This window comes from Pseudoliparis swirei, chromosome 16, assembly GCF_029220125.1.
Source record: "Pseudoliparis swirei isolate HS2019 ecotype Mariana Trench chromosome 16, NWPU_hadal_v1, whole genome shotgun sequence".
NCBI lineage: Eukaryota > Metazoa > Chordata > Actinopteri > Perciformes > Liparidae > Pseudoliparis > Pseudoliparis swirei.
Genome location: NC_079403.1, coordinates 6,198,784 through 6,333,769, shown reverse-complemented (window position 1 = coordinate 6,333,769; position 134,986 = coordinate 6,198,784). Strand labels below are relative to the sequence as shown.

General features: G+C 43.8%; 1 protein-coding gene and 2 long non-coding RNA genes across 4 annotated transcripts; 1 reads left to right on the top strand and 2 right to left on the bottom strand.

The window, feature by feature from the left end:
• Positions 1 to 21,646: 21,646 nt before the first annotated feature.
• On the bottom strand, positions 21,647 to 124,167 carry cdh7a (cadherin 7a). Its single transcript, XM_056434586.1, has 11 exons — positions 123,931 to 124,167; positions 83,311 to 83,605; positions 74,447 to 74,566; positions 57,318 to 57,485; positions 55,175 to 55,362; positions 52,882 to 53,135; positions 51,640 to 51,776; positions 48,447 to 48,568; positions 34,871 to 34,988; positions 32,022 to 32,270; positions 21,647 to 22,311 (listed from the first exon to the last, which is right to left on the bottom strand). Exons 1-11 carry the CDS (start codon positions 124,165 to 124,167, stop codon positions 21,797 to 21,799), a joined length of 2,403 nt encoding a protein of 800 aa, XP_056290561.1. The 3' UTR covers positions 21,647 to 21,796.
• LOC130206560 (uncharacterized) lies at positions 62,705 to 64,108 on the top strand. Its single transcript, XR_008834143.1, has 3 exons — positions 62,705 to 63,394; positions 63,520 to 63,558; positions 63,655 to 64,108. It is a non-coding gene; the product is annotated as an uncharacterized LOC130206560 (long non-coding RNA).
• On the bottom strand, positions 65,180 to 66,327 carry LOC130206559 (uncharacterized). Of its 2 annotated transcripts, XR_008834141.1 has the most exons (3): positions 66,120 to 66,327; positions 65,466 to 65,589; positions 65,180 to 65,372 (listed from the first exon to the last, which is right to left on the bottom strand). It is a non-coding gene; the product is annotated as an uncharacterized LOC130206559 (long non-coding RNA). The 2 variants fall into 2 exon arrangements; XR_008834140.1 differs by lacking the exon at positions 66,120 to 66,327 and having other exon boundaries at positions 65,466 to 66,113.
• Positions 124,168 to 134,986: the final 10,819 nt, after the last annotated feature.

The window sequence follows — 134,986 nt, the reverse complement described above, 5'->3', positions numbered from 1 at the left end:
AAGCACATCTATTCAATTCAGTTTATTTTGTATCGCCCATTCTCACAAATTACAAATTTGCCTCTGAACGCTTTACAATCTGTTCATATAGACATCCCTGTCCCAGAACCTCACATCGGATCAAGAAAAACTCCCAAACAACCCTTTCACGGGGGAAAAAGGGAAGAAACCTTCAGGAGAGCAACAGAGGAGGATCCCTCTCTAGGATGGACAGGTGCAAATCTAGGATTGTGAGATTGACTCCACACAGCTCTCAACATGGAAGAAGACCCCTTTCTTGTGCAGTAGAATTTATTTGCTGGATAGAGGGTTGTCTTACTGCCACAGGGGTTTTGGTGACCTTTGACCAGCATCCCAAACATCCAGTGATGCATTCAAGACAGCTTTACAGCTTCCACTCGATGTTATTGCCCCTACTGTACCCCTGGAGTCCAGTCGAGGGCACAGTGTGTGAGTTAGGACAACGGTTACGTTGTTGTAACCCTAGTTCTAGAAGCATGTGGCTCTCCACCACGGCGCTAGCTTGGGAGAGTGTAGAATGTCAGCCAGTGGTGCACGCTTGTGATTGGTGGAGAACATCACCCATAGAATCCAATACAGGCCGCCATATTGTAACCTTCGTCATGAGAAAAGAACGAGGCACAATTATTGAATGAGTCCAACCGACCCAAAACGCACATTAACAAGATTTTAAACGGAATCACCTAAATAATGTTTTTTTTGTCCCTGCTCATCTCAAGAAAGGGTTTCCCTCTCCACACATGCTATATCTGACTTTTTTTTATGAAATCAAAATACACAATAAGCTATTTTCAGAGATTGGCTTCCTCCGTCTCATCATTTTTTCGTCTTCTCCGATTCTTGAGAAGGAAATACTTTCCACTTATCACACGTAACACATTCACTTGATCTGATTTCATATTGTCCTTTCCTCAGGTCTGTACTATGAAACTACTATTATAGAATACCAAAGGCCTCGGGTCCAAAGTGAGAAGTTCCATTAATAAAGAAGAGATTACTTTCACTTGCTGTCAAGGCCCCGTGCAGCAAAGGGATTGATGCTCTCACATTAAATCAGACCCTTGAAAGGTCCTTCCAAAAACTGTACGAGTGCCAAATGTATAGGGGATTTCTTTCTTCTTTTATTTTGTTTCCCTTTCAGGGCATGTTCTGTGGTATTATCAAGGCTTTGATATTGGGATCTTTGCTTTGTTTGTTTGTTGGGTCATTTGTTTTTTCATGTGTATTTGTCATTGAAGTTTGGCCACTTCCTTTCTTTCTTTCTTCTTTCCTCTCTTTCCTTTTCTTCCTCCGTTGCTGTCCTCGGGAGCCAGAGGGTTTGTTGTTCACTTTTTGTTGTCTGAGCCATCGTTCAAAATGCAGGGCTTTCTTCTGACAGGCACTGGAGCAAGGAAATGAGAAATGACTTACACACTTTAGCTCCTCTTCATTTTCACTTGCTTTATTATTATCAGACACATGCAAACGTTCACACACACACACAAGCGGCCGGCCGCATGCACTCAAACTGCACAGACTTTTCACAGATGATTAGTGAAGTCTCCTCAGCAAAAAGACACCCACATCTGTAAAATGGTGAGAGGTTTTTTGTCAATGTCCATCCATGACATACAGTACATTTAGTAGACGTTGACACTGTGGAGAGCGATGGCCCCATGCACACCACTAATTAGCTGTCATTCATCATTGATTAAAGTCCGAATGTGAATAAGAAATGGAAATTGGATTTTATTTGGGGTGTCTTGTCAACTGCATTTCCCGAGGGCACCACGGAGACTGGATGTACACGTGAATGCATCATTGCTAAACAAGTTGCCAGTCAAATTGTTCTCATCGTGTTAAAGGGCAAAGCGAGTCCAATTCATTTTAGTCTTTGATTCTTTATTTATTTATGATTTAATAAACAATTCAGAACATGAGCTATAACTGGTCCTGAGTGGACTGGTGGTTTAACTGGTGGTTGAGTGGACTTGTGGTTTAACTGGTCCTGAGTGGACTGGTGGTTTAACTGGTCGAGAGTGGACTGGTGGTTTAACTGGTCGAGAGTGGACTGGTGGTTTAACTGGTCCTGGGTGGACTTGTGGTTTAACTGGTCCTGGGTGGACTTGTGGTTTAACTGGTCCTGGGTGGACTTGTGCAGTCTCTCACTTTCTACTTACTCATAGTTGCATGAAATGTATTTTACTCATATTTGTATTATTTCCATCCCGACTGTGTACTCAAGAACTGTAACCCAGTTTTGAAGTATTTGCTCTTCATTTAATTATTGTCATGTTCTGCAACTTTATACTTATATAAACTTCAAATTGTGCAAAGTATGCTCATTTTATCTTGACGCAAAACATAACAACTAGTGTACACACTTATCTGTCATTATGCTTAACAAGTACTTCTACGTTAGATACTTTCAGTCCATCTTGCTGGTAATATTTGAGTACCATTACTCAGCTACTTTCACTCAAGTAAAGGATATGAATGCTTATTCCATGTCAACAATTATTGTGTTTTATCTGTTGTTCTCTTTGTGTGTAAACGGCTAAACACATCACCAATGCATTTACTTTGAAGACTTTACTTGGCCTACTAGTTACTAGTCTGCAGCTTGTTGGACAGCCTTTCTTGGGGGTATTTGACCCTGTTGTAAACCTTTATTACGGTAAAATAATGTGGACAGTGTGAGTGCACTTATGTTTTATGCTCCATGCAAGCATTTTTTTGTAATCACTACCAGCCAGCCAACAGTCTCTGCTTCACGTTGGATGTCTGGGTGTCTCTATTGTGTATGCACATATTGTGAGGTGCTCTACAAGTCAGGAGAAGAAAAAAAGCCATCGATGCAGTCTTCAGAAGAGGCACATCATTAATAACCGAGGGACCTTTGAAGATCCTGCATAAATGTCTAATTAGGTTTGGTAACCTTTAGGAAACTCAAGTGGGTGAATACTAAACAGGCCTGGGGATCTTGTACTGCATGGCAAACTAAGCCCTCAACATGTGGGAGAGAGAGCGCTGACATTGAGGGGGGTTTGTCCCCCCTCCTCCCTCGCCCCACCCCCCCCCCACCTGAAAGGCCACGCAATTTAAGCCCCGTTACAAGCGCGTCTGAACTCATCGGCCAATTTCTAGCCAATACATGGTAGTTGACGGTCTCGTGTCGACGCGTCATCGAGGTGGCGTAACCAAAATGTTTTTTAATCCTGCCCTTCAAGCTGCGTGGATCATTGTTCTGCATAACTGTGACAGGGTGGCATTTAGGTCTGAGCGGTCCAGCCACCAGCCATGTTCCGGCGGATGGTGTTAGAAGGATGTGACCTGGGGAAAAAATGGTTTACACTGCAGTGACCTCGCCTGTGTCTTATAACCCCGGGATTAAACGTTGACGGATAAACATCTTGCCGTGTTTTAATACACCTCCCGCTGCTCGTCGGGCTTCAATCTCGACCTGCAGGTGGAAACGCGGCTGTCGAATTGTCTGGTTAGCAGCAGATTCACTCCAGAATAACAAAGAAATGACTCAAATGTCTGAAAGCATTTAGAAAGAGACACTCTACTTTTTTGCAAGTGCACTAAATAAGCATTAAAAACCTGCAAATGGATTTATGACTCGAGATTCATTTACGATTCGCCTGTTAAAGATTTCGACGCACGCCGATTCTCGATGCATCGCATTTAACGGCATCCATCGGTCGTCCATACCACTGCACATGGCTACTATTTCCTCAGTGTGGACGCTTTGTGAACCGACCTGAAATTAAATGAAACCAAACTCATAATTATGTTCCGCCAGAATCGTCCACGTTTCCATCGCTATGCATTTGAGAAACGAGAACTTGACTATTCATTTTCTGGTGTTACCGTGTTCAATAAATCAACTAATTACAGTGTAATATAATGTCATTGAAATGCAGTGACATGTTGGTTAATTAGAAAACTTATATATGTACACATGACAGAATAAAAACTGAGTCTTCTGTATGCGAATTACAAGTATCCAATTATATATACGTTATTGACAGATATATATATATATACATATTTAACCCTCCTGTTGCCTTAGGGTCAATTTGACCCCATTCAATGTTTAATGAATGATAGGGGGAGAAATCCTATTATTACAAACCTGGAAATACAGCCTTTGATTCAAGAGAAACCAGCTCTGATAAACGGTATTGGCATAATAACACATGACTTATGTATCTTTATTAATTATGTGTATTACAACTAAATGTACATTACTGCTTTACGGGCTATATGCCAAACTACATTTTGTTGTTGTTTGTTGTCAATGTCAGTTCAAAAGGATTTCATTGCAAATGGGGAAGAGTTGAAGGACATAATGTAAAGCAACATTTTTATTATTATGTATGTCTCCCTGCCGATGTCATGCCGTCCACATCTTCTGTAAATAAACACAGAGTGTGACCCGGCCGTGATACCCTGAAGCTGCCTGCTATGAAGCAATATGCACATACATAAACGATACGAGAAGCCCTGAGCGGCTGAAAACTTTTCTTTATGACCGTGTGTGGTATCTGGTTTCTAGTGATAAACAATACACGGTGATAACAGCACTGTTGGGCCTGCACCATCGCCAATGTTATTGATTAATTAATAGTCCTACAACGGAGAGGTGACGTGAGGACACAGAGACTGTGTCGCCTCATTATTATACTCTGCGTAATGTTATTGTGGGAAAGGGGGCAGAACTACTTCACGGATATACAGAAGAACTTTCTAAAACTGTATCGCATCACCATCAACATATGTCAGCGGTAAACGACAAACTCAAATTGGATTTCTCGTATTGTTAAAGATTCAAGGATTTATTTTCCCTCCCGTTCATATATTTCTCCATACGTGTGGTCGTAGAACTCTTTTCTTCTTCTTCTACTCCCCCGATATAATAAATGTAGGGGAGAGATGAGAGAAAAAGATGAAATGGACTTTAACGTAAACACCTTGACCTTGAGCGCGGCGACATCCCGAGCCACACAGCACCGTGAGAGGAGGCCGGCTCCACTTTAAGGCCGTTATTTACTGTGTGAGACAACAACACAACACATGTTAGATTTCGCCCCGTTATACGTGTCAAAACAAAGTGTTTACTAAGACTAAATGCGGGAGCTACCGCGATTCCATCGGAGCGTAGGAACCATCCGCCAGATGTTTTGTCATTAGGTATCAAGGCAGCGCCGTTCATCTCCAGCGTTGAGCAAGGACAAGGCTTTTTACACACGCGTTTAAAACAAATCACTTTGAGGCTGATGCTATTCCAGGAGAATCCACGTCAGCCCCTCGGGAACCATATATGTAATGTCATCACGTTTGCACAATCTGTCGGCGCGGTCTTTACTTCAAGGTGAAGGTCAGGGGAGGGGGGGGAAGTGTTAAATACCTTCGTTGTTGCATTCCATTGACTCGTACAGGCCCACGCCACTCCCTTCATTCTGCTTCTTCCTCCGGAGAGCGACGCGAGGGAAGAAGGCGTCAACTGGTTTTGCCGTATTGATGGAGCTTTGGGGGTGGGAGGGTCCACGGAGACCTCTGAGTTTCTGAGTGAGCGGTCCCCAGACAGAGCTGATGATATGTGAAAGCTGAATGGCAGACGTTGGGGACGCCAAATGACGGCGATCCCAATTACCTCCGAGGGCCCGGTGTGGTTTTTGTCACGCAAACAAACTCGGTAAATATGAATAACCGGCGGCGGCGACATGGGCTGAGAGGACTCGGCGGTGGCTGACGAAATGTCACCGGATCTGAAGGGAAGATTTGAGGAAGCGGAGCTCGTCGCTCAAACGACGATTCACGCCGCCGCGGGAAAACGAAACCGCGCGAAAATGCACCTCGCCCTGCGAGATTTACATCTTTTCGGGATTTTCTTTTCTCCCTAAGAGGACAATTACGCCGGTGCATTTTTTACTTAACCCTCCTGTTACCTTTAGGGTCAATTTGACCCCATTCAATGTTTAATGTCGGTGATCTTTGGGGTCAATTTGACCCCAGGCTGTTTTTCACTGTGTCAAACATATAAGAAATATCAACTTTTTTATATATTTAAAGGGCTATTTAGGTAGTCAACAAACAAACATAAAGTACCTCACACTTAAACTTGGGAAACAATATTTATTCTAATAATTTTCTGGAGGTTTTAATTGCTGGGGTCAAATTGACCCCGAGGGTAAAATATGTCAGTAAATATAAAGGTAACAGGAGGGTCAAGGGAAGAAAAAAACATTTTTTTTTTAAATAGTCCAGAAAACTTTTATCTCGGCCCCTTTTTGTTCTTAACTTTTCCAGCGCTGGCAGGAATACGGGAATACCGCCATTACTCGTGCACGCTGTGGGAGGAGGTAAGATTTCAATGGCGCAAGATTGAAATATGCCACCGCGGATTCCCTCCTCGAACAATATCCCCTTGTGTGGGTTTACCTGGTGGATGTATCCGTTAGTATGTATGTGTTCCGGTTTGGCCGGGGCTTAGCTGGAGATTGCTTTCCCCCCCACATCCCCACCACCTCTGGTGTGTGCAGCATATGGCCATTGTGATGGAGGGTAAAAGGAAATGACAGGCCATTTGAAGATGCTCTAGTCCCCGCATCATGAATAATGCAGCGGGGTGCAGCGAGCAGGTTCTCAGCGCCGGCTTCAAAGTTTATCGGCCTCCCCCCTGTCTCCCTGGGAGAGAGACTACAGTGCCGTGGGGGAGATTAGACCGACACCGAGCGGGGACCTGGTCAAACTCAATTAAATGCAACCGGGATCATTCCATCCTCTCATTGTGCCGTTCGGTTTTATTAGAAAAATAAACCCGGCGTGCTCCCATCTTGAAGTGACAATAGAAAAAAAGGGAGAGAGAAGAAAAAAACCAGCCGGTGAATTATTAAGCAGGGCGTTCGACTGTGTGCTTAGTCGCCTCATGTAAAAATATGTAAATCGGTGGATGGCGGAAGCGATGATTGATGAATATTTTCCTTAATTATGTCAGACAAACAACCTGAGATCCGCAGGGAGAGAGGGACACATCTTCCGCAGTGGATTCAGACTTTTCTTTTTTTTCCGCGGCCCAGAAGACGATAAAGCGCGATGGATTTGAACGCAGCAGCGGTGCTAAAAAAAAAAGGCACAAAAGTGGTGTTTGAAGCTTTGTTGATGGGCCATAATAGTCCACTTGATGGATGATTTATGAGTCATCCTGATTTGAATGTGTAATTCAAACCGCAAAAACACACCTGCGCCGACTCTTCGTACTTTCCCAGAGTCTTTTTGTAATCTAATTAGCCCAGAAGCCCCGCCCCCTCGTGGCAGAATCAACCCCCCTCCGCCGAGGCCATTGTAGCATGTAACTATTTTCCGTGTCGACATGATAAACAAACACTTATGCCACCCACATATTCCGTGCTATATCAAGCCAGGCTTGGCTAATGATGATAAACCTACGTAAAAGTACAAAGTGTCGCTAATTAGGCCGACGTCGATCATGGCTCATTAATGCTGATGCTGCCCTGACATGTTTTTGCCAATCATCACTGGAGAGGGCTCCAGTGCATCATTTTCTAATTACTTTAATTCATCCTCGTACTGATGCGCTAAGCATGTTTGTGTCTGCGGTCAGGAATTTAAATGAGAATTATAATCATTTAAATATGGGGTTGTGTTTTCTCTTCGCAGAGAGCCGACCGGCCTCTCGCTGCTATTGTATTTTTTTTTAATGAGATTTTGCTCCAAAAAGATTTTTTTTTCTCTCTTTCAACTTATCCAAGGCAAAGCAATTGGATGATGTAATAAGATTTTCGTCCAGGGGAAAAAAGGTAAAGTGAAAAAAAAGTTGGGAGAACTTGGATGGAATCCAATCTGGATGTAATAGTCCAGCCATTAGATTCATGGACACTTTTTTTTTCTTCCCAAATTGGGCTCCTCATCCAACACACACACTTTCAGCACCACCTGCACCCAACGAGCTCCACATGCCGGCCCCTCGCCTTTTCTGTGTTCATCATCATCATCGCCTGTGGTGCTTCTTCAAAGATGTTCTTGTTTTCTCTGAACTTTATTTTCTTCTTTTTCTTTATTTTTTGTTTCAGTTTTGAGCCCCAGATGTTTGGCTCAGTTCAATTGACATCTTCACGTCGGGGATCTGAACCCCGCTGTTGGCGTTGCAGATGACGAGATGATTGGTCTTATATTTATTCATCACGTACCGTAATTTCCGGCATATGAGCCGTTACTTTTTTTTCACATGGTTTGGGTCTGCGGCATTTACAAGGATGCGGCTAATTGGCCAATACAAATGATCAAACAGGTCCCAGTGGACCAATAAAACAGTTTCGGCAAACTAAGAGCTCGATCACACCAGATGCGACTCTCAAAAACGCGGCGCTAGCAAAACCATCGTTTCCTATGGTACGGCCTTCATGCGCACCTTGTAAAGGTTTTTCTAGCATTTTTTAGGTATGCATAAAAGTTTTAATATTCTCAACTTTAAGCGCGAGGTGCGGAGACGCACCGCTCATCAATGTCACACTCGGCCGAGGCAGCCAATAGGATCAAGCAGGAGGCCCAAGGCAGCCAATAGGATCAAGCAGGAGGCCCAAGGCAGCCAATAGGATCAAGCAGGAGGCGGGCTTTCCTTCTTGTATTCCCGACGAGCCGCTTACAGGACTGTCTCAGAAAATTAGAATATTGTGATAAAGTTCTTTATTTTCTGTAATGCAATTTTAAAAAACAAAAATGTCATGCATTCTGGATTCATTACAAATCAACTGAAATATTGCAAGCCTTTTATTCTTTTAATATTGCTGATTATGGCTTACAGCTTAAGAAAACTCTAAAATCCTATCTCATAAAATTTTATATTTCCTCAGACCAAGTAAAAAAAAAGATTTATAACAGCTGAGTGTTTGTCAAGGCTCAGGAAACCCTTGCAGGTGTTTCGAGTTAATTAGACAATTCAAGTGATTTGTTTAATACCCTACTAGTATACTTTTTCATGATATTCTAATATTTAGAGATAGGATATTTGAGTTTTCTTAAGCTGTAAGCCATAATCAGCAATATTAAAAGAATAAAAGGCTTGCAATATTTCAGTTGATTTGTAATGAATCCAGAATGCATGACATTTTTGTTTTTTGAATTGCATTCCAGAAAATAAAGAACTTCATCACAATATTCTAATTTTCTGAGACAGTCCTGTATATTAGCGGTATTTAATTACGAAGAGCTTTATAATTCTAAATCTAAACACTCTTCTAACTGACTCCTGCAGTGCAACTGAAGTGCAACTGAAAGCGCTCGCCATCGACACACAATTGCGTAATAGATAGTGGTATTCGCCGTACTCTTTCCTTTTTTTAAAATACATATCGTGAACCCAAAACCTCCGCTTTTTTGAGGCTTTTTCTTTTTTCTTTAGAAAATGTGCAGGTGCGGCCCATAAATAGGTGCGCTCTATAGTCCGGAAATTACGGTAAATACATATCTTTTGTTAATGCATCGCATTTTGGCCAAGAAATAGACAGGAAATAGTATTACCCGTGACATAAAGAATCCTCTGTCTCTGGATGTGCAGATTACAGCCATGAAGTCGGATAAACCCGATAACACTCGGAGGGAATTTTGAACGCGAGTTCTCAAAATGATCTCGTCGCTTCTGACCTTTTCTCAGAAGAACAAAATGGCCGCTTTTGAAAGCCAAAACAATTTCTGCATCCTCACTTTTCATATAATTATCTCGAAAATATATATCGACATTTTCACTCGAGCCAACTTCCCTTGGACATTAACGTCTCATTCGAGGATCCATTTGGGGTTATTTTCCAGTTATTATACAACATTTCTCACTTCTATACACCCTATTACCCTAATCTTGCCACTTCGACCTACTTTCCCCCGCTCCCCGCAGTCCCCGGGCGCCTCAGGAGAAAGCTGTTGCTCTCATATTCCCACACACATCTCAAGAGAATTATTTATGTGGCCCAGGTCTGGGACCAGTCTAATTTGTGTGGAACTATAGAGTACACAAAGCTCAGGTCTGACACGTCTCTCGCTGCGAGCGCCGCTGAGAGAGACAGAGAATAAAACATGCCGCCGCAACGGCGTTTGATCTTCCTTTCCTCCCTTTCGTTTATTTTTTTCAAAGGAGCCCGTGAGGAGTCGGAGTCGTCCGGCTGATGCCGGTGCAGGGGCTCCGTTCCTTCTGCCAGCGACACTACGCAAATGGAATATTACTTATTTGTTGTGGGGTTTTTTTGCGAAAAAAGCGAAGGCAGACTTTCTTTAAAGGTCTGGTTCACGCTGGGGTAATCGCAGAAATAAATATTCATCCGCGTGCATTAATATGCGAGGACTCGATTCCCCAGTTGGCGTATAGTTGGCGTTGTATTCCAACTCACTGCTACGTCTCCATTCTCTCCAATACGTGCCTTTAATGTCCGAAACCCCTCAGAAAGACATTCATGTGCCTTCATAACGTTAACAAATTCCTCTCATGATGAAAATGCTTCCGTTTATTGGGTTAATAATGCATAATGTACACACACACAATCTTCTTAAAGTTTGAAACAACAAATAAACTCACCTTAAAGAAGTTTGGAGGAATTGGAGACTTTCTGACAATGGACACAATCTCCGTCGTGGGCAATTTGTTGAAAATGCGTGGTTATGATAAGAAAGGAGTGAAGTGCCCGCCGCTGCCCGGGGGCCTCCGGAGCCGAGGCCAACACGAGTAATCAACCGCAGTCCAGATTGAGCCCCCTGATAGCAGGGGGTCCCTGATTGCTCATAAGTGGCCCCCCAGGGCAGCAGCTCTTTAAGACGCGTTCTGCTGATTTTGATTGACAGCTGGTCAATCAAAATCATCCCCGCCGTCGGTGCCGCTCCGTGTTCACGTGTATCGGAGGAATCTCATGAACCCTGTGTGATAAACCAGCTGTGTGCCGCTATAATAAAACATCTGTACGGGGATGATCACCAGTAATCCTTCTCGAGAGAGCCCGCGGCTTTGGAGGAAACATTTTCAGTGTAGATGTTTTCAAAAGTGAAACGATGGGTGGATTATGGGATGGTGCCAAATGCTAGGCTATTGTTCAGATGCTAAAGTACTGACGAGTGATATTTTAGATTATAAAATGTTTAAAGAGAGATGAACATGATTTAGTAATCTCCCCATTAACCCACTGAGACTCGACTATTTAATTTATTTATTTTATTTATATATTTTATTTATTTTATTTATATTATTTATTTTATTTATTTATATTATATGTTGACTGTTGGTACTTTGTTTGTCTGTCTAAGTCAGATTCTTCGTGTGTAGCTAAAACATTTGTCTGATTATGATTCAGTCACGTTTTTCTCAGGTTTATCTCAATGTTTAATTTACTGAAAGCTGTTTTCATTCCGTAATGGAATTTTATTACTTGATTTGAATTATTTATAAGGTCATGGTGCCTGATCATGTTCCTGACTTGTTTGATATCGCGCCTGCTGAACGTGCCCCTTTTTTGTGTTGACTTTTCATTTATCCATCTTGGGTTTTTTTATTTTCCAAGATAGTTTAAGATATTCGTGAAATTCGAAGCTTTTAGGCATCTTAGAAGCGGCTAAACGACACGTTATGAAGTCAAAACGATGACCGGCCTTCAGCTTACTGGACGCATGCAACCGTTGGTGTTTTGCTTATAGCCTAATTTCTGTTTTTTACATCTGTGTACAAAAGTCGTGTTTATTTGTGAAAATTATCTTGATGACCAAAAACAAGTGTACGTGTCATAAATCTTCGTTTGATCCAAAAAAACAATGAAGAAAAAAAAATCCTCTATTCTTTTCTTCTTCTTGAGTGTTTATGTATTTTATGTTCATACTCTATGTTCCAGATCACAGGAGCGGCTGTGAGCTGCCGGTCACAACACACGGCGAAGGGGTGCAGAGGATCCAGATGAGCAGCGATGCGTTTCCTCGCTCGTGAATTCATCTGTGAGAGGAAGAAGTTGTTGTATGCCCTGGTATATATTTGGATGGCTTTTCTCCCATCAACCGTGACCAATTATCTTCAACGGTTTCTACTTCTAACACATCTACCTCTCTTGGACCCCATCCCGACGAGGCTGCTTAAAGACGTTTTGCCTTTAATTGACGGCTCTCTATTAGATATTATCAATGTGTCTCTGCTAACAGGCCACGTACCACACTCCTTCAAAGTGGCTGTTATTAAACCTCTCCTGAAGAAGCCCACTCTGGATCCAGAGGTGTTGGCTAACTACAGACCGATCTCTAACCTCCCCTTCCTCTCCAAGATCCTTGAGAAAGTGGTCGCAAATCAGTTGTGCGACTTTCTACATCATAATAGTTTATTTGAGAAATTTCAATCAGGATTTAGAAAACACCACAGCACCGAGACGGCACTGGTGAAAATTACAAATGACCTCTTAATGGCAGCAGATAAAGGACTCATCTCTGTCCTGGTCTTGTTAGACCTTAGTGCTGCATTCGACACCATTGACCATGACATCCTGTTACAGAGACTGGAGCAGTCGATTGGCATTTCAGGCACGGCACTAATTTGGTTTAAATCCTATTTATCAGATCGATCTCAATTTGTATTTGTAAACGATGACGCCTCGATAACCACCAACGTTAATCACGGAGTTCCACAAGGTTCTGTGCTTGGACCAATTTTATTTACCTTATACATGCTTCCTTTGGGCAATATTATCAGGAAACACTCCATAAACTTTCATTGTTATGCAGATGATACTCAATTATATCTATCGATAAAACCAGAGGAGAGCAACCAACTCGTAAAATTCAAGCATGTCTTAAAGACATTAAAACATGGATGACCTGCAACTTCTTGATGTTAAACTCAGACAAAACCAAGTAATTTTAATCGGCCCTGAGCACCTCAGAGATCAATTATCTGGTGATGTGGATTCTGTAGACGGCATTGCCCTGGCATCCAACACCACTGTAAAGAATCTTGGCGTTATCTTTGATCGGGACTTGTCCTTTAACTCCCACGTAAAGCAAATCTCAAGGACTGCATTCTTTCATCTACGTAATATTTCAAAAATCAGGCACATCTTGTCTCAAAAAGATGCAGAAAAATTGGTTCACGCGTTTGTTACTTCGAGACTGGATGACTGCAACTCCTTATTATCAGGCTGCTCTAATAAGTCTCTTAGGTCCCTCCAGTTGATCCAGAATGCTGCAGCTCGTATTCTCACTAAAACTAAGAAAAGAGATCACATCACTCCTGCACTAGCTGCTCTGCACTGGCTCCCAGTAAAATCAAGAATCACTTTTAAAATTCTTCTCTTAACCTACAAAGCCTTGATTGGTGATGCACCATCATATCTTAAGGAGCTTGTAGTACCATATTGCCCCACTAGAGAGCTACGCTCACTAAATGTGGGACTACTTGTAGTTCCTAGAGTCTTAAAAAGTAGAATGGGAGCCAGAGCCTTTAGTTATCAAGCTCCTCTTTTATGGAACCAGCTTCCACCTTCAGTCCGGGAGGCAGACAGTCACCTCGTTTAAGAGTAGACTTAAGACCTTCCTCTTTGACAGAGTTAGGGCTGAACCAGGTTCATCTGTCCCTTGATATGATATGCTGCTATGGGCTTATAGCTGGTTTGCTAGGGGAGGATTTTCCAGGCACTTCTCTCCTTTTATCTCCTTTTTTTTCTCTTTTTTCATCTCTTAATCACTCTACACTACTTTTTTTTTTTTTTTTACTTTTTTTTTTTTCATATTGCATTCATTTAAAACAACTAACTTTTGAGGAGGAAAACTTTTTTTTACTTTTTTAATTTTTTTCCACAGCTAATAAATAGTTACTTAGTCGTTGTGGACTATTACATCAGGTTCTGTGTTACATGTTAAAGGGACTTGATCAGTTCAATTATTACATAATTCATAATATTCTTCAGAAGGAAAAAAAAAACTATATAGTCACTAGTTACTACCAGTAATCGACTTTAACTTAGTACTTTTATTAGATTTTTTAAAAATGATACTTACGTCTCATGGGGTCATCGGACCCTATGAGACGGCATAGATCCTATCTGCCTGATGGATCATCGAGGTCTGGGTCGTGGAATTCCTGCTACCGACGACGCCACTGTCCTGTTGAGACTCCGCCCACTGTTGAGACTCCGCCCACTCCGCCTCTCTACCGCCATCTGCCTGATGGATCATGGAGGTCTCCATCGTGGAATATGCCTACTATGAACTATTCATACACTCTGTCACATTCATTGAATGTATTTTAACTCTAAATCTGTCCTTCTGGTCACATGACATCTATTGCATCTGTCCATCCTGGAGAGGGATCCTCCTCTGTTGCTCTCCTGAAGGTTTCTTCCCTTTTCCCCCTGAAGGGTTATTTGGGAGTTTTTCCTGGTCCGATGTGAGGTTTTGGGGCAGGGATGTCTATGTGTACAGATTGTAAAGCACTCCGAGACAAATTTGTAATTTGTGAAATTGGGCTATACAAATAAACTGAATTGAATTGAATAGACAATTGATTCGTTTCTTCTCTCAAGTGAAACATAGAGGCTTAAATTAAATTATGAACATGTAAGGATGATTTATCTTTTTGTTTTCATCGACACTTAACACTCTTAGAACATGTTAACATGCAACTTCCACTGATTTACAAATTGCAGCCATTTTCCGCTGGGAGAGTTTCCATAAGAAGCCTCTATTTGTGTTCTTTGTTGATGTTTTTTGTTGTTATGTAAGACAGCGGTCCCCCAAACTTTTTTGAGCCACGGACCGGTTCCGTGTCAGAAATTATTTTCACGGACCGGCCATGTTACGGCCTCTCGGTTGTCTAGGGATGCACAGGCCGTAACATACAAATAATAAGGGATACGGCTAAAGGAGGCGAACAATAAAATGAAATACTTAAGCAAAATAAGGAAAATTTATTAGCACAGTTAAGGCTTAACAAAAGGTAAACTAAAACAGAAGCAAAAAGGCGCAAAACCCCGATGCTAACTAGAAAGCAAAAGGTCACGCTGAACCACCGTGGTGAAATGAAAAACAATACGGAGCTCCCTGTCTGACCACAACTCAGGAGAAAAGACACAACAAAAATGGCAGAGAACCCCGACACAGCTTGACCCAAAAACACACACATGGTGGCCTACACTGAGGCCCCATGCCACAGAATGGTCAAGCTCAGAAGTGAAGAGAGAGAGCCACTTGCTTTCAGGGTGTATATAAGCCCCGCCCACTGATTAGGAGATGCCTCTCAGGTGGTGTTGCTCCAGACCTGAAAGACATAGCTCCAACGTACAGATGGGCGTGGCTGCGATAGACGCGATATTTTCCCGGGCGGCGAGTTTGGGGCGACGCGTTTACAGCGGCACAATTTTCGTCCCGAGTTCAAATATTTCAACTTTGAGGCGGTCATCTCGCAACTCGGGCCAATCGGCTCTTGAGTTCCGCTCTCGTAGCGCTGGAAGCGGAAGTCTTTCAGGCGTAACAGTAACTTCATCGGGAAAGTGACCGAGCTGAGTGAGCCTACGGGTGATGTCATCAACCCAAACACGAGGCGTTAGTGTGTGGGATGTCCACAACATAGAGACACGGAGACAAGCCCCGCCCCTCGCGGAGCGCCTCGACGCTCATGGTGAGAACACGGCGAATGGTCGAGCGAATAAACTCACGCGTTTTGGGTGACGCGAAAGATCGCTTTGCTTTTGGTGTGAACGCACCTTTAGACTCCTGAACGCAGCTTTGTTCCGAGGCTTTTCTTCTTCTTCTGTCTCTTTATCGGCCGTCCCCCTCGCCAGAGAAGCTCTCCGAAGACGTTTGTTTTGTTTCACTCATGTTCGTTACCTTGCGGGTTTGTTAGTGCTCGTGCCTTTGCTAGCTTTTCCCCCCCGTATAACGTGACCTCTTGAGATGTGTCACTTATTTTTCGTGACCTCGTGAGAGGCTCAGACACCGGTGTATCCGGTCCTTTTTCAAAATAAAATATTTTTCCAACTTTGATTTAAAAAAAATATAATAAATTTTTTTCTTCTCACTTTTTACCAACCGAGCCGCGGACCGGTACCAGGCCCGGGGGTTGGGGACCGCTGATGTAAGAGGCGAATACGTCCGGTACCTGTGAGTATGTCACAAAGAACACGCTCCACATGCTCATAATACTCCGTCCTCATGAGTCCACACCGTGACCTTCCTGACTTCTGAATCTGATGTTTTTTAGTTTTTTTCCCAGGTTCAAAGCTTTTGGAAACTATGTGAATACCTTAAGGAGACGACATATTTACCGAGCTAAGATGCATAAGAAGTTAGTTGCGAGCTCTTGCATCACCGTGAATAAAACTGTCAGCTGTGTGTGTGTGTGTGTGTGTGTGTGTGTGTGTGTGTGTGTGTGTGTGTGAAGCTCAGAGTGCTGTTGAGGAGTAGAGCTGCTGTTTAACTCATGAATCATGATTGTTGTGGCTCATCAACTGATTTATATGTGCACTTCTTTTATGACACATTATGATCTTTTTAATCCTCCTCTATACCGAAAACTTTTTATGACATATTTATGAGCTCCATACTGTACTTTATACTTTATACTGTGACTTAATTACACTTTTTTATGAACTGCCATGATCTGACTCGGGCTGCACTGTCAGCTGACGGCCACAGGGGGCGGGGTTCGATCCCCTCTCCTTCTGTGTGGAGTTTGTACGTTCAACATATGACAAGTCGATGACTTTTTAATAACTTTAAAACTATATTTTGTTGGGGATATAATAAGACTTTTACATGACTTTTTGTGAAATATTAGACTTTGACTTTTTACAACAACCTAAAGTATAACAGAACCGTGACGGTCTTCTTGAGACACTACAGGTGCTTTCACGTCATTGTTTCAAAAATGCTCGACTGTGACGTTTCAATATCTTTTTTTCAAGATGACTCCAAAAAATAAGGCATAATACAACAAACACTAAAAACTTGACCACATGTTGATCACATGATGTTCTGATATATTAAACTACAGGGGTAGAGTCACATGATGTGTTCCACTGAGGATGGAGACCATTTTACCAGAGGTGGCCAATATCAAAGAGATGATTTGGGCAAAAAAATATATTTGGCAAAAAATGACTTATGCCATTATTTTAGAAAGGTGACGAATTATGCCATGACATTTTTATTTTTATCTTGTGGCATACTATAAATGATATATATATAAGGATATACAGTATATGATATATATATATATATTAGGGCTGTCAATCGATTAAAAAAAATTAACTAATTAATCGCACATTTTGAAATTGCGATTAATTAATCGCGATTAATCGCGCTTACAAGTTTTTTCCTTCTTTTTAAAGACAAAACTTCACACAGAGCTGTGTTTTCAAAGAGGCTCCTACCTATAAAGTGCCAGCGAGGTATTTAATATCGTGGATGATAAATAGTTTCTTCAGTGAAACATCAGATTAGTAAAAAAAAAGAAGTATATTGAAACCCCATTGGTCCTGTCATCTTTAACATTGAACACAGCAGAACCAGTGGCCTTGGTAACTGACTGACATTCAAATATGTCACAATAACCCTCTGGAGGCTGGGGGCATTTTATACATTTTACAAAATAAATTAAATTCACCGTTTAAAGTCTTTTGCATGTGACACACCCCCACGTGTTATACATCAAACATTCCAGAACAATCTCAGCTCTGAAATAAGGCTCATTGTCCTCACGCCGTGTTCTCTGGTTCTCTGACTGACAGGCTGCTAAATGAGCCTAACCTGTGAGGTGGGAGGTCCTTTGTGATTTACTGAGTGTTCATTGGTTGTTTTTACCGAAACGGATTGACAAATCATGGTGAAGGTTTCGTGTGACGAGTTCTTTCCGCGCCGCGTCACCCGACACGTCGCCCCTTCGTTCCTCTGTGTATCAGAGGGGGAGACGGGAGGAAGGAGGAGCAGGAGGAAACCCGACTGATTCATCCACGAGTTAAACTGATTTATGCTCCTTATTTTCGCGGAGAAATAATTGTTTTAAAAACGGAAACAGTGTCAAACCGTACTGCCGCGGTTTAAAAATAAATAAATAAATCCCCAAAAAAAAAAAGTTGCGTTAATTGCGTTAAAATATTTTAGTGCGTTAACGCGGCCAAATTAATTGCATAGATTAACGCGTTAACGCTGACAGCCCTAATATATATACATATTATATGTATATATATTATATATAAGGATATATTAAATATATATATATATGCAGGTTGCTACACAGCAGCCCACTGCTCCTACATTGCTGTGGGGGGGTTAAATGCAGAGGCCCAATTTGATGTATGTATATGTACATTATGTAAAAATATGGAATGAAGTTTAGGTTTCAGATAGCTGACGGTATCACACGTACCTCTCTGGAGCGTTTTGGCCTTTCAAGGATAAAAGCCTCATACATTTTTTTTTTTAAATGAATGAAAAAAAAGATATATTTCCCTCCCCCCTGGATCTCTTTAGACTCAGAGTAATTTTCACAAGGCGTGTGGGGCAGCACGAACGAGCAGAACCTTGATGCGGGGTAACTCAGCTCAGCAGCCGCCTGACCTGTTTTGACCACCGCTTCAGGTAAGGAGGCCGATGTCGACTCCTTTAGAGCGGGTGGGTGAGGCGGCTCTACAGCTGCCGAACGTGAACGCGCGCCCTCCAGAAGCTCTGCATATACTGTGGAGGGGGGCGCTGGTGAGCCATACATCCGCCTCCAGGTTTAAGATCGTGCCCTGCCTCTCTCACACCCGACACCGACCTTATGTGGCCTTGACTTGCCCCGGTGCTCCCCCCCTTCCCCTGCTATATATATAAGACCAGCCTGAAAGGGAAGCCAAAGGACTTTACTTCTGACACTGTTGCTACTGGTCTCATTCGCCTTCTTCTCGCCTCGATAAGGAGAGACGAGTGGAAGACTGCATTTTAAGACCCCTGGGACATTGAAGTGTGCATTCATGTTTCCTCTGTTTCATTCCTGGGTTTGTGGGTGAGAAGGGGCAGGGCAGGTCACACCCTGCCAAAGTCATGGGCAGTGCGAATGGGCCCACCTTACAACGAGAAGCAACTCCAAAATTTTACCGCAGGTTTATTTGACTATATATAGAGCAGCGCCCACTCACCATTCCTTGTGTGGTTTTGCTAGGTGAGTGTTTGTTTTCCTCTGCTCCTGTGTTGTCTCATCCTGATTCTTCTCTTTTCGTAGTCAGTGGATGCCTCCGACACTGTGTCGGGGCAATCCCCTTCTTCTTTTCCCCGGCTCTCCCGGCAGAAAGCTTGTCGTATCCGTTCTGCTCTGTGGCTCAACTCTCGCGCCAGGCTGGGGGCGCTTTTTCTGGGCGGTTTCAGCCACCTCACCGGCGCCAAGCGGATGATGCCCTCACGCCCAGTTCGCTCCTCGGTTGAGGAGTCTCCCCGGGGACCATTCTGCCATCCTCTGTGGTGTGGGAGCAGAGTGGGAAGCTGAAAGGGTGGTCCAGGAGGCACAAGGCACTGACCCTAGGCCTCCTCCAGCACGCCTGGTGGCCCTCCCCAGTCGCGCCTCGCCGCCTGCGCTCGCGCAGGCAGCATCCCACCGCGCCCCTGCTGGCCTTCTCGCCCTCTATGGACTGTGACGGGTCTTCCCCATCGAGGGTAATACAGTTATCAGAGGAGCTCAGTGGCAGTTTCAGGGGCATCGGCGTCGAGAGTGGCATGAAGCCCTGGCCGGCTCACTCTCACTGCTGCTGCGCAACCAAAGACTTGCAGACCGCCATTTGCACTCAGCCCGGACTACCAGCCCGGCCAGAGTCCTCGGGCGATTATTGACAATCACCCTGCTTTCCCCCCCCAGCGGTTGTGGATGTTGTTGCGGGGGGCCGGGAGGCCGGGGTTTGGGATTTGGAGGATTGGGCAGAAGAGGGCGGAGGGATCTCCGCTCCCCTCCAGCTCCCTTCTCCTCCCCTCCTTTTGGATTAGACTTTTCTTAGGGGGGTAGGGACGGTAGGAGGCGGCCGCTGGGCGTCCGTTGAGGCGCGTGATCAGTGATAGTTTAGTTTTTGTTTGTTTTGTTTTTGTGTTTTTTGTGTTGTCTCCCTCCTCCCTCCTGTTCTCTGTTTTTCCTGCCTGTGTGTGGGGAGTTGGCTGGCTCTCCTCCAGCAGCAGAGGGCACACCTGTTTCACTCACCTAATCACCTGTGTGTAAGGGCCAGTCCTCTGCCACTTCCCTGCTTCTCTCTTTTTTGCTTTGGGGTCCAGTATCTCTAGGGCGTAACAAATTTAGCATTTTGGATTCAGTGATTATTTCTTTTAGATTGTTCGTTTGAAGTTTTCTTTTTACTCATAAAGGACTTTTATTTGCTATTTACTCCGATAAACTGAAAGAAAATCCCGTTCGTCTTTTAAGGAACTGAATGTCAATTTTATTTTCAGCAAAAAGGATAAAAACATCATTTGCACAATCCTGCCTCTTGGAAATAAATAATACATATCGGTCGTACACGACACGCAATTAATGTGTTTAAGCTGGAAAAAACCCAAATGATCACACAGTGTCCTCTTGCCATCATTTAACAAACAACCCACGGACATTATCCATTTCACTTGTCAAAGACATTATATACTTTTAATCTGCAAACTACAGAGGAAAATCTCATTTCATTACAAACTCCATCGAGTTAATGTCACAAATCATTTCTTCTACAATATAGGAGGCGTGAATCTTGCCATCAAGCACAACGAGGACTGATCCTTCCACAAAGCTCTCTCCTGTAGCCGACTACCCCCCCCCCCACACACACACTTCGTACAAAAGCAGAGTGACGTAGCTCAGAAATCATACATTGGACTTGTCGATATAGAAAAAGGCGTAAGAAAGAGAGAAAAAAACGAGTGACAAACACAACATGGCAACGCCTGCAAAAATGTAGAATAAGAGAAATTATACGTTCCCGTTTCCCCCAGTAGAGACATCAGAGGCGTGTCCTATCTTTTCATGATGATGATGTCATCACATGGCTTTCCTTCAGCGCACCCGACGACTTGTTTACGCCGCACTTTCCACACGGCGTGGAGAGGTGTGACGAGGCCGTGAATGAGGAAAATATGAATGAAAAACACCTCGTTGAACCACACACACCCACCCACACACGCACACACACACAAGCAACAACAAACAAAAAATATGAAACAAAACCCCAGGAGAAACGCATTGAGAAACAGTCGAGTGACGGCTGATCGGCCTCCGGGGGGGGGGCGGCATCTCATGATAAATGTTTTATTTTTTTTTCATTTTTATTTTTGCACAAAGATAGCAAAGGAATGCTTCAAAGCTGAGAGAGAGAGAGAGGGAGAGAGAGAGATAGAGAGAGATAGAGAGTGAGAGCTGGGGCCCCGTGCCCCTCCCCCGTGGAAAGGCTCCAGCCTCTCTGCGCTGTGCAGTCACTGGTTGGCCCCGGAGCCCCGCGGCCTGACACCTCAGAGCGTCTTTCTTCTTCTCCTCCTCTTTCTGTCGAGCCGCTTTTTTTGAAATCGTTAAATCGTCAAAACGGAGAGACGCGCTCGAGGAGGTAAACAAACCAACAAAGTCAAAGTGCGCTCCTCCGCCCCTCCTCTGTCGCCTTTGAGTCTGGTCCTTCCGGTTGCACTAAGGCGACAAAATCAGTTTTCTCCCACAATAAATTACTCGTTTTTATATATTTTTTTGTGTGTTTTTTGTGTGTGTTTATTTTACGTCTGAGAAATGTTATAAGAGAGAGAGAGAGAGAAAGAGAGAGACATTTAGGGGCTATGAGAAGACGGCGGCGCCGTCGCCGTTGCCGTACATGTCGGCCAGCTTCTTGAAGCGCGGCCCCCAGCTGCTCAGGTAGTCGTAGTTCTGATCCGAGTCCGTGCTCAGCGACTCCAGAGAGCTCAGCGACTCCGCCGCCGAGCCGCTGCCCTCGAACGCGTACGTCTGCAGCGAGTCGTACGGCGGCGCCGACGGGTCCACGTCGGCGTCCTTGAGGCGCTCCCAGATGAACTCCCGGAACACCACGTTGTCCGGCAGGGACTTGTAGGACGGGCGGCCGCTCGACGAGTAGCGGAAGAAGGTGGGCGTGTCCGGCGTGACATCCCGCCGGACGCCGGGGTCCCGGATGACGTTGAGGTTGCGCAGGGTCACCATGTCGAAGGCCTCCGTGTCCTCCTCGCCGCCGCCCTCGTCGTCGTAGCGCACGATGTTCTCTCGGATGTCGCGCTCCTCCTCGAGAATCAGAGGCGCCTTCCTCCGCCGACGCATCGTCACGATGAGCAGAACCATCACTAAGGAGACGGAGGAGAGAAAACAGGAAGTGACATCACGCTTCAGCGGGAAAGGAAGCGGGGAAACGTGTCTGGAGTCCAGACGGATGACTCAACATAGAGGGGTCCGCTGGAGGAGGGATTATTTAGACACGGTCAGAAGTTTGGGGTCACGCGGACTATTGCGCGTTTTCCATTAAAACTCAAACTTTTATATATCAAATTAATTTCAAAATGAATAGAAAATATAGTCAAGACATTGACGAGGTTAGAAATAATGATTTTTATTTGAAATATTAATTTTGTTCTTCAAACTTGAGGCTCAAAGGAAGGCCAGTTTTATAGCTTCTCTCACCAGCATAACTGTTTTCAGCTGCGCTCATATAAAAAGGGGTTTCAAGGGTTTTCTACCCCTCCGTTAGTCTTCTAAGGCGATAACACAACGTACCATTAGAACACTGGAGATGGGCCTCTAGACACCTCTGTAAAGACTTCATTAAACACCAGAGAATAGTCATTTACTTTTAACTATGTCGAGTGTATTTATGATTCATTTAATGTTATCTTCATTGATAATAAAAGTGCTTTACCTTGAGAAATAAGGACATTTCTTAGTGACCCCAAACTTTTGAACGTTAGTGTATACAGGACTGTCTCAGAAAATTAGAATATTGTGATGAAGTTCTTTATTTTCTGTAATGCAATTAAAAAAACAAAAATGTCATGCATTCTGGATTTATTACAAATCAACTGAAATATTGCAAGCCTTTTATTCTTTTAATATTGCTGATTATGGCTTACAGTTTAAGAAAACTCAAATATCCTATCTCTAAATATTAGAATATCATGAAAAAGTATACTAGTAGGGTATTAAACAAATCACTTGAATTGTCTAATTAACTCGAAACACCTGCAAGGGTTTCCTGAGCCTTGACAAACACTCAGCTGTTATAAATCTTTTTTTTTAACTTGGTCTGAGGAAATATTAAAATTTCATGAGATAGGATTTTAGAGTTTTCTTAAGCTGTAAGCCATAATCAGCAATATTAAAAAAAATAAAAGGCTTGCAATATTTCAGTTGATTTGTAATGAATCCAGAATGCATGACATTTTTGTTTTTTTAATTGCATTACAGAAAATAAAGAACTTTATCACAATATTCTAATTTTCTGAGACAGTCCTGTATATATAAATCTATATAATGGGTGAAATGTTGATATTGAAAAAGTGAACGGTTAAAAATGATAACTTCAAAGTAACAAATAAATGGTTTACACATCCCGTTCCAGTAAAACACTCAAACATTGACGGTTAAATTATATATGTTATATGACATGTGATTACAGGCTAAACATTCCCCATTTTTTATGAATCGGCGGGGGTTAAATAACACCCCCCGTTTGAAATTGACGCATGACAGTGGTGTCGATGACGGGGGGCCGTGGGGGGGGGGGGGGAGCCCACTGCGCTGTGAATCCAATTACACTTTACAAATGTCATTTATTGAGCGCCCTCTGTGGTTTACACCAGCGACATTTTTTTGCCTCCAAATCTCCACCAGTCGTCCTCCTGAGATCCCCTCCCCCACCCCCCCCCCCCACACACACACACCATACATTATTGCTGAAAACAACTCCGCGCCCAAGCAACCTGGCAAACGTCTAATGATCCTCGATCCATCAGTGTCGCGCCGGTGCCAGTGAAATATCGCTCCGTGGGACCCATATTTCTGTTTCCTCCTCCTCCTCGACGTGGAGCCGCTGCTGCAGGCGGCCGAGGAAGAGGAGGCCCCGGGAACCGCATTCAAACGCCACTTCACACCCTCTAATAAGGGAGGAAGGTGTCACGGGGGAGAGGCTGCGGGAGATGAATGGCCGGCCCTCGGGCGGCTATTTGGCTTTTTTTTGGCGACGGTTCCTCCGGTGCAGCGCTCGCCCTCCATGACACTCTGAAGACGGGACGGCGAACACTTCTGATGAAGATTGCTCCACTTAATTACCTTTGCATTGAAAATGCGAAAGGTTATGTTTTGATCGCCGTGTATTCAAAAAGTATGAAACCGAATCGCATGAAATTTGGTGGGATGATTGGTTATTATCCGGGGACCATTTGATTAGATGTTGGGATCGATGGGTCAAAGGTCAAGGTCATGAAAAGGTCAAAATCTTCTTTTTACCATAGCGCGGTCGATTTTGTATCCAATTGGCATGCAACTAATGCCAACATGTTCATAATTCAATGCCCAATCTTGTGATATGTGAAGGTATGCGCTCTACCGAGTGCCCGTTCTAGTTTTAAATTGTAATGATTTCTCCAAAGCGGATGACAAAGCGGACACATTGGAAGAGAATATTCTCAGCTGCTCTCGGGTTTTAGTGCCGAGAACTGGAAAATGGGGCCTCGTCCAATCACATCGCGCCAGAGGACGAGCAGGTGGACGAAACAGTGAGTCGGGTACCGAGATACGACTCGTCATAACACGTTGACTGATGATGATGTTCGCTAAATAGAAGAAGATAAAACAGGTAGAAGCAGAAGGAGATCGATCGAGAGGCACGAAGGCCTTTTTGCCGAGATCGAATTGTTTAAGCGATCTACTCGGCGCAATCGATACCGAACGAGGTGAGTTTTCTGCGCTGCCCTTTTCTTCCCAGCATGCATCATGGAGCGCTCTCTCTCTCTCTCTCTCGTTCGGAGGGTTCTCTCTCTCCGTGTGATTCAGGTGAAAACTGGCACTGATTATTCATTCATTTCGTGTCTCTCTCTTCTAACGTGTCAATCAGCAGCCGTCTGCGAGGGAGATCGCGTCTATAGTCGCGTCATTCTATTTATGTTTTATTTTTTTCAAAGAACGAAACATTAAAAGGCTCTAAAAAGTTATTTTCTCAGTTGGAGGATGTAAGATTTTATGCAAAAAGACATTTCTGTATTGGTGATTTTCTCTGAGCTCTTTTAACTAGTTTGAAATGGGCGGGACTCCCATGATGTCGTGTGACTCAATGTCCAATCAGCATTCAGCAACGTTGGACACTGTCAATCAAAAGTGTTCCAACCACAGACACACAGTCAGGAGGGAACTTCACGTCTTCTTTCTTTCTGATTTGACTCTTGCTAATGTGGAGATATATTATATCTCCTGTATACATGTTAAGATTGATAACAGCAGTTTATGAGAGGCCTCAACACAAAGTATTAGTATATATTTCCAGCTTTGATGTAGAATTACACATACTGATATTCATAAATGAACTCTTTTCTCTCTTTTCTATTTAGAGATAAGTCTTCCATGGCCATGTTCTCACCATCTCCTGATATGGACTAATGTCTCATTTGCCGGCGCTCACCAACTGTCTTAACCAGCTTAAACTTAGTTTAACTTAGTTTAACATCCATAAGTGGACATACAGATGACACCCATGTGTATCTTACCCCCACTTCTATGTGGCGGGTTAGGGTGTAAACATCTTGTGGATGAAATTCTGCAGTACAGCAAAATTTGCTTTTCCTCCCATGATTCATGTTCAATAAAGAATTATACTGAATAGATCTTCGACTCCAACTCGAAAATCAACCACACACTAATGGAGTTGAGACTGTTACTGTTCCTTTAAAGCACGCGGTGGTCCAACAGGTGCTCGTGTTCCCTCGATAACCAAATGAGTGAAAATTCCTCGGCTGAATCGACGCTTTAAAGTCTTCCAAATCAAAACCATCAATACAAATCATTTGTCAACGGCTCGTTATTGAAAGATGATGACACTGCGAGGCCATTCATAACTCTTTACTGCTGCACAGTTTAGCTTCTGATTAACAGCTTGATTTAATGGGAGATTAATTAACCAGCCGTTCGGTTTCAGATGTACATGTTGGAGCAGCGTGGCGTGAGTTATTCACAAAGCCAGACAGGATATCATTCACACAAACATCATAGTGTACATAATATATGCATTTATCTGCAATTTTAGCGCCTATTTATGAAGATTAAAATGAGGCTTTTCTCAACTACTGTCTGACTTCTGTATCACAAAAGTTATATATATATATATATATATATATATATATATAAATAAATTAATATATATATATATATTTATAAAAAAATAAATATTTATATATAGATTAACAATATATATAATATATATGTATAAATATATATTTATATATAGATTAACAATATATATATGTATAAATATATATTTATATATAGATTAACAATATATATAATATATATATTTATTTATATATATATTTATATATATATATATTTATATATATTTATTAATTTATTTATAAATATATATCTATATAAGTTACATTACAAACAACTTCACGATTTTAATCTTTCTAAAACACTTTTTAACTGATGGGTGCTGCGAGAGAAAGAGACTATTTTCATTATTGTTTAGTCTTCTGATTATTTTCTCAATAAATTGACGACTTCTTTGGTGTTCTATGTTAACATAGTGAAGCACGTCCGAGGTACATCATTAATTAATATTAATATCAATTAATCTGGAGATAATCTTCTCAATTAAATGATTAATTGGTCACATCAAACAATATTAAATATCATTTACAGTGACGCGAATCAGAGAAATCCAGCGAATCGTCACGTGAGAAGCTGCAACCAGTAAATGTATCCCGAAATAAACGACTCACATAAAGAAGCGTTGGTGAAGATGGTTGCATCACTTTAGTTCTAGTTGACATCGGATGTGTCGCTACGGGAACAATAAGGCGCACGGAGGAGTGAAAATAGAGGTGTCGAGACGAGGTCTCACTCCCCCCGAAACGCACTCGATCACATCCTCCATGTTTTTGGGCTTCTTCATCAGCTCTTCGCGTCTTTCTGCGTGATTCAAACGTCTTTTGGGTGTTTTCCTTGTCGTCGCTGATGTTCTCCGTCACACTTGCGTATCCGTGCACTTCTTCACTGTCTTTCTTTTCCCTTCTCCCCCGTGTTTTTGTATTTGATTTTTCGTCCTCCGCATCCTCCTGCCAGCTGTTGTTCTTCACGAAGAGGAAACAACGTCATTATGAAGACAAATATGCTCTTGATTGACTTAAATACACGGCCACATTTCTCATTCTGCCTTTATTCTTTCTCTCTCCGTGGCGCGTCAGCCAGTGTGACGGCCCACCGGAGGTCACGGCGCGCACCGCGGAGCTCGGAGTTCACATCTGGAGGAGAATAAATTAGCCCGTCGTCTTCAATACGAGAAAAACGCAGATGGGGGGGGGGGCAGTAAACAAAATGATTCATAGAATCATACTGATAAGAAAACACTCAGACAGGAATAACTGTGTGGAGATGTGGAGTGTTACGTAATGTCCTAATTGGCCCTCTGGAGGATTGAGCCATACCCGACATGGGGGGGTAAGCCACTGGGTCCTAGCAGCGTGATGATTGTCTCACTGGTGTTTCGGGTGCATCATGTGACTGTGTCATTAAAAAGATTTTAAATGACATTTAACAACAACAAAAATCAACAACATCTAAATATCCATGTGTGGGCGGAGACATTTTTAAGGCATATTGCCGCAAAAAAAAAAGCGCCGAGGACCAGCTCTGTAATTAAATCTAAAAATATCAAAACGGTGATTAATGACCACTTGAAGTTTATGAGCGCGTGGCGTGTGGCGAGTGGCGAGTGGCGTGCACACGGCGTGCTGTGGGCTCTCAGGCGGCCAGGTGGGAAACGGAACACTTTGCACGGACCGCCGCAATCTCACAAACCCAAACGCACGACGAAGAGAGGAGGCGTGGCCGCTGTGGAGAGCCCTCCGCTCGCAGCGGTGCATTGTGGGTGTTAGACTGATGACAGGGGGGGAGCGTGTAGAGGAGGAGTGGTTACTTCAGAGCTCCTCTGAGGCACTTCATGCTCCTACTTTGTCCTTTTTAACTCACTACATGTCTTCGACAGCTGTAATTAACTTCGGATTATTAATACAAATATAAATCAACTAATCATTTATGATATAGTTTCATATGTGAAGCTACCCAGCAGTATATAAGTTGCAATCAGCTCCACCATCACCAGCTTTAAAGAGGTATTATTCATGAATCTCTGATTTTAATTCACTAGTATTATATATCATTTACTGAAGTGACTTTTCCTCTTGGTGCTTCCATTCCGATGCTCATGCGTTTGTTCTTTCACTTCAGTGAGCTTGCGAGTGCAGAACTTTTACTTGGACTATGATACTTTCCGTGCGTAACAAGATGTGAATATCTTATTTCCGGAGCGGTTCGGGGGTGTCGCCCCCCCCCCCCCCCCAAAAGAGACAATCACACGCAATCACAGCCTCGATTGCTAACCCACCGCGGAATGAAAGAGGTCTTGATGGAAGAAGATCATAATAAAAGGATCACACATGGGCTGGTAATAAAGGGGGGGGGGGGTATGCACAAAGAGCAAAACAGAGTAGAGACGGAAAGAGGCTGATGCAATTGAGCGTAGCAGACTGACGGGCGGGGGGGGGAGGGGGGGGGGCAGCTGAGGACACAGAGACAAGCCGCCGACGTGGAGGTGTATGAAGCTGGAGGCCATTAGTTTCTTAGCCCCTCCCCCCCCCCGGATGAAGCCGGCTTCCATTAGCGACGCCGGGTTCAGGGACCCGCCGCCGCATCGTCTCCTCCCGGTTTCTCTTTTGAAGTTTCTCATTCATCAAGAGGAGGGGGGGGGGGGAGGGTCGTCTCTGTGGCCATGAAAGGAAGACCAACTTCAAGGAATAAAAATAAAAAAACCCGCAGAGTTGATCATCGAACAAGTCCTTTTCAGTTGATTGTGCGTCCGCCCCGCTTTTGCACGGCGCTCGGCTTTCGACGAAGATCGCGACGGCGGCGTGATGCTGATGAATTCTCATTTGTGAGAATTCATCACCATATCAGCGTCTTTACTAATATCTCGGTGTTGCACCAGGAAACCGAAGCGGGGGTGCGGAGGGAGTACCTGTCCTTGGAAATGCGGCGCCGCGTACAATCCCTCTCTCCGTGACCTCCGTGAGATACACACGATAATGAAGTTCATGAAACACACTGGAACGTATCTGGAGGAGAAAGAAGCGCGAGAGCTGTGCAAATGATCTGAAGCGACTCAGGCTGCCTTCAGGCGCTGCTTTTCTCGCGATGAAATTACTTCTTCTTTTTTTTCTCTCTCGCTCCAGCGTCACATTAATGACACGTAATCATAACTGGCAAAAGGATTTAATAAGAAAAGAAGCTGCCGGAGACCTTAAACATAAAGTATACACACTCACTGGACCCTTGTGTTTTAAGAGTCCAATCAAGTGAATGAATCCCTATAAAATAAAAATTCATAAGAGTCATGCCGACACGGCTGAGGCGTCTTCCGGAGGAATCTCTCACGTTCCTCGAAGGGTCGGGCAAACATAATTAAACATCTTAAATATAATCACGGTGAAATCCTTGGCAAGGCCACACGGTCCATCACGCCCACAGAGTACGTGTGATGGTCCTCCGGGTCCGGCTGAAGACTCAAAAATTTAATAAAAGATACCAAAATCTACTTTACTCTACTTAATTGATCCCGTTGGCAAGACTCCAGCGGCGCTTCACTTGTAAACACACACACACACACCTCGGGGTCACGCGTATTTTACCAAAGAGGATAATGTGAGGGGAAGATATATCCCTCCAGGTGTGACGGTACCGGGTCTGACTCCGCCTCCACAGGGTCGTACAGACGGAGGTAAGCGGGTCTCGCTTATCTGACATTACCGCCACTTACCGAATATGAACTCAAATCTGAACCACCAGCAAAAGACGGTCGATCTTTTAAATATATTCCCGCTGCGGCAGCAACGCCTGCCAGCTGCCACAGGCGGACCGCTCCGAAGGATCTACGAGTCGATGTGAGTTATTAATGACCCGCCCACTCTCTTGATTCGAGTCCGTACACACATCATCATCATCATCAGCCCAGATGCAGTCCTCCCATGTGAGATGTGCCGGAAAACAGTCGTCATGTGATCTTGTACACACGAGTCCATCATCATCATCATCATTTCATTTCACAACGTGTTATATTTTAACCAAATTACAAGATGAGTGAATGTCTGGAGTATTTAAACGTCCACTATTTGGCTATGTTTGTCATCGGCACCCCTTTCTGAGATATCGGGACGGAGGGTCTTGTTTGTTTTTCATTTCTTCTCTTTTTTTAAATATTTAAAATCGACTGGAAGGTCCAAATACATATTAATAACACTGGGGGTCTACTTACTTCAAAAAGGAACAACAAATCAAATGTCTTCCCCACAATCATTTCTGCTGAGTCCCTGATGTGCTGCTGCTGCTGCGAAGTCCATTTGCTTCATATCTATAACTCTGATGCAACAACTTCCTGCCATCGCTGCTGCTGCTGCTCATATTTCACGTGCATAACAATGTTTACGCGCTGCTTTCTGGCATCCAGCGATTTGCTTCTGCTCCGTGGTTTCAGCCGTCGGGCTTAATCGACTCGGCAACAAGCAGAACGTATCGTTTTCACATCGCTTCAGAGCTAAAGGTCCGAGGAAAGCGCGTGAATGCGACGAAGAATATTCACGGCGGCGTCACACAATGTCAAGGTACTTTGAGGATTACATCGTATACTACTTCACATACTTCGACTGGAATCGTGTACTTTGGCAGGTACTGCTAGTTGGTTTATTTAACGCTATAGCGTGAAGCTTCAGTCGTCTTAGTTTATGAAGATGAAGTGAATGTTTGTTTTTTCAAAATAAAAGTATTTTGAGTGGACTTTTGAATTAATTTAACAGAAACTGAGGTATGTGCATTATATTAGCTTGCCATCTTTAAATAGCCAGTATGTACATGAGATATACACTACCGTTCAAAAATTTGGGGTTATCCAGACAATTTTGTGTCTTCCATGAAAACTCACTTTTATTTATCAAATGAAATGAAAATTGAATAGAAAATATAGTCAAGACATTGACAAGGTTAGAAATATTGATTAATATTTGAAGTATTAATTTTGTTCTTCAAACTTCAAGCTCAAAGGAAGGCCAGTTGTATAGCTTATATCACCAGCATAACTGTTTTCAGCTGTGCTAACATAATTGCACAAGGGTTTTCTAATCAGATATTAGTCTTCTAAGGCGATTAGCAAACACAATGTACCATTAGAACACTGGAGTGATAGTTGATGGAAATGGGCCTCTCTACATCTCTGGATATATTTCATTAGAAACCAGACATTTCCACCTAGAATAGTCATTTACCACATTAAAAATTTATAGAGTGTATTTTTGATTAATGTTATCTTTATTGAAAAAACTGTGCTTTTCTTTGAAAAATAAAGACATTTCTAAGTGACCCCAAACTTTTGAACGGTAGTGTAAAGGAGAAGACAATTATTATATTATTCATCGAATAAACTAACAAAATGCATAGAACACACGTAACCTTCATTCTAACTCAACCAAATACAGCAGCAAAATGATAAAGTTTGATTAATTATCCAATCAAATGACCTCTATAATAGTATCTGAATACTCCGTCCAGGCGGTATAGCACCACGATGAGACCAACTGTTATTTTGGCGAGCGACTACAATAAAATGAGGAAATGAAATGTCTTCCTATCGGCCGGGAGCAGAGTTCAACGCTGCAGGAAGGATCACCTCGACAACAAAGATCACCCAGAGCTCCAAATAACACCGGCCCGCCGTCCGCTCTGACGACGAGGTCGCGCGGCCTCTTACCCAGGAGCGTGATGATGCAGCCCAGAATAGCCACGAGGGCGCCGGTGCTCAGGCCGGTGGCGGTGGAGGCCACGGCGCCGCAGGACAGGGCCACGCTGTCGGAGTCGCAGTCGCACACGCGCACGGACAGCGTGTTGGTGCTGCTGAGGGCGGGGCTTCCGCTGTCCACGATCAGCACGGGCAGCCGGTACACCAGCTGCTCCCGCCGCCGGAAACCGCCGCGCTTCGTCAGCACCGACGCCGTGTTGTCTGCAGAGTGGAGAGGGGGAAGAACAATTTAAAGTTAATAACCTGAACAGCTGTGTGTTTAATTTGTGTTAATGTTGCGCCCTTAACATGAACTGTTCAGAAACTGTTTTGTAACTTTTATTCACCCTTCAAACACCCATCTCTTAAAGAGACAGCGCACTCTTAAAGAGACAGCGCTCTCTTAAAGAGACAACGCTCTCTTAAAGAGACAGCACACTCTTAAAGAGACAGCGCTCTCTTAAGGAGGCAGCGCTCTCTTAAAGAGACAGCGTTCTCTTCAAGAGACACCCCTCTCTTAAAGAGACAGCGCTGTCTTAAAGAGACACCCCTCTCTTAAAGAGAAACCCCTCTCTTAAAGAGACAGCCCTCTCTTAAAGAGAAACCCCTCTCTTAAAGAGACAGCCTTCTCTTAAAGAGACAGCCTTCTCTTAAAGAGACAGCGCACTCTTAAAGAGACAGCGCTCTCTTAAAGAGACACTGCTCTCTTAAAGAGGCAGCGCTCTCTTAAAGAGGCAGCGCTCTCTTAAAGAGACAGCGTTCTCTTAAAGAGACACCCCTCTCTTAAAGAGACACCTCTCTCTGAAAGAGAAACCCCTCTCTTAAAGAGGCAGCGCTCTCTTAAAGAGACACCCCTCTCTTAAAGAGACACCTCTCTCTGAAAGAGAAACCCCTCTCTTAAAGAGACAGCGCTCTCTTAAAGAGACAACGCTCTCTTCCAAAGGGACAACACACACTCACCTCTCTTCACAGTTAGTATGTACACATGTGATCAACGCTCTCAAATATAGGAACAACACATGAATTACCTTAAACAGACATTCAAAGTAAATTATAAGAAATGGACACAGTTGTATTAAATCAGTAAGATATGAAATAACACATTTCAGGGTGCTACATTAAGTTTATCAAATGAACAATGGGCTGCACGTAAACGACTAGCAGGAGGGTTTTAACGTCTATTCCGTCGTGATCGCTTCAGTTTGGAATGATTTTACAGTACAAAAAAACAGGACCGCCAACAGATGGTGTCATTAACACAATTCATTATATGACACACTGTGGCGTCTCTCCCTGGTTCTGACCACCTGTTGGCTAATAACAGCTTTGGTTTGATGGTATTAAAAAAATCACAGAAAAGCAACATTATGTGAAATCCCAGCGTATGAGAGAGGAAGAGGCAGCCAGAGGAGAACAATATGCCATTACAGCAGCACAGAAAAAAATAATACTACTTCAATAGATTGATATGCAATTTCAAAGTGAAATGTAGATTTGGCCTTGAAGGACAAATCCTTTGTTTGTCGATGTTCGGCGATATTCAGATTGCTGTTTGAGTCGAAGAAGAAGGGAAACATTAATCCAGAGATGGGCTCTCTTGTAAATGTTGTCATTTGTGAAGAACAAACAGCGAGGGCCTAAAAATACAGCCGGCGACTCTCTGCTTCAGATCGCAAAGTAGATTTTGTCCAGATTCGGGGGCGGATACGGAGACATGGAGTGAGCAATGGCCGACGCGTCCGCTGCATTGCTGCCGGGCTCAATTCGGAGGAAGTAAGCAGCAAATAGACCGAACCCCACTCGACCCACACCCTTTACGGACTCTGAAGGGCCACGGGCAATGTTCTCCAGGGAGCCTTTGATTTAGCAGGCTGACGGCAACACGGCCGCTCTGAGACGCGGGCGTTGACAAGGTGATGGACGTGGAGCGGAATTATTTAATTGATGACTGACTTCAGGTTTTTAAGAAAAAGAAGGAAAAAAATGCAAACTAATACCCGTTTCATCATCTTTCATCGGGGTTGAAAGAAAGAAATGGAGAACTTTGAGCAGCTTTGAGAAACTTGGTTTAGCTAAGAGGAAAAAGCTGCACGCAGTAAAACAGATCCAAAGGTCTTCCATGTCCGAGACTTGTTATGCATAAAGTATAGCCGAGCCCTTATGGCCTGTATTCTATCTTACTTGTCTTCTCCTTTCTATCCAACATACATTTAAAGATGCCATGCTAATGAGGCTGCAATGTACTCCACAGACCTCAGTTTCTGCTAAATGAATTAAAAAGTTCCCTCAAAAGACTTTTATTTTGAGGGAACTAAGATTACTGAAGTTTCATACTAAAGCTTTGAATGAAGAGGAGAAACCTGCACAGAGTTAGACAGATCCATATGTTTTAAAACAGATCCTAATGTGATGGACTAGCCTTGCATAAAGTATAGCCGAGGCCTGATGGCCTCTATTCTATATTCATATCACTTCTTTTCAGTACTTCTCAGCAGTTTGCACCAGTACTTTTCTTCTGCTTTCTATATCATGTACATACTGTCTATTTAAAGATGGCATGCTAATGAGGCTCCAATGCAAACCCACAGACCTCAGTTTCTGCCAAATCAATTAAAAAGTCCACTCAAAAGACTTTTATTTTGAAAAGTCATTCACTTTTTTAAACCAAGACTTTTTCGTGTGTAGTGAAATGTAACTCGGTGCTTTCTCTGACTTTTACAGATACCCTGGAATTGCAGATTACTGTGGAAAGGAAAAGAAGAAAAAAAGTCACAGTAACACCACCAGGTACATTTTGGTTGAATATAATAACAACAACAGACCTTTGTTGTCACGCAGGGTGAAGTTGAGGTTGCCGACGACGGCCGCGGCCAGGGCGAAATAGAAGCGGTGTCCGCTCAGAGGTTCGTCCTTATCGACCGCGCTGACGGTCTGGATCACCTGAGGACGACAGGTACGAACAACAAGACGTTCAGCATCGCTCCTCTCGTAGATCTCCATCTCCTCTCACGTGTACGTTGTTTAACGTGCGGTAAGAACGACGGAGTCCGTCTCAGGGAAGCGTGGCATCGCTTTTCACTCCGCCGTGAATTTATTTACACGGAAAGCATAAATCTTTCTGAGTCATAAAAGGGCCGAGCGACGGTGTGAGTGGACGAGAGAAAATCAACTTGATTGTGATTGATTTGTTTTATAATGTTTGGCTGGGATTTTGTGTCATTTGTCCCTCGGAGTGCAGTAAGTGCTTATTTGGCAAGAGCGTGGCAACCTATTAGAGATGAAGTGTTTTCTCTTTGGGAAGTGATTTCTTCTGAAGCAAATCATTGTCCAGCGACTATTCTCTCGGTCCCCACACCTCACACCATGACGTCCATTGAGGGACGTAATGGTCCCAGCACAGAAGATTCAATGGATTTTCCCAATCATTTTTGTTGCATTACATGGTTCCTTTGTGCAGTGACAAGACAACTCCAATCATATTTCTTTTCTGTCCAGCTGTCCACCAATTATTAGCCTCTACCAAAATAGTCGAGATGGTCTTTCATGGCAAACCGTCATAATCCACCAAAACCATAGAGAAGCCGACTTTTAACAATCTGCATTCATTTTTCTCCATTTTAGTAAAGTAAAAGACATGTTCTGGTCACACAGCGGGTTTATGCTGAGGAGACATAGCCAAGGCAACAAATAAAGCATTTTTTATAAGGAACATAAACACAAACAAATCTTTTAAAAACACACTTTTTTGCGTAGATTTCCGAGCCATCGCTGGTTCGTATACTTTTTCGATATAAGTTTTTCCGACACACTTATATCTGAACACACACCCTTTAGGAAGGAGTTGCACTACCTTCAGTGATAAGTTAATATGTTTCAATTTGGCTTTTTTAATCCTATATTTCAGCATCAACCTGGTTTTATCTCTGTAGTGACTATATCTCCACCTGTTAAGTCTAACAATAAAGAGCAAATACATCAAATATACAATTAAATAACTAATTATTAATACTAACAGTTTATAATGAGATAAAATGTACTACATGGCAATTTTCAGGATTTGTAAAGAAGTTTTACCGACCAGTTTTTTGACGATTATTACAAAGTTATATTTTTTGGGCGGAAAAAAAAAATCAAAGTGCGCTCTTTTGAGAAAAATAAATAGATAAATAAATAACCACATTCATTTCGTCTGTGCAGCAGCACTTAGCTGCAGGAAGAAGGGATGAGAAGAGAAGAAGAATCTGACTGGGTACATGATGTACAGGAGGAGCGTATCACACGGGAACACGGCGTATGGACCACACATGATAGCCCCCGCGTCGGCCATCAAAGTGGGAGTTACCGCGGCGGTGTCCTCACACGTTCACATCAAGCCTGCTGGATCCTTTGTAGAGGAACTCAACCCCGTGGACGGGATCCAACAGATTCTTAGAAGCAATTCACACGAGATGATCACGTCCTCCCAGCACCAAACAGCTCTGCGTCAAACATCCGGACCCACAAAAAAATTGTGTTTTTTTTTTAAATAACGTGGGGCAAGAAAGATGACAAAATAAATAAAAAGCAAATGATCCATGAGTGCTGAGACATGGATTATCATTTGTCAGCTGTGATTAACTGCTGCTGGTTACAAACTGTCAGGTATTAGGGGGTTTGGTGTAGGTGGCAAACAACATCCTGCCAATTATTAAATCTGGCAGGCGGGCTGAAAAATTCATGAATATTTTACTCTTGTTTCTTTACAAAAATTAAAATAGTTGCTCTTTCGTCACCCAAAGTAATCACAAAGTAGGCTTATTTTTGATTTTTTTTTCTGTTTGGTTTTGCGGCGTTAGGGGAATTCATTTATATGCGAAGCATAAATGCCCGGGAAAAAAAAGAAAAAAAGGGGGGTTATCTGCTCCCGCTCAAGAACATTTGGGATATCTGTGAATTTATATATATACACAGACAGAATTGATGTTGGTGTCAGCGCCACGCCCGGTGCCACCACCGCCGAGCACCTAAACACGCAGCGTGTGCGCGCCCCGGCTGCATATCATGAAAGCTGCCATTGATTCACGGATCATAATAACTCACATGCCTCTCACTCCGTTATGGAAATGTCCCATCTGATAGAAACCTTTGATGTCCTTTGAATATTGCAGATGGATTCAGAGCTTATCTCTCGTAAGGCTTTTTTGTTTATTTTCATATTTCCCTACGCTGAGGGAAAGGACTGTAAATCATCCTTAAATCAAACACTTTGTAATGTATAATGCCTTTCATTAGCGCGGCTCTGATGCCAGGCCTTCCTGAGAAACCTTTGGTGGGGAATTCTCTTATGGGTTGGGTAGCAGACGGGAGGAGAGAGGCTCGGGATGCACACATAAATTCCGGCTGAGAGACGTTAACGGCAGCGGCAGACTGGTGCCTGTCGCGAGGCGAGACCGAGGAGGCCGATGAATCACACAATTGGAGGTGGTTTTTTTCCGGGGGGGGGGGGGGGGGAGTGTACACATCGGCTGCACATCAGATCAAAAGAGATATAAAAAGGACAACGGTGTCTCTGTTTGTCTCTGAGAAGGAGGAAGAGGAGGAGGAGGAGGATGCTGTGTAAACAACAGCGGCACGTAAACACATTTGTGTGCAACGATTGTCATCTCGCAGTGACTGATATTAGATTTTCGACTTTTATCTCAAACATGAGGACATCTGCTGTGTGTCGGAAACACGTTGACACACTGTGGCAAAACAAACAGATCATTTACAAGTGTAAAAAAAAAAATCAAGATTCGCAGAAATATTTGAGTTGCGGACTCTGAAAACAAAGCAGTACCAATACTGGATGTTTGAGAACATGTGGGAGTAAAAATTAAAATAAAATAACAAAATCTTATAATGATGTAGAAATTGATCGTTAACAGATTGTTCTTTTTTTATCATTTAAATGTGTACCTGAGCGGGATATTTTTCGATGAAATATTCCCTTTCCATGTCGTAATCACGTATCTAAACAATAGTTTGCAAGCAACAACCAGAAAAGAAAAAAACAAGACTCTACTCTAATGTGTTCATATAGTATTGAGTTTTAAAAAGTGCTATATTTGGTATTACGGTGCATCGGTATGACAGTTCAGGTATCATCTCCATATCAACAGCCCACGACAAACGAGCTTCAACTATGGAGCCAGCTTCCACCTTCAGTCCTGGAGGCAGACACAGTCACCTCATGTAGACGGAAGACTTTCCTCTTCATCGTCGTATAGTTAGGGCGGAGTCAGGTTCACCTGGTCCCGCCCCTAGAGATCAAGATTCAAGATTCAAGATGTTTTATTTGTCACATACACACACAGGGTGTGCAGTGAAATGAAAGTGGCAATGCTCAGCAGGAATGTGCAAGGGCAACAAGTACACACTATTTACAAATAAAAAACAACACAATATTTACAGTAAGTGTGTGTGTGTGTGTGTGTGTGTGTGCCTAAGAGGGGCAGTTGTGTGGGTCTATGTGGGGGTCCTGGTGAGGTCGGAGTTCACAATCCTGATGGCCTGAGGAAAGAAACTCCGTCTCAGTCTCTCTGTTCTTGCAGCGTGACTACGGAGGCGCCTGCCTGACCGCAGCAGCTGAAACAGTCTGTTGTTGGGGTGGTGAGGATCCTTCATGATCCTGCCGGCTCTGGTTCTGCACCTCCTGGTGTACAAGTCCTGCAGGGTGGGAGTGTAGTTCAATAGTGCGCTCAGCCGCACTACTCTCTGCAGAGCCTTCCTGTCCCGAGCGGAGCAGTTGCCAAACCAGGCTGTGATGCTTCCTGTCAGGACGCCTCTACAGCTCCAGAGTAGAAGGACTGAAGGATCCTCTGGGAAACTTTAAATTTCCTCAGCTGCCTGAGGTGGTAGAGGCGCTGCCTTGCCTTTCTCACCAGAGTGTCTGTGTTTGTTGACCATGTCAGATCCTCGGTGATGTGGACTCCCAGGTATTTATACCCGCTCACCCTCTCCACAGTAGTCCCGTTAATCCCCAGTGGTGAGTACGTCCTCTGTTGTTGTACCCTCCTAAAGTCCACAATCAGCTCCTTAGTTTTGGTGACATTCATGATGAGGCTGTTGTCCTGGCACCAGAGTGACAGATCAGCAACTTCCTCCAGGTAGGCCTTCTCGTTGTCGGAGATCAGGCCCACCACCACTGTGTCATCCGCAAACTTGATGATGGTATTGAGTTGAACCTGGCCACACAGTCATGTGTGTACAGGGAGTACAGTAGGGGCTGAGGACGCAACCCTGGGGGATCCTGTGTTCAGGGTGAGGGATTTGGAGGTGTGTCTGCCCACCCTGACCACCTGTGGCCTGGCGGTCAGGAAGTCCAGGATCCAAGCACACAGGGGTGTTCAGTCCCAGCTCAATCAGCTTGCCGCCAGTCTGAGGGACTATGGTGTTGAAAGCTGAACTATAATCAATGAACAGTAGTCTCACATAGCCCCCTCTGGCTGTCCAGATGAGAGAGTGTGGTGTGCAGTACCTGGGAGACAGCATCATCCGTGGATCTGTTTGGGCGATAAGCAAACTGCAGCGGTCCATGGAGGAAGGAGGAAGGCGCAGATGTAGTCCTTTATCAGCCTCTCAGCATTTCATGACCACCGAGGTGAGGGCCACCGGTCGGTAGTCATTCATACATGCTGGAGAAGCATTCTTGGGCACAGGGACAATAGTGGATCTCTTGAAGCAGGCGGGACCACGGACTCAGCCAGGAGAGGTTGAATATTGTGGTGAACACGAGCTAGCTGGTTAGCACAGGTCTTCAGTACTCGCCCAGATATGCCATCTGGACCTGCAGCTTTCCTGGTGTTCACCCTCAACAGAGCCCTCCTCACACTGTGCTCGGTCACAGAGAGTGTGTTCATCCTCAGCCCTAGAACTCACCGGCTACGCTTAACGGTGTTGTTGTTGGGCGAGCTAGCGCTGTTGTTGCTAGCCTCAAACCGTGCATAAAATGAGTTCAGGTCGTCCGCTAGGGATGCGTCGGCACTCACCATTGCGCGGGGTCTGCTCTGGTAGTCTGTGATAGTCCGTAGCCCCTGCCATAGGCGCCTGGTGTCGCGCTGCTCCATCTGTGATTCCACTCTGTCTCGGTACCTTCTTTTGGCGTCCTTCACCGCCCTCCTCAGTCCATAGACCGCTGCCTTGTACTCGTCCATGTTGCTGCTATAGGCTTAGAGGCTGCTGGGGGACGTTTTAGGATACACTGAGCACCTATCTCCTCTAGGATACACTGAGCACCTGTCTCCTCTAGGATACACTGAGCACCTATCTCCTCCAGGATACACTGAGCACCTATCTCCTCTAGGATACACTGAGCACCTATCTCCTCCAGGATACACTGAGCATCTATCTCCTCTAGGATACACTGAGCACCTATCTCCTCTAAGATACACTGAGCACCTATCTCCTCTAGGATACACTGAGCACCTGTCTCCTCTAGGACACACTGAGCACCTGTCTCCTCTAGGATACACTGAGCAACTGTCTCCTCCAGGATACACTGAGCACCTATCTCCTCTAGGATACACTGAGCACCTATCTCCTCTAGGATACACTGAGCACCTATCTCCTCTAGGATACACTGAGCACCTATCTCCTCTAGGATACACTGAGCACCTGTCTCCTCCAGGATACACTGAGCACCTATCTCCTCTAGGATACACTGAGCACCTATCTCCTCCAGGATACACTGAGCACCTGTCTCCTCCAGGATACACTGAGCACCTATCTCCTCTAGGATACACTGAGCACCTGTCTCCTCCAGGATACACTGAGCACCTGTCTCCTCCAGGATACACTGAGCACCTATCTCCTCCAGGATACACTGAGCACCTATCTCCTCTAGGATACACTGAGCACCTATCTCCTCCAGGATACACTGAGCACCTCTCTCCTCTAGGATCCACTGAGCACCTATCTCCTCTAGGATACACTGAGCACATATCTCCTCTAGGATACACTGAGCACCTATCTCCTCTAGGATACACTGAGCACCTGTCTCCTCCAGGATACACTGAGCACCTCTCTCCTCTAGGATACACTGAGCACCTGTCTCCTCTAGGATACACTGAGCACATATCTCCTCTAGGATACACTGAGCACCTATCTCCTCTAGGATACACTGAGCACCTATCTCCTCCAGGATACACTGAGCACCTGTCTCCTCTAGGATACACTGAGCACCTATCTCCTCTAGGATACACTGAGCACCTATCTCCTCTTCTCTCTCTACTTATGGATGAATTTACATCTCTCCAGAGTCTTTGTGACTTCACGTCTCATAGGGTCATTGCATGTGTTGTAACTCTGTAATGATTCCTTCTGGTCACATGACATCTCTTGTTTCTGTCCATCCTGGAGAGGGATCCTCCTCTGTTGCTCTCCTGGAGGTTTCTTCCGGTTTTTTTCCCAGTGAAAGTTTAAAAAAAATCTATTTCTGATATTGCGCTTTATAAAATAAACTGAATTGAAAACACTCCCGTCTGTAATCCGACGCCAACCACCGAGTCAGTACTTTGTGATTGAAGACTTCAGTCGAGTAATTTGGACGCACGTTCCTCCAGACCGCCTCCACCACCTGGATGATTGAGCTGAACCTTCGCTCGAAAAAAACCTCCACAAATCAAATCCCGCCAATCATAAAATTCAAAACATTCATGATGTAATCATCCCAAACACCTGACGTGTCCCCGGTGAACGGCTACGACCATAACTCATTGACACCGGGCGTCTGCGCTCGACCGGAGAGAGACAGCTCCGAGTGTGGCCTCTGTAATGAGGAGCTAATGCAGGCGGCTAGACGGAGAGGCTTTGGTGTGGGGGAAATATGAGAGATAACGAGCCCGAAAAATACTCTGCACTCTGACATCAGCAGAGTCAACACTGCGCTGCACTTATTTCTTCAAAAAGTCGACTCGTTTTTACTACCACCGATATATGCGGCGCGGTAATATTGTCTTAAGAGTGTAATTATCGGAAAGTCAAACCGAATGAGTCTCACATCGAAATCCAAGCCTGCCACTTAAAAAAAAGTCGATCTAAGAGTATAAATAAGCTTTGCATCAAATAGGTGGCGGTTGTTGCCATGGCGGCAGCTGCCGCCGGGGGAGGGGAGGGGGGGCTGTGTTGACGAAAGAAGGAAGTCAGGGAGGGAAGGAGGCAGAGGTGATCCTGCGTTTTTCACACTTTTCCTATGACATCGACGGCCCAAACATCACCCATGTGACACCCAGAACTTTGTGAAGTAACGGATCAACAGCACCCGCTCACACATTCCACCCTGCTGTCATCACACACACACACACACACACACACACGCAAGTTCCTGTCAGGGTTTTGCAAACAGCACTTGACTGAAACGGCTCTCCTGAGGGTTTCAAATGACTTAAAATGACTTATTAATGTCATCTGACGTAGGTGACTGCTCTGTGTTGGTGCTCATTGACCTCACTTTGGCATTTGACCCCCCCCGTACACCGTAACATCTCGATTGAGAGGTGGGAGAATTTTGTGTCCTACATCTCTCCACTGTCCTGTGGGGTACCGCAGGGCTCAGTCCTGGGGCCTCTATTATTTTCTTTACACTTATTACCCCTGGGACAGATCATTAAAACCTATAATGTTACTTATCATCTATATGCAGATGATATCCAACTGCAAGTCTCCTTTAAACCCAGTGAGGCCTTCAGGTTAACCAGCCTTCTTGATTGTGTCAATACTATTAAGGACTTGACAGCAGTAAATTGCTTACAACTGAACGATAATGAGACTCTCGTCTGCTGTCCACCGAAACCTGTGTAATCTCGGGTATTTTTTGATAAATCCTTGTCGTTTGACCACCGCGTCAAGCAGCTGGCTTGATATCTGTGAGATCTGTTTTATCTGCAGCTGAATTAGAGATAATCACACAAGCTTTATCTCTTCTCGTATTGATTACTGCAATGCACTTTTCTTCTCTCTCTCAGTAAATATACGATTAACCGGAAAAGGACAAATCCAGTGAGGCCAGTGAAGGTACCCGAGTACCGGGGAGATGTGATTGCTCTCATATCACCCCGATACTGAGGTGTCTTCACTGGCTCCCTGTAGAGCATAGGATCCACTTTAAAATCCTCACTCTCACATACAGAACATTGCACGGCCAGACTCCTTCATACGTGGCTGAACTACAATCTCAGATCCAACCTTCAGAACCTTCTGCCAGTCCCTCACACTCGCCTCAAAACTCGTGGTGACCGAGCTTTCGAGGCAGTAGCACCAACCCTGTGGGACGCTCTGCCTGCACCCCGAAGGTTCGCTTATTCAATCGTGTCATTTACACACCAACTCAAGACATTCCTGTTTAAAATGGCATTTGGTTAATTACATATTCTATTGCCTATTTTTTATCTGTTTTGTTTATTTATTTGTCTCATTTGTTTTATTGTGTTTTTTTACTGCACCGTCTTTTACTGTGTATTGTACTTTCCTCTTTTTAACTGTTGAAATGTTTTGGACCCTATTATTGCCAATTAGTTTTAATTGACTACTGTACTGCATTTTGTGACCCCTTTGTCTGTAAGAAGTGCAATATAAATAAACCTTACTTACTTACTTACTTACTCGCAAATACTTTGTCGTGGCAGTCAATATGTACAATTCGAGAGATGTCAGCCGTCAATCCCGTTTCATTCTCCGCGAGCCGGTGCTCTCGTTTCACATTGATTGGTCTGAGTAAATGTTTTGTTGACCGGATCCTGACGAGCTGAAGCTATCGAGGCTAAAGTGATCTCCCGGTGAGATCTGAGATTACATTTTCTCCGTGCTTCCGTCTTTTTATAAAACAGACAGTAGGGCCGCCATGCACTAATCCTCTCCCACCTTGATGCAACACTCTTAATAAACTGATCATTTTAATGAAGACTGGAGGTGTGAAGATATGTATTGTGTTTGTGTAACTGGTGTTGACAGACGAGGCGTTAAGGAAGCGAGGGAGAGGACACTATTTATATTTTTTCAAGAGTTTTCAAAGTACATCTCCATGTTTTTAACACAGGGCAGCGACATGTACATAAAGTCAGAATGTCCCTGTTCCAGGAATATAATAACCATGTTGATGGGACATGAGCAATATTTAAATAAAAAGGAATCTTTATGATTATTCTTTGTCTGAGTTTAATTTGTGGGATAATCATGCTTTAAAGTTTGGAAGTATAGTTCTTGGAACGCTTTAGGGAACGCAAACAGAAGGTGTGATGTTGGAAAGGGCTATACAAGTCTTTATGTGTTGACAATTTGTGGCCCAAAATCACAAATTACAAATTTGCCTCCGAGGGCTTTGCAATCTGTCCACATTCGACATCCCGGGGAAAAAGTCCTCCCCCCCCATCCTAAAAAAAAAACCTTTAACAGGGAGAAAAAATGAAGAAATTACCAACTGGTTCATTTTTTTAGAACATATTTGTTAAAATCATGTATTTTTGAAGGGAGCATGTTAATGCGCCTAAACATCCAGGTGGTGTGTTGTTGTTGTTGTTTGTGATTAGAATTGAAAAATTGCATCTCCCTCTTTATATTACTGGAGACAGCCAGATGTATATCTCGCCTTAAGCTGCAATGGGTTTTTTTCCTCGACTCGGTGCGGTCGCCACCAGGAGAGTCTCGTGCGGTCTTTTAAAGAAGGTGGTAAAAAAAAAGAAGAAGGAAAGAAAGCAAAAAAGTTTTTCCTTTTTTTCCTTAAAAAAAAAAAAAAAAAAAATACCGTAAACACGTAATCATCGGCGTGGCGGCCGTCTCTCTTCCTCTGACGCGCCGCTGCGATATGATGATGATGATGAGGATCGGACCCCTCCCCTTTCCTTTATTTGAGCGTATTCACTTTAATGAGATTCCCCCGGCTGGGGGGGATCTCTCTCTCTCTCTCTCTCTCTCTCAACCTGTTCTTGACTATACCCAACATTCATGAACCTCCGGAGGACGCTGGGCATCCTCGGGGATGCTGCAGGAGTTCAGGGCGGGGCAGTGGAGCAGATTGGGGGCAGCAGAATGCCAAGTCCACTCATGTATGTAATGGTTACACTGAAGTGATTGTACAATGTGACCCCTCCCCCCCTCCTGCTGCCCCTGCCCTGTCCACCCCATCATAATATCAATTAGTATTATGGCAGAAGACAGACGCACCGATGAACCGTAGCAAGTGGCATCTCTGGAGAGAGCCAGTGCCACGAGACGGCCTTCATTAGGCCTGAGAAGTGGCAGGTTATCCCATCCCCGCACTCCCTTTTAATCTGCGCTACGGAGCCACGGAGCCGACCCCGGCCCCGACCGGCAAATGTTATTATTTCATCTTCGGTCGCAGCTGTGAAGAAGCCAAGGGGGCGTGACAGCCAGTGGCTTTTTTACCAACACTTTACAGGGAAGAAAAAACACAGTTGGTGGAGCCAACAGCCGGACATGCGGTCGACAACGGGAGCATTTTAATGAATTAGGAATCAGGGGGATGGCAGAGCGCACGTCTGACGGGTCCAACCGGTCCGTCTGCGAAGCGACAGCCGAGTTGTAATTCAAACTGGGTTCTGCATTCAGATGCCAGCCTCGCTCCCAATGTGTTTTTGGGGTGTTAAATTTCATCAGGAAATTTCCATTTGGCCTGCCTTCATTATTCAGAGGGAAGGTGCCGCCCCGCTGGCGCTCCTCGGTGTTGCCTAAACACAGCGGTGTGCTTGAGTGGGATTTATTGGAAATTGGATCAGGGAAAAATAAAAATGGGAACACTTCCTGTCTGTGGGAGTCATTGAGTCGGGCAGTAAGGTGAAAGGCATGAGGCAGCACACTTCACAGGGGACAATGAGGGCGACATCCGATTGGCTACAGATAGGTCTACGTTGAAAAAAACGCATTTCAGGAATCGAGACACGCTAGGGGAGTCTCAAAAACCCACAAACAAATGAGTAGCGATCCACAAACAAATACATAAAAATCCACAAAGAAATGCATTTATGAGTCTAATTTATTTGTAAATCTTTCTGCGTGCATTTGTAAATCTTTGTGTTTGCATTTGTGACATGAACAAGATATATTACACGTAAAACACACATGGCCCACGTCATGAAGTCGGATGTGCTTTTTGGGATTTAATGTCATTGCAGGAATAAATAAATGTAAAAAAGACGCATTTTTGGGGGGAAATTTCACATGTGAAATATCTGAATTTCACATATCAATGTATAACATTCACATGAACTTTTTCGAAATAATACAAACATAAATTTCTCTTGTGTTCTTGTGCTTTTTGTGTTAAGTACCCAACCCATCTCCGTATTTAATTATAATGATTTACAAAATGTTACAACTTTGTACGCCAATGACACACCTTTCTTTATTTTTATATCTGTAAGCAGTCCCACTAACAAATTCACATGTTTTATAATTTGTAAAAACACTTTTCAAATGTCATGAATTCACATAAAGAAGCGTGACTTGAGTGTCTCCATCATGTGATGAAGTCAATGTGATAAATCACGTTTTTTACCCAGCGCTTGTTTGTATTTTATAACTTCCCCAAACTTATTTCTCATTAGAATTCAGTTTCAGCCGTGATCCAAGTCAAGTTACTAACTTTCCAACCACCTAACCAACCTCGACGCTAACTAAATGCCTGCTGCAGCTAATTCACTAAATTCAGACATTTCTCTTCAGCCGAATGCAAAGGAGGTTGAAAAGCAATCCGCCGACACGATTACCTCGTTTCAAAACTAGCCGGCAGCTACAGCGGCTCGTGTTCTGGCTGCACCGCGTCCAGACTGTGCGCGGAGAGCATTTGAATGCAGCGCGTCTTCTCGACCGGGTGGGTGAGGACAAGAGGCCTCCGTCACCGGGCCAGCTCCGGCAGTGTGGCTCCGAGCTCCACCGAGGGGTTACCTCACAGCTCGGCCGTCACTGGCATTGAGTAAGCAATCTGTCGGCTTCAGCTGAGTAATTACCGACGTGCGGCACCTTTTCCCCGCTGATGATGATGCTGTCATGGGCCGCGGCTGTTGCCGTGTCCTCGGGGGCCGGTTTGATTGTCGGGGAATGACTTTGTTTTCCGGTATCGTCATATAGGCTCTGCGCCATATTTCATCAGATGCTATGGAGTTGGAGAAATGTACAAATGATCTGTTGTATTTGAAAGTCAGGTTGATGGGTGATAGATGGTTGCTAGGGAAGCTCTATATGTGATATTACTGAGCAACAACACTCATCTCAGTGGCAGCATCATTAACCAAAAATAGACATTCGGCTGTGGTAGAAACGCATTACTCAATAATGATGGCAACTAATGCCGAGGCAATGTTTATTTCAACAAATACTCCGTAGCCTCCGGCTAGAATCGGATTAATTAAATATAGATTCGGAAACACCTCGAGGTAGGTTGAATCGTCGGTCCTGAATTTCATTCAGTTTTTTTCTCACTCTTTTGTTTTACCGATCTTTTAAGTTAAAAAGAGACGAACGGAAAAATTCAACACGGCGTCACCCCCAGAACGCTCCGCCGGTGAGGCTCCACAAACAAAAAGGCAAACGTGAAATATAGTGTCTCGTTTTTTCGGCAAATGAAATCCGTTCCCCCTGTTCCGCGAGCACGGCGACAAACAACTCTGAGATATGAATGCAAATAGCGTATTTAAAAAAGGGCCTAATAGCCGTTTTGCAATCCGATGCATCATCGTGATCAATTGTGCTTATTCACGTCCACACGCCCTCCTTTACACGTCACGCCTCTGATTGTATTTTCCAAATGCCAAAAGCAGACGAATCGCCCCAGACGGCAGACGCACGAGTCATTTAGTGACAATGAAGCCGAATGATAAACACGGAGGGGGCGGGGGGGCGACGCATGGCTGCAGCCTCTTTCCCCGGATCGCATCGTCTTGAAGCCCTCAAATCTCCCCGGGTCCCTTTTTTTGGGGGGGGGGGGGGGGTCTTTTTGATTTGCGTGACGCCTCCTCCTCTCCCTCGCCTACACAAAAGAGCCTCAGAAGCCAAACCGCGGCGGAGCACCGGTCCTTCCCATCACGAGGTATCGCATTACGGCGGGGATATTATCGGGGATTAGGACCCCGGACACAGTGAAGCACTGTCATTATATCAGTCGGCTTTTTGGAAAGAGAGTTAAATCTCCCATGAATGATGCCACTTACACCTGCTGTTAAATCTTATGGATGTGCCTCGTACTAATGATGCCATCGTCTCCCTGGGATGACCTCGAGCCGGACTTTGTTTTGAGGAACAAGAAAGAGTTTTTGAATGTCTTTGAGCGGCGGCGGGCGGCCTTTGTGAGTCAGGCTTCAAGCGAGCACCGGGAGAGGAAAGAGGAAGCGAAGCTGGACCGACGGCAGGGAGACGCGTTCGGGGTCTTACCTGTCCCGGCATGGCGTTCTCACAGAGGATGGTCTCATAGTCGATGGCGAAGACCGGAGCGTTGTCGTTTATGTCCTGCACGGTGATGAGAGCGATGCCTTTTCCAATTTGGGTCGGATCCTCTGAAGGAGAGACGGAAAAAAGAGAGAGAGTAAGAGCAGAGAGAGAAGAGCTTTCAGAAAAAGAAAAAAAAACTTTCTTTAAGTCTGCCTTAGCTTTGCCTTGATGCACTTTGGCCATTTTATGGAATATTGATCTTTCTCGTGTGTTTTAATTCATCACAAAAGAGGAGGAGGAGGCGGGGGGAGAAAGTGCTGTTGTAATGAAATATGCAGTGCACCTCTAACAGCTGGCGTCCTTACCCACTCTGCTGTGGATCAGCCAAAGTGATTACACTCGGTGCCTGTTTGTTGTCGTGGGGGTGGGGGTGGGGGGGGGGGGTCTAGCCATCTCGCTCTGTGGGCTTCATGCCTCTTTTCTGCCTGACACTCGCTGATGGCTAAATGGCTGCGTCTGAGCGCGAGATGATGATTAAGCCCGGCGTCGCCGCCAGAGAGCGACGCGCTGACATTCGGTGCCGGCTGATTTTGACGGCGGATAAAAAGGAACGCGCGGCGCCTCGGGCCACGGGCTTCTTGTCAGTGTTGCGCGGGTCGGGCCGCGGCGGATGAAATGTGAGTGACTGCAGCTCAAAATGCACGACGTCCCTCAACCGAGGAGTCCGTGCACTCTTCAGTGAGAGAAAGAAAAAAGAAGCTATTTACGATAAACAGGGCGGTGGATTGTGTGGCCGTAAACTCAAAGATGTTTTCAACTGGAAAACGTCTCCCAACGTCAGAAGCCAGTACCTCATGCATGAGGGACTGTTGTGACATTTTCATACGGCTATTATTATAGCTGCCTTCTCTTTGTTGCTGCATCAGGCAAGCGCTCCCACTAGGGAATCAACCCAGCGGTGTGTTTTGTGTGCCGTTAGATGTAAATAAAAACAGATCTTTGAAGCAAAGAGTGATACAAAATAAATAATCAACACTTCCCTTTTCATACAGTGTTCAACAGAGGAACTGGCGGGCTGGCGTATGTAAAAAAAAAAAAATGTTATACTAATGTGACGCAGCTGTCGTGAGAGCTGTACGGATGGGCTGCTGTTGATCGTCGTCCATCGTATTTGCATGATGGAAGTGAAATGATACGAAGGCTGAGAAGAAGAAGAAAGGCACCGCCGTCCTTCGAGCCATTGAGAGATAATCAAAAAAGGCAAGCGGCACTTCTTCACATCACATTAACATAGTTCACCCGCGGGTGATATCGCCCACTCTTAGTCAGCATCTCGTCCCCACGGCTCATAGACACATGGAGGTCGACTGTCTTGTCTGTGAATTAACATTCCCCGACAGCCCCACAACAACCCCGACATTGCCCTCTGCACGGAAGGCTACAGGACATCATGAGGAGGCTAACTGGAGGGAGACGACAGCGTCACGTTGACAAAGTATATGAAACCGGTGATCCCAACAAGTATCCGACCATTCGCTCAGCCCCGCTGGCAGATTTACCACTCAAATGTCTTTGTTTTTGAGGTCTAATTTCAAATAGACTAAGACAAAACAGGATTCCTGTTTCTAGCCAGCAACCATTGATTTTGCAGGTCGAACTGACGACTGCTGCGAGCAAATTAGCTGCTGTGGCGAGCTGATTAAGCTAACGTGAGATCCATTAGTTGGTTCAGAACAGTGTTGACATTTTACGCTTCTGTTAGAATGAATAAAATAAAAATAAATGTCTGAAATGGATGGTTACATGCAGGATGTACAGAAATGAGCACAAGCTATCGAGGACGTAGATAAACAAAGGGTGTTGAGCCTGTTAGTGCTCGTATTTGTACTGTAGATCAGGGCTATTCAACTTCAGTAGCAAGTGGGCCGAATAAGAAAATCACGGGGGGTGTGAGGGCCGCACAGAATATTGATCAAATAATGGCTCAAAATTAAAAACAGTAATGTATATTTCCACAGGGAAACAGTCACACACGAAAATGCGTCGGTATTGTGTGGCAAAAGTGTTGCGAACAAGCATCACTATAAACATGTTTCAAAGTGTAAATATCCGCTCAAGGCAACCAGTTGTTTCAGATCCCTTCAACCAAACTGTTCCCATGAAAACATAAGAAATGTGACTTAATGGATCAATATATAAATTACTTGGAATGACACTAATATCTGGTGGCGCATCGCACAGACTAAGTGCAGACTCCTTTTGCGTGAAAGGGATCGAAACCAGGTCGGGCGATCTTTTTATTTTTATTTTTTCGAAAATGTATTTCTTCATCCGTGGCTGTGATGCGCTGCTCACTTATACAATCGTAACCGCCGACATGGATATGAACGGTGGCTTGAAGATCTCCAGCAATATGTTTGTGAATGTGTGACAAATCTGGTGAGCGAGACAGAGCCCCGCTGCAGATGTGAAGAGAACACAACACACGCCAAGAGGGAAACCAGTAGGTCTGAAAACCAGTAGGGGTGTAACACCGGCAACCAACACGGTGCGTAACATAAAGATGTAACCATACAGGTTTGGTTGAGGCAACAGTGAAACTCAATGGCTCTGGGTTAGATGTCTCAATGTATAAAAGAGGCGTGTCCGTCAGTTTTATTTTTTCTTACCAAGCTATACTGATTTGCAGGCAGTCTTGCGGGCCAGAGTTAAACTCAAACGGGCCGTATCCGGCCCGCGGGCCGCTAGTTGAATAGGCCTGCTGTAGATGATTAGACTGCTATTTCGTGCAATCAGATGCCTGTTCTGATGCTAAGCTGACTTTCTTGTTCTTCCTTTCAAAGTAATTTTTTTTAATGCTTTTAAGATGAGGACAAATTAAACGTTAGCTACTATCTTGCGTACCATTGGCTGAGGTTGTTGGAGCTTCTCACGTTACCCATTAAGCACGGACCATTAAAAAGCATTAAACCCACAAATGAATATTGTTAGCTCATAAAATGCTCCTAGGTCTTGAAAGTAACACGCTGTTACTACTGTTAGCAGTAAGGTAGATAGTCAGATTTTAAAAAAGACAGCACCCCCTCCAAACTCGTAAATGCAGAGTTTCACTCTGACTACACGCCCACCGGAGCTTTAGCGGTGAACGGTGAACTCTGGCTAGTACGGCACATTTGAAAATAGTAGCTACACTCACGGCTCTCGATGGCGAAGATGGTGAGGTTATGGATCAAGTTGGCCTCTCGGTCCAGAGGCTTGGCCGTGCTGATGACCCCACTTAGAGCGTCCACGTTAAAGAAGCGCTCCAAGTCTGTGTTTCTGTCGATGGAGTACCTGGACAAAAATACACAACCATTACACAGCAGACAAACTTTACAAAATAAAAGCTTTTGGATCGAGGTATTTATTTCACATTTTAGAAGTATGTACTTCTTCCATTTAACTGGACAGAAACCAAGACAGAGTTCCAGTCGATGCAGAGAGAGCTTGAAACAACCATCGATGCATTGCGTTCACATTTTATCTAACGCGTAGGGCCTAAGATGTTTTCCCGTTCTTAAAATACTCATAATTAGACACACTTCAAATTCTGAATTGCAGCAGAAACTTGGCCCTTCATAGCACAAATGAAACCAAACCCTATTATGTATTGCTCAAATTGAGGTTTGTCAGCTTGGCCCTCAGCACACAACACACTCTCAATGCACAGCAACTCGTATTTCTAGAGAAAATTACAACTTCAATTAGCCTACATCCAAAGGGTATTATTGCAATGTAATTTGACTCTTGTGGCAGCATTAGTTCCACAATAATTTTAATTTCAACAGATGTAGTGAAATACATTGCAGACGCCGATAACAGTCACAGTAGCAAAAAGAGGCAATTTACAGCTACAATGGTGCAGTAATTTGATTTTCTGATTAAGATTACCAACAATCCGAACTGACCGAGCATGAATACCACACAATATTCATTCAATTAACGCAAGATAGAAGAGGATCTCGAGAGTGACAGGGCACAGATTGCCGACACAAGTGCTTGTTTTGAGTCACAAATGCCACCACACGAGTGGTGAGCCTTGACCCTCCGGAAGGAATGCCCTTCTCTTGTTTTCAGATGGCATTTCACTTTTGCAAATGTTGCACTCCTCAGCCTTCCCGCCATCTGGCATTGTCTTTGCGACAGCCACATGGGGGGGGGGACCTTCGAGGGTCTATGAATTCTGGGTTTGCAGATTATGAGGAGTTGAATAGAATACGATTAATTTTCTGGGGTGGGTGCTTCATTTGGGATTCTTAGAGCACATTTGTTCTTTAACAAACAGCTGTGGATTGTTGGCTTGTGCACTTTTTTTTCCGAAAAGTGGATGACGGAAAAAAGTGAGATGAGGAAGAAGAGATGTTTCACCAGTTAAAATGGACGCCGGGCAAATGGTTACCTGATGGCGTTGCTGGAGGTGTCCGGGTCGTGGGCGGAGACTCTCCCGATTGAGGTGCCCACCCGGGCGTCTTCCGAAACAACCATCCTGCCGAGCGGCGTGGAAAAGACGGGCGGCTCGTTCACGTCTTCCACCGTCAACCTGACCGACGTGGTGTCGCTAAATGGGCCCGCGCTCAAGAAGTTGGAGTCGATGTTCCTGTTCGTGGCCTCGATTCTTAGAGAGAAGCTGCTCTTCGTCTCAAAGTCGAGAGGCTGGGGACAGGATGCACAACATATGTGAGAGATGTTCCCTTTCTTATCAGAACATGTTCAATTGTTCTCTGTTGGAAATGTACTTGAAGACTAAACTGCTCTGGCTACTGCACATTTATAGCCAAGGGTAAAAGAACAGTTTATATATGTACGTAAGTCTGTGAATCATTCATACAATGCTCAGATATTGATCCCAATTACGGATGTGGACGGAAAGTCAAACTTAAAGTCATTTGCTGATGGATTGTAGTTGCTTTATGCTGTGAAGCAATACTATTGATCTGACGAAAGACACACAACGTGGAGAGAGAGAAATGCTTCTGAAATACTTTAGTCATTCCGTCTTGGCTTAACCAACTCCCCGTTGCAGCCGGGCAATGCACCGACTGCAGAGGACCGTTGAGTTGACACTTTCACCACCGGCGACTCTCTCCAATGTCGTAATGGTGCGAGTTTGTTACAAAAACAAAACGAGAGAATCAAAATCGGGCCCATCTGACGAGAATTGCGAGCGTCCGACAAAGGAGGTGCCGCCGTGGACCGTCGCATCCGTGTGGCCCGAGGAGCTCCTTCCAAGTCCTCCGAAACCGTGAAATGTACCAGCGCCAGAAAGTGCATGAGGCAAGAATGTGCAACACATTTCCTGCCTAAATGAACGCGAGCGGCTTTGTTGTTACACATTTAACTTGAGATGTTAGATTTTATTTCCGTGGGCGGATATCAATCATGCTATTCATAGCATCTCGGTTCCCGTGGTGACAGGAGTGTTTTTAAGGGTGTTTAATTCTCCGGTCCCAGTGATCTTTAAGCTGCGTGGGTAGTGAGCGCAGGTCATGGTAGTAAACCTTCGAGTGACCATGGGATGTAAAGTTTGATTCCGAGGTGTTGGAGATAGTCAATGCTGATTCATCATTAATGATTATCACTTAATCTAAAGGTGCTGGAGACCTATTGGAACAAGGGGAGTCGAGGAGGAAGGGAAACCGGGCGAGGCAGTTGTCTTTTTCCTCCAGTAAATAAGCTTTTTAAATGGTTTCATTGCCAGTATATTCTGTTCATTAACACCAAAGAATGCATAAATTATGGTGCGGGAACTACAAGCCTCCTCCAATGCTGGTGTGCTATCCAATGCACCACAGATCCAAATAGGAAAACGTACAAAGCCGGGGGGGTTACTCACATATATTTCTCATGGTGCCAAATCCCATGAAAAGACCAGAATCAACAAAGCTGCAGTCTCTTCATACTTTCTGACTCCCCGCCCTGTCTGTGCACTCAGCCCCGTGCCCATTCCTTCCTCCTAAATACTTCAAACATTTAGTCACAAATATGTAATTTTTCTTTGGAAATCTAAAAAGGCAAAGTCTTTCGGAAACAGCGGCGTTCCCTCGTAGTTCATGGGAAATGTGACTCAAACCAGAGTAAATAGTACGTATGTATTATCAGCTGTGGACGAATACACATTTGGCGCTCTAGTAAATATTTACAGCTGCAGGATGTTGTCTGTGGGATTGACTCAAAATAAGTTACAGTCTCCAAGTTTTCATGGAAATGAAGGAGCGCATCGCCCCGCGCAACCGAGCGGCTCATTGATGTGTTTTTGATCGACGGCGCAAGAGGATTCAGCTGTCAGGCTACACACCTGGTGATAGGATCAATTTATTGTTGGTTTTGGGGGTTTTCACACGCTTTAATATTTCACTTTGAGCTTTAGGAATCCTTCACATCTGTAAGTGAGCGACACATTCCAGTGTAGTAACTAACTTCCGCGGAAAAACGAGGGGTAAGTAAAATAATTTGTCATCCAGTTGGAAGGAAAAATGTCGTAATTTAAAATCTCTTCATCGTGAAAATAGGAAAAACCCTACAGTGTATTGTATATGGAATAGTCCGTCAATACTCCAAACGATATTCAATTCCACACGTTCTCGCCAACGGTTGGAAAATGTCGCCGGGAAAAGCTCCGTGTCACGGGCGCATGGCTCTAAAAGCAGAGGCTGTGTTTGGTGTTCTCCTAATCCAGGTTTGATATGCGGTACCTTCAGGAGAATGATGACCCCGTCTTGCGTGCTCTCCTCCGTCGTTATGTTGAACATGGCGGGCCCGTCTCCGTCCATGATCCTGTAATCCATCTCGGCGTTGGAGCCGATATCCGCGTCGGCCGCTTTGATTCTGGCCACCGCCGATTGCACCGGCAGTGACTCCGGCACCGTGTACTGATAGTTTTCTGGAACAGGAAGGACAGGAGCGGCTGCTAGTAATGGATGTGCTTATTTCGCGATACCGACTCACCTCCGAGCAGCTCGGCTGTTCTCTTTTTCTTTGCTTTTTTTCACACTTCCCCCTTCTGCTTTGATTCAGCTGTGTGGCTCCTCAATAAATTCACATTGCATAACACAGACAGGCAGCAATTGTGACTCGCATATGGAATAAAGCGCTTTGCTTCCACTTCATGCTGCAGCATATAGGCAGTGGGCGATGCAATGTCTGCATTGGATATTCAATTAGGAAAAGCAAAAAAATCAATTTCAGTCGTCACATATCTGCAGGTTTAATAGATGGGAGAGAATATTTACCGAAATATATAAAGCCCCCTTTAATGCTGCCTGGATGTAATGAGTTATCCCTTGGACCAAAAAAAAACTGACTAATGCTAAGATCCTTTTAGTATCTTTTATGGCATGAAATGTCCACTTGAAGATTCTATTACTTAAAAACTCTCCCATTGTGTTCCCTTGGCTTTTGTCTGACCCCTTCGGATTTAAAGTACTCTTAAAAGGATAAAGAAGGGAATCGTATTCATAATCATAATCTCCCCAATAACCGTGGCGGAGCTCATTACCAGACCTTTCTGTGTTCCTCAGTGTCTCCCTCAGCCACCGTCTAAATGCTAATCTGCCTGACATTGTTTTCCGCCATGTAATCTTTGTAATGGCTTTTTAATTTGCCGTGGAATAGCAGCTCTTTAAAAGACCGAAGGAATTGCTTTCCACTCTCTGATTTGCCCCATGCACCTATACTACCTCGTTTTCCCATCCCCCCCCTCCCCCCATTCACCCTCCCCTCCCCCTCCTCCCCGCCCGCTGATGCAAGCTGACCTTGGCTTCTCTTCTCTCGTTTCTTCGAGGACCGGCGAAAGGTACTGTGCTCTCTATCAGCTCCGATGCTCCATAATGGTCTATTGATTCTGACCCCGTGACCCCGTGAGGGCAACGGCAGGAGCAAGAGCCCAAACTTCTCCAAAGTCTCTTTTCCCCCCTATCATGACAGCACTGGGTTAAAAAGGCATTGATGACTTGTTGTGCAGACTTCAACCTTTCTCTCCCCCCTGCCCCCTCCCCCCTGCTTCATAGCAGTCCAGTGGGAGTGCACCAGCCAGGCAGAGGTTGGGGGTATCAGCGGTAAACCGATTGCCGGGCAATTATCATGAGAAGCACGCTATGCCTTTGAATCTTAAAGCGCGGCCCGGGAAACCATTTGCAGCCTCGTGGAATAGGCTGTCAACAAATACATTTTTCCTTCTTTTCTTTTGGAACGCAGCCCGATTGATCCCGGTATCGAACGCCCGAAGCGGCCCCCCGGCGGCTCTGATGAAGAGCAAAGCACCACGAGGTGCACACCTTGCAGGGCGGCTGATTTTTAATTCGGTTGTAAAAAAAAAAAAAAGATCAAATGTTTGTTGTGAATTCAGGGAGGTCACGATGATGAAGAGGAAACTGCGCGTGGATGCCGGCTAACGGGACTTCAGACATCGGGATGAGGCGAGGTCTAATGGCGGAGGTTGAACGAGTGTATTTCGTTTTCTAAGATCTCGGAGTATTTTCAGTTCAACTTTATTCTACCACAAGGTGTTGTTGCAACACAAAGTAATAGAGCGCATTTCATTTGTGTTGATGATTTCCTTTCAAGGGTGGAAAAACAGCCCCGGCCTGTTGGTAGCACCATCCATTATATACAGTACAAAGTACGTGGCCTCATTTGGTTCGCTGAGTTCAAGTGTTTTCCCGGCGATAATAGATCTTTAGACCCCATTCAGCCGGAACAAGGAAAAACAGGCAAATGAACCCGGGAGCTGATGGCTTTACTGCTGATTGCAGAGTAGCTGTCGCAAAAACACGGCGTGCTGCGTGCGCGTCACGCTTAATTGACCCCGTAGGGACAATCAGGAGCGGGGAGTCTTACTGTGAGTAAAGCGAGGAGGGTTGTCGTTGACGTCGGTGAGCGTGACGGTGACGGAGGTGGTGCCGGAGAGGCCGCCCATCTGGCCCACCATGTCTTTGGCCTGGATGACGAGCACGTACTGGTCCCTCGTCTCGCGGTCCATGTTCGGCAGAGCGGTTCTGATGACGCCTGAGGAGAGAGGCAAAGAGTCGGAGTCGGTCCGATAACCCTTCATCGGCATGTTCATTCGGAATAGATTTCTAAACACGATGTTACTTCACATTTTTAAAAAGTGGATATCCTACACTAATGTTGTCATAGATGCATATATATATATATATATATATATATATACTGAATATACATTTTTCTAGTTGACGATTGCAGTTATAGTTGCATGGACAGAAATATATATATAAATTAATATAAGTATATATAAGTAATAAGTATTTATATATATATACATATATAAATACTTATATTAATTTATATATGTATATAAATACTTATATTAATTTATATATATATATTAATATACATATATATATATACTTATATACATATATATGTATACTTATATTAATTTCTGTCCATGCAACTATAACTGCAATCGTCAAATAGGAAAATCTTCTTAAACCACCAAACAGAAAGAATGAGAATCTTCTCCACATCCCACTTGAGCATAAATCGTTGGATGTCTCGGCGTCATTAAAGCTACGATGTCCGGAGGTCGACAAGTCTGCTGATCAATTGTATGTATTCATCATTGAACATGATTATTGACTTGGCTTTTCATACTTAAGTGCTTTAAAATGGTGCTAAAGCGTATAAAACAAAGACCTTGAGTGTTGAGTAGTGACGACCTGCTGTGGGTCATTTCATAGAAGGCCTTCTCGTAAAGTGCACACGGTCGTCACCAATATAAAATCTCCCGGACTGAATAGAAAACTCGGCGGCCTTGATATATTCACAAAGACATTTAAAAAGTATTAGCGATAGCTCATTGTTTTCTTAATCACAGTCATTCAGATTTCAGTCAGTGGGGAAACCTTTTTGTTATTTACGAAGAATTGTGATTTATTTTTCAAATTAGTTGAGCTCTGCCATCTGTGCACAAAGAGAAAACCACTAATAATAATTATAAGAGTAATTTCGCGAGATCTTTTTCTTTTAAGGGGATTGATTGTGGTCAGAAATTGGTTTAGATGCCTCCATCTCACACCCCAAAAAAATGTTTTATACAAAAGCATACAAAGAATACATCTTCCCAGTCAGTTGGCAGACCACTCCAGCACATGTGATTACAAGAACACAAGACTTGAGGTTAATGGGTGACTCCGCCCACACCTCCTCTCTGGCTCCATCTGCCTGATGGATCATCGAGGTCTGGATCGTGGAATATGCCTACTACCAACTATGCCATGGCCCTATTGAGACTCCGCCCACTCCTCCTCTCTGCCTCCATCTGCGCGATGGATCGTGGAGGTCTCGATCGTGGAATATGCCTACTACCAACTATTCATACACTCTGTCATATTCATTGATTGTGTTGTTACTGTGTTTTAATGTGTGTAATGATTCCTTCTGTACACATGGCATCTATTACACCTGTCCATCCTGGAGAGGGATCCTCCTCTGTTGCTCTCCTGAAGGTTTCTTCACTTTTTTCTCCGTTGTTTGGGAGTTTTTCCTGATCCGATGTGAGGTCAAAGGTCAGGGATGTCTATGTGTACAGATTGTAAAGCACTCTGAGACAAATTTGTAATTTGTGAGAATGGGCTATACAAATGAACTGAATTGAGTTGGATGTCCAGCTTCGTCGCTCGTTGACACAACAGCAATGAGTCGGGACTCGTCCGTGCTCGTCACTCCGAACGCTTTAGTGGAGCGACATATGACGACTTTCATGTTAGGATGCTGTCAGAAAAGTGAGCACATGGGACGGGGACATGTTTCCGAACCGCCAGGGGAGACATCATCTGTCTTTCCTCCTGTCACGATTGATCCGTCATCATAAAGAAAAAGAAAATCTGAGATGTGACAGCATTGGCTTTTATTATGGGTTTGTAGCCGAGCCGCTGTGAGGCCGCACCGTGCTCAACGTACTAAAAAGCTTGCGGAGAAATCGTTTCATTAACGCAATTTTTTTTCCAATCTCAACTTTATCTTTGGGCTGGAAAAGATGATAATTCCAGGAAAATTACCGCGCACAATGCATTTAAATGCAAAGGAGAAACGTCCTAATCCCTCAAAAGCAATCACTGTTGCTTTCAAAGTTAATGATTTACCACACAGTGTGTTTCATTCATTAAATGGCACTTATAAAAGATGCATGCAGAACATGGAAGATTGCTCATTAGGAAACACACAAAGCCAAAGCGCCACAGTTCCCGGAGAAAATTCATCATTTTTAGTTGCTTTATCGCATTCACAGCCCGATGAAGCAGATCAAAGAGCGGCTCTTGCTTACAGTTAGTACCTGAGGATTTTGTCTTCGTAATCCTTTAAATTACCCAGAAATTTGACGTATAATTGAGGTCCAATCTCTCGGGGAGGAATTAAAACTCTGTGTAGATTGTGTTGTTTTTATACGAGGAATACCCAGGAGACAGATTCCCGATAAACTTGCATGATTACGGTCAATTCGGGCACTATGTATACTATGTGTGCAAATGTACACACACACACACACACACACACACACATTGTTTTAGCAATTAAACTCAATCCAGAAACAGAGGAGGAAGGACAAACAAATCAAGTGAAGTGGGTCAAAAGACTTCGAGAGAAATGAAGATGCGTTTTGTACTTGAGAAAATAAACAATCCCATTAAGTGTTTCATTTTCTTCTTCTTCTGCCATCCTTTATTAACGTCATTTCGGTCCCTCCAGCTGAAAACTGTTATTGGCTGCTGTAACTAAATGGCCGGTTGGCTAAATTATAGTAAGCTGTCCACTTCCTCTCCTCCCGAGACGGTGGTCAATAAAGCAATAATCGGTTTGCTGCCGCTCTGCGAAAACATGCCGCGTCGGCCCCGCGTCAAATAAGGAACAAAGCGGGACGTTGTTACGGCCGCTCTGTTCCTTATTTGCCTCAGTGTCCTTTGATGTCGTCTGTTTCTTTCCCTTTTAGTGCTTTTATGCCGAGAATCGAGACGTTCATGTTCGCCCATCTGCTCCATTTATCCCTTCGCGTCCGTCCTCCGTCCATCCCTTTGACCGCTTCTCCGAGGCGTAACCTCGTGGCCAATTAGAGAGCACCACGGCGACACCTGTGAACTGTTTACTCGCGTCGCATCGCAAAAGGTTACCCGGCGCCTTCCCGTCATACGAGAGAATACAGCTTCCCTCTTCTTTAGTCCAGACCCCGCGGCCAGAGGGGCGAGGCACGCGCTCCTGGACTTGAAAGAGGAATCGTTCAACATTTGAGAGATGCACGTCTGGAGGAAGCTGGATGCTGGTCGGATTATAATCGCGGCTGCAATGGATGCATTCAAAGAAGGCGAAATAAACGAGGGAAGAATAAGATGTTGAGCTCCATCCAGCAGTGGGAGAAATGAATGTCTCTCACTGAACCCCAGACGCAACTGATATACTTATTTAATATCATCTTGGCGTGTTGGAGCCTGAAACATATCGGCCGTGGTGGTTAATGATGCCATGAATCCTGATAAAAAAAAACGTATTAAGAAAAACAGGAGACATCTTTTTCTCCGCCCGCCTGGCCAGAAGCACACATTCTTCTCGCCGAGCGACGCCGGCGATGTCGCGAGCCCGTTGCGTTGTCTGCTGGGCGCCGGCCCCCCCCCCCCTTCATCTCCCAGTACCCCGCGCGGCGCTGGTGTCACTCCCGGGGAGAGGCGATGATTAAAAATCCCCGCCGTCGCTTTTCTCGGCACAACCTTCCTCGCCCCTCCGGTGCGACGCCCAGACGCATTGTAACCCGCGCATTCATCTGGCGTGTCCCCCGCACCACTGGCGACAGACGGGGAGGGGGGGGGGGAACGACGCGCTCCCCGCCGAAGCCCCCGATACTTGACATTTGTCTTGGGAAGAGGAAATAAAAAATAAAAGGGGGGGGGGGGCAGACATAGGAGGAACCCTCCGGCTCTGCGTCGTGCAAGCTATGTGAGGGGTGCTGATGAAGGTGATGAACACTTCAACATGAAGGGTGCGGTATGTGATTGGCTGAGCCCCCCGGGGGTCCACTGACAGAGACTGGATCCCGTAACACGAATACAGGCCACACAAACTGGGAATCAAACCTCCAGCACAGGTAGTTTATTACGACGGGACATTCAGGCGTCACGCTCGAATCACGGGTCACGATACCTGCTCAGTGTGAGGGGCCACAACTCAGAGGACCCGTGTGTGCATGTGTATATATATACACAACCGTTCAAAAGTTTGGGGTCACTTAGAAATGTCTTTATTTTTCAAAGAAAAGCACTGTTTTTTCAATAAAGATAACATTAATCAAAAATACACACTATGCATTGTTAATGTGGTAAATGACTATTCTAGGTGGAAACGTCTGGTTTCTAATGAAATATCTCCATAGGTGTATAGAGGCCCATTTCCATCAACTATCACTCCAGTGTTCTAATGGTACATTGTGTTTGATAATCGCCTTAGAAGACTAATATCTGATTAGAAAACCCTTGTGCAATTATGTTAGCACAGCTGAAAACAGTTATGCTGGTGATATAAGCTGTACAACTGGCCTTCCTTTGAGCTTGAAGTTTGTAGAACAAAATGAATACTTCAAATATTAATCATTATTTCTAACCTTGTCAATGTCTTGACTATATTTTATATTCATTTGATAAATAAAAGTGTGATTTTTCATGGAAGACACAAAATTGTCTGGGTGATCCCAAACTATTGAACGGTAGTGTATATATATATAGAGAGAGAGAAAGAGACTGGAGAACGCCAGGATCTATTCATTTGTCGTGTTACGCTGAAAGGGAGCGTGTTAATGCGCCCAAACATCCAGGTGGTGTGTTGTTGTTGTTGTTGTTTGTGATTAGAATTGAAAAATGTCATCTCCCTCTTTATATTACTGGAGACAGCCAGATGTATATCTTGCCTTAAGCTGCAATGTTTTTTTTTTCCTCGACTCGGTGCGGTCGCCACCAGGAGGCTCGATGGTGTTTTGAGCCCTCACCGGCGCCTTCCAGGCAGCGGCTGCCTGGAAGGCGCCGGAAGGTGGTCCCGCCCCCCAAAACTCTGATCCAATCAATGCGCTACCCCCACTTGGAGCGGAGCGCATATTCAAATCCACTTTTGGGCGCATTGCATATTCAAACCCGCATTTGGAGCCAAACCCACTTGGGCGCATTTGGGCGCATTTAACCCACTTGGTTCAACAATTTCAAAGTGCGTAGCTATTTTTGGGCGGCTAATGTTGTGGTAATGTTATTTCAACCTGCTAGCTAGCAGATAGATGATGCTAATCTTAGCTGTGGTAATGTCATTTCTACCTGCTAGCGAGCTAAATCTGGTTAAAACATTAGGTAACAAAGTAAGATTAATTACTGCAGATTAATCACTGTATTTGAGTGATTGTTAATGGTTAGTGGTTATCTTTCAAATGATGCCTGTGAGGCACTTGACGTTGAGACTGGTTGACTTCCAGGCTGCTTTGGAATAAGGATACCTCTGAGGCAGCCACCAGTTTTTGGATAACTCTGAGGCATCATAGGTAGTGTTGACTGCCAGGCTGCCTAGTCGTTGGTATACAGGTTAACTCACAGGCATCCAGTTGGTTTTAGATACCTGTAAGGCATCTAGACGGACATTAAGAGGGGCTGACTCCCAGGCTGCTTCCTAACACTGGTTAGCTCTCAGGCAGCCAATTAGCTTTGGATGCCTGTGAGGCACTTGATGTTGAGACACTTGATGTTGAGACTGGTTGACTGTAGACTGATATCCCTTAGTTAAATTGTCCTCATGCCTCCTCATACAGATAGGCCTATTGAATAAATCTGCCAGATTATTTTTAACATTGCATATGCCTAACATTATGTGATAATACTAATCACACTCATATTGCCTTTCTCTTTCAGTTCATGAAGAAATGGCGCCCAGGAAGGGTAAGGTTCAACCTAGACCTACTTTAATGACTAAAAAAAAGTCTCTTTCACACACTGACATTTAACAATGACTTCAATAATTCCCCAAAAAATACTTATTAGTTCCTTGCAATGTCTTTATACAGTAGGATGGAAGCGGAAGGCCCTGCAGGTGTCAAAAGGTGGTAAGTTATTCTTTATCTTGCCATCTGGACTCGAGTACTACAACACTAGTTCATCTCCTCATATAGCAAATTTGGTTACTTCTTGTTACTTTATAGGACCATCTGCAAAGATCGCAATTTTCCACCAGTCACCACTGGTTGGTGGAGCCTCCGCCCCAGCCCCAACCCCATCTAGCCCTGCTGCTCCATCCACCCTTCCTGCCCCATCCGGCCCTGCTGCTCCACCAAGCCCTACTGCCCCATCCCAGCCGGCATTTCAGAATGTCCACAGCCTTTTGAGGACATGCTCAGGGCATCGGAGCAAAAGGTGAAGTGCACAGCTAGGCATAGGTTTCTTCAAGACAGGTTTATATTTTTAGTGGTAGTGTGGTAGTAACAGTGCTGAGACCATTTGTGATGGGATCTGGGAAAACCAGTCACATGGTGAAATTTGACCTTTTGGAAGCTGACTTCAAGCTTGTTTCAAATATGTTTTCATTATTTGTCTGTTTCAAATGTTATGATTGCCCAAAGTCAGCTGATCAGTTAGATTTCATGGAATAGAATTTTGACAAAACAACTTTAAAGAGAGGGTTCTAAATAGACTGGCTGGTTGAATAAAGCACATTTTAACACATTCAATTAATGAAAACAAGTAGATATGTTTAGGGATGATAGACATGTTATAGAATAATAATTGAATCAAAACCCAATTTCACCAAAATACTGAGTTTCGACCTACTAGTATTTTCACTCTAATCTCAAAAATGTCCCTTTTCACCATGTGACTGGTTTCCCCAGAGCCCATCACAGTTTTGGGTTATAGGAACATCTGTTGGGATGGCAGTAAAGACAGAAGGGCTATGTACAGACATTACATGTGTACAATACTGTACTGTATGTAAAGAAGATGAAATCCTAATATTGTTACGAATAATATTGTTGAAACATTGAAACCTTCTTTGAGTGTGACTCAGAAATTATTTTTACAAAGATACCAGATAACGGTGGAGGAGATCAGGAGGAGGACTGCTCCACCTGATTGCAAACTATTCAAAGACAGACCACAACAAGCGGCAGATACAAACTGTCCATCACGACGGGCATTTAAGCGCAGGCGAAGACAGCGAACCCGTAACTAGTCTTTCCCCAGTTTTCCGACCTGTCCCACACTGCCCCAATAAAATATTTAGATAATATTTATAGTGTATTAAATTCTGCCATCCTTCGTGCTTAGTAAACTAAGCTGTTTGCGTGTGAAATTTTGTTTTTACCATTTTACTGTGTGTATGAGGGTTGTATGTGGCCTTTATTTTCAATAAAGAATATGTCACACCCATCAGTCATGTCTCTCCTCCATCATGTGTGTGTCCTCTGACGATACATTTAAAAAAAATAATTAATGTAAGTTGGGGTTTCATTAACTTGTAACACTCTACTGGAATAAACCCTTATGTGAAGCTGTAGAAATTAGTGTTGACATAGTGTTACCATGACTATTTGCCTTAATCCACATGCCTAACATGTCGGATCTGTAATTTACACCATGCGATTTCAGGCCCAGCTAGCTAAATTATCAGACTAGTTCAATCAAGATGCCAAGTTCAATACACTTCCAATTCACGACACATACACAGTGATGTAGAACATGAAGATATTTAATTAATGAACACAACAAACAACAAATTGCTAATTGTTAATATTTTCAATGTGTGTCAACACACTTTTAAAAAATATCCACCACCACCTCTACCATTCCTGGCCCCAAGGTGTGCGTGAGGAGGTCAAATTGATCATTTGACCTCACCTGGTTGGCGAGGTGCTGGAGCTGTTGTCTGGAGGAAAAGATAAAAACATAAATTCAGGATAAATAATGTCTATTAAACCTGTCAGAGCCCAGATATAGGATGTGGAATATTGCAAATTACTTGAACTCCGTGGCTCTCCCTGTGGCCACAGTGGGGTCTGATGCCGGCAGCATGGCCACTTCTTTAAATTCGATGCTCCTGGCAGCCAGAGCACCGACGGAGGAGCACAGGTCCTTGGCTTCGCCTTAACAAAAATGGGAAAGACATATCATGACACGAACACAGTATTAAATTCAGATTTGATGCACATACCAATGTGACAATGAAACACTTATTGACACTGGGGTGTAATAGTTTGGAGCTGGCTTTCTGAAGTTCTTTATTGATATAAAGTAGTCTTTAAAGTCTTTAAAGTAGTTATTTATTGATATAAAGTAGTCAACACTACCTATGATGCCTCAGAGTTATCCAAAAACTGGTGGCTGCCTCAGAGGTATCCTTATTCCAAAGCAGCCTGGAAGTCAACCAGTCTCAACGTCAAGTGCCTCACAGGCATCATTTGAAAGATAACCACTAACCATTAACAATCACTCAAATACAGTGATTAATCTGCAGTAATTAATCTTACTTTGTTACCTAATGTTTTAACCAGATTTAGCTCGCTAGCAGGTAGAAATGACATTACCACAGCTAAGATTAGCATCATCTATCTGCTAGCTAGCAGGTTGAAATAACATTACCACAACATTAGCCGGCCCAAAAATAGCTACGTACCTTTGAAATTGTTGAACCAAGTGGGTTAAATGCGCTCCAAGTGGGTTTGGCTCCAAATGCGCGGGTTTGAATATGCAATGCGCTCCAAAAAGTGGATTTGAATATGCGCTCCGCTCCAAGTGGGGGTAGCGCATTGATTGGATCAGAGTTTTGGGGGGCGGGACCACCTTCCGGCGCCTTCCAGGCAGCCGCTGCCTGGAAGGCGCCGGTGAGGGCTCAAAACACCATCGAGCCACCAGGAGAGTCTCGTGCGGTCTTTTAAAGAAGGTGGTGTACAAAAAAGAAAAAGGAAAGAAAAAAAAAGGCCACGCTAATACCGTAATCACCGGCCCGATCGCAGGCGGCACGTCTTCCTCGTGACCTCTGCGCCGCATCGTCACACGTGATGATTGCCCAAGGATCGGACCTGGCCTCTCCCTTTTATTTGAGCGTATTCGCTTTAATGAGATTCCCCCGGCTGGGGGGGAGAGATATCTCTCTCTCTTCAGAGTGCCCGTCACATTCAGACGTCACACTCGTGTCGCTCCGAGACATTCTAACCCCCTCCCCCAACCCCTTCAGATTGTAATTAACCCTCTCATTCAGGCACCTGGCATTTTCTACTCACGCACTCTCTTGTTATTCTGGCCGTTGAGGCCGGTGAGCAGACGTGCCTGCTTAGTGGAGCTAATGTGCGCGGATAATTGTCTCTAAAAAAAGGACTCGCCGCGCTGCCGCTGGAGGCAGCTGCTCAGGCCTCCTCGAGCCCGCCATCAATTAGAACGCCGTCCTTAACGGTGTCACCTTCAAAAAAACGAAAAACCACGAGGTATCAATCAAGATATTACAAAATGCCCGCCTTAAACTCGGCACCTTCCGGCTGCCGCAACTTACGTACTGTGCCGGCTTTATGCGTCGCTCGGGAAGTTATCGGAGCTATTCGGGATTAAGTACTTTTCCCAAGGGCACCTTGTAGATTCAATTTGGGATTAAGAACCGGAGTAAAGAGACTTGTTAGACGAGAGTATGATAGGATACTACCCGCCGGGTCGCGCGCATCATCTCCCCCCCCCCCTGACCATTAGCGCTCTGCCACTTAATCGCTAGTGCAGTATTGCAGTGTGGAGCTCTCAGTGCATTTCAGCCCAGACGCTTTGTCAAAGTCGCCCTCTGCTATGTCCGAGGCGTGTGCTGCAAACGGGACTAATTAGTAGCTCCCAAAGACAGAGGAACGCTCGTCCCGCAACACTCAATCCTGGTCCGCTGTCTAGAAAGCCGGCGTCTCGCCCCCCAGAGCTTCGTCCGCGAGATACGCGGTATTGACAATGTGTTCAAAACTAACTGTTAACACTAACCACCCCCCCCACCTTTCGCGCCCGGAGACGATATGTACCACCTGTGGGGATTTAACGCCATTTAATGACGGGGCCGTGCACTCGGTTGCTCTTCATTGGCTTCTCGGTCCGGTATCGGCAGTAGCTCGTGGTAGTGAGCTGACGTCAGATATCGTGAGTGAGTGTGTCCTGTTTTACTTTGTGCCGACGTGCCAAGGATTAACATTTTCTTCACTGGCTGATCAATCCAGAGTCATTATCCGGTAACTTCCACGGCAGTGGACGCCGAAAACGTCGCTTTTATGACACCTAGTCGAGTAATTGTCAGTGACGTCGTCTTAAAACTACTTTTTAAGACGACTGTTTCTTTCGCTGAGGTTATCCCAACGGTGGAAGAAGTATTGAAATCATTTGGCAGTCCTACAGTGTGGAAATATTTAACAGGTAACAGTCATGAATTGAACATTAAGTTAAAAGTCCAAATATGCTTAAAGTACCCTAAATAAAACTCTTTATGCCAAATGGTCCAGTTTAAAAGTCACAACATTACTGCATTTTAATAAGTAAATGTTATCCAGTAAATATCATAATTTAGTGGTTTATTTTGATTTGGTGAGGGTAATCTAAGTCTCCTTGATGAGGAAACGTTTGGATATTTTTACACTCTGGTTTCTCCTCACAGCGATCATACATCGGCTCTGCCACAGACAAACACGCCGCACACGGATGACGTTGTCAAAAATGTTTTCAAAAGCATCATGTTTATATCCTGCTTTAATTATTTGTTCAAATTCATATTTTTCTGGCATTCTGGCATTTTTTTAATTCCTGGGTTGGACAAAAAAAAGGAGAAGGCTAATGATACCACGCTGAAATTGACTTTAGCTAAATATAGCGTGCAATATAATTTTTTCCCAGTGGAAATTCCGGTTTTCACAATTGGACTGGAGTGAGAATTGAACAGAAATGCAGATTCAATTGAGTCTGATGATCGCTCTACTGCAGGAGAAGACAAGCCACTTACAGTAAGCAATCATAACCCATCAAATTGTTTGAAACATCAACCTTGGGATTTAAAGAACCCACTTAGCTTAATGAAAAACACTTCAGCAACGGAGGCTGTGAAAGTATGAGCCCTGGTCATTGAGCTGAATGGCTCTAAGAAAAACATGATATGAGGGTAGAATGGAGAGTTTATGGGGCAGACTTGAGCATCACTTAAATATATGTCTGCTCTCGCTCTAATTGGTATTGGTGTCATGAAGTCTAATTCAAGACTCGACGATGGGTTCAAGTGTTCTCGCAAACTTTGTTAAAGACCATTGAAGAGCCGGAGGCGAGTGGTCGAGTTTCTGGCGGTCCCCTGGTTTAGAAATAAACCTGCGTGTTCTCCGTGGCGATCGTACTAATTTCATTTTAACACGAGAAGTAGCAGAAATGGAGATGAGTTGCTTTTGGATAATGTAATCATGTTTTGAGAGTTATGTTATAAGTGCTGTGCTTTTCCCGAACAGGTCAAATCCAATAGAGACGAAATAGACCCCCCACCCCCCAAAAATATATATATATACAAAAGTTGGAAAGTTTGTAAAAAAAAAAAACGCCGCTGTCTGCAAAGGGAAAAGTTGATGACACAACAGGATCTTTTTTAACAGGAAAACAGCAAAGCTTGTTTTTAATAGCGCAAATGTTTCCCCGAGGAACTTCTTCCTGAAAGGTAACTAAATTAAGACGAGGACAAAGGGAACCGTGTAAACACTTCATAATATTTCTATAGTAATTACAGTTTTTCTTGTACTTTTTCCAGGGAGCAATATATGGGAAGGGGGTGGGGTAAAAAAAAAAAATCTAAAATTAAATCTATCAAAATAACTTCCACAACCCAACAGAGGCCTCGAGACAGTAACGACGCCTGCAGGATTTCCTCCCTGACGCACAAGTTACGTAAGCCGGGTTTCTACGCTTGGGTTGGCGTTCGGGTTACAAACTACGCGTCTTCAGTCGCCTCTCTCCGACAGCCTATTCATTTCTGACACTAATATTGCATCTCATATCCACGAGATCCAATCTTGTTCGAAGAAGACGGAGAGAGAGCCAAGAGTAATCAGTCGTGGTCAGGAAGAGATGAGCTGCAGAAAGCCCAGGCGCTGGCGGGGACCCAAGGGCTGTGTCTGAGTGCACATTTAGGTGTGTGTGTGTGTGTGTGTGTGTGTGTGTGTGCCTCTGGTTTGACAGGTTAATAAAGCAGCTTTGGTCCGACAGAAAGAGTACCAAGCTGGGATTTATCTCTGAGCTTCAAGGTTTACGCTTCAAGCATCTGAGCAGTCCAAAACACTTAGAAGACAGCTTTCTTGTGTTTTTTGGTAGCAAAGTTGGGGGTTCAGCGTCTTGCTCAAGGGCACCTCGGAGCCAGGAATCTGACCTCATTGGCCTGTGTAGCCTCGGCCAATACAGGGAATATATACGTGGAGGAGGATCATCTTTCAGGTCATCTGCTCACAACGTTTTTTGGAACATGTGGTTTCAGTTCTTGAAAGTGGATACGATGAAGTGTAATAAATAAAAGGGTTTCCTTTTTCCTGAAAAACAATGTAGAGACTCGTACAAAAGTAATCCATCTCAATCATCACTTACGACCCAGTAGAAGTGGGTGGCGGGATCCGGATCTGCCCTTTGACCTGTATTTCTTTGGCACTTTTTTTGTCTTATTTGGCCGTGTTCGGGAACCGTTTTAAGTGATGGCACACGCTCCAACCCAAACCCATCTCCACCAAGGTGAGCACACATGTTTTTCACCACGTGAATTAGCCCACAGAAGTTCTAGCTTGAAGCCGCCATGAAGAATCACTTAGAACCAACGATGTCTGTCCTCAGAGGAGTCCCAGTGGAACCAATGGAGCTTAGAGAGCATCCAAGAGGAACCTTTTGTTTTTTTTATTAAAACATGTAAATGTCCCCCCCCCAAAAAAACACAGGGAAGAAATGTGTCCTAATGAAAGCTTCAGCGGGAGGCTTCATTAGCAGAGCGTCTCCAGAAAGTGAAAAACAACATCGATATTCTGTATTCTTCGCCGACTTGTGCTGAAATGTTGACGCTCACACCATCTTCTCCTCCGAGACAACACATCCATTACACCAACACAGTTGGAAGTCATTTCCTTTCTTGTGAAATATAATATATATATATGAATATAAAATAACTTCCCTCCGATGGTTTTATTTCCTTCCGGCGGTTCGGCTTATTGAATGTTTACAGTGACCCTCACAGGTCACCGTGGAGTATCTGCCCTCGAGCGTTCCCTCGTATTTCTGTGTCTGCCCGGCTGTGAGAAACGACCGGCGTGAATCCCCGGCGTTCGCGGCGGCTCTCACCAGTCCATGAACTCCGTTCATAAAAATCCCGCCGCGTGTATGCGCTGCTCCCGAAGCGGAGGAGGATGAAGCCGACGGGACGGCCCGTATTTTTCAGCCGAGCCTCGGCGGGGCCGCGACTAATGAGCCGGCGATAAAGATGTAGCGAGGACCGCCGCTGCACTCCTCAGGATGAAACGCCCCACAAGTCAACAAACTACCTCACGTCTTATCCCGCAGTTTATTTCAGCTCTTTTACTCCGGGTTCAGCTTTTTTCACCGTTTTCCACAGATTGACGATTTGGTCGTCAGCTGCTTTCTTTGAAACTTAGTGCTTGTTGATTGCAAATAAAATGTATTAATAGTGGTTTTTACTGCCAGAATTAATGCAATTAGTAAATGTATACACGCAAGTACAATTTAAAGGTACTTTAGTGGAGTATTTGAATGATTTAGCTTCTCTAAATAATATAATTTGTGTTCAAACTAGTACTAGTGACTTTATAAATTCACATTATTGATACATAATAATCCACAAATGTTATTATAGATTAAAGCTACACAGCAGCATGTAAAAAAGACTGCAACATTCAAAATATGTGCATTAACCCATAAGGACCCACAGTGACACACTGTAGGTGTCACACGTCAAATAGCAAACGGGAGAGAATTCAAAGATTGGGACGGAGGGGTGTTTCGGGTTGCTTCTGTACATGGCCGAGGTAAACCTCCACTGTATTGCGGATTACTGGAGGCAGAATCATCTTTTTTCCTTGCCTCTTCCACTACGGGTCATGTCCCGCGACAGATACAGGACGATATCGTGCAACCGTCACCGTAGCGACCGCGACGAGGATGTCGGTCATGATAGTAAAAGAGGGCGCGGCCGACCGCGACGGACTCTTCAGACTGAAGCGCCTGATGGACACCATCAAGATGAAAGAATGGTCGCCTCTAAGGCTAAAACTGTAAGGCTCTGCTCTGTGTATCCAGGGTTTTTCCTGGGTCAAAATGGGTCTTCGGTGCTCCCCAAAAAAATGTTTGCGCACTGCGCGCGCACCATCTATTCGTGCACGTCGGGCTGTTGAGTGAATGATCAGCAGCTGGCCACTCTGTCAAATCGCGCACCTCACAGTTGCGTATTGATCAGACAAAAAGACACGCTTATCAACTCCAGTGTTTCCCCTACTATTATAACAGGGTGAAATCTGACCACCCGTCAACCTGTAATTTTCGTCTACCCCCCCCCCCCCCCCCCGTCAACACTTCTCGGCTCGCGCGACAGAGTGATGCGCGCGTCGGCATCGAAGCTTTGCCGTGATGCGCGCACATATCCGCGCACCCCCCCCCGTCAACAACTCTTCTCGGCTCGCGCGCGCCAGAGCTCCGATGCCGGCGTGCGCCTCGCTCAGCTGTGATGCGCGCACACAGGGAAAACACTGAACTCGATTACTATTGATCAAAACAGAACGAGGGTTCGGCTGTAGCCTCCTTGAAACATACTATTGAGAACATATTCGCTGACATGCACGTGATGAACAGTTTTTTTTTCTTCCGTTTTTTTTTTCATCGCACTTATTTTTGCCTTAGGCGCTCGGGAAAACGGCTTAGGCGCGCGCCCAAATGTTCTCTATGCAGGAAAAACCCTGATATCCTCTGTCTACTTGATTGTTTCATTCCCTTCACCTGCCCACAGCCTCTCCCGCCTCCTTGATTGTTTCATTCCCTTCACCTGCCCTCAGCCTCTCCTTGATTGTTTCATTCCCTTCACCTGCCCTCAGCCTCTCCCGCCTCCTTGATTGTTTCATTCCCTTCACCTGCCCTCAGCCTCTCCTTGATTGTTTCATTCCCTTCACCTGCCCTCATCCTCTCCTGCCTCCTTGATTGTTTCATTCCCTTCACCTGCCCTCATCCTCTCCTGCCTCCCTCATTGTTTCATTCCCTTCACCTGCCCTCATCCTCTCCCGCCTCCTTGATTGTTTCATTCCCTTCACCTGCCCTCAGCCTCTCCCGCCTCCTTGATTGTTTCATTCCCTTCACCTGCCCTCAGCCTCTCCTGCCTCCTTGATTGTTTCATCCCCTTTACCTGCCCTCAGCCTCTCCTGCCTCCTTAATTGTTTCATTCCCTTCACCTGCCCTCAGCCTCTCCCGCCTCCTTGATTGTTTCATTCCCTTCACCTGTCCTCAGCCTCTCCCGCCTTCTTGATTGTTTCATTCCCTTCACCTGCCCTCAGCCTCTCCTGTCTCCTTGATTGTTTCATTCCCTTCACCTGCCCTCAGCCTCTCCTGTCTCCTTGATTGTTTCATTCCCTTCACCTGCCCTCAGCCTCTCCAGCCTCCTTGATTGTTTCATTCCCTTCACCTGCCCTCAGCCTCTCCTGCCTCCTTGATTGTTTCATTCCCTTCACCTGCCCTCAGCCTCTCCTGCCTCCTTGATTGTTTCATTCCCTTCACCTGCCCTCAGCCACTCTCGTCTCGTTACTGTCTCATGTCGTACACCTGTTTCCCCCCTATATATATTGTGCCACTCTTTCGCTTGTCTGTTGCTGGATTGTTGTCATTTTCCCGACGTCCTGTGTTGCATGTTGCTATCGTGGATCCTACCTGTTTCGACCCTGCCTGCCTGCCTTGACCGCCGATCCTCTGCATGCCCCTTTTTGGACCTTGTTGTTTTTTTTTGTAACCCTTTTGTTTTTGTTAATCCACACAGCTCTGTGAAAAGCCGCGACACGTAACCTCCACCTGCCCGGACACACACGGGGGTCATCTGCGGGCCCGAGCAGGAAGGCGACCACGGCTCGCAGGAAGTGTGAACATTGCAAAGCAACGGTCGGCGATAAAACACACCATGGACACGCCGGGAATGTGATGCGGCGCTCTGCTTGCGCATGACATGACACGACATGCCAGTGAATACAACTACACTGTAAATAGTCCGTTTTTTGTAAACATGCAAATTGGGTAAATATAGTGAATAGTTTGTTTTTATATATGAGACATTTTGTTCTTGTTCTGAAAAGAAATGCAATATATTGTAAGTATTTTGTTTGATGTATTTTTCATTTGCATACGTCCCATGAAGCTTGATATGTAGTATGTCATTTCTCAGTCTTATTATTTATTATTATTATTTATTTAAAAGTAGAGTGACGGGCAACACAGACATGTATTTACACGTATCTACTATATAATTCATATATTCCACCACTTTTGTGAACCTAAGACTTTGGTAAACTAATTTTATTACCAAAACAGTTCTTCCACATGAGTAAAGGTTTATTTCCACAAGAGATTTCAAGAATTTCAATAAATCAGACTTTTCAGCTTTAGGGCCAAATGACCTCTTTCCACTGAGCCTAAAGACAATTGCGCTTCATTATACAGAGAGCTGAGATTGTTCCGCATATTTTTATAAATAAAACATTGGGTATGTATCATATTTTTAAAGGGTGAATTTAAGAAATGATGTCAAATCGAGAAAAAGACCTTAGACCCTCAAGTGTTTTTTTCCCAATCATTGTAATTATCTATGATACATAAATAAATAACATAAGATATGCCAAATCAGACAACTGTCATTTGATTCGACGAATAAACACAAATACCGTATGAATGAGCCGCCGTGGCCACACCTCCATCTTGTCTCGCAGGTGTGGTTCCTACCTGTCTTGGGCTCCACGGAGAAGTACGGCTGTCCGTGGATGATGCTGTAAATCACCCTGGCACTGTTCCCATACGTCGGGTCATCTGCATCTGTGGCTGCCACTTGCACCACCATGGTTCCTGTGGGCGGACAACCCTCCATTAGTTTACAAGACGGCATGCGGAGAAAGCCAAAGTCAAACGGAGTTAAATGCGGACGCAGTCCTCACGTTGTCAGAGCCAGTTGTGTGAAAGAGGGAGAGGAGGAGGGGGGGGGGAAAGGAGAGAAATCAATGAGAAGGCAACTTCTGAGGCGGTAACTAATCTCATTTGTCAATAAATCACAACACACGTTCTTTTATTGTTTGCTTTAGTTTCATTTAGTACACAAACGCCCGAGTTTAAAGCCCTTCGCCACCAGCTGAAGATCCGCCGCGTGCCGCGTTTAACGGCTCTCGGCCTCAAACGCCGCGAAACAAATGCCACTTCTTGGGGTTTTTATTTTTGCAAATCATTTGCGGAGGGATGCTGCGGCAGGATTAAAGTGGAACTCCCGAGCCTTCGGAGATCATCCCACTGCCATTGTTTCCATTTCACTCCCGCGGATCAGTCGGCAGCAGCAGCTTCAATCTGTTGATTCAAATTCAGCAGCCGAACGGGGTTCTGCGACCAATCTGGGCTCTTTTTAAACTGGCACTTCAGCCCCCCACCAAAAAAAGAAAAGATTTATGTGTCTCGTATCCCACTGATCCCCAAATATTTACAAGAGGCAACGCGTTTGGACTTGCCGTTGGACGACAGTGTATCTTTGTGTTAACTACATCTTGGTAGATAAGATAATGTCACGACACATATTTTAAAAAATCGGCACACCTTTTCCACCTTTTTTCTTCCCTCGTTATATCGTTTCCCTGTCGAAATCGCTGCTGGCGTGCACAGACGGCGGCCCGTTCCGTTACCGATATCGCAAAACTGCTTCTGGAGGAGATGTTGATCCGCGGGGAGGAAAATGTAACGAGGTAAACAAAATGAAATCTGAAAGCGAGAGCCGGGATGGCGAGTTTAGCTGCAAACACGTCTTAAGGGTTGTTTGTGTCAGACGCTCTGAACGGCGGGCGCTCTAGTACAGAATGCAAGGCAGAGCTCCCGGATCAGATGGAGGGATGTGGCTCTTTGAGAAGGGAGAAGGGAGAAGGGGGGGCATTTAATTCAACCAAAACAACGCTGAGTCGATGTCTATCAATGGAAGAAAAAAAAAGGATATACTGAGCCTGGAATCCATACAGTATTATATATATAAAAGATAATCCCTTAAATTAATACTTTTTCTACCGATTAAAACCTCCTTTAACTTGTGGATGAATGTCGTCGTTATGGTGAGCAGAGATGCTGTAATCTGCATTAACCTAAAAAGGTGAAGGCCAAACCCATTAAATACCTCTTGATTTTAAAAAAAGGCTCTAAATTAACAAACTAAGTACAGTTTAAAGAGTATTAGATGTGTTTATAAATCAAACATACAAAAGCCACTTTTTAATGTGAAAAATAAAATAATAAATAAATAAATCAACAGACATTCATTTCATACCCAGATTTTTCAGAGACCTCTTTGTTTTGCAGTTGCACTGTATGTGTACAACCTCAACCCCTCTCAGTTATGACATCTACATCCAATATCAACTCTAGATATAACGTCACGCACGCCCATCTTCTTGTGAAGATATCTAATGTCATTTGTAGTTTTGCAGTCATTTTTTCCATTGTATGGATCTGGTATAATCTCTGTCTCCACTGAGGTATGGTCGGTGGTTTTGCATCTTTCCAGTTCAGAGTCATTGTTTTTCTGGCAATCATTAAAAGTATACGTAGAATATACCTCATTAGTGTCCCCTAAATCTCTTGGTATAGACCCCAGCACATATATTAATGGACCTGAGGGTACCTCCACCTCCAAATGACCCTTAATTCATAAATGGGTTATTTTGCCTGTTAAATAAAGAAAGCAATTAATTAAAGTACCAAGTTATGTGTTAATCAGCATTATATAATGCACATGTCAGTTAGCTTCAATGCTAACGCAACACCTTTGAGCTGCTGAGCCGGTTAGCGGCGGTAGGTTACGAGACGGGGAACACGACACGTATTGTGCTCTGTAAAACAAATCATTGCTATACGTCTCAGCAAAAAAACTGACATAATACAGTGGAGTACGCAGCTCATGAAGTCATAAAAAAAACCAAGATATAAAGTCAGATTTTGCTTTCGTGCCCTTTTGGAGCCACGAATTCCCAGACTTCCTCCCGGCTCACAAGAAGGAAATTTGTTTTCAAGCCCGACGGTGAACCCGGCTGACAACTGACAACTGTTCCCGCGTCTGTACAGCGTTGTCCTCTCCCACTCTTCCTCCGAGGCAGAGGAGAGACGTCAGACGCGACTCCTTACGCGCTTTCCTTTTTGAAACGCGCTTGATGTGACTCGAGCTGACAGCCGCGCCGCGGCAAAGACAAATCAAAGGTAAAAGGCGGAGAAGCGTTTGAAGATTGCGCGGAGGAAAAGAAAAACATCGCCGGCGAACAATCATCGCCGATCAATTTGAATAGGTCGGTCGTGTCGCTGTTGAATTAGTCTCCGTGCTCCCAACTAGGCGTATTTAACGGTTGCAGATTATTATTTTATTATGTCAAAGAATTGATAGCCGTCTGATAATATATTTCCGCGGGTGGGGTTATTGTTTAATGTGAGCCTGTACGTCAGTGATGGCCTTAAGGCCGACGCCTCCTCCGGCATTGTTGAAATAACCTTGAAAATGAAAGAAGCTAGAAAAAAAAGAGATCTGCCTTTCCCCAGTTTGACACATGAATGAATAGCTCCTGGAATATTTCACTTTAATGGCGAGCTGCACAAAGACTGGGCGATGATATTATAGCTCCTGACAGAAAGTGCCGTCCTGCAAGTTTGGCGATATTTTACTTTGGAGAAAACATCCTCATAAAAATATCACTTTCTATCTATGAGCCTTTTTTTCTTCCGTTTTTTAGCAGTCTTTTTTTTCAACGGAATGAAAAAGTAATCATGGAAATTGAAGATTAAAGTCCTCCATTCTGGCCATGAAGTCAAATTAAAAGGCTCTGGCTTGAACAACATAATAGGAAGAAGAAGAAAAAAGAAAGCGTGGAGAAGTTATCACCGGGCCGGCTTGTCGAAGGACACCTAGATTATATCATCAGCTCTTAGTCATGACAGGTTATATTACCGGTAGTTTAAAAACGCCAAGGTCAAAAGATGGCTCGATGAAGGAGAGCTCGGGGCGGCGGGAAAAAAACCCTCCTCTTTAACAGGTTGATAGTTAAAATCCCTCCGCAGAGTGCTCTGCAGACCAGGCTGCACATTAACATCCAATATGGACTCGTATGGAGCGCGCAGCTTTTAAAAGGTATTCTCGGAATGGTTGTTAAAAAAAACGACACAAAACATTTGCAATCTGAATAGATTATTTCTGCTCCGCGAGGCCGTCGTCCGCTACTCGGTTTTCCGCGGCCCCGTCAACACGCGTCCGTCTTCATTGACGCGACGGAGCCGATCTTCACATTTCTGTCTGTATTCCCCCCCCCCCCCCCCCCGCAGCGGTGTGCAAAACAGGTTTCCTAATCAATTCCGCCTCCTGGGTGAGCGACTGTCATCCGCCAGTAATGAAAATAAATGCGGCGTGCTCTCAAATGTGAGCGGCGGACAGGTAAACGCTTCGGCCTCGCGCAGACGCGGCCCGCGTCCGCCCGTCGATACGCATTTCTGAACGCGCGGCGGGCAAATGTGCACGGGGTCGTCGAGTGAGGGGTCGTCGTCCGCACGCGGAAATACAAGCGCGTCGATTAAAAGAAAAATGGAGAGCGACGGGGAAACCGAAACCGGCGTCTCGGATATTATTGCAACCAAAAAGAAAATCTATTTTCTGAATAGCAAGAGTCCATTTACGCCAACTTATTCTGCGGCGCCTTCGCGAGTCGTCAACGGTGCCGCGGTTGATCAAGCTGAGTGAATTAGTGCACGGTCGCACCTGCTCCCGGTTGCTTCACATAAACCGGGTTTAGAGTTTAATTCACATTTATTTGCGACTGCGAGGAGAAAACTGACGAGAGCGCTTTCAAAGACGGTCGCTAACTACCTGCTGTTTCTGCGTGCGTCTCGACATCCAATGTGGCCGCTTTATTCGGTACACCTGTACAATCCAATACAACCGTTTTACCATAAAGTCCTTTTATGATGCCTATAATGTGCAGTTCAATGACGAAAGGAAAATAAACTACATTTGAAACAACCTACAATACAGTGTGCTCCAGGATACCGCGAGGTGGAAGAAGTACTCGGATCCTTTTCTGGGAAAATACTCCATTAGAAGTAAAAGTAGTAATTGTGCAATCAAAATTTTCCCTGGCAGCATTAAAATGTGTGTGGCAATATATATATACGGCTGTTCAAGGTTGTGCAGATGGTAACTCCCTCATATTCTGGTGTGTAGTTTAATCTACAGCAATGCATCATATTTTATAAGCTCATATGTTGCTGCTGTCTTGTGAAAACCCATCTCGAGGACAGTTATTAGCTTTGTGACCGTGCATTTCACAGCGGATCCGAGCAGCCTTTTTGAAATATTATTTAGACGAATCGTCACGACGCATAACACACTACACGGTTTCAACCAGGACAGCAAGGGTATGAATAGGTTTAATCTTAAAAGTAACTAAAGCCGTCACAACTGTAGTGGGGAAAAAAAGTACAATATTTACCTCTGAGGTGTAGCATAACATTTTAAAATAGGTTGAGTTCAATAAATTAACTGAGTCACTCGGATCTGAGAAATAAACTCTCCCAATTCAGTTTATTTGTATATGTCATAATTTCCCCACCTTCATAGTTCATCCTGCCTGCATGCTTAATTAACTCTCCTGTCATTCCAGATCCTGTCCTCCTAACCTGATTGTCTCATTCCCTTCTCACCTGCAGCCCATCCCCTCATTAGAAACATAAATTTTTTTCATCACATGCAATTCAGGGTTAAGTGTCTTGCTCAAGGACACATCGCCGTGCAGCATCGCCACCGTCGCACCTCCGACCGTCCTCCCGTCTCTCCTCCGACATCCCCGCCCCGTGATTAAGACAAAGGCCTCCGGAGACCCCCCGGGCCAAAAGGTCTCTCCGTGTGTGCGTGTGTACGGACGAGCGCTGCCCTCTAATTACTTTAATTAATTCAATTCAGGATTTCCTCTAAATTGAAGTCATCCATCAGCGGCGCCGAGCTGAGACCATTAATGATTTAAAGACATCTATAAAAGGAGTTATTGAGGACGGGAGGGGGGGCCTGCTCTTTACGTCGCATTGTTCTTTCGACTCGCGACGGAGACCTTCACGGGGGATTAGCAGAGTAAATAAAGCGGCGAGGGTGACCCCGTGATGCGAACGCCTCCCTCTTCCGTGGTTGATGTGGCGAGTCGCTGTCTTATCTCGGGTTGGACACGAGACTCCGAGCCCTTGTGCTCTAATCCCGTGGTTCCTTAAACCGGAGCTCTGTAGCCCCCCGTCGACGGTGTAATCCTTCAGAGATCTCCCTGCCGGTGCAGGAAGCAGAGCGCCGCCTCCCTCGGAACGACTCCCACCGCCACTAACGTGCGCCTGCTGAACATTTTTCATTTCCACTTTGAAGGTTGTAAGAAAGCCAATAGGGCCTTTTTTTGTTTTTGCTAATTTCCATCCGCCTGGTGCCGAGCATAGTTCGAGGTTTTTTTTTTCGAGGTGACGCTGTTATGCACAATGACCTTTTTAGTTCTTTGTGTTTATTGGTGTGCAAAAAAAAAATGCAGAGAGCTTTTCATTCGCCATGCTGACGAAACCATGAAATTCAAAGTGGCAGGAATGAATGATTTTGTATCGACATGGATGTGAAAGCGGTCGCGCGCTAACTGATTAACCTGCAGGGAGCGGTCCACTGCAGTTTCCCTTTGTCGCGTCTTTCATTGTTTTGTTTTACCGCTCCGCAACTTTACTGTTCCGCTTCACTCTCACCGATTTTAAAAAGGTTGCTCCCAGCTGCTGTTTTCAGAAGAAACAAAACAACTTCTTACAACCTTCTGCACGCTACACCTGCTCGGCAGCGAGCCGCAGACTGACGCCGTTAGCTGGTGAGGAGCCTTTAGCCGCTAATGACATATTTCCCCGAGCAGTTGGTGGCGTGCAAAAGGAGAGCGACGGTAAAAGAGTGAATATTAAAGACAAACATCCGTCACGTGTGCAGAAATACAACTCAAAGTGGAAGCTGATGTTAAAGTACTTGCTAACACTTAACGCTTTAGATTTCCAAAAATGAAATGCATTCAAATTAAAACATGGCGCCACATGTTCCGCCAGTTGTCACAGGCCCACTAACACAATTTAATTCTCTCCTTTTAAATTACGGTGAGATTTATGAACAACGCAGATTTTTGCTGAATTTCTCTGGAAAATAGGCAAAAATAACTGCTTTTCAGTTCCCCCCATAGTCTGGGACCAGGATATGTTGAGTGTGGAAAAAAGTGACTTACCATATAAATCACTCACTCAAAAATGGTAGAAAGTCTTAGACATTCTTGCTGAATGACGCTTGTTGTGCCTTATCGCATATATATCACTATAATCAACATCCACTTGGAGGGAGGACCGATTGCTCGCTCCCACTCCGATAATGAATTATTATTCAAGACTGCAGACTGTAGCGCATGACAATTCATTCTCTTTGACCTGGGTACAGTATCAAAATATTTAAGAATAGTTTATTTTCCTCTCAGAGAATGTATTGTGTATGAAACAAAATAAATGTCTGCGATTAATAATCAATGAAAACGCCTCAAAATGAAATAAATGTAATGTAGGAGTCACCGAAAGGATCCAAATTGTGTTTGCCTTCCCACAAATCACATGAACTGCACCGTAGACCACATATCACCCTGTTGCCGTCAATCGACTCCCGAGTTCAAGCCTGCCTCCATCCCATCACTCATAGCTCACTTGTGATTAGACCACAGCTCCCAGCATGCCTGGGAGCGCCTTGAGAACCCTTGGGAGGAGCTGGAGGAAGTAAAGGATGTCTGTGCTGCTGCGTCTAATGGATGGATAGAAATGTATTTGTCCGGATCAGACATTTTTCTGAGTGGTCCCTGTAGGTGGGATTGGGGAATATGAAGCCCAATTTGTGGAAAACATGCCCGTGGCCTTCAAGCATGATTCAGACCTTAAGTTTGCTCGAGTCAGTTTTTAAACATGCGTCACTCGTCAACATTTCCAAGCCTAGAGGTCTTTTTTGGACATGTATTATATATCTATAATTTATGATCAACTGACCCTCTGCTAAGTCCCACCCCTCAAACGCAGACTGGCTAATCGTAGCGTAACGTCAGCTAGCTCTGACCAGGCTCTACTCCATAGACTCTCATGCAACTGCTTTTAAATATATATACGCTTCTAAAATGTGATGTTTATATGTGTAAACCTGTGGAGCTAGCATTAGCAGAGTATGCTCGCACATTGTTGAATAGCGTTAGCACGTCATTGCTATGCAAGCTGCTGAAGGTACACTGAATGTAGACGCACGCTGCTTTTGCTTTGCAATGATTGTATCAGTGGACGAAGACCGACTCAACTTCACAGGGGCAGTGTCGGGGCCTCATTTCATCGTCCGTGATCTGGAGGCTTTAGCTTCCATCTGTATCTTGTTGAACCGGTTTCCACTGCTCAATCAGTTTGACATCCTGTCTAATATCCTTCAGACGCATATTGTGGACCTTTCTGTCTGCTTCTCTCTGAAATTGCTTTTTTCAGGAATGTATTTATTGAAAGAGTGAAAGCAGTTAGTGACAGTACGGCCTCCATGGTAGCTCTGACAGTTTGATGGAGTAGCAGCTGGGGGCGGGGCTTAGCAAAGCGTGAATTGGAACGACACTGACGAGAAGGTAGATAAGAAACGTCTGAAAGCTAAATGTAAGCAAAGTGTTTCTTCCTACATATTTTGTCAATATCAATTCAGTAACTCCAATGAAACAGATACATAATATGTCTTTATATTTAAAGGTCTAGGTCACACACTGAAAAGAAAGACCTCTCTGGTCATCTGGTACTTGTCTGCTTCTTGTTATATAACAAAATACAGGGAGCTGCTTTTAGCCACTGTGCTCGAATGTTCATCATTGCTTGTAATTAGATTTTGCCAGCTTCAAACAATGATTAGTTTTTTCCTTGTAACATTTTCCCCTCAATATATTTTGTGAAGCGCTTCGAGTTTCTAAACCTGCTAAATTAATGAAATGAAAAGGGAAACTTGGGACAAACAGTTCGATGTTTGTGCACTCAATCAAACTTTAAAAAACTGAACTGAAGGTTTTTTTAAACCTCTAAGACCTCCAGAGGTGAAGATTAATAGTAAGTGCTTATTTATGAGCACTCAGTATTTGTGAAAAGAACCAAAAAGACTATACACCTGCATGTTCTGGCTAAAGGGTGACCAAATACAAGTTTAAGCTCGACCTCATTCGATGTGGAGCTCAATTCAATCACAGGAACATGCTCATGCAGTTAAATTTGGCTCGATGTGATTAGTGCATATTGAGTGTTACAAAGCGAACACGCTGGATTCAAATTAATATTGCAAACTTCCCCGCCATGACCTTAAGACTGAGAGAGATGAAGATAAAGTCAGTGAGGTGGAAAATTATCTCATGCAGATGTCGGAAGGAGGGCAAGTCAAAGAGAAAGTGAAAGTATGGGAGTCTGTAAAAAAAAAAAAAGGGATTAAAGTAAATGAATGGAAAAGGGGAAGATATAAAAGAGGGGGGTTTATACCTAAGGCTAATGGGGAGGCTTACCTAAGGGTGACATCTCTGGTACTCCGGCCAAGTACGGTCCATCCAGAAACTTTGGCTCATTGTCGTTGATGTCCTGGACCTTGACCACAAATTCAGACCGGGGCTCCACGGGTACGTTGGTGACTCTGTCCACAGCCTGAGCTTGGAGGGTGTAGTAGGCCTGCGCCTCTCGATCGAGGCGCTTCGTGGCGTGGATGTCCCCCGTGTTCTCATCAATGGTGAAGATGGAGGCGGAGCCCTCGCCAGATAACACATACTTCACCTTGCCGTCCCCTTTGTCCACATCCGAGTGCAGCTGAAGGGAAAAAGAACATCGGATTGCAAGGAATCTACCAGAGAAGAAAAATCCCTTCAGCATTTCAGGTGTTTGTGGATGGATGATTACGAAGATAAGGACATGTTACATTATCTAATCAGAGATAACGAGCCACATTGAGGAAACTGGAATGTGAACTGGAATGTATTTTAGAACATTTCATGGTCACTTATACACATTAACTATTTCTAAAATATGCTAATCTTGTTTAAAATATTCATCTACACCATGTGAATTTCACCGCTGATATGTACAGCAAGCATACACAAGAAATAGACGTCATGTTTATTGGACAAACATCTGAATCAGATCAAAACGCGCCGCATTTATGCATGAATTGATTTTGCGTCAAAATAATGGAATGAAATGAAATGTTGCCACTTACTGCAACGTCCCTGTGACTTGCTGACTAATGTAATCGTCATTGCAGACGATCAAACTAGCAATTCTCCATTAAAACGCTCGGAAATAACAAACGTCCATTCACTAAATAGATCACCAAATGCAACTCAATAAACATCTATCTGTCCAGAAAGCAGTCATTTGGAACATCGAGATCAAAATGTTTCCTCGGGAAACACGTCAAAAACATTTTGATTTAATGAAAAGCTTTTAAAAAGGTGCACTTGGAAAAGGTCTCATGGATGTTGACCTTGTTCTTTTGCATCTTTTCTTAAATTACTCTGACAGTAGGTGTCTGTTTCTTTCTGCCCACTGATAGTCCAACATCCAATATCCAAAAGAGCCTTTTAAAAAGCACTGAATGAAGTGGCTGTGGTCCACGTTGTGCTTCTTTTCAATAATTGTCTGCCCCTTGGAATAAAGGAGCACAGATGGTTTGGTATAGACGTGAATGTTGTCCAATGTTTCGCAAATGACATCTCTTTGATATGACATGTAATTATTCAAGTTGATATTTTGTCATGTTTCTGACAAGAGCAGTCTATATTGATCGCAACAAAAAAAAAGATTCTACAGGTTTTTTCCCCCTTAGAATCAAGAGCAAAGGCCACGCTGTCAGATCCATCTCTTTAATGGCCACATAAAAACCACACATCGCATCAAATGCATCCATTCAAATCAAATTATTTTGAGCACAATGCACAGGGGCTTCCACTATGAAGTCTGAGTTTAGTTTCTTGATGTAGCTATAATATTAATAGGAGCTGTTTTAATGTTTGACGAACAGACATGGAGGTCTACAAAGAAGTCAGACGATGTTACATTTTTATCTTTGAACCCGTGCGCCGACTACGACAGTAAAACAAGTCGTGAGTTTCAGGATGACTTTTAAGACCCCTCCTCAAAGCACAACTTCAACAAAAATAATCCTTGAGCAACTCTAAAGAAAGAACACTTGGAAGTTTTTCGGCGCATTAAAATTACCATGACAAGTGGCCAACCCTGAATAATCTTGTTTGAAGTCAGAGCCGTACGACGGCCACCGACCCCTTCAGGGTCTCACCGTCAAAGCGATCACAGAAACCGGAGTATGTCTTAGCGGGAGGCCATTGTCGCTGTTTCGTCATTTAGCAGAGTCTTTACTCCATCACCTCCAACATGACAGAACACCTCAATTAACACCATGCAGAGCGAGCTTTTAGTGGATTTATTTTTCAGTAATTGTTCGCGACGCTTTTCTCAGTATTTGTTGTTAAAAGTTTGCAGACGAAGAAAAGCTTCAATTGAACTTGTAATTTCAACACATCAACGGTGTTCTGCTCAATCTTCCAGAAGTGTTTTTGCAACTGACCGCTTAGAAATCTATAAAATCAGGAAAGGCTGGTGTTTATCAATCTGTGGGTTTGTTAAAATGGATCTTTTGAGATAATTGTTTTGCTGAATCATTACAAGCCACACTTTTGTTCTGGCCTATTGCAGATATACGGTTTCTGTACCAACTACATTAAAAGTATCCACAATGTAAAACTGTAGTATTGCTCTTCAATTACGTTAGATAACACAGAAGAAGCAGATTTAATGAACTGTCAACATTGATGCGGCAATATTTTGACTTTTAGTCTCCAGTATGGGTAAAATTCCCAAAACACTGGAACCCACATTTCCCATAATGCAAACCAATAAAACCTCCAATTAAACCTCCAACCTGTATTGCATAATGAATGTATTTCTAGTCTTGACCCCAAACTGAGATCATCCCATTGACATGTGACCACATAATCCCAAACCCATTCTCACAGGGAGCCACAACTGTCATGATCTGCAGCACAAAAACCACTCACAGTGAAGTGCCTGTGAGAGTGCTGTGACTGCTGTGACTGACAGCCCTTGTTGAAACCCGGTCAGTGTGTCCGTGGTAGTCTCAGAGCCAGCTGTGCAGTCAGTAAGCTGCTCCTTGGTGTCAGTCAGATTGATTTTTTCAATTGGATTTAAATAATTATAATAATAATAAATATAATTATAATAATAATAAATATGATCTGTGCTTTAGATTAATGCATCTGTGCTTTTCAAATAATAAAAGAAATACAACTGCAATCACCAAATAATAGAAAAAAAAAAGAAAATTGAAAAGCTTTTTTGTTTGTTTTTGTTTTGAAAAACCACAGCAGAAAAGCCGCTCACGGGTAAGACCTGGGAAAAGCCAAAAGGGCGGGGCTGTCGTTATTTTGCGTGAAATAAACTGTAACATTAAGCAACGTAAAATACTACATCGTGGCATTATTTCAATTTTTATTTATTCATGACTGTCGGTTATCTTTGGTAATCTTGGTATTTTGTGTAATATGTGCTTTTTCTGCATTTCCTCCTCACCTTCACCTCTCGTCTTCTGTTCAGCCTGCACCTCTTTCAGGAGCACAGCTGACTGTCAGCAGAACCTGCTTACGTTCTTTAACATCAACCCCGGATTTTTCTTTCCCATCTTTCCGTCTTCCAGAAAAAGAAGACGTGAAAAATGTTCGAGAAGAAGGAACAATGTGTGAGGAACAATGTTTTTTTTTTTTTTTTCATTTTATTTTGGAGAGCGATAGGATTTCTCGAGGTGTCGACGACGACGTGTGTGTGGCGAGGTGGGTCGAGGAGGTGTTTCTTCGATGTTCTGTCAATGTTACAAGCCGACCGAAAGCGAAAGGAGTCTCTTTGAAAGAACTGAATGCTGACCTGCTGACTCGCTATTGACTGGAATGTGTCGAAGAGCCTGGCGACTGTATGACGATCGAGACGCTTTTACGCCGAAGGACCTGACCTGACCTGAGCCATGACCCTCTGGAAAGAGCTCTGTGAAGCTCTGTTGCTCTGTTTTGTGAAAATAACTGTGGGAGTCAATGGGGGCAATGGTTTCGATTTCATTTAAATCAAAATCCAGAAGGGCGGGGCCAAAGGAAGCAAGACTTAGGCTGCATGACTGCTGTTTCACCCTGACTGACAATGACATACAGAGCACAGAGGCAGAGCAGACGGTCAGTGGTAGAATTTTTCTTTTTTTTTTTTTTTTTTTTTTTTTCTGCAGTCGTGCCAATCCCCCTTATATGGACAAGCCGCCCCTGCATGTGACACTGTCACAGGGCGATTAGGGTGGACCCAAATGCACGACTCCGGAGACAGCACTGCAAATAATTATCTTTACTCAAATCTTCAAGAACGGAACATTCAGAAATATATAAATACAATGGGGAACGCTCGAGGGTTTGGTCGGAAAAACACGAGACAATCTGGCAGAGGACAAGTGCAAGTGAGGGGACCTAAGTAGACAGGGACTAACGAGGGAATGGGCAACAGGTGAGACGGGCATGAGGACCAGGTGAAGGGAATGAGGGACTAACGAGGGAGTGATCAGAGGCAGGTGAGAGAACAGGTGAAGGGAGTTGGACTAACGAGATGGGAAGCAGGATCTGGAATGACAGGATAGTTAGTGAAACAGGCAGACAGGATGAAAACAACTAATAAAAGGAACGTGTGGAGCTGAACTGTTACAGTGACATCATCAGAGACATTTAATTTTCTAGAATATGGAAAGCCTGGCTTGGACGAACCAATTTCTGAGGCTTTCTGAAACTGGCATTTGAGTGTGGTCGTTTCGGAAAACAACTATAAACACTTTTTATTTCTGTCGTGATCCGACAACACGTCTCACCAACTAGTTCTGGCCCGACCCTCATGTAAATAAACCGGAGACGCTCGGCAGGCCTGCTGCTCCTTGAGACTCCGCGGATCAAATCAACACAGACGTGATTGGTGACTATCCATGACTGGAGATTGAAGAATATACTTTAACATTTCTGATTGTAAACACAGCGTTTCAGGACAGAAACTTTCCCATCATGATTTGCATCTTGCGCCACATAAAGAAAGGAAATAAAATGGTGCAAGAGATGATGCCACCGCCACTCGGAAAATAGAAATAATCAAACATGCAATTTACCAACATCTTCTCACATAAAACCCAACCACAGCCAATGTTAAAAAGAACAACAATTTGTATTAATGAATATTTAATAAATGGCATTTATTTCCCCAAAAATTTAAACATATGATTCCTCCGGATGAAAATGTATCTTAAATGCGAAAGCAAAGCTAACATGAAAGGTTGTGCGTCTTATTGCAGACGGGCTTTAAGATTCTTGAAGATGCACTCCGAAAAAAATACTTTTAAGGCTCAGACAGCTGGTCCAGGTTATCAAAGAAGACATTTCCGACACTACTCCCTGGCTTCAAGAGCGTGTCCTTGAAAATATCAAACGGCGTGCAGGGAGATGGGCAAGGCCGAGGACGAGTCCGCCGAAACATCATCATTTGGGTTCAGGAGAACTCCGCTGTATTTCTAACACTACTTGAGCCCCCGCTCGAGGTCGGTAGCCAACGATCGCTGATGAAAAGCTAAAAGCTCGACTCCCACAGTCGTCTGAAGGTTTGTCAAAACCTCTTTGATGCCGCATGATTTCAACCTCCTTTACCACACCTGAACACCCCCCCCCCCCCCCCCCACACACACACACACACACTGTGCTCGAGAGCTCAAAAACTAGTTTCACTTTGTGCACTAGAGAGTTTTTAAAAAAAGTGAAGTTTCAAAATCATTATGATCATTTCTTTTTCTGGGTCCGTCAAAATGGAAGAAGATATTCCCGCAGCAGTTGGCCTCTCCAGTTGTTCATCGTGACAAAAGCCAATTACGAGGCATTTCTTTTTCATACTACGATTCCCTCCCACAGTAATATTGTTGAAACTCTTCCTTCCATTCGTCTGTAAATGTCAACAGCTCATTATGGGATAAACAACAACGGCATTTCAGGTTTTCGGAGCCCGCGCTGCAGGGGAGAGGGGGGATGATTAGGTCAATATTATATTGGTGGCACTGAAGGAGTACACGCCAAACAGTGGATGCAACACCAAGGGTCTTAAATTAATGGCATCCGTCAGCCTCCGCGCTGACGGATGCTGCGTCCGCGGCCGCTGCTGATTGCATCGGCCGTTGTCCTCGAAGCCCTCGGCGTCCGCACGCCGCCTCCCCCCGCGAAGCTTCTCCCCGTGTTTTGTTCGCCGTCTGCAAACTTGACGTCGAACTCGTCGGCCGTGGAGAAAGTCAACATTTAATCTCGAAGGAAGCCGTGCGTGGCCGTCAGATTTCCAGGCCAACGGCGCGGACGAGAGAAAGGGCGAAGCTGGCAGGTCGCGGGCAAGCGAGCGAGCGAGCCTCGAAAGGTCAAAGGTCGAGCGCACTGCGCCGTCATTCCGGTGAACCCGTTTCCCACCCAGTGCGGCAACCGTCGCCACGTATTCCCTCTCGAGAGCCTCCTCGACACTGAGGGGCTGCAGAAAATATGCGTAGCGTGGCAGAGCTTAATAAAAGTATACCCTGGTCAGACCCCCCCGCCCCTCCCCCTACTCATTAATCTAACCCGTCTAAAAAATAAAAAACCGCCGCTGCTCATTTCCAGGTGTTATTTGAAGTTTCGACTTAAATTACTTTCACATCAGCACCGTAGTTGCTTCACTGGGGGGAAATAAAGTAAAAAGACTCCTGTTAGTGTAATTCTTTTCTCCGCTTCCTCCCCCGAGGCGGGTAGCGTGCTCAAAGGCACTCGGAGGTGGATTGCGAGGGAGGGGGAGGAATCTGAACGCCAACCCTTGTGAAATCAGCGCTGACACTTATCATCACTTTGTATGCAGGCGGTTCTCCGGGGACCCGCCTGTTAGCGCCGTGTTTGCTTGTTTACCTTGTTTGCGGGGGTAAGAAGCGTAAACCCGGAACATCTCACGGGAACATGCTCGGCCTATCGGCGGCTCTGCACAATGCGCAACAAATTGTTCTCTCATTTTTTGGGGTTTTTTGTTTTGTTGCCATTCTCCGCTACATGAAAGATCCTGTTGGAAAGAGCGTCATTCTATTTAGTTCCTCTTTTACGGCCATTCTGGCTCGGCGCTGTGCAACACAGCGAGTGGGGGGGGGGAAAAAAGTATAAATAAATCTGAAAAAATCCAAACTCTGGAACCTCAAGATGTATGTTCCACACTTTTGTGTTCGCAGCTCCCTGGAGGAGAGCGCACATTCAACGGCCTGTGCTCGATCCAGAATGGATACAAAAGTCCGTACCTACAGGCGACGCTGGATCCGGTGCTCCGAAACAGCCTCTGCTGCTGTTCAAGGGCCCTTCGTCAACAATCGCCCCCCGAGAGCAGCTCAACGTCGGGGGGCTTAACGGGGGTCTCTACGAGCGAGGCAGCTAAAAATAAAAATTGAGACCGGCGTTTGCACAAGAAGAAGAAGAAGGAGAAGAAGAAGGAGAAAAAAACCTCGCGCGTAATAAGCCGTAAATCACGCGGCCGTATAATGTTATCGTGGCCAACAGAAGAAATCGTAAATTTGCCGGGCGAATAAACGTTATTACGGGAGCGGCGCAAATAAAACCTGCGTAAAGGAGGACGGGAGACGGGGTTAAGAAGGGTCGCTCTGCCACATAAAGGAGGGGGGAATGTAGATGGGGGGGGGGGGTTGGTGCAGCTGTTACTGACATGCTCGGCTTTCCGTCCATTCACTGGGCCGTGGCCGGGGGAGTTGCCATGGCGAGGCTCAGCCGCTCAGCCTTCCAGCCGGGAGCCGGGGTGTTCGCGGCCGTCGCCGTGGAGAAGCTGCGAGCTATCGCACGGGGGGCCGTACACGAGAATGCCTCAAACGTACCGCGTCGTGTCTTTGTGTTTCATTTGTATCTTTCGCCTATCATACGCACAAGGCTGCTTTTATCATATTTATTCAATTCAATTCAGTTGATTTTGTATTGCCCATTATCACACATTTGCCTCAGAGGGCTTTACAATCTGTGCACACACACACACACACATGACATCCCTGACCTTTGACCTCACATCGGATCAGGAACAACCTTCAGGAGAGCAACAGAGGAGCAATAGACGTCATGCGTACAGAAGGAATTCTAATGCTTTTATATTTGTTGTTTTTTCTTATTTGTCTCTTTTACATGTGTAATTGTCTTTCATTGTTACACGGTTTCCACAAAGCACGTATATAAATAGTTCATATTATATTTGTATGTTTTTGTAAGTGTTTAATGTTTTCGAAAGCTTTTTTTGTGTGTGTTGGTTGTCTGATTTTATTGATGTGCAACATGTGCGTTATTGTCAGATTCAATCCCCCTTAACACTAAAAGAAAAAGCCATGATTGCGTGTGCTGCTTCGGATGATATGAAATGGAGTCATTGAGATGAGGTATGATTCCAACATGAAGACATAAACTTTATTAAAAAAAGATAAACCTCTCAATTTCAGAGATTTACTGGCAGAGAATTCTCTCCAACAAACCTCCATCTATTTTTTCTTAGCAGCAGTAGTTTTTGGACTCATTTGCAGTTAATTCTATTGCAGTCTTTTTTCCAAAATAACGTTATTTACTGTGCCAGATGAAAAACCTTCTCAAACTCAAAGATAGTGGATGCTGGTGGAGGGTGCGTTTTCCTTTTTAGCTAAACTCCCTTAAGTACCTGAGGTTTATCCGTCATTTAGAGCGAGGCAGTCTGCCACACTAAGAGTTACGCCACCCTAAAGAGCAAATTTGAAGATATTTTACAACAATTGGGGGTTTATTTCTGCAGTTAGATGTAAATTCAGTTTGCACAAAGTATAGTGGCTGCAATAGAAACCCAAGTTAAAGCAGTTAATGTGTCATGTGTTAATGTGAGGACGGAGCAGCACCCTTTCTTTTTTTTCACGGCGCAATTTAAATAAAGTGGAATTCTTCTTTTCGTCTCCAATAAAATTGTTAAAAAAGGAATGTGTGTTTATTTACCTTTTTTTGTTAGCTTAATTTTTCAAAAATGTATACACAATACAATCGGCTAAATATTTTTGCTAACCTCCAAGCGTCGTGGGTATGTAACACTGATAGAACAGCAATAGAAAGTTAAAAGTAGGTTGTGAAATGTGTTAACACTGTAAACTAATTAAAATTCTTTGCCCCGTGAAATATTTCGCGGCACTTTGCAGGTTGAAGTGGAATAACTCGTAACCACTGAAGTGTCAGCTGTTGTTTGACAACGGGAAGGAGTTAAGTGTAAGTCGAACCGTTGGGAGATGAAAGCGGTCGCTTTAATCACCGGGAGCGTCTTCAGTGTGAAGCTCGAGCCACGCTCGCGGTTGAAAAGCCTCTTGAGGTGGAAGCGGTGAGCGCGGCTGAAGGTAAGGAACGGGGTGAAGTGTGTGCGTCGCCGTGACGCTATTGAAATAGGAGTAGTTGAAGTGTCACATGAAAGAGCGCACAGTGTGTCGAGTCATCAAGAGGAACACCGTCGACACGATTGATTGAAGAAAATCACAATAAAAGGAAATATCCTGTTTTGCAACTTATTTAACAAGATCCCGGTTAAAACGGCATACGTCGTTTTGTCTTCAGCCTGCTTACTGCACCTGTCCTTCACACACCCCTCTCTTAAAGAGGCAGCGCTCTCTTAAAGAGACACCCCTCTCTTAAAGAGGCAGCGCTCTCTTAAAGAGACACCCCTCTCTTAAAGAGGCAGAGCTCTCTAAAGGAGACACTCCTTTCTTAAAGAGGCAGCCCTCTCTTAAAGAGTCAACCCTCTCTTAAAGAGACACCCCTCTCTTAAAGAGATAGCACTCTCTTAAAGAGGCAGCGCTCTCTTAAAGAGTCAACCCTCTCTTAAAGAGACACCCCTCTCTTAAAGAGACAACGCTCTCTTAAAGAGACACCCCTCTCTTAAAGAGGCAGAGCTCTCTAAAGGAGACACTCCTTTCTTAAAGAGGCAGCCCTCTCTTAAAGAGTCAACCCTCTCTTAAAGAGACACCCCTCTCTTAAAGAGATAGCACTCTCTTAAAGAGGCAGCGCTCTCTTTAAGAGACACCCCTCTCAAAGAGACACCACTCTCTTAAAGAGGCATCGCTCTCTTAAAGAGACAGCCCTCTCTTCCAAAGGGTCAACAAGCACTTTCCTCCCTTCATAGTTAGTAGGTGCACAGGTGATCAACGCTCTCAAATATAGGAACAACATTTTAATTAGCTTAAACACACTTTCAAAGTAAATGATAAGAAATGTACACAGTTGAATTAAATCAGTAAGGTATTTGACATAACATATGTCAGGGTGCTACATGTCTTCCAAATGAGTGAAGAAGGCAGTTTAAATCAAACAGATGTGCGTGAGGGTTACAGCAGGGAGAAAGAAAGCTTTTTTTACATTTTATTTTAGGAATAAATGACAATGCAGGGATACGGGGACACAGGTTCACAGCTCCCCGTCTCTCCTGTTCACACGCGAGAACCGGCTTTCAATCACCTCACAAATTAAATTTTCTGAATTGTGACCGCCATTTATAGACTTTTGTCTCCTCATATCTGCACCTGCTGGCTGAGTCACAACACCGGGGAGATAATGGATCGGTTTCCAAGAATTCTGGGGGAGTTTTTCTCAAAAGAAATTGATAGTCAAGATCTCGAAAGGCAAAACAATAGTCTTATATACAGGAGAATTTATTGAATTCAATAAGTATGTTTTCCTTCAGCGTGTTCACGTTAAATCCAAATGAATGTGAATGTCAGTTTCATGTATTCTATCATTTTATTTACCCCTCAAACACAATTAACTGGGAGCCCGTGATGCATTCAAGAGCCAAAGGGAAACAATCGGATCTGACAGGCAACAGCGGAGAAGCAATCAATAGGCTTCACAGGGCACACCTTTTACATCAAACACTTTAAACATATCGCATTCAAAACTTTAATTCAAGATCTTTTATTACTAGTAATAAGGAATCATTGAGGTGTTTGGAGAGATCTAGTTTTGTCTCGTCATAAATTCAATTAAAGATATTCTCTCTCGCATCTCTCCTGAGGTTCTCCTCACAACTCAAATAATTAATTCTTACAAGTCCAAATGCAATTAAAAAGATCTCAAATTTATTTAGCATTATCTGACCACATTCCACTGTGGGAATCTGAAATGTGAATCCCATCAGCATAATAAATAATAAATCACAAAAGTCATTAAAGCCTTCTGAACATTTGTTTCTGACCAGTTGAAATATAGCTGCCGTTCTTACCGGAAAGCAATTAAGCAGATATCTTGAATTATAAATCTTTAAAAAATGCTCAGATTGTAGTAATGACCATTCAAACTGTATTTGTTGTGGTCAAGTGAAGATACAGAAGTACTACGCAGCTCTATCAGTGCTTATGAATGATCAAAAATAACGAAGCATCATCGAACCGACTCAGTGGAGTGGAAAGTGAGTCGCATCTGATTTCGTAGAGATTATAATGTTTTAGGAGAGTTATTGTTCCATGAAATGAATTCACGAAACCCTGAAATAATTAATACATTTCCAAGTGTTTAAATTTGCAAACTTCTTCTCAAACAATCGATTATTTAGTATATATTCTGAATTATCCATTGTACATTTTTCTCAATCACTAAAGAAAAGATGCTTTCGCAGTTTCTCTATTGAATACTACACATGCAACACACACACACACACACTACCTGTTTAAGAACAAGAGATGCAGCATCTATCACATTATAGCTGCAACACCAGCTGCCAAATACCTATCAAATGTGACCACAGAATGAACTTTGATTTACTTTTTACACACACACACACACACATGTTAATTAATGAGTCGCTGCAGAGCTCCCCAGGTCTGTCAACCCGCTGCCACCATGCAGATTCATCATCTACATCAATGAGAGAAATCACGCGAGCAATCAGGGCAAACTTTCACTTATTTTTCTTTGTGTGTGTATGTGTGTGTGTGTGTGTGTGGCATTCAGCTGCCCTCATCACAGAGATGTACATAAATGGAGGACAGGAATAGGCATCCCTTTCAAAGTATCACAGGTGAGGGAATCAAAGCTCTTTTGTCACAAAAGGGCTCTTTAGATGCTGTCGGAGCGACGACTGTTTTCTTTTTTCTTTTCATGTACAGGCGACAGACGGCGGTTTACTGGAGGATGAATCGCAACCCGAACGTGGACAGGAAGGAGGGAACCGTATTTCTATAAGAGGTGGCATCAAAAGGAGAAATCATCTTTGCATGCTGGACCTACAATAATTAAAATGTAGAAACATAACATTGGACCAACAAGCAGTTGAACGCATTACTGGAATTAACTTAATTACATAATGAACGTACGTTGGTAATCAGTGTGAAAGAAGCTGAACAAGCAAACTGCATTGAGCTCTATACTCCATCAGGCTTTAAAGCCTCTCGCCAGTCCACATATGAATCTTTTGTTTCTTTATCACGATAACATGGACTATTAAAAACGAGGACTTATTTCATACGTGGAATTGAGGTTTGTCAATTCATTTTTAATTTTTTCTGCATTTTGTCAGAATTAGTTTTTTAGTGAAAGCGACAGACAAACAAACGTTAAAAATCAAATAGTCTCAGTTCTCAGCACTTTCACTCGCTTGATTACGAAGGTGCAGCAGAACGGGTCAGAACCAAACTGTGACGCTCACACCTCATTTATTGTTCGCCATGAAATCACAAAAAAGAGTGCCAAGCATCACAGCTAATGAGGACCAGGGTTATTGATATGCTGATTGGCTGTGAGACGGACCAATGAGAAGGAACGATGAGACGGACCGATGAGAAGGACCGATGAGACGGACCGATGAATAGGATCAATGAATAGGATCATTGAGACGGACCAATGAGATGGACCAATGAGAGGGGCCAATGAGACGGACCAATGAGACGGACCGATGAGACGGACCGATGAGACGGGCCAATGAGACGGACCGATGAGACGGGCTAATGAAACGAACCAATGAGACGGACCAATGAGACGGATTAATGAGAGGGCCAATGAGACGGACCAATGAGACGGACCAATGAGAGGGGCCAATGAGACGGACCAATGAGAGGGGCCAATGAGACGGACCAATGAGACGGACCAATGAGACGGGCCAATGAGACGGCCCAATGAGACGGACCAATGAGAAGGCAATACATATGAACCTGATATACTGGTCAGGAGCTCCTCCAGTGGTACAACCTTCTGAATCCACTGAAACAATGTGTCCCTACTGGCTGTACAGTAGAGGTCATGGATTATGGATACCTTTTTTTATAAATTCAATCACAATTTGACACATGATACATCAACATTATGATTTCCTGTCCGGAAATGTACAAATCTAAGACATCTGCACGGCTCTTGATAAACGTATCTGCTTTTCAAAATGTGCTCGGATATTATATTGAACCGGTGAGTCAGTGGTGGTTTTATTTCACGTGAAATAAATTATGTATTTGTGAAATAGTTATGTGAAATGCAGGATGGCGTGTGTGTGTGTGTGTGTGTGTGTGTGTATGTGTGTGTGATGAAGATTAAGAGTTAAATTCGAGGAAAACGAAGAATTCAAGAAATAAAAAGGATGAAAAGATGTACTGGTGAGTTAAGTATAAAAGGTGTGAACTGGAGTTAATTGTGTTCTAAAGTGTGTATTGATACAGTGCAATTACAAGTCTGTATATAATAAAAGTACATATTTTTTATGTTAAAATTGTTAACTTTTAACATTTTACTCTTAAAAGTCGAAGGATATATAAATATATGTATTTTCATTCTATGGAGAGTATAAAAATGTCACTTTTATAAAAGTAGTTCAGTAGATAAGAAGCTAAACCAAATATATATAACAAATGTACATCTGAATATGCAGATTTCATCTTATTTTTGGGAGCGGCCACTCTCGATTTAAGACTAATATTCCTGTTCATATACAAAAGTTGTTTTTCTGACAAAATCATACACGTAATCCTTTCGGAGCAAAACAAATAATGAATATGCACATGCATATTATGAGGTATATTGTATAAATTGCCGCACTGTGGCGTCCAAGCATGACATGAACAACAATGCATGTTATTAATGTCCTCTACAGAAAAGCTTTAAAAACAATCATAATAATTCGTTGGATCTCGACGCTAAACGTGAGTGACCTTGTGGTAAAAAGAAAAGAAAATGCCGATAGTTTCTGAAAGGCGGTGAGTTGGCGGGTGAGCGGAGGCTGGTGGTAATTTGCGGTTTTCATGATTTATTTTGAGTACTTTAAAATGTGACAAAGTGAGATGATCCTCATTTTCTTTTGGCGCTCTGGGAGAAAACATGTTCTATTGTGCGGCGACGAGAAAGAAAAGGTGAAATCACAAAAGATGTTCGGCAGACAAAGAATCGACGCGACTCCGCCAGGGCTTCAAACTCCTCCACCGTTATTATATTGTGAGCATATTGTGTCGGCCGTGTCGAGGTGAACTCACAAAGCACACGGTCCGCTTTGTGTCCGTGACGTCTGTAAAAGTTACAATGTTGTTCGACTTTAGGAAGAGCTGCACTCTGCCAACAGAAGTGACAGCCCAGTCCAAAATGGCTGGTTTCCATCTGTCTTGCAGCCACTCACCAGTGGCTGTGGTATATAAAAAAGGCCCTGGCAGTTTGTTAAAACGCTTTTAAAACTAGCCAAAAATAAGCAGGGCATGTCCACCGTACCGTGTGGTGGTGTTGATCAGGGTTCTTACACATTTTGACCAATGGATTTCCATGACTTTTCTGACTTTTCTATGACTTTTCAATTACTTTAAACCAAATTTCCACGACCAAACTGAAATCTCGGTATAAACATGAACAATTTAGAAAATGTTGTGCGTTTTTGAGCGTCTTTCTTTAAAAGAACATCTCAGTTATTTCAAACTCGGCGTTATACGACATTTCCATGACTTTTCCAAAACTTTTATGATTTGAGTTTTTTCCGTGACTTTTCCAGGCCTGGAAATGACCATTTTAAAATTACATGACTTTTCCAGGTTTTCCATGACCGAACGAACCCTGGTTGATGAAATATCATTGAAACAACTGTAGCTATGAAGGCCTCCTCAAATATTTTTTGGGGGGGTGATCTATGTGTGTTTTCTGGATTTTGCTCATTTAAACCAGTCAAAATTGCCCTAAATCCACGGAGAAAACGTTTAAAAAGATAAGAAAAAATGCTTCTTATCGCTCCAGCACATGAGAAGCAACAGGTTTTCACGTGATCCACGTGCACGAGGAGCATCATTGGCGGTTTCTGCATCACTTTTAATGGTTTCAATTTGCTGAATTGGCGGAAAAAAATACAAATTCAAAGAATGGTGCTCGAGTTGTCACTTAAAACACGGGTTATCCCCAATATCAACGCAGAATATATGTCATAACCAGCCAATGAAATGTCTGATGGCGTTAATGTTGTGACTTTGAGCATACCACAGGCTTCATACACATGTTGACTCAAGGGTTTCCAGGATTTATCCGACTTTAAACCAAAACATTTTGTGAAATCTCGGCGTATACGTGAAAAAGTGAGAAAATTTAGTATTTAAACTAACAATGAAAATTCCAAAGAATCTTAAATGACACAAATCAACGAAAAACAATTGTTTGATTAAAAGAGAATAAACATTCACGTCTTTTCAGTTAAGGTGCGTGAGAAAATGTGTGAGTATGAAAGAGAGAATGCCGGTTTACATTCTGAGCGTCGTTCTTTTAAAAGCAGATTAATTCATTAAAACTCTGCGTAAAAACACATTTCCATTTTGCTAAACTTTTGGGATCTATTTTTTCCCCAGGACTTTTTCCATGCCTGAAAAAATAACCGTGAATAATGAAATATAAAAAAATACACGTGTGTTGTTCATGATTTCTCCTCAAACACACAAAGAGACAAAAGGTGATGCACAGGAAAGACACAGCCATCAAATAATCCCATACGCTGTTCTCACCATTATTTAAATTACTCGACTTTTCACGTTTTCTTTTGTTGATACTGACAAACACTGTCTTCGTACCTTTCGTTTTGCGTGTGTGTGTGTGTGTGTGTGTCTTCTTTTTTAATGCTTGGCGAAGCATAATTGCCTTTGTTTGTTTACTCCATTTATTCACACGCACTCAAGCTCTCCCCGACAAGCAGCTTTTTTTTCCCGACCGTGTTTGACACACATTATTTTGATTAAAAACCTGTTCGGCGAAGAGTGCTCATCGCTCCGAGCACCCGGAGGTGACCGCCCGCTGACAGTGGCATCAATAATCTCTTCTCGGGCGACGTTCGCCTCCAATGCGCGGATGAAGATGACCGACAAGGACGATGGACAATCCAAATATTGGAGAAGCAGATCAGGAGAATGATAACCGCCTAAATCACGCTGTTTCCAGAACCGGAGACCGACATTACTTCACCATCTATGACTCTCAGACAACTGCTTCTGGGGGCGGGGGGGAGGAGTTAAGGACATGTAACATACGTCTCTCCTCCCTCACTTCCTGTCACCAGTCTAAACTCTCTAATAAAGCCTCACGGCGAAACACGTCGTCGTCATAGTGACGTCACGGGAAAGGGGAGGGGCTTAGCGTTCAGGACATTTAACATACGTCTTTCCTCCCTCAGAGCGTAACACGTCGTCATTATAGTGACCCACGGGAAAGGGGAGGGGCTTAACGTTCAGGACATTTAACATGTGTCTCTCCTCCCTCAGAGCGTAACACGTCGTCATTATAGTGACCCACGGGAAAGGGGAGGGGCTTAACGTTTAGGACATTTAACATACGTCTCCTCCCCCAGAGAGTAACACATCGTCATTATCGTGACCCACGGGAAAGGGGAGGGGCTTAACGTTTAGGACATTTAACATACGTCTCTCCTCCCCCAGAGAGTAACACATCGTCATTATCGTGACCCACGGGAAAGGGGAGGGGCTTAACGTTTAGGACATTTAACATACGTCTCTCCTCCCCCAGAGAGTAACACGTCGTCATTATAGTGACGCCACGGGAAAGGGGAGGGGCTTAACGTTCAGGTCATTTAACATGTGTCTCTCCTCCCCCAGAGAGTAACACATCGTCATTATAGTGACCCACGGGAAAGGGGAGGGGCTTAACGTTTAGGACATTTAACATACGTCTCTCCTCCCCCAGAGAGTAACACATCGTCATTATAGTGACCCACGGGAAAGGGGAGGGGCTTAACGTTTAGGTCATTTAACATACGTCTCTCCTCCCCCACTTCCTGTTACCCGTCTATACTCTCTAATTAAGCCGCACAATCAATCAATCAATCAAACTTTGATTTCAAACTGAAGGTCCAGATAGTACAAAACAATAAAATAGAATACGATACAAACAAAATCACAAGTAAAATACATAGAGCTCAACATGCTTCATAAATAAGCAGCTGTACCAATGTCTCCACAGCTGGGAGAGGTCGCGTGAGGTATTGAACTTTATATTTGATAAAAACATGATGAGTCATCAACCCGGCAGATGCATTTGCGCATACGATTTCTTGAAACAGCTTGGAAAGTATCGACTCCTGCAGCCACAAACATCTCGCTGGCACGACTCCAGCGAAACACGATGTCATGATAGTGACGCCACGGGAAAGGGGAGGGGCCTAACACTTTGGCCGAGTGGGGACGCGAAGCGAAAGGTCGGGCCGCTCCTCGGCGTCGGGGATAAACACGGTCGTCACCGGTGGGAGAACGCTCTCCGTTTGTTCACCGTGCCATTTTCCCGAAGTGGAACCCTTGTGAATCACACAGACCTGGCAACCCGGCCGCGTGTGCACCACCCCCTCTGGAATTTGATCAGAGCTAAAACTGTTTACCAATGTTTGCAGCCTGACATTTATTGGAAGTGGCCTTTCGTAAAAGTCATAGCATAAAGCGTGAAGAGGTTTTCTGATGAGCCCTGTGGAGCTTCTCCACTCCCTGGGCCAATAAGGCGTGGACAAAAAAAAGAAAAAGGGGCAATACGTCATCCAGTCACATCAGCTGAGGAACAGGTGCACACTATGATATCTGCAGTTAGTCGGCGGACATGTGCAAATCAGTGGTGCGGCTCGCGAACCACGAGCATAATGCTGATTAAGGCTTTTTGGGATGCGCCCGAGATCACAAATGTTTATGGAAGATGAAAAACACGTGCGGCGTCGTGTTTGTGGCAATGTGTGTGTGTGTGTGTGAGTTCGCCTTCCATAGTTGAACATTTTGTTTCTCTGTGTTGAAAACACCCACAATGAGCACTGTGAGAAAATATAATATTTCCATCGCGATGTTCGCTGTATGAATCGATGCCGAGCCAGAATCAAAGTCATTATCATTACCTTCGTATTGAAAATGCGGAAGGTTATGTTTTGATCGCCGTGTATTTATTTATTTATTTATTTGTTTGTATGCGTGTTATTCGCATAACTAAAAAATTATTAAATCGAATCGCATGATATTTAGTGGGATGATTGGTTATTATCCGGGGACCATTTGATTAGATTTTGGGATTGATCGGGTCAAAGGTCAAGGTCAAGGTCATGAAAAGGTAAAACTCTTCTTTTTACCATAGGACGGTCAATTTGTATCCAATTGGCATGCAACTAATGCCAACATGTTCATAATTCAATGCCCAATCTTGTGATATGCGAAGGTTTGCGCTCTAACGAGTGCCCATTCTAGTTATTATTATTATTATATGTGTTTGACCTGGAAAGCACATTTTAATTGTTTAAAAAAATATTTTTTCACACCCTGATGTCACTGTGACCTTTTGCCCGTCAGCGAGTCTTCTTCATGGTATCGTAGCGACGCCGGGTCAGGAACGCGACGAGACGTTAACTCGTTTATTGCCGGCTATGTGGGCGGAGCCTACGCCAAACAACAGGCAACACCGTTAAACGCTCTACTCCGTCTCTCGCGGTCATGGACCAACTCGCAACAGGCGAGTAACACAAACAACAACATCCCACTTCGCTCGCTCTGCCAATCACAAGTACGCTCATGTCTCCACCCCCCCCACACACACACACACACGGGTAGCCAGGATGATTGACAGGTTTCACAGCTATACGCAGAGGTCATGAGACCTTCACTGACCTCCTGACGTCAGTAATTGGCGTAACCAATCTTTTTATCTAGAATAACTTATTCCTGTAAACAATAACACTTATAACACAACAGGTTAACATATACGGTGGCAGTCCGTTACAAGATATACACAAAGAGACTTTTCTCTCAGCTCGCCTTCAACTCTCGGTTCTCTTTTAACATGAAACTTCCTTTTACAAAAAGACCAGGTATATTAAAAAATTTAAATACCAGTTTCAGTTTGTAATGCAGTGCAGTTTTAAAAGTACACAGTCTATTTTATATCTATGAACAAATAATAAAATATACATCAATATTTTTTGCAGTTTTAAAAGTACACTGTCTATTTTATATCTCTGAAAAAATAATAAAATATACATCAATATTTTTTGCAGTTTTAAAAGTACACTGTCTATTTTATATCTCTCGAAATAAAACAATATATATATATATCAATATTTTTGTATCTAACATCTCTTTTTGTGGACAGATCATATGTTAATCAAGAAATAACTTCAAATACAAATGTGTCATGTCAGTATCAGCTTAAGAAACAAATTAGTGCCTTACATGCTTTATTTAGCATTTATGAATGATTCAACTGATTGGTAGAGCTTTTATTTATGTATTACAATGTCATTACAATGTCTTTTTGGGCATTCATTTCCATAATCTTGTTTCTTAAGCCCTCTGAAACTAAACTAAATTGATTTTTCTCGAACTTTTAACAAGATATCAGGGTCGTCTGTTCTAGGAATGGCATGTGGGCGCCTTCTGTATATTATGAATGAGATGAAACGTCTGCAATAAATGTAATAACTGTGTTTGACTAATGCAGATGAATCAGGAAATGAAGGTCACCAATGTAGATTCAGTACGGACTCGCTCTCTTACAATATTAATTCGGCCGACACAGAAGTCAAATAAAAAGGCTCACTCTGTGTCTACAGGCCGTTATTAATGATCGGCGCTGCGGAACAATAATAATTGAAAAAAATTCATTTAATCTTCGCTCGCCTTCCTCGACTTCACTAAATAAGTGCTTACATTTCCCAAGATGCACAGACAACGGAGCAGAGGCAGCGTGTATGGATTTTAATGTGTAGGTGGAGAGCGCAACCGCGATACTGTGAACACATCTCCACTGTGAATACGTCTCCACAGTCAGAGCCAGAGTTGAAGTGCCTTGTGGGTGCACTCTGCTCTATTGATTTGTGTGTGTGTGTGTGTGTCTCTTGAAAAATTTTCAGAATACTAGAATATGTGAATTGATAATATAATAATAACGTCAGCGTACCACAAAGGATAGTGTGATAAAAAAAAAAGTCAATTGTACAAAACATACCGTAAAGTATTATACGGTGTCAATTTACGGTAAAGCTCCGGCGACCACAGTAATTCACCGTTAACTTCAATAAAGTACCGTAATATATGATACAGTTGTCGTGTGTTTTTCACTGAAAAATACTTTAATTAAGTTGACAGTGGCACTGCTGTTTTCACAAAACATAACATCATGTTTTATACGCCGCAAAATAACTTGTTATGGTAAAGCTCCGGCAACCACAGTAATTCACCGTTATCTTCAATAAAGTACCGTAATATATTATCCAGCTGTCGTTCCCGGTTTGTTTTTAGAACCGGTTCCTGAACTGATTATTGTGGGATCGTAGCCCAAATTATTTTCTCTTCTCTCTGGTGTTCATCATAAACGTTCTTTTATGCGCTGCATTTGCAAACATATTTCTTAGGCAAGAAATCAAAGTCAGGCCTAGCTCACTTTGGCAAAATTTCTACTACACAATTTGTAACGTGGACAAAAAAACTGATTAAGTTGTTGGGAGCGTCGTCGGAAATATTTGCGTAGAAGGAAGATGCCAGCGTGGAAGAAATGAACGGAAAATGGAATGTTTCTGAAATGTTCAGCCAACTCGGCTCGATCAGCTATCTCCTTTCTGTCCAATCTAAACTCTCCCAGGTACCAGTCACCACAACCTGTGAAGCCATTTTTGCTTATTGTTGTGGAGTTTATTAGTTATCTTCTGTTCATTTGAAGTCCCTTCATTTTTTGCATACATTTGTCATTCGATCCATTCATTGATGGATTGAATATTTGGTTTTGAGAAATGTTTGTTTTCAAAAATGTTTGATCAAGTAGTATATATAATTATTATGTGTGTTATGCAAACGATTATCGCATTAATTATTAATTTATCATTATAGCATCCATATTTAAATTTTTATCCATTGTTAGCCTTAGTTAGCCTTTAAACAGAGGCCTCCATTGTCAGCCCCCCTACATTGAGGAGGTCGTGTTCACTCGCTTCTTTATGTCAGCTTAGGCTTCAACTCAGCATATTGTGTTATTTTTTCATTGCCATTTGTTTCATTGTAAACTACCTTTCACTATGCCACATCTCCAGCCGTGATCATCCATGAGGTTGGACCAGTTCAGAGGCTGGTGGTCTGGGTGGGTGGTCTGTCACAGCACGCCTTCACACGTCTACACCTCCACCTCCTCATCATCCTCCAGCCCATCTGAGAGCTGAGACACTTAAGACTGAGACACACAAGTACATCTCCAAGTCGATCCTCCCGGAGAAAGCAGAGAAATTTATTTTGCTGCTTGAAATTTGGAATTGATGATACATTTGATGTGCACACTTTGGTATTGCCACTGCTAGTTTCATTTTGGCAGCTCAGTTCATATACCCTTTTAAAAAAGGAAAGAGCACTGTAATTTCTAACATGTTTAAATTAATTAAACAGAATTTATTTAAGTTATGTTATGTAAGTTTTATTTTAAGTTCATAAATATATTATAAATGTTTTGCTTATTTAAAAAAAAAGTGTGTATGGTGTACATACTGTGTGTGTATATATTATAAAAATTAAAAATAAAAAACCTTGTTGTGTTTTTTTTTTTTTTCCCCAAAAAGAAAGAATCGATAAGAGAATCGATAAGGAATCGAATCGATAAGCAGGAATCGATAAGGTATCGGAATCGTTAAAATCTTATCAATTCTCATCCCTAGCTGTCGTGTGTTTTCCGCTGTAAATTACCTTCACAGTGGAACTGTTGTTTTTACAAAACATACCGTAATGTCTTATACTTATCACTTTATTTTTCACAGTAAAGCTCCGGTAACCGCAGCTACCGCGAATTCACCGTATATATATATATATTTTTTTTACAGTGTATAGTAAGAACCACGCCAACAGAAACCACACTTCTTCTTTTTTTTAAACCATGTCCTGTCCGTATCTGCATATGGACTCAGGAGCTCCTGGTAAGCGGACAGTTTTATATGATGTACTTTCACTGATGGATTGCCGTGTAAAGTAGAGTTGATCATATGGGGAAATAAAGCAGACGGGAATGACCCCACGAAGCGTTTACCCGTCGGCATTACGGTCCACGGCTAATTAGAATGAAAGCCTCCTCCGGTAGCACGCCAATAAACCGGGCCCACGCAACTCAGGTCCACTCTGAACCGCGAGAGTGTGTGTTGATGGCCGTCTCTTTAATAATGCACTACATCACACACGGGATATCTTCCTTTTTTCCGCCAAATGTAACACCTTTAGGTGTGGAAAATGCTAAAGTCAATCTTATTTTCCACAATTTAGAAATAAAGTAGAGGGCTTATTCATAAAGACTTTAGTTCTCTCCTTTGAAATACCATTAATTTGCCTGCTGACGGCCTTTGTACGTGTGTAATTGCATTTTTTTTCTCCGGACACAAAAAACATTTGTCTCAAGGACAACGTCTCTCGGGAAACAGCAGACGTGCAGTCAACTCTGCATTTTCATTTTCAGACTTTTTTATATGTGTTTTTGAAACAAACATTTGGAAGGCTGCAGCTTTTTGTTATAATTGATGAATCTGTCAATTCTTATTTCAGTTAATCGCTCAAAGAGAAACAGAAAAAGTCAGATAGTGATGAAAAAATGTCCAAATAGAGTCTTCACACGTTTTCTTTTGCCCGAGATATCTCGTTTATGATATATGAGAGGCTGAAAAAAGCATTTATGCATGCATAATTAAAGTACACGGCATGATCACTTGATTAATCATTGAACAAAGTAGTTGCAAATCATTATTCTGTCGATCGACTAATGAATTAAACATTTGCCATTTCAGCATTATACAATGTTATCTTCATCGTGTCACGCTGCAGTTAAATATTTGGTTTGGAAGTATTTTCAGCTGCATTACACAGTAAAGTATAATTTATGTCCGCAGAATATTTAAAGTAATTCTTTGACACATTGCTCTGCTGGACTTTGATTTAAAGTCAAACCAATGAGCTGCAGCCGATCCTCTACATGTAAAGGAGAATATTCATTGTGTATCTTAGCTGCATCGCCACACTAATTATTATAATCTTAGTGCTACAATGAAGTTATTGTATTACTGATCAATCGTATGATTATTTCCTGTATTTCATTCCAGAAAATAGGAGAAGAATGAACATTTTAAATTATAAGCCCAAGGTGATTCAACAAAAAAAGCTTGTTTCGCAAATAAGAGCTGAAAAGATATTTAATTTACTATCATGCAAAATAAAGAAAAGCAGCAAATTGACAACTGCTGGGTACTTTTGCTTGAAAATGGACTTGAACTATTAATCCGATGAGGAAAATGTTACGACGCCACATTGCGGTGCATCGCCCACCGCTGGCATTGAATGTGAATACAACTCTTTTTTGAGAGCACTCATTGAACTTAAAAGGTCCACAAGTATTCAATACGTCAACCCCCTGCTATGAACTCCTGAATGGACCTCAAAAAATATATCTTTCACATTTCAGTTTGAGTAACTTTAGAAATGGTCAAGTAGAGGACCTTGAAAGCGAATTGCTGCCTGAAAAGACCAGATTCCAAGGATGTGTGATGTTTGTTTGTTGTTGACCAGGCTACCGATTGGTGCAGGTGGACAGCATCCTTTCAGGGATTTGGAGAAGAAGAAATAATAAAAACATAATTAAGAAATGGCAAACGAAACAAAAACTGACCCTGAACCAGATCCCGTGTGGATAAGTGACGCCATGATGCAATCGAGCCTCTTCGCTTGATCGTCGCTCGCTAAAAAAAACCACATTTACTTCTGCCCCAGCTTTTCCACTTTATTTTTATTTAGATTTAGATTTATTTAACCAGGAAAAGCCTCATTGAGATTAAAAATCTCCTTTACAAGACAGCAGCAGAAGCACTTTAGACAAAGTTTCGGACATACAACGTCAAACAGTGACAGTGAAAAAAATTAATAAAAAGAAATAATAATCTTTTAGATCACAACATAAGTAAAACCAAAACTAAGACTCAAGTCCTGATAACCCAGTTCACACAGGTGCACATACCTCACATCTGCAACCAGATGAACCTTCCTATGTATTTATTTATTAATATTCCACAATTCAAACAATAAAACAAACTAAAAATCACAACAGAGATAAATGAATATCTCAGTGCAGGAAGAGACAAAAAGCCAACTCGGCTTATTTGAAGCCTCCACCTATATAATATATAACATTTGACATCCATCAATCTATTTTGAAAGAGTTTCCCGCCCACAACGTGTCCGTCCATCGCCCGCCACCGGCATTAAAGTATATGACATAACAACCCTGAGCCACGGGAATCACGACTTCCTTTAACGCTGTGGGGAGAGAATGAAAAAAATGAATAAACGACCACCTGGATGATGTGACGTGACCGAAGACGAGCGCTACGTTGGTGAGAGAGCAAAAGGAAACGCGAGGATGGCGCCGTCTCCTTCGCGCTACACCGACATCGCGGCTATGCGATGCAAAAGGGATGATAAACAACTCAAACAAGCACAACTACTTCAAACAATAAAACACCTTGTTAAACCTCAACGCGCGAGCGCCTTTGGGAAGGAAGACTCTTGATGTGTACACAACCCCCCCCAGTAGTGAATATATTTAGTATTGCATGAAGAAAAAGAAGAAGAAACCCCTCCGCTGCCTGCATTCTTCATTGTGAGGGATGTCGGGAGCCAAATTCAATACCTTTAGATCATAGCCTATTCCATCTCTGAATCATCACATGGTCTTTGCGTAGCCTTCGGCCCCTCGGCATAATTTAACACCGTCGGACTATGAACTCATCTCCTCCGCAGGAAAACGAATGGGCTCGGTTCCAAGATGCTACCTCTCTGGAGCCACTGTGTTTCACTGACTCCAGGCACAGCGAGATCCACCGGAAGGACAACAATAGACTGAGATGGAATGCAATTTGGGGAAATAGTTTGAGCGTGTTTAGTTTCATTTTTTCACAAATAGGCTCGAACCAATCATCAGATGTACGGCTACGGTCCGATGGGCTGGCAGAAAAGTTCAATTCAGGTCGTTTGGAGGTTGTTAATCAGACACATCCATCTGCACCGCCTCCTTTCTGCACCAACATCCCCAATTCATCGTCACTGTTGTCGTTTTTGTCGTACATACACATGTTGCTGATCTGTTGTCTTCAATGTCTTTTTTTATATTCATCCTGCTATCTGTAAAGTACATGTATGTAACCAGAGTCAAATCACATGTATGTGCACAGATCAGGTCAACTAGAATGGGCACTCGGTAGAGCGCATACCTTCGCATATCACAAGATTGGGCATTGAATTATGAACATTTTGGCATTAGTTGCATGCCAATTGGATAAAACTTGACCGTGCTATGGTAAAAAGAAGATTTTGACCTTGTCATGATCTTGACCTTGACCTTTGATCCAATCGATCCCAAAATCTAAATAAATGGTCCCGGGATAATAACCAATCATCCCACCAAATTTCATGCGATTCGGTTTAATACTTTTTGAGTTATGCGAGTAACACGCATACAAATAAATAAATAAATACACGGCGATCAAAACATAACCTTCCGCATTTTTAATGCGAAGGTAATAAAGAAGAGTCTGATTCCAGATTCTTTAAGTTGTCACTTTTACAAATGTTTTTTTATGGAATGCTTTAAAGCCCTCTGAGGCGAATTTGTAATTTGTGATAATGGGCGATACAAAATAAACTGAATTGAATAGATCAGCAGGAAACAGAAAGGAATAAATAAATAAAATAAGAAGAAAGGGATCAAAGACAGATTTCATGGTTAGCCGTATGAAAGAAAATATCCTCGGTTTGCCATGGGCTTAAAAAAACAACTAAAATCCAGTTTGAGAGAGAACCTTTGTTTACAACACAACACAACGTGTTCTGCACCTCCTGAGATTCACGTATCCCTGATGCCCCTGACATTGAGCGAAGGCTTTGGGGGTAAAGGAGGATGAAGAGAAAACAAACCCATTCAGCCACCAGCTCTTCTCCGAGTCCCGTGAATCGTCCCCGAGGCTGCGGCAGTCTGATCACGACTGGGTCGAATTTACAAAACCAGTCAAGCGGAGTCCGTAATGAGGGGGTTAGTTTTGTTCATTGGAGCAACCAAAATCTGAATGGGGCAATTATGTTTTTACAGACACGCCTGTACCTCAGAGGAGGAGAGCGAGCGGCGAAGGTCACTTCCTGCATCCTGATCATTTACGAGATCATTCCGTCGCCGCCTCAGGGCTTTCAACAAAATACCTTTTGATCAGACGACACGGGCGAGTTTCCCTATCTACGATTTCCAGACGCGGAAAAAAAATAGCACCTTCTTGGCACACAGTGCGGTTGAGCACTTCAGACTCCCGAACAATAAATCCTCCTGACTTTGGAGACCCCGTGACTTTTCCTCTGGCGCCACATAGACTGTATGAATTATACGGAAATTAGTCTCTCCGCGACGTCGCCCGCAGGTTTTCTAACGCCGCTGCGGAGCTCACAGTCCAACGCCGTCTCGGCCAGGTGACGGCTAGCGGCGAGCGACCCGCGACAACAACACCCACCTGTCAATCAAAAGGTCCGCACCGGCAATTATGCCGAAGTATAAACCTGAGAGAGAGAAGAAAAACATGTCCTGTACCAGGCTGTACACTTAATTATGCTCTCAAGTTTAATAATAATAAAAATGCATTTTATTTGTAACGCACTTTTCATTCAAAAGTATCTCAGAGTTCCACAGATCCAGTACATAGTACAAAAAAAAGAAAGATATATATATTTATTGATATATATATATATTATTTATATATATATATATATATATATATAATATATATAGAGGGAGTCATGCCATGATAATAAAAATGTCTGTCTTCCAGTGCCACATGATTGATAGTTGAGGCCCATTATTAGGCAAGAATAAAAGCTTCAATTATATATTTTTTCCACATTCTGCGAAGCTATTAGTGAATATCTGCAATTAAATGAAAAAAGAAAAGACTAATATATTCAACACAGTGATTCAAGCATGCGATTGAAAGATATAGATGGTGATTAACACATCCACAGCTATTTTTCTTCTCTCCACCCGTGGCCATTCGAAAAAAACAAAGTAGGCATCATCTCTGTGTTCTCCTGCTGCCGAGCATATTCTTAACACAATGAACCGGGGGACAGCATCTTGGGCCGCTACCAACGTGGTTTGCAAATGATAAAACACACCTCCAAGAGCGGAAGGTACAGAGGCACCATTGTGAATCACCGACATTAGTCCGATGGCTGGCCCATACAATACCCTAATTGGCCGGTGTTACTATGCATGAATTATTTCTCCACAGAGCAATGAGCCGCTGCTCATCCCGTCGCTTTCCACCGAGCCACAGAACATCAGCTGGAACGGAACAAAAAGAGTCCAACGCATTACGAAATATGTCCAAACTGCGACATGACATCCTATAGATCTTTTGAAACATCCACCTGATTATGGTAACGTATGCTAATATATATATATATATATGGATTTTTATTATGAGACGTGCAGACTTCCTTCACATTTGACCTTGGAACTAAACTAGATCTGTGTAATAAGGGATAGATGGATGGATGGATGGATAGATGGATAAATAGATGGATGGATGGATAGATGGATAAATAGATGGATGAATGGATAGATGGATAAATAGATGGATGGATGGATGGATGGATAGATGGATAAATAGATAGATGGATAGATGGATAGCTGGATGGATGGAAAGATGGATGGATTGATGGATAGATGGGTGGATAGAAGGATGGATGGATAGCTGGATTGATGGATAGATGGATAGCTGGATGGATGGAAAGATGGATGGATGCATTGATGGATAGTTGGATAGGTGGATGGATGGATGGATGGATGGATATATGGATGGGTGATAGATGGATGGATAGATGGATGGATATTTGGATACATGGATAGATGGATGGATGGATACATGGATATATGGATAGATATGTGGATACATGGATAGATGGATGGATGGATGGATACATGGATACATGGATACATGGATAGATGGATGGATAGATGGATAGATGGATAGATGAACAGCACACATATGGAACTAACACAGTGCATTTACTTTCAACACAGCTCACAGTGAAGTGTGTGATTGTGAGGCTTCTAGAGCAAATGCCAAGTAAGCAAGTTGTAGTAGAACAGATGTACTAAGAGCTTTCCCCGGTACATGTAGGTCACTTCTCCCCCCCTGTGGAAATACAGCCAGTTTTAGGAGAGGTGGCCAATGCATCCCCCGTTTTAAAATACATCCATTGGATGGTAAATGTCCAGAGGAAGGTGTGGGGGAGTTGTGGAGGAGAGGAGGCTTCAGGTTACTCAACAAGAGTTTAACATGTACACACACACACACTCACACACACACATACAGACACACACACAAGCAGATTACTGCCGGTAATCAAGTTAAGGCGAGAAAGTCTGATAACTCGTTTATGTATTTCTTCCCCCAGCGTTTCCAAAAAACAAGTCAAACATCCAAATCCACCCTCAGTGCTCTATTGTAAACAAATAGAGTGAATGCAAATTATTATTACTATCACGGGTGTCTCCCATTGATATAAATCAAACACACCACCAGTTTATTAAAGCAATTAATTGTTGTCGGAGATAAGGTGGAGTTGTGTTGTTGTACCTTCAAAGCTCTGTCAAATGATCCCCGGTACCCTGCATGGTAAATGTTATTAATATCACTATCAATTATATCCATACCTGCAAACTCATGAGGGGTGAAAAAGGTAACAACGGGGGGGGGGGGGGGGTGCAGGTGATTTTATTTTATTTTTTTCACCACACCACATCCACGTTGTTTGAAGCCTCAAAGCTTTTAGAACCACAACTACAGTCATTTTATTGTTCTGACCACAAATCTAAATAATGATAATAAACAGTTTAAGAACAAAAGGTCCTCCGCTCTGACTCAGCCCTATAATGATAGTAATAACAAATATACATTGTCATTATATATAATATGGTTAAAGTCATTCATGAACCAACTTCCTTTGTTTTGCCTGAACAGTCCTCATGGACTTTTCCCTGAATCTGTTCTGTCTCTACCTGTTTGTCACGATACTCATATTATAACTTCTATACATATTACATACCTACCATAAATATCATGATACCCGATACCAGAATTCAATACACCATAAAAACAATATGGTACCATAAATACGAGACTGGTATATTTATCTATAATAGTAATAAATAAAACATCTGTATGGTTCACTTTTTACCAACTTTTTCAACACTTAACAAATGACAGTAATATTAGTATTAATACAGCAAGATATGAATAAAACTACATGGTTCCATCATAGCATTGATTATACACTATGAGGCCGTTAGTCTCTGACCAGATGATACACAGTTCATCAGGATGAGCAGCTGGAGAGTTACAGAACTTTACAGACTGAAACATTTCACTTCTGGCATCTTTTAATTTTTTAAGCCGAAGTCTCTAAAGCTGCGCCACTTCTCTCGCTGTGAGCTGCGCAGCGCAGTGTGCGCAGACAGCTCGACACGGAGCAGCGCATGCGCTCTGATCGCTCTCTTAATGAAGTATCGATACTAAAAATATGATAAATCACATCGTGTTTAACGTACGGGTACTTTGTTAGCATCGCTACACCGTGCAGCGTGACAGGAGTAGATGTAGCGGGCTAACATTCAAGCTAACCTGAACACCCAAACGCTGTGGACATCTGAACGCTGATTGGCCGAGACGCGTCCCATCAAAGATGTTTTATTGCGAAGAGCAACACTTCACACTTTTCTCCGCGTCTCACTGCAATCTCAACGGCAGCGGGCCAGGTGACCCCCCCCCCTCCCCCAAAAAAAACAAAAACTCTTCGGATCTCTACGATTCACGTGGATGACCTATTTTGAGTTCAAAACGGTGAATTTCACCGAAAGGTGACAAGTTTGCAGGTATGTATATCAGTGGATATTGTTGAATAATGTTAACAGCACGCCTCTAGTGATGAACCTCCACTGTGGTCCAGACTGAATGATCTCAACAACTCATGGATGGATTGTAATAACCTTGGTGGTTTTTCACCTCGCGCCATCGTTGGGTCAAAATAACAATTTCTCCGATACTTTGATTTATCACCGAATACCTGAAAAACTAATGATGAACCTCTTTGTGTTTGGTACCGTTTGCATGGTTACTGGGGATGTACCGATACCAATATTGGGTAACGGGTCCATTGCTGTGCTCATGTGCCGTTACTCGACATAACTTCTCCGATACACCAATAACACAATACCGCGAGGGCAACGTGAGGCGAACTTCTCCTCGGTTAAGGTTCAGCACAAGGTGCACAAACGGGTTAAAACCATCAAAACAGGCCGTTCCCAGTCAGTCTCTACCAGATCATCCGGTTGTGAGCCGGCTGACTGCCTGGCATAAACTGGCAGGGTTTCTGTCAGCATCTCTATGTCGACGATACACAATTCTCTCTTTCCTTCAACCCTAATGAAACCGATACAATTCAACAAACTCCACTTGTGCATTTCCACGAATCAATAACTGGACGGGTGTCAAATGTTCTACAGAACCATATTTCCTCCCGTCTAACGTTACTTACTCTTTCAGAAAACTTGATATCATCTTGAACAACCACCTCAACTTTGAGCAGCATCCTTTTGTAGTTTCGTCTCCTCCACATCTTTTTGTATTCATTTTATTCATAATTACAAATAGGTGATATTAACAACTACATGTTTTACCCATTTTAAAAGAGCAATCTTTCCACCTACCTCGATAAAAATACCCTTCCTTGGAAGTCATGAGAGTTCCTTCCGTTTTTGACGAGGTGCAACCCCAGATGAGGTCATACTATACCAAGTTGGTTTCTCCTTCACAAATCAACCTCAGTTAATCAAATTCTTCCGATTCCCTCAACATGAAAAATGAGACCAAGTTTCTCACTTAAATGGATGTTTCTGAAATTAGACTACGGCTGAAAGTGGAGAACAATCGGATTACTCTGAAACTTCAATGGTTGAAAGACTCGATGGAGGTCTGACCGGCGTTACCCCGGGGTAAGCAACCGAGGGTAATACAGAACCGACCGATCCGAAAACAAGCTTGAAATAATAGCGAGATGAGGAAAATCAATATTGCTGCAATTGTTCTTTAAGGAAACATTTATGATTCTGTCGATCCGGCTGTATGAAAACAAATTTGTCAGATGCACCGAAATCGAACCGCTTTAATTTCTTCCAGATGTGAAATGCATTTAGTGGAAGAAAAAGTGACCGCCCCCCCCCCCCCCCCCCCTCTATCACGCCTTTGAGGAAGCGAGACGAGTCGCCATCAGCACACAAGACGCCTGACCGACCTCTTCATCCTTTACCTCTAAAGCCATGTATTTACTTTTCTTTCCTCCAACTACTATGAAATATGTATATCACAAAAGGTAAATGGTCTTCAAACCTCTTCTTTTACCCCTCCGAACAACAAGTAGCAGACATTTAACGGACTTCTTTGTAAAACATGAGCTTACTGTTAAACCATGCAATCAGAATCAGAATTTATGCTTACATTATTCATCGAAATGGAGAAGATTGCTTGATACCTCCAATATTATTCATTGAAATGGAGAAGAACGCATGCAAACACAGTAGTCTCCGGGCCACCCGTTATCCATTTTGTAGAGCGAAAATGGAGAGATCTAAAACATTTCACTTTTGTGGATTCAAAGTATGTCTACACTCTACACACAGGCAGCGGACCTCTCTTGAATTATGCAAGGTCAGACCTGTTGGGGATGTGTAAAATCCAATAGATCAGCACTTCAGGAAACTTCCACATACCCCAAAAAATGAAGAAGAAAAAAAGAAGAAGCATATAAAAGAAGATTCAGACAGAAAAGATGAAATAAAAAAACAACTCCCTCTGGCCTACAGTGTTCCTTAATATTAAATTACGTGAAAGTATTACCAGCTACAACAGAAAGTATTTGTTTTAATGCAGTCCATCTCCCAAATGCCACAATGATGGACATTTGTTTTCGCAGAGCCATAAACACAGCGCCGTAAATTTGAAGAATGGAAAGCGGGGGAGGGGGCGAGACCAGGCGAGAGTGAGTAAATCTAAAGCTGTAAATAACATCTCAAGTTTGCCAAAAAGAGAAACTGCCTCTGTGATGAGCGGAAACATACGAGATGTAAATCACCGCGCGAGACCGACACCCCTTTTTTTCTTCCAAAACGCCTTTTGTCGCTCGCCCACTCTGACGGCTCTCTTTCTTTCTCCGTGAACACGTTGTAAACAAAAGGAGAAACTGCCGGGCCGCAGTTCATTTCACGCGCCCCGTCTGGAGAACGGCACTTTTATTCGACAGATTTATCAAATTTAGAGCGTGTGCGAGGAACCCGCTGGAGAAAAATGTGCCTTCCAGAGTTTATGGTTGAAAACAACTGCAGTCCCTCCAGAGCCACCGGCTGCCCACTCAGGTGTTCACTGATGGGCTCTGATTACGCCTTTCTCAGGACGTCTCGCTCATTCCGACGACATCTCGCTCATTCCGACGACGTCTCGCTCATTCCGACGACATCTCGCTCATTCCGACGACGTCTCGCTCATTCCGACGACATCTCGCTCACTCCAACGACATCTCAACGACGTCTCGCTCACTCCAACGACATCTCGCTCATTCCAACAACATCTCGCTCACTCCAACGACATCTCAACGACGTCTCGCTCACTCCAACGACATCTCGCTCATTCCAACGACATCTCGCTCACTCCAACGACATCTCGCTCACTCAGATGAAGTCGCGATGTTGGAGTGAGCAAAAAAAAAGAAGAGTTTTGCTCTCAAAACATCTCTTTTTGTGTGTGTAATAAAGACACACACACACTCGTTGCAGCTGAGTACGGTACAGCCACGCATGCACCATGTTGTCGCTGTGATGTCAGGGATCACAATTTGTAACTGTCATTTGAAAGTTAATTTACTGGACTATTGGATTTCAGTTGTTCATGAACTGCAAGTTAGAAAAATGTTTGTGTATTTTGTCAGTTATGAAGAAAATGTCAATTGGAAAGAATTGTCAGTGCATCTGTCTCCGTCTGCAGCTTTGTGTCACGAGTAAACCGCTGAGTGAAGTGTTCAGAGCTCACGGAGCTCATCCCAGTGATGGATCACTGGATTCAGCAACATTTGCCAAATAAGATGCAGCTAAACAACACGGGTTCTGTTGGCCACGCTAATGATCAGATTCTCTTCTCGTGTTTAATACGTCATGGATGTATTTTGGAAAGCTGTGTCACACAGAACACAACCACATTCCTGCAGGACGCTGACACGGATAAATAAAGATTTAAAAAGCCCCCCATCATCACTCAAAACCTCCTATAAACTCTTTATAACGGCATTGTGCAACCTTTGTTTGGTTAAAGTTTAAAGCTGGCTGGTGTTGGTCCCCACATCTGGTTCGGTGAGGTTCACGGAACCTCAGCTGGTGAACCCTTGGAAGTTGTCTCTCAAAAGCAAATCATTCGAGCATCTCCAATTTTACAGTTAACTCCTTTGCGATTATACATCTTCACATCGTCTTCTTCCAGGATGAAAGACACAGTTTATGGAGCTTTTTGGTGCTGAACGAGCCCCAGTTCACACCGCGCTGACGTGACTTTGTCCCGACCTCTTTGCTGGACGTCTATAGATGTGCGCCACTGCATGTTGACTCCACTGTTGGCCCGGCGACGTGAGAGAGAAAGTAAACAGCGTCCCTCTGCTGACCTCTAACCTGCCGTCTACTCGACTTCTCACGCTGACGTTTTCAACCTCTTTGACTCCCTGGCTCTGATAAAGGCTTTCCCACCTCACGCCCCCCTCCCCCCTCTGTGAGCTCTGGTCTCTGGGTACCTTTATGTATGATGGCCCCCCCCCCCCCCCATGTCATCTTGAATCACCGGCTCAACACGCCGCCGCCCCCCAGCTGCACTGCTGTGTTCCACGGCACCAGTAGGAGGCTGACCTTTCGTGGAGGCGGCGCCCCCCCCCCCCCCCCCGTTTGACAGCGAAGCGTCTTAACAGAATGCTAATGGGGTCGCTCGCGTATAGCCACATGCTACGTTGGCTCCCATTGTAATTATCCGTGGGATTGTCCCCCCCGATGCCCGTGATGCAAATTTGTTTTGATTATTAAACTGAATTACTGTCACGCTCCCGGTGTCAGAAATGACTCACGACGCACAATCGCCGTCGCAATAAATATGATCACAGCGTGGCACTTGTTGCAAAGAGGGAAAAGGAACACGTCCTTATTTCATGTGAGATGCGAGTCATTTCCCTTCTGGAGTCTCAGTCGACGCCGAGCTGTCGGAGGTTCTACCGTCAAGAGATGTTTCAGGTTTCTTTTCTTCTTCGTCGGTGGAAGCCCGTCTGTGAGCGTGAGCCTGAACGCATCCTGATACGACCGCCATCGGACCGCCGATCTCGAGAAATAAAAGTCTGTGTGCTTGGACCTCAAGAGGCGGATCACTTCCCAAAAAAGTCCCAGGAACAAAAGTTGTGGAACAGAAGGGGGTTATATTCCAAAAGAGGGGAAGTCGGTCGCATTCGCAGAACCAAGGTTCAAATCGCGTGTCGCCATAATTGCGCTCCCCGCCAACGCTGCTTATTCAGCAGACGCCACACAGATTGGTACGTTTTCAACACTCGCAAATATTTAATCAACACGAACACCCGGCGGAAAATGTTAATCACGTCGTGTTTACAAGTAAGTGTTTGTGAAGTGGATTTTTCCCCCTCCCCGTTTGTTTAAATACGTGCGAGGGGCCAATGCTTGCAGCGAGGAGGCGGCTGTGCCGTTGGTTCTTTAATGTATGTTTTTTTTCCGACGGCTTGATGCGACTGCAGCTGATTTTCGGGGCCGGTCCACTTACCCGAGGCAGAGTGCCAAGGCATAATAGGACCTTTTTGGGTTTGTGAAATTTAGAATCTGACAGAGTGCATTAAAGCCCAGCAGGATGCAAAGGGAGTCAAAGGAGGCGGGCCGAGGCGATGGCTTTCCATTTCATACCAACTGCATCATGTTTCCTCTGTTTCCGCTCCCCAGCCAAGCTAACGACCACAGTGGGCATCAACTGGGCCGTTGTTTGGACACAGAGTCCTATTGTGTGTCATATTCTGACTAAAGCTGACTTTTTATATTTTTATTTAATTTGTACACTGCAGTCATTAGTATTGTATTGTGTATGCATATATGTTGTATATATACAGGACTGTCTCAGAAAATTAGAATATTGTGATGAAGTTCTTTATTTTCTGTAATGCAATTAAAAAAACAAAAATGTCATGCATTCTGGATTCATTACAAATCAACTGAAATATTGCAAGCCTTTTATTCTGATTTATTGCTGATTATGGTTTACAGCTTAAGAAAACTCAAATATCCTATCTCTAAATATTAGAATATCATGAAAAAGTATACTAGTAGGGTATTAAACAAATCACTTGAATTGTCTAATTAACTCGAAACACCTGCAAGGGTTTCCTGAGCCTTGACAAACACTCAGCTGTTATAAATCTTTTTTACTTGGTCTGAGGAAATATTAAATTTTATGAGATAGGATTTTAGAGTTTTCTTAAGCTGTAAGCCATAATCAGCAATATTAAAGAATAAAGAATCCAGAATGCATGAGACATTTTTTTTTTTAATTGTATTAGCATATTTTCAGTTGATTTGTAATGAAGAAGAAATGACATTTTTGTTTTTTTAATTGCATTACAGAAAATAAAGAACTTTATCACAATATTCTAATTTTCTGAGACAGTCCTGTATATACATATATATTTTATTTTGTATTTTATTTTGTATACTTTGCACAGTCATTGTATTATATTTGTTTGTGTGTGTGTGTGTATATATATATACATATATGTTTCATTTTATATACATATATATACTTCATTTTGTATTTTATATTTTACTTGTATACATCTATATCTTTCATCCCTGTTTTTTATATTTTATATTTTATTCTCGTGTGTTTTAGTTTATTGGTGCTGCTACTGTGACGACAAATTTCCCCTTGGGGATTAATAAAGTATATATCTATCTATCTATCTAAAGCGATGACTGGTGATGTCACTCTGGTGTGTTCGTCTATAGCCGGCTGGACATTCCTGAGTTGTTGTTTTTTTTGCAGACGCTACATACTAAATTAATTTCTAGTAAGGTCGTTCTCTTGACACGGCAGGACCTTCGCCGTCGCTGACACCGAGTCACGTTTTTTTTCCTTTTTCTTTGCAGCGGCGGCGGCGTGCGGCATGCCCTTGTGAGACCAAACCAAACACACGCCACGAGACAACTACGATCTGAGGGAACACATAATGTGACGGCCCCTCGAGCTCCCAAATCCATCAGATTTCTCATATTTCTGAAAGGGTGAGACTGAGCTGGGCCACGAGGTCAGATGTAAAGATGTCGCCGGTCCGGCTTTGTACAGCGTTGTCTGCTCTGATAAACACACACACACTAGAAGAAGAACAAATCCATCAACTCGTGTGTTAAAAAACAACAAAATAATGTCTTTTTCGAAATGGATATTCCACGCGGATTAGCTGATCTCTACACATATATGAATAAATGATCAGCGTGTTGCTGCGGGGGCTTTACCTGCAAGAAAAACAATCAGACACGAGCATGTGTAAAATAAATTAAACACTCAGAATGTGCCGGCCTCTTTCAGATGGCAAACCACAGGAGGACACGGACATCTAAATCAGTAAACAGATGTTCACGAGCAGAAAGAATAACACTCCCCAACTCAGAGCAGATATCTGGGGACACTCAGATCAGACCAGAGGGTTGTTGTTGTTTTTAAGATACAGTGGACCCCTGGATAAAAAAAAAGACCTTTAGCTGAACTCCAGCAGTGTCACGAAAACACTCGACTTATTTTGCATCCCTCCGGCGAATAAAAAGAAGAGAGGAGGAACAATAGGAGAGTGGATCCCAATTCCAGCCGGACACGCTAATCCAGTTCAGAGAGGAAATGGGCTCGCGAGAAGAAGACCGGCCAAAGACATGCAGATGAGAACGATTATCCTGCAGATGAGCGGAAAGATGAAAACTAATTTAATAATGAGAACAGAAAATTCGCAGAGATAACGGGGATCTCGAGACCGATCCGAGACCCATCTGGCCCGGCACACACACGGCGGAGACGCTTTGGAGCGGTCCACTTGCAGAGCGGTGCTGGAAGCTGCTGGACAAGCCACACCGAGACCGGCGCCGCAGGATTCACAACGGGCTCGTTTCATTTGACTTGGACAATATGTATAGATACTGAAATGTGTTGTCATAAGTTATTTAGATGGGAAAGTAACGGAGTCGTGCATTTTCAGGTAAAAATATTGCAGTTTTTTTAAGGTAACTTTAATTACTTGTTACTTTCAGTGCTGGAAAGCAACGCGTACATTATTTAATTTGCTATACTTACTTACTTTTTACTTTACCTTTTCAATTTAATGCTGTCATTTACGTCAACTAAAACACTTTTGAGAAGGAAAATGTATACTTTTTACTTTTGCCGGTACAATTTCCCGTCAGCTTTAATAAATAGTTACTTCCAGTCGTGGACTATTACATCAGGTTCTGTATTGAAGCACATGTTAAAGGACTTGATCAGTTCAATTACATAACATAATTCCAGCTACACTTCAGAAGGAAAAGTAACAACTATAGTAACTAGTTACTCCCAGTAATCGACTTTAACTTAGTACTTTTATTCAGATTCTTCTAAATGCATACTTCACGTCTCATGGGGTCATCGGACCCTGTGAGACGACATAGATCCTATCTGCTGATGGATCATCGAGGTCTGGGTCGTGGAATTCCTGCTACTGACTACGCCACTGTCCTGTTGAGACTCCACCCACTGTTGAGACTCCGCCCACTCCTCCTCCACCGCCATCTGCCTGATGGATCGTGGAGGTCTCCATCGTGGAATATGCCTACTATGAACTATTCATACACTGTCATATTCATTGAATGTGTTTTAACTCTAAATCTGTCCTTCTGTACACATTACATCTATTGCATCTGTCCATCCTGGAGAGGGATCCTCCTCTGTTGCTCTCCTGAAGGTTTCTTCCCTTTTTTTTTTTCCCCTGAAGGGTTATTTGGGAGTTTTTCCTGGTCCGATGTGAGGTTTTGGGGCAGGGATGTCTATGTGTACAGATTGTAAAGCACTCCGAGACAAATTAGTAATTTGTGAAATTGGGCTATACAAATAAACTGAATTGAATTGAATTGAATACTGCCGTGTATATCTATGTGTACTCAAGTTATATACGAAAGCACACGTTTAGCTCCCTGTTTGTCTTTGACTTGAGTATTCCTCGTCTCAGCAACACACCAAGGCTCCACTAATAATACATCATTAATTGTGGGATCTGAATACTTCTTCCACTGGTGTGCACACATTTCTTTACCTGAGCAAATGTGATCCATAATAGAAAAGCAGTGTTATCATATCTCATAAATGCATAATTAGTCACACTGTCGCTGTGTCTTCACGTTAACCAGAGACACCGGGAAGGTTTCAAACCTATTTATCACACGCATTACTTTGCTCTATTTACTTGTACCTCGGTAGAGCAGCTACTGTACAGAGACACATTTGAGTAATATATACATATATATATATATGTATATATGTGTATGTATATATATATACATATATATATGTATATATATATATGTATATATATACATATATAAATTCATATATATACATATATACAGACATATATACATATATATATACATATACATACATATATACATGAATATATATATAAACATATATACATATATACATACATATATATTAGGGCTGTGAAACGATTAACATTTTTAATCGGGTTAATCACAGGTTTTTGTGGATTAATCATGATTAATCACATATTACCGATATTCTCGGTATATTTTGTGAGAACATAGAGATTTATGACAAAAGACGGATATATACATTTATACATTCTTCTATACAATGGTGCTGCAACTCAGCAGTTATTTAGCAGTTTTCTTCCATATGGAACATTAATACATCTTCATCCTAAACAGAATGTTTAACCCTCCTGTTACCTTTCGGGTCAATTTGACCCCATTCAATGTTTAATGTCGGTGTTCTTTGGGGTCAATTTGACCCCAGGCTGTTTTTCACTGTGTCAAACATAAGAAATATCAACTTTTTTATTTATTTAAAGGGCTATTTAGGTTGTCAACAAACAAACATAAAGTACCTCACACTTAAACTTGGGAAGCAATATTAATTCTAATAATTTTCTGGAGGTTTTAATTGCTGGGGTCAAATTGACCCCGAGGCTTAAAATATGTGAGTAAATGTAAAGGTAACAGGAGGGTTAAACAGAACATTTTTCTCTTGTTTGTCAACCATTAACTCCACCATGATACAATCTAAAGGCCTCTAGTCTTCCTCTAGCAGCTGCTGAGGCAAACTGACTGTGTGGGTTTTCTTCATGAACTGGGCCGTGATGAAAGTGACGGCGGGGACACCGCTGCAAAGCTGAAACCTCACCGGCCCGGACAGGTGGACAGATTGACAAGTTACTTTTTTTTTGCTCGGTCCCGATGCGCGCGCACGGAGCTCTGTGGCGAGCGAGACGGAGATCGATAAGTGTTAACGCAACGCGTAATAAAAGAACAAAGACGTGCGATAGAGAACATGTCAGGGGGCGGGCCAATCTTTTTAATGTCATGCGATCTACCAACACTACGCCGCGATCGACTGGCAGGTCGCGATCGACGTGTTGAGACCCCTGATCTACAGGAAGTAAAAGTCGTTTCAAGGTTTCCGGAGGTGAACCTGCGGAAGGATCATTACCGATGAACAGACCGTCTGCATGAGAGCGGACAGAGTTCAGATTGAAGTGGTGTATTGGAAGCTCATTTTGCAAGTGACTTTTTTTTCGACGACCAACAACAGACGGATTGGAAGCTCATTCTGCGCATGCGTTAAATGCGTTACAAAAAAATAACGAGTTAAACCTGTAATTGAATTAACTGAGTTAACGCGTTATTTTTCACAGCACTAATATATATATATGCATACATATATATACATACATATATATATATACGTATATATATATATATAAATATCTTTTTTTCTTCTAGGGTCTGATTACAATGCAAATGAGCCTGTCACCTCGTACACCGGCCTCTAAACTCAAACTGTGCATGTTTATTATGAGCACGTACCTCAGCCTGGCTGGGAATAAAAATGCAGAATACCTTCCTACACGGTCTGTTCATATTTCATCCGTTTAACTTTGTATATAGGGCATCGGCAAATATGCACCACTGTGTTAAACACTGCTGCGTTCCAGATTGTGCAGGTCATTATTATAAGCGCTTATTAACATGTGCGTCACTGTGCAGGTGCACTGAACCTGGTGCGAGAGCTGCAACAAGCAGTGTCATCGTGTGCCTCGTTGTCAAGCCGCGCTCACGCTGAAGGTCGAAGAGTCGCAGAGCGCTTACCTTGCCCACGTAAAGTGGCTCATTTCCTGTGTACTCCTCCAATACGAAGAACTGGTTCCACACCCAGCTGCGCTTGTGCCTCTGCAGGGCCTCCCGGGGGTCTGGATCAGAGTGCGGGGACGTCTCCGGGTCCCCAGAGCTGGGCTCCAGCCCCCAGCAGCAGCCCCGCTCCCCCGGGGGACACAGGAGTGCCACGAGAGCCAGGGCTCCGCATAAGCCTGAGCAACACCACCCCATCGTCTGGGGCCCCCCCTCCCACAAGAAGACGAAAAACGCAGAGGCCAGAAGAGGAGGGAAAAAAAGTGGGGAGAAAAAAAATAGAAAACAGCGAGATATGAAATGTCAAAAAACCCTTCAGGGGCTTTTTTTGTTTTTATCCACACGGTCCCGACCCTTGTGTTTCACCAGAGAGCCAGAAGAGGAGCAGTCGGACCCGGAGAGGAGCGCACGGGGTGAAGAAGAGTCACGCTCTGCATGTCGCCGTGTCGCTCTTCTCCTTCCTCTGATTGGAGGCGAGCGGCGGGGTCATTCCCTCCACTTAGGAGCCGGGGAGTTGACATTAAAGCCGGGCAAGCGGGGTCAGGGGCGTCCGGGCAGGATTCAACACACACGGCCGGGAGAATTAGCACCTATCAGGACGGAGAGAGAGAGAGAGAGAGAGAGAGAGAGAGAGAGAGAGAGAGAGAGAGGGGCGGAGAAGAGAGAAAGTGCCGTCAGTAATACATCCGGTGTGACCGCGGTCACTTTGGACCGGCGTGTGCTCACCGATGCAATGACAACGAGGTTTTTTAGTCCCAAAAAATATCAATATTGGACCTACAATCCACACGGCGTCCTTCACCTGCACACACACACACACACACACAGGCAGAGACAAAGATTGTCCGAGGTCAAGATGCTAATCAGGGTGAGATGGAGGGGCGGAAATGACAATGATTTCACAGCGGCGGCTCAAGCGGCGGCGGCCGCGGCTGGAATAGCAATCAAAGCGGCGTCGGCCGCGGCTCGCCCCCCGTGACCCGGGCCTCGCCTCCCTCCAAGGTCGTCGGCGTGTCACATTTTCTTTTGTCTGGCGGCGCGGCGTAACGACGGCGCGGGCGTCGCGGGCCACCGTGACGTGTCCGGCGGCTCTCGTCGCAGAGATAGAAATAAATGTGAGCCTTCACGCCTGACCTCGAGTCCGGGCAGTCTGTTGTTGCCCCCCCCCACCTCAAAGATGCCAGAACACGAAGCCCCCCCCCCCGTCGGGGTTAGGGGGGGGAAGAGTCGCCTCCTGATGCTCTTCATGTCACACACAACACACGCCTCGTAGAGTCGAGCCGTTACATAAACGTCCTCATACATCAATTTATCTGTTGTTCTAACTCGACGAGGTAAACGGGTGACTTCCCTGAACAAATGATATTTTGAAGGAGGAATATGGAAAAACACATCGGAGAGCTCTCTGGCTGATGTTACGCAACGTCTTGGTGGGGAGGAACTGACATTTAAACTTCAGGGGGTCTCCTGAAAGGAGTCATTGGAGAAAAAGAACAGAAAGAAAAATGGAGAGCTTGACCACTCACACATTTTGAGAGAGCCTCCAAAACTATAAAAGCCTCTCTCTCTCTCTCCCTCTCGCTCTCTCTCTCTCCCTCTCTCGCTCTCTCTCTCTCTCGCTCGCTCTCTCTCTCTCTCCCTCTCTCTCTCTCTCTCCCTCTCTCTCCCTCTCTCTCCCTCTCTCGCTCTCTCTCCCTCTCTCGCTCTCTCTCTCTCCCTCTCTCTCTCTCTCCCTCTCTCGCTCTCCCTCTCCCTCTCTCGCTCTCTCTCTTCCTACACAGATTCTTCGCCTCTCATTTTTTTTTACTTCCTCTCCGTTCCCCCTGGCAAATAAAAAACTCAACCCCAGCCCACCACATTTTATCATATTTGGTGATTCTGCCGTCTTGGATTATTTGACTCCGCCCCCCTCCTTTCCCAGGTCAAGGTGTAGAAAGCATGTGGGTCATCTCCAGACTTCATCCCGGAGGCCGAGAGCGAATCTGTGGATTAAAAAAACGCGAGCGGCTCTCGCGTGAGCGGGAACACAAGAGCGCACGCCGCATTCAAAGACACTGTGGAAAGTGGAGCGGATCTGCCCTCAGGGGGGTGGGGGGGTCAGTTTGAGCCCTGAACACTGGAGGAGATGGAGGCTGGAGATGAAATTAAAACGACTAATGTGGGCGCAGCACATATTGGCTTGTTATTACATTTTACTGATTTGCGGTCTCGTTGATTTCCCCCAAATTATGAAGAAGTTAACGCCGCAGAGGAATCCCCCCCCCCCGATACATCTCTATTGTTAATCATTTTAAAGATCACGGGCGCAGAACGTCAAATCTAGCTTGAAATGAGTTTGCCTCGACTCGCAAACAAACACAAAGAGACGGGAGTGACGGGAGTGTTTCATGTGAATGTCCCCCCCTCCCCTCTTCTTCTTCTTCCTGCCGGTGCCAGGTGATTGACGGGAAGCAGAGCGGCGCCGATGTGAAAACACTCGATTCGAGCACGCCCAAGTGACGACGATTGCGGGGTGAAAAAGTAAATAACAACTTTGAGCCCCCCCCCCCCCCCCCCAAATAAAAAAACAACAACAAAACAAATGAAGTCGCCGTGACGACTGTGATGGATCGTCTCGCTCGGCTGAAGGAGTCTTCATACTGTACAGGAGCGTCAGCCGAGTCCTCGCGTCTTAAAAGTGTGACGACTGACTGCGGAGCGACGAAACGGGAAAAAACGCGTGAAGAAGAACCGGCACAAATCAAACCGCCTATCATCGTGCAGTTGTGGCCCTCTGATGTGGATCTGGGGCCCCTGCATTGAAGCTCTGCATGTGGGCGACGCACGCTGGGGCCTTCCCTTCGACACATATTCAAATATCACCGCGGAATAACATACATCCCGGCAGACTCCGTTTACCGACGCCGCGCTTCGACTCCCCGTTTCGACGCCAAGGCGCCGAATGAAGTGAAGACGTGGGACGGAGCCTCCCGGTCGTCCCCCGGCTCCGTTCCCCCCTTACACACGGCGCTCTAATCCCATTTGCCGGTCTCGCAACAGGATTACCAGCGCCGGGGCGCTCGGTAACCAATCACACGCTTCCTCCCATCCGTATTCCCCTCAATCATTCGAGTGTTCTTCACCCGCGACTCCAGACGACACACACGCAACACACGGACCGCGTGGGAACTCAGAAGTTCATGACGGGGTTCAGACGCCTCGTGGCACGGAGGTCGGCGTGAAGGAAACACGTGGATCGGAACTTCTTTCGCAGTAAAGAACGAAACCGAAGGAAGCATAGGAACGGCTTTCTAAAATGTGGCTCCCGTCTCTTTGTCTCTATCGAGGGGGGGGGGGGTCATCTCGGACACCTTACACGAGGCTCTGGGACCCGGGTCGAAGGTGTGGTTCCACCCACTCAAAGATTTCTAAACACTCATGTCGCGTTCATTTGAATTCATCTTGCATTCCATTCCTCCGGCGGACCTAAGAGGCTGACTGACACGCCACATCTGTAAAGCGTTGAATAAATATATTTTTTTTTCTTTTTACAGTTTAGTACACAACATGTGCACCACCTTGTATTTTTGTCTTTTTTGCAATGCTCGAGTTGCTCTCTTAAGCTCGGCTCCGGCCACCAGACAGTTAGATAATTGATGAATGAAAAAGGCGGGAGGCGAGACATTGAATTTTCACATACCCGCCATAAAAAGGCACAAAAAACATTCATGGATATAGTGAATATTTTTTTTTATATTTCTTTTTTTAAGTCATTTATCTGAAACCGTAAAGTACCACACGAACAAATCCCCTTCCCGATCTCACAGCGGCATGATAATAATATGAATTATGGATGCTGATGATGGGTTGTACACCATCGCACCGGCTCCCCTGTGGGGACAGCGGGGCGAACGGCCAATGGAAACACAGTTATCGTCTCCACAGTCAGAGAGATCTCATGGAATTTGACATATTTTTGCTTCAAAATGCACTTGCACTGCAATGAACATCCATCACTGTTGGTCATCTTATTGCGTATTGATCTATTTTGTTGTCCTCAAACACGTGGAGCATTTCTTCCTTTTTATTCCCACTGCGGCACGAATCCCCTCAAACAGGTGGATGTGACCTTAAATAAAGCAGATATTCTCATTTAGAAAAATCCTTAATTTGATTGAATATCATTATTATTTTTTTCTCCCCACTCCTCATGAAACAATTTTTAAAAAGAGATATATCTTTTTTAATTATTGTTATCTTGCAGCCCGGTTCTCCACCGCGGGACTCTTTGAGGTGTAAATCAGCAGGTATATCCCTCCGCCCGGCCTCTGTGACCTGATTGCTTTGACCCTCCTGTTAACTATCAATCATGACGCATTCGCGGTCAACACCTGCACAGCGCAGAAGAAAGAAAAAAAGTTCGCGCGCGCACCTGTTCCCGAATCGATGAGAGGCGGCGGGAAGAAAAGAGAGAGAAAAGAGAAGAAGAGAAAAGAAGAGACAGGAGACAGCTCGCATCATCAACGCTGATCGATTATACATGTTAACAACTTCGGTTTTTGGGGGGGGGGGGAGAAACCACGCACGCGGAAGAGGACCGAGGATGGTGGCGGACGCGCGCGCGCATGATGTGAATCAAGCAACAGTGAAGCGGCCGCCGCAGGAAACCAGCTGCGTCCACGGAATACTAATTACAGACGCGGGACCAAAAAATGAAGAAATAATTTTAAAAAATGCACAGAATACATAAGTAGACCTCAAATGAACTGGGATGCATTTTGGGAATGTCACACACACACACACACACACAAACAACAACAACAAAGAAAGTCGATACATTATTGGCGCCGTGAAATCCATTAAAATCACTCACCGACAGAAGATGAAACAACTTCGCCGCCGCGCGCCGCCGCTGTCTGAGGATAAAAGTTGCCGAGCGAGAGAGGGTTTCTCTCTCTCCTTTTCTCTCTCTTTCTCTCTCTCCACGCACCACACGAACAACACAGCTTATGTAGAAATGAACAGTTTAAAAGTTGTCATGATGAAAATAGTCCCGGTGGCAGAGCAGGGCTGCTGGAGATCCGCGACTGGATCGCGCGTAAATGCTTCATCCCTCAGAGAGAGGGCTCAGACTCTCTCTCTCTCTCTCCCCCACCCTCTCTCTCCTTCCCCTCTCTCTCTCTCCCTCTCTCTCTGTCTCTGTCTCTCTCTCCTGCGCAGTGCCGCCTCTGTGCAGGGAACCCCAGCTGCAGGGTTCGGGCATGTATGTGTCTTATCTGCCGCTTCTCTCGCGCGCGCGGAGACGTCAGGGGACCGCGCAGCAGCGACTAGGAGAGTCGGGGGGGGGGGGGCGCCGCACGAGACCGGAAACGCTCTCATGCGAGTCAAATGACCGCCGACTGGAGAGGCGCGAGCGCCATCGAAATATAGTTTGACCGGAATAAGTTGGCCGGGAGGGAGACAGAAGCGCACGCGCCGGCGTTGTTGGCACCGAGGCTGCGAATGCCCCCCCCCCCCCCACCCAAAAAAACTATAATAACTATAATAACAAGGCAGCAGATGGCACGTGTCTTGGCAGATGAATGCCTCGCTAGAAAAAGCCGATACAGAATATTGTTAACGGATTCAGCCAATGAGAAGGACTCCACGAAGCGCCCCCCCACACACTCAGATAATGAATTAAATCCTGCAAGTCACATTATATTGTGATGACAACAACACACTTGTTCTTCCTTTCCATTTCATAATACAAAATTCACAAATTTGTTTTTATTATATTTTAATATTTTATTCAATACACACTTTGTTCTTCTTCAAATTAGACGCAAACTGGCTGCGCAGTGGCAAAAGAGAGAGAGAGAGAGAGAGCGCCACGAGGCTCTGCACTCCTGCACATGAGCGCTCGCGGACCTTTGAAACCAACCATTCCTAATTAATAACGCCAGTAAACATACTTACGGCATTCATAACACTATTCTCCTCCAGTTTGAACCCTCACGTTCGCATAATAAATCACATTAACATTATGTATATATGTTCTCACATCAATGAACATCACGCTTCCAGTGTACTGAGGACGATCAGACCCCAGCGTGCTGCCTCTGTGTGGTTTTTATGGAGAAAATAATAATGTTTGCATTAATGTGCAGCAGCTCTTCCTGTCAGTTAAAAAAAAGAAGCACTGACCCAAACTAATAGAAAGAGCAGCCTCTGTCTGTCGTACCTGGAAGAGCAGTTGGCCACTGGGGACAACGGACTGGTACGAATCAGCTCTGGCCCGATGGAGGGAGAATAATGTCGATGGAGGCAAAGAGAACGTAAAGAAAGGAATAAAGTAGATGAACAGGGGGAAAGTCGGACTAAATAAGAAGTTAAAGGGGAGACAGAGTGCGCGAGGCAGAGAGAGAGAGAGTCGGTGTGTGGTAGAGAGGAGAGGGAGGTGGATGTAGAGGGAGGATGGGAGAGAGAGAGGGTGTGTGTGGTACCATAGAGGAGAGGGAGGTGGATGGAGAGGGAGGATGGGGGGGGGGGGGGGAGCTGCAGTTCAGCGGTGAGAGTTATTTAATTGGAGAGTGACATTGGGAGCTCGGCTTGTCAGCTCTTCCCCATCAATCACGCGCGGTCAGGAGATGCCGGAGGTGATGTGGCCCTCGTCCCGCTCCCTCCGGATCCCACCGGGCCGGCCCCGGCATTTAGCTGCCAATGCCTCCATTAAATCTCACCCCGCCCCCCCCCCCCCCTCCTCCACGCATCAGCATGCCGTGACCTCCGCTCACCTGGCCGACTGTTATCGGCTCCCTTGGGACGCGCCGCTGCTCGATGGCTCTTTTTTTGTCGTTGTTGTTTTTTTGCTTCACGGACTAACAAGAAACAACAGCGCGCGGCTTTATAACGGCGGCGCTCAGAAGAGATGACCTCCAAGGACTGTTTAGCATAATATCTGCCCCTCCCCCCACATGCATCACCTCAGTATAGCTGCATTTGGTGTTTACACTGTCGCCTTGATGAGCTGGGGTGAAGTGATATTGTCGTTGTGTTTATTGTTATTGCAGACAGTGTCACGGTGAATGTCATTCTTTTGATATATGGCTCACCCATTTGTCTCAATACGCTTTATTTATTTTTTATATATTTATCCAAGAGATACTTCTAACTGGACTGTGCATCCGTTCACACACTCAGTCAAGATATACGAGTCACAGCTGACTCTTATTACGGATGTTTATTACGGATGTACACTGCCGTTCAAAAGTTTGGGGTCATCCAACAATTTTGTGTCTTCCATGAAAACTCACTTTTATTTATCAAATGAATTGAAAATTGAATAGAAAATATAGTCAAGACATTGACAAGGTTAGAAATAATGATTAATATTTGAAGTATTAATTTTGTTGTTCAAACTTCAAGCTCAAAGGAAGGCCAGTTGTATAGCTTATATCACCAGCATAACTGTTTTCAGCTGTGCTAATATTGCACAAGGGTTTTCTAATCACATTAGTCTTCTGAGGCGATTAGCAAACACAATGTACCATTAGAACACTGGAGTGATCGTTGATGGAAATGGGCCTCTATACACCTCTGGAGATATTTCATTAGAAACCAGACGTTTCCACCTAGAATAGTCATTTACCACATTAACAATGTATAGTGTGTATTTTTGATTAATGTTATCTTTATTGAAAAAACAGTGCTTTTCTTTGAAAAATAAAGACATTTCTAAGTGACCCCAAATTTTGAACAGTAGTGTATATGTGTGTTAAACTGAGATTTCTAATTATACAATATGACTTGTACTTACAGAAATAGCTAACACAAACATGTTGTGTCAAATGTGTGACCCAGAGAGACATGTTATTATGTTATTATATATATAATAAGTGAGTGCAGATGGGAAAAGAATGATGTGACGCGACGACTGGCGATGCTCAGCTCAAACAGCAAATGTGATTTCCAGTGGACATTTAAAGCGAACACGTCGCTGCGTTCTCGCATAAAGAGCTGTCATAACTTGTGATTTGTTCTTGTTTTTGTTGAAGCAGCGCTGCAGAGACAAAGCACCGGGCGCGGCGTTGGAACGGCCTCACGTGATGCGGTTCTGATGCAGATATATGAAGAGCCGACTGGAGATGGAGAAAAAAGAAAAATGGCCTCACACGTTGCAGTTTAAAATCATTTTTATTCAAGTTCTTAGGTTCATGAAAATAGAAATCCCCTGCACTGCGTTGGTCCGCCGTGTCCTCCGGCGCCGGCGGAGCAGTGATTCACAGCTCGTGACCTTTTTCACAGCGTGATCTTGACAGTGGGATCCTGATTAATCATCAAACTAAAAGTTTCATTTAGTGGTTGTTCTGATTCATCTCTGCAGACTCCTTCCCTTCCACGTAATTGCACCGAGAGAGACTTAAAGTTAAAATGCCCACTTCATTATTTTATTCTATATTTTCTCTCTCTCTCTCTCTCAGGGATCAGAGGGGCCTCGATGTTCAAGGGACAACGCCGAGTAGCCGACGACCCCCGTCCACACCCTGACTCCAGCACCATAATATATACATATATATACACATATATATATATCCATATATATATACATATACATAAATATACATATATATTTACATAAATATATGTATATATACACACATATATATACGTATATATACATATATATATACACATATATATATACAAACACATATATATATATACATATATATAAATATATATACATACAAATATATATATATACATATACAAACATAAATATATGTATATATATACTCACATATATATACATATATATACATACAAAAATATATATATACACATAAATATACATATATATACATACATATATACTGTATATGTATATATATTTATATTTTTGAACGTATTTGCATTTAAGACACATCTAAATATTCCTGCCGCTCCTCCTGTTTTGAACGCGGGGATTTGGACCAATCATCCGTATTCGAGTATTGAGCGATTACATTTCCCTCTGATGCCTCGTAAGATGGGGGTCGAGAGATCAAGTGAACGAATGGATGACCTGATCACGGGGGGGATCGGCTGTATCGATTCAGACGGTCATATCGTCATTGTCCGTCGGGCCTCTGAAGCAAACCAATCCCCCCCCCCCTCCCCACTGCCCACCCTCACTCAAGAAAAAAACCCTCATCCAAATTACAATAATTTAGCCCATACGTAAAAAAAAAAAAGATTACGAGGGAGGAATGCAAATCGTGCCGAGCCGCGAGCTCAGAACTTGAGGGGTTGGACTTCGAATCGTTTAACGCAGACAGGTTTTTATCATCCCGACTCCCCTTTAGAGGTACTTTATATATAGTGTCCTCGTATTTCCTCCATATATAAATTGTCTTAATCCTCATTGATATACGGTGCGTTGAGAATGTCGTCACGCTTGCAGATGCAATTTTTTTGGCGAGCAAAGCAAAATGCAGAGACACCGCCTCGCCGTTCCTCAAGGACAATCTTCTGCATGTGTGCGAATGATCAATGTTTTCTGGAAGTTCATCATGAACCTCGTGGGCATCTCTCATATCCCGTCTGTGGCAATACCCCCCCCCCAAACGCAGAAAATCGCAAGAAGTGACATCCCTTCTTCTTTCTCAAGGAAAAAAAATAAATCTAAATCAAATCTATGTAAATACTCGAGATGGATAACAAGTAGGCCTACACAGAGGGCACTCTCGGCACTTTCCCTCCAGACGCGTCGCAGCAGGCTGCTGAGCGAGGGGCAGACAGACATGTTCGTTCACCTCGCCGGGTTCCTGATCCGAATCCTAATGACACGCCGACTCCGCGTGTCACAGCTCGGGCTCTCGATTCACACGCCGTCCTGCAGCGGCAAAAAATAATATCTGCAACGTGGAAGTATGAGGCTGTCAGGAGGCGACGCTGCGTGTCAGCGCGGGCGTGATGACACGCTGAGCTGCTCACGCATCCGACTCACGGCTGTCAATCGCATTTTTTATTTCAGTGACCAAACTAAAATAGATGATTTGGTATTCTTCGGTTTGCTTATTGTCAAATGAGATGCTCCAGAATGAACCTTTTTTTCATTCTACATTAAAATACAGTGTTATGAACCACTAATTATATGACATTACTTAAAGTGCATTAATCATGAGTACAAACTCAAAACAACAAGAATCAAGAAAGAGAGTAATACCATGAGTAATAATAACATGAGTAATACTATGAGTAATACGTAAGTAGCCTAATACTATGAGTAATACCATAAGTAATACTATAAGTAATACTATAGGTAATACCATAAGTAGTAGCATAATTAATACCATGTGTTTATATGCCATGTTTATACCCGTGTTTATATATATTTTCATGTGTTTATTACCTTCGCATTGAAAATGCGGAAGGTTATGTTTTGATCGCCGTGTATTTATTTATTTATTTGTATGCATATTATTCGCAAAATTCAAAAATGTATTGAACCGAATCGCATGAAATTTGGTGGGATGATTGGTTATTATCCGGGGACCATTTGATTAGATTTTGGGATCAATCGGGTCAAAGGTCAAGGTCAAGGAAAGGTCAACATCTTTTTTTTACCATAGCACGATACATTTTTGTCCAATTGGCATGCAACTAATGCCAAAATGTTCATAATTCAATGCCCAATCTTGTGATATGCGAAGGTATGCGCTCTACCGAGTGCCCGTTCTAGTTTATTTATTTTTTACTTGTTATTTTTATGTTTTTGTCTGAGTACCATTGTGTACATATTTTCCTTTGCATGTGCGTATCTTGAAAACCAATAAAAGATTTGATCACAATAATATTCTCGCTTTCTCACTCATGGAAACAATTAGCCGACTTTCTTCAGCGGCTATCCGCTGACTTTGCCGGTTCTCAGCTTTGTGGGTGTACCGGAGCTTTCTGGGTAAAATGGTGTCGATGTACAAGCGGCCCACGAGCTAAAATAGGCTTAAAGAAACCTTTGAGAGGTTAAAGGTGCCATTTATACCGTCTGCACATCTAATACTGGGTCGATACAACC

Bases quoted from the DNA above. Each gene is read 5' to 3' on its own strand.
- cdh7a (XM_056434586.1), bottom strand. From the start codon at position 124,167: ATGGGGTGGTGTTGCTCAGGCTTATGCGGAGCCCTGGCTCTCGTGGCA. The intron at 57,486-74,446 runs GTAGGAACCACA...CTCTCTCCTCAG, and splicing joins CTCCGTGGAGCCCAAGACAG to GCGTCATCAGAACCGCTCTG. The intron at 48,569-51,639 runs GTGAGTGTAGCT...TCTCTCCTTCAG, and splicing joins CATCTTCGCCATCGAGAGCC to AGGATCCGACCCAAATTGGA.